Raw genomic sequence first — 142,412 nt, forward strand, 5'->3', positions numbered from 1 at the left:
ACGTCAGGTAACAATGATACTTGAGAAAGCCCAGCAGTGAGTTAGCAGGGGGGTGTCTTTAAAGAACCCATGAAGGGACTTCCCCGGTGGTCCAGCAGTTAAGACTCCGTGCTCCCAATGCAGGGAGTCTGGGTTCGATCATTGGTCAGGGAAGTAGATCCAGCATGCCACAACTAAAGATCCTGCATCGCCACAACAAAGATCCCGTGTACCACAACTAAGACCTCACGCAGCCAAATAAATAAATAAATAAATATTTAAAACAAAAAACCCACGAAGTTTCCCGTGAGAGGAAAAGGCAGCTTTGCTCACATGCCGAGACCTGGGAGACCTCCACTAGAGTATGAGACAGTACCAGGCAAGTCAAACCTTTCCTGGTCCAGGCCTCTCCCACCTCCAAACTTGGAGGGGCAGAAATGGCCTGGCGATTGGAGGAAGGGAGAGAGGGCTCTAATGGGGAAAGAGACAAGAAGCAAGTGAAACACATCCCTCCCCTTCCCACAGTGGGGGTTGGACACCTGCGGCGGGCAGCCAGGAAGAGCCTTCAAATTTGTATGTAGGTACCTCTCTGGAAAGACGTAAACTGGACTTTAAAAAAATACAAGCTTTATCAAGGAAAATTTTAAACATATCCCCAAGTAGAGAGAATGCTATAATGGACTCCCATGGACCATTTCTCGGCTTCAGCTGTTGTCAGCACACAGCCAGTCTTGTTTCATCTGCACTCCCACCCCTTTCTTTTCCCCTTAATGAACTGGACATTTTAATTACCAAATGAAAGATTTTTTGTTACATAAGCAAATGAGAACTTTTTATTGCCTAAGACTGGTTTCGGTACAGTGTGGCCTTGGGATAGTGGTTTCACCTCTCTGTGCTGTAATTATTGCAAGGTCATGATCCCTGCTCTTCTGACCTCATGTAAGATGCTGGACCATGGAAGTCCTCTGGGAATGATCACACACGGGGTGGATGGGAGGTGGTGACGATGACGACGAGGATTACCAGGGTCAGAAACTAAGCATGTGTGTGGTTGGAGTATGAGTGACGTGCAATTGCCATTTGGTGGCATGTGGTGGTATGTGGGTGGAGCGTGGTGACATGTGTGCTGGTGTGTAGTTGGCATGTGTGTGGTATGTAGGTGGGAAGTTGGGTGGCATGTGGTTGGCATGTAGCTGGTGGCTGGGGAGAGAGATGTGTGGGTGTTGGCTGGTTCACTCTGGGCTCAGAGCGTGAAATGATTTATCTGATTTGCCCTCCCTTGTGCCTCCCCTCCCGGCAGCTGACTGCATCTCATACATACCAAGGCTCTTATCACATCAGGAATTCATAATCATCCCAAAATATTCAAAGGGGGCATGAAATATTTACACACAAGGCACCAGATGATGAAATGAAGCAAGCCCGTCCCCAGACCCCGGCAGAAATCTCTCTCCTGCAAGGACAGCAATGGGGCTGAGAAGCGGGGACATCTCCATGGGTCCCATCTCACCTTCCAGAGTTCTGGGGCCCCCAGGGCACACACAACAAGTCCTTGTTTGGTGGGGGAGAAGCAGATCTCCAGACCCCTTCCTGCTGCCTGTGTAGGCATCCCCTCTCCCACTCTCCCCATGAAGCCAAGGATGCCTCTCCTTGGCAGGGGGTGGCTGAGGGAGTGGCGGGAAAACCGAGAGGGCCTTGTCCTATATCATAAGGACCCCAAATCTTGGATGTGGAAGCAATTGCAGAATTCACTCATCCTTCTCTCCACCAGGTGCTGCAGGAATCCTTATTTATCTGCTTGCTTAACTCCACCAACAGGGAGGTCATTACCCTTATTTAATAGCTGGTGACTTGTGGTTAGAAAGCTCTTCCTTGTACTGAAATACCTGCCAGCCTTCTTTAATCTGATGACCCTTCAGCTCCCTCTGAGGGTCACCTTGTTCATTGCCCTGAAGTCTGGCTTCTCAGTGTCTTGAAGCCCCCAGCCCTGCCAGCCACCCTGGGATGCCCCGGAGCACAGATGGGCCCCTGAGCAGCCATAATGACCTGGTCTGTTTAATTAGCATGTGATTAGCCTAACACATATTTTAACATCACACCAGAGCTGCTCATCAATCACCTGCAGCTGGGGACAGACAGACAGTCAACCTGCAGAGCCAGGAGGAAGAAGTTCTTCTCAGTGACTTTTCGGGGGCACAGCACCCCCAGAGGGTTACAGAGCCGTGCCATGTTAAAAGGCTCAAAGTCCTTCCCTCCAGCTTCCAGGGCAGGAGGATGATGCTCAGGCCTCAGTTTCCCCAGTTACAGCTCTACCCCGACCTGGGCCAGCAGAATCGGCTGGGCTTCCTGCTAGTGATGTTGATTCCTCAAGGACACTGTTTCCCCCATCAGCCTGGAAATCCTTTGAGGAGAGGAACCCTATCTTCTCTTCTCTCCTGTCTTCTCACTCCATCTGGAATTCCCAACCAAGAACTAGGATCCAGAACAGAAAGAACCGTGGACTGGGAGTCACTGAATGCATGTATTATGTTGCCCAAGCCATGCCTTCTGGCACAGTCTGTCTTCTGGCAGAGTCTGTTTCCATCATAGTGGAGTGCAGAGAACAGAGGCTTGCAAGCTAGATCAGTTTTCCATTTCAGCTCTGCCAGAGGCTAGCTGGGTGAACTTAGGAAAGTGTCTTTACCTCTCTGAGCCTCCATTTCCTCAAATGCAAATGGATCATAATAATACCTACCTTATAGGGTTGGTGGGAGAATTAAATGAGTTAATACAGTTCCAGCACTTAGAGATGTTTAACACACAATGCCTGCCTCCCTGCCCCCCTCCCTCCCTCCCTCTTTCTCTTCCATCTCAGACTATCTTGAATTCACAGGTCCTTCCATGGACTCTGGAGATTTTGCTGGTGGGGAGGTGAGACAGTGGATCCCTGGAGCACAAAAGAACCCTTACTGTCAGTGCTGGGTGGAGCCCTTAGTGGGGAGAGCTGGGGTGTGTGCTGAGCGGGGTGTAGCCTTGGGTGGATGAAGCAGGGTATTCTGATTGACACATCTTCCATGAGGATAAACCAGAATGTGACACTGTTACTGTCAGACCCTGTGCAGCAGAACATGGAGGAGCCTAAATATTTCATGGTCAAATTCATCAATAATGGAGACCGAGACTAAATTACATAACTGTCACCTTTCTGTTAAATAATATTTTCTGCAGGGTGCTGGGAGGGGGCCATGGAGGCCTTTATTGCAAGTCATGAATGATTTAGGCCAGCAAATAAAAGGGATCAGGAAGAAAGAAAGGGAGAGGAATTTTCTAGGATCACCTAACTCATCATTGAGGGTGGCTGGAGGGAATCTGAAAGGTGTGAGGGACTTGGGGGAGAGGGTGCTAGGCATACCTACAGGAAGGCTTTGGGGGCTGAGGCCCAACTTCCACAGCAGGACAGGGTGATTAGCATGCTAACCTGAGTCTCACTGTCAAATTGTTCCTTTTATACGGAGACGGACCAACAGAAGCTCAGAGACAACCAGAAATCAGGGGCTATGTCTCCTCATCGAATAGAGAGGTACTCGGAGTACAGGGGCTTGTCTCCCCCATCAGACCAAGGGCTTCCTGACAGCAGCAGCTATGTCTCCTCCATCAGAATCAGAACGCTAGTAGGCAGGAACTGTGTCTCCCCCCATGAAACTGGGGGCTCCCAAGGCCAGGGCCTAGGCCTCCCTCATCAGAGAGCTCCCCAAGGGCAAGAACACTTCCTCTCCACTGTGGTGGTGGGGGGGGGGGTAGGGGTGGGCTGTGCCTCTCCGGCAGGCTCCCTGATGGCGTGGGCATGATCCGACGTCTGCCCTGATGTCAGAGCAGGGGTTCCTGGAGGGCAGGCATTCCGTACTCCCGATCAGAATTGGGCCCTGTAGGCAGCAACTGTCTGTTCCATTAGACTGGGGTCTACCTGCGGTCTTGGTCTGTTTCTTTTCCATTGGACTTGGGAGCCCCTGAGGGCAGAGGCTATGTCTCTCCACTCAGACTGGATGCTCCCTGAGGGAGGTGACTGACTTCTTTTTCCTCTCCTTCCTTCTTTGCTCAGTGGAGGAGGGAAGGGCTAAGGCCTAGTGGCCCCGTGTCTCGGGACACAGCAGCAGCAGGTGGGCCCTCCCCTCCCCGGGAGGGAGCTCCAGTGGGTATGGATGCAAACTCACCCTACACTGTCAGCCCTCCGTGGGAAGGGTGAGGGTTGGGAGTGCGGTGCCCGCTAAGTGTATAATTACACACTACTTGGGGTAATTTTCCTCTTCCTCAAGAAGCGCACGTTGGCCCTGATTTTCTTATCTGCAGATTGTAAGCTCGTAATTAGCAGCAAATTACCCACACAAGTGACAAATTTTTGTGCTTTCAAGCAAACAGACAAAATACCCACGGTTCATAAATTGCCTCTTGGTGCGGCAGGCACCTGGCTCCCGGCAATGCCCGGCCTGCCCACACGTGGCAGGGAAGGGGGTGAAGAGCTGGCGTGAAGGCCGAGGTTGCAGTCACAGGGATCAAGGGTGGACGGGCTTGCCTTTAGAATCAATCCTCCCTGCTCACTGACCAGCACCACCAGGTCAGAATACTTGGTCTGGGTCAGCTTCGTGGTCCCTGACGAGGATGTGGAGCATGGGGTGGCAGCATCAGCCTTCAGGATAAGAACCAGGTCCCCAAACCCTCATCCTCACCCAGGAGCTCATTGTAACCAGTTTTGTGTCTTTTCTCAGCCAGTATCCCCTCTTTGGGTACCACATGCCAGCAGAGCACTGCCTTTTACTTGCTTTTAAACAGGGATTCTTAACATTTTCTGGGCCATGGATCGTTTGGAGACAGGGCATTTAAGGAGGTAATTAAGGTTAAAGGAGGTCATAAGGGTGGGGCCCTAATCTGATAGGACTGGTGTCCTAATAAAAAGGGGAAGAGACACCAGATCTCTCTCTCTCTCTCTCTCTCTTTCTCCCAACTGCACCTGGAGGAAAGGCCATGTGAGGATACATTGAGAAGGCAGCTGTCTGCAAGCCAGGAAGAGAGGCCTCCTAACTGCAAAACAGCCCAGCTGATACCTTGATCCTGGACTTCCAGCCTCCAGAACTGTGAGAAAATAAATTTCTGTTGTTTAAATCTCCCAGTCTATGGAATTCTGTTATAGCAGCCTGAGCAGAGTAACACACTCGGGTTACTCCTCTGAGCCTGTTTCCTCATAGGTAAAATGGGGGTAACCACTGAGCCTCCCATACAGGATTGTAGGGGTCACATGAGATCAGGTGCGAAATTCTTATCAGTGTCCCTGGCACAAAGCAAGTGCTCGATGGCTGTGTTATTACTAACATTTTAGGATTTTGGTGAGTTACTCTCTTTGCCCTTCCTCTTCATGTTCATTCAAGTTCTTTCCCACCAGGCTCCCAGACTTGATGAACACTCATTTAATAAGATTTGATTTCCTGTGCTCCCCAGTACTCTTGAACTCCTCAATACCATCCAAAAATTATGGGTTGGCCAAAAAGTTCATTTGGGTTTTTCCGTAACATCTTATATAATATATGTAATGCCCCTACCTTCCTGCAGAGGAGATGCCTCACTGCTAGAGGCAAATAGGATCTGAAGTTACAGACTCTGTCACCCTCTCTGATCTCAGGGTCCTCACCTTTAAAATGGGGTTAATAACACCTACCTCATCAGGCTGAAAAGAGGTAGTATGTGTAAGATGCCTGGCCCAAGCATCTCTTACCTGTGGGCATAATGTAATGACAGCTGTGATCAGTGTTATTGTCCCTAGTAATCTGTTACTTTGGTAGCTCCCAATGAAACACACCTCCAGGAATCATGGCCTGTGTACTCCCCTCCCACCCACATTGATGCTGGGCTGGCCTGAGACCTGCTTTAATCAATAGAATATGGTGGAAGTGCTTTGGGTCAATTCCTGGCCTAAACCTTAAGGAGGCCTGGCAGCCCTGGTACGCTGGAGCTTGCTCATACCTGTTTGCAAGAGCGGATTGTTAAATCTTCAGGAATTTTATGGACTGATTGACCTCAAGTTGGTGGCTTAAAGTTAGTCTTGATGGAAATATTTACCCTATGGAAATTGGCAAATATTACAAAGCAGGAGCCTTCCTTCTTTTCTTCCCCCCCTTCTTCCCTCCCTCCCTTCCTTCCTTTTTCTTTTTTCTCCTGTAGAGCCAGTTACCAGCACCCCACTTCTAGGCAGCTTCCACGTTAGAACTTTTGTGAACCCTGAACCACCACATTAGAAGTTCAGCCACCTTTCAGGAAAGACCATCACGTGGAAAAGCCGCCTGAGGAGAGAGAGGCCCTGGGACTACATAGAGGAGAACCAAGGAACCTGGATAAGTGACCCAGTTGGGTCACTCCAGCCAGCCTGCAGCCTCTGTGCCCTCCTCGCTGAGGTTTCCAACCTGTGAATGGAGAGGCCATGGACATTCCAGCCTCAGGAGACATCATCAAACGGGTCAGAGACGAGCTGTCCTGGCTGTAACCTGTCTGCGTTCCTTCTTTCTATCTTTTTTTTTGGTTTGGTTTTTGTTTGTTTTGGCTGAGTGGCTTTCGGGGTTTTAGTTCCCAGACCAGGGATCGAACCTGTGCCCCCTGCAGCAGAAGCGTGGAGTCCTAACCACTGGACAATCAGGGAACTACCTGTCTGAATTTCTGACCCACAGAGTTGTGATCAAATGAAGGACGTATTGTTTTAAACCATTAAGTCTTGGGGTTTCAGGATGCATCCATGGATAGAACTGCTGTCCACCCTGAGGCAAAGAGCCAGACACTCTCTTCATTGTGTGGCTTTTCATCCCCTTCCACATTTCCTGGGTTCCAGGAAGCCCAAAGGAGAGGTGCCCAGCATTCCACACCCCAACAGGGGTGGCCTTATTTGCCCCTGAGTCACCCTGATCTTCCAGGGATCTCAGGGGGCATCCCCCACTCACACCCCTCCCCCACCCCATATAAACAGATAAGGAGATGTGGAGTGAGGGATTCTGCTGGGAAGGCTGGTGTGGAGCTGAGAGAGGAACAGAGCCCCCTCCCTTCCCTGTTGACATTTGAAAAGGACAAAATTAGGAGGAAGGTAAATGTTACTCTTCTCTTCTCCTGGGGATCAAGGAAGAGAGAGGCTGACCCAGGGTTCAGATTGTTTCAAGTTTGGTGAGGGCGCTGGAGTGCTGGGCATGAGGTCACTGCAGGCTGAAGGGGGCTGGTGGGCTTAGCATCCTGCAGTGGAGCTTACCTGGGACTGGTATGGGGCAAGACTGCCCTCTCTGTGCCATTCCAGCACCGCTGAGCCTGGGTATATCCAGTGTTCCCGACCAGAGTTGATCCTACTAGTCTGCAGTGTTTCCGAATTCCTGACAGCTACTAATTTGGTGGATTTGGAAATAAGAAATTGGAATCCTGAGAATTCTTGGAAATTCCTGAAATCATTCTGTATTTTGTACTTTGCATAACAGTATATTTGTGTGTTTTAAAAAATGAGTGACCATAAATAAACGGTGAATAATTTTTCTGTAATAGTTTCTAAAAGTTTCAGAGGTTTTTTTGTTTAAAAAAATAATGTTAGGGCTTCCCTGGTGGCGCAGTGGTTGAGAGTCCGCCTGCCGATGCAGGGAACACGGGTTCGTGCTCCGGTCCGGGAAGATCCCACATGCTGCGGAGCGGCTGGACCCGTGAGCCATGGCCGCTGAGCCTGCGCGTCTGGAGCCTGTGCTCCGCAACGGGAGAGGCCACAACAGTGAGAGGCCCGCGTACTGCAAGAAGAAAAAAAAAAAATGTTAAACACATGGTTCATTATTACAGGCACACCTCACTTTATTGCTCTTCGCTTTGTTGTGCTTCACAGATATTGCGTTTTTTTCTCTCCTTAATTTACTTTATTATTTTTTTAAAGCATCTTTATTGGAGTACAATTGTTTTACAATATCGGGTTAGTTACTGCTGTATAACAAAGTGAATCAGCTATATGTACACATATATCCCCATATCCCCTCCCTCTTGCGTCTCCCTCCCACCCTCCCTATCCCACCCCCCTAGGTGGTCACAAAGCACCGAGCTGATCTCCCTGTGCTATGCAGCTGCTTCCCACTAGCTATCTATTTTACATTTGGTAGTGTATATATGTCCATGCCACTCTCTCACACTTTGTCCCAGCTTAACCTTCCCCCTCCCCGTGTTCTCAAATCCATTCTCTATGTCTGCGTCTTTATTCCTGTCCTGCCCCTAGGTTTGTCAGAACCATTTTTTTTTTTAGATTCCATATATATGTGTTAGCATACGGTATTTGTTTTTCTCTTTCTGACTTACTTCACTCTGTATGACAGACTCTAGGTCCATCCACCTCACCGCAAGTAACTCAGTTTCATTTCTTTTTATGGCTGAGTAATATTCCATTGCATATATGTGCCCTAGAACTACCATATGACCCAGCAATCCCACTACTGGGCATATAACCAGAGAAAACCATAATTCAGAAAGAGACATGCGGGCTTCCCTGGTGGTGCAATGGTTGAGAGTCTGCCTGCTGATGCAGGGGACACGGGTTCGTGCCCTGGTCCAGGAAGATCCCACATGCCGCGGAGTGGCTGGGCCTATGAGCCATGGCTGCTGAGCCTGCGCGTCCGGAGCCTGTGCTCCGCAACAGGAGAGGCCACAACAGTGAGAGGCCTGCGTACCGCAAAAAAAAAAAAAAAAGAAAAAAAAGAAAGAGACATACACCACAATGTTCATTGCAGCACTATTTACAATAGCCAGGACATGGAAGCAACCTAAGTGTCCATTGACAGATGAATGGATAAAGAAGATATTGCATTTTTTACAAATTGAAGGAAGGTTTGTGGCAACCCTGCGTGGAGCAAGTCTATCAGTGATGTTTCTCCAACAGGCTTTGTTTGCCTCATTTCTCTTTGTCACATTTTGGTAATTCTTGCAATATTTCAAGCTTTTTCGTCATTATACTTGTTATGGGGATCTGTGATCAGTGATCTTTGATGTTACTACTATGACTCAATGAAGGCTCAGAAGATGGTCAGCATTTTTTAGCAATAAAGTGCTTTTTAAATTAATTAATTAATTAATTAATTTTTGGCTGCTTTGGGTCTTCGTTGCTGCGCGTGGGCTTTCTCTAGTTGCAGTGAGCAGGGGCTACTCTTCATTTCAGTGTGCAGGCTTCTCATTGTGGTGGCTTCTCTTGTTGCAGAGCATGGGTTCTAGGCGTGTGGGCTTCAGTAGTTGTGGCACATGGGCTGAGTAGTTGTGGTTCGCGGGCTCTGGAGCGCAGGCTCAGTTGTTGTGGCACACAGGCTTAGTTGCTCCACGGCATGTGGGATCTTCCTGGACCAGGGGTCGAACCCATGTCCCCTGCATTGGCAGGCGGATTCTCAACCACTGCGCCACCAGGGAAGCCCCAAGACTATATATTTCAATAACGTAGATTTGCTGCCTTCCGGATATAGACATTTGAAAGAGAAAACATTAAAAGAAAGGAACATTAACCCAAAATTAATGACAAAACTCATTAAAAATTGAAAGACACAAATATTTAAAAATTTTTATTCTTAAAATAAAAGTTTTTTAAACCCACAAAACATTAATTGACCTGACAATTTTGATCTTTGTTTTGCAACAAATATTCCAGACATAGAAAAAAATCCTTTGTGTTGACACTGTTGGAATTGTCAAGCAAATGTCCAAAAGCACCTTCAATCTGAGTGTCAGGATGCACATTGCTTCATATAAGCTCATTTTTTGTTTAACAACGAAAGTGTTTTGTCTGCTTTTCCTGATTTTTTTTTTTGCCACTGAAATTGATATTGCCTTTGCTCATTCAGATTTTAGATCAGTATCTGATTTTGTGTCTGAGAATTGTACAACATTCCTATTTCCTTCTCTTTGCATTTCTTCCACAGAGAATATTCAAGCACTGGAAGATGCCAGTGATCATGACTGGGTAGTACTTGCAGAATGTAACATTCAGATCCCAGCAAAATTAACAGGACTACAAATACCAAATTGCCAATTTAAGGGCTTATTTTTCTTCCAAAGCTTATTTCTTGGAATATCGTTCAGAGGATTTGTATAAAATATACTATGCATATAAACTTATTAATATTTATTTTATTTGTGAGAATGACTCACCATTGGGAACAGACAGGACTCCCAACATACACTGATATAATAGCAACAGCTACAAGCAAGATTGACAGATTAGATGGTAAAATTCCCACCTATGAGCTCCTGACCAAATTCCCAGAGACATTGACCTTAACATTCGACTCCATGTATTGGGGTTTTCAGCTTTTGCTTTCAACTTGACATCATCAGTTGATCCCTTCAAACCAGTAACATCTCTATTGTTGATTATGAAGCTTTAATTTTCGCAGGAGAATTATAATACTTTTTCCCATCTTTCAGTTTTCTTGACTGACTTTTCTTGAGACTTGGGATTTGAGAAAGAGAATTTCTAGAAACGCAGATAAGACACTGCTGCATTGTAACACTAGGTCTACAGCATGGCTTGAGGGACATGAGCTTTATCCAAGGAGCGTGACATGCCTGCCCTTGGATGGGATTCTGTTGCGCAGAGTTTCATTAAAGAGAGAGCTGGACTTCAGTAGAAAGAACACCCAACCTCACTGGCTCCCAAGTTCTCTGCCTCCCCTGCTGAACTCTTACAAGGCAATGTTCTCCAGAGACTTGTTTTTAGCTCCTTTCTTGTCTTCAGCTTCATGCTTATTTGGGGCACTCCATCTCTGATCATGGTTTCAATGCACTGATGAAACCCAAATTCATGTCTCCAACCCAGATCTCTCACTCTTTTACCTAAATACCCATTTGTAAGGTTTTTGTTCTCCAGCCGCATGACTCCAGACTTTGCTACTTTAGAAGTCTGAATATCCACGATAGGAATCCTTCTAGCAGGGGACAAAATAGTTCCATTGAACTGAAAAGTGGGGTTGTCACCAAGACCTTTTGGCTTCTCATGCTAAAAGGGGGATTATAGTGTTGACTGGGGTGATTGACCTTAATAACCAATGGGAAACAATGGGGCAGGAAGGTATATGGGGCATCTCCTAGTAATTCTACATCAAGTGATAAAAGTTAATGGAAAGGGGACTTCCCTGGTGGTCCAGTGGTTAAGACTTCGCCTTCCAGTGCAGGGGGTGCGGGTTTGATCCCTGGTCGGGGAGCTAAGATCCCACATGCCTCGGGGCCAAAAAAAAAACAAAACATAAAGCAGAAGCAATATTGTAACAAATTCAATAAAGACTTTAAAAATGGTCCACATCAAAAAAAATTCTTTAAAAAGAAAAGTTAATGGAAGACCAGAGCGACCCCAAACAAGCAACACCATCAAAGGCTCAGCCTTCTTCAGATGGAAGATTACAACTGTCCCTTTACATAAAGAACCATGACCAACTGAGGTACTTGTGAGGACATGGGATGAGATGACAAATACCAGCTATGGTCTTATGAGTAGATGCAGAAACAAGAACTATCGTTTCTACCCATATTGTACTCACCCCCATTTGTGATGGATATATTGATCTGCTTTTTAAAAATTTCCCTTTTTTCTCCCATCCCCATTCCCTATTATTTGTATATAGGGATTTTCTGGATGGTTATATTTGCAATTTGTTGAATGGATTATAGGATATCGGCGTGGGATCATGATGGAATTGGAAAGAGAATGGACATGCCAGTTATCCTGGTGTAATTACCAATATGAATTTGGGTTGAATCCCTTTGGGCAAAAGGGTAAGTTTTCATTAGTGAGGAATAATTATGTTAGGTGGAAGTAGGTTTTGGTGGTAGTGGTGGTGGTGGATGAGCTTAAGAATGGAAGAAGGGTGTAGGTTGACCTTAGGCAGTCAGGAGGTGGATTGTAGTGGGCATTTGTTATTCTTCCTGGCTGCCTAGGGCCTTTAAACCTTCTTCCTTTGTTTGGGACTTCATATCTTGTGTGTTTGCCTTTCCCCTAAGTAGAAGCCAGAGCTCACTTTCCCAGGATGCCTTGCACCCAGTATGTAACTTAATAGCTAACGTTTATTGAGTACTTGGATTGCACCAGACACTATGCTAAGCACTTTTCCTTCTATATCTCAATTCTCACAACTACTTTATGTGGTAAGTACTATCATTGGCCTCATACTGGAGACAAGGAAACTGAGACTGAGTGAAGTTAAGTCACTTGTCCAAGATCACACAGCTAGTAAATGGTGGAGCTGAAATTAATCAGTAAGTGGTGGAACTGGGGCCGTCTGACTATGGTGACTGTTCTAATTTTAACCATCTGCCTCCAGGTGACATCTGTGTTTGGTGAGAGAACACACAGATAAAGTCATTATAATTTCATTGTATTAAAGGTTATACTCTCAGAGCATGGAGGAGGAGAACTTAATAGAGATCCAGGAAGACTTTTGGGAAGAGATGTTGCCTGAGCTGAGTCATGAGGGATGTGGGGAACTGGTTAGACAAAGGAGGATGGGCAGGACACTCCAGACTGTGGGAACCGCATGTGCAAAGGGCCAGAGGAATGAATTGGCATGACCGGACGGACCATATTGCAGTGTGTCAGGAGAGTAGAGGGTGGGAAGGCAGGGCCCGGATCCTGCAGAGCACCGTGTGCTAAGCTAAAGAGTCTGTACTTGATCCTGGAGTCTATGGTGAGTCACAGTGGGATTTTCAGTGGATTTGCAATTCGGAAGTCTCAGGCAGAGCAAGAGGGTGGTTTGCAGGGTGTGTAGGTTGCAAGCAAGGAGCTATCAGGAGGCCTTTGCATAATCCAGGTGAGAAATGAGCAGGGTCACACCACAAAAGTAGTGGTGATGGGAAGAGGAAGTGGATGGAGGAGATGGATGTGAGAGATGTGGGAGGAGGTAGAAGCTGCAGGACTTGAATGTGGATTTAAAGAAGGAGGAGTTCAGGGTTTCGTCCCAGGTGTCTGCCTGGGTGATGTGGAAATGGTGAGCCATTCACTGAGAGGAGAAATGCAGGAGGAAGAATGAGGTTGTAAGTGCTAAGCAGAGAGATGGGCAGCCTCAGAGCAGCCCGGAGCTGAAGATGCAGCTAATAACAGCTAACGATTACTAAGCGCATGTAACACGCTAGGCCTGGTGTTAAGAGCCAACCTCACAGGGACATTCGAAGGTTATGTGAATTTACACGTATGAGGAGTTCAGAATAGTGCCTCTCACAAAGTAAGCAATCTGGAAGAAACTACTGTTAATACTATTAGTAACTTTGTTTTACAGACAGGGAAACGGGGGCTTAAAGAGGTGAGGTAACCTGTCCAAGGTCACACAGGAAAGAAGCTGCAGTCTGACTCCAGGGAGCGCCCCTGACCTCATACATGCTGTGGGTGGTGATCAGAGGAGGGGCAGTAGATGAGCTCACACAGGGGGTGCGTGAAAGGGACAAAGGTGCGGGCCAAGCGCCCGGGGAACGCTGACAAACCGTCCCCAAAGACCCTTGGCCAATTGTGTGCCCTTGGGGCCCCTCTGCTGCCCGTGCTTTAATGCATGTACTGCTCACCCCTGGATATTTTTGAACAATACATTCGCCATATATTCCTGTGTCCCACCCAAGAACTTCTCCTTCAGTCATTCTAGGAGAGTTGAGGTCCTGGGCCAACCTTGAGAGACCCCGGGGCTCACAGTGAATTCCTTCAGCACAGGAACGATGCTTCGTGTCCTCCACTGCAATGCAGGTGCAAATGTGGTACGTCTTAAAGTGGTGAAGGTTGAGATGGTGTTGTACATGTACTCCATTAAGCTTAGTCATTATTATTATTACTCACCATTATCGTTATTGTTATTGAATCTCCAGGGTTTAGCACAGCCTCTAGGACTTAACAAACACTTGTGGAATGAATGTCTGAATCAGAGCACCTTGGTTCTCGTTCTACCTTCTCCTTGGACGAGTCACTCAGAGCCTCAGTTTCCTCACCTGCAGGCTGGGGTCACCAATCCCCACCTCACAGGTTTCCCAGAATTAAATGAGCGAATACGAATCTGTATTTTGAGGACTGTGGAGTGTTCTACAGATGCAGTGCACAGTCATGCTCTGCCTCCCCTCCTGAGATGCCGCTGGCAGCAGACCAGGGACAGTGATGGGGAAGCTGCCTTGAACTAGTAGGAAGCTCAGTTCCTTGTCAGACAAGTGGGGTGAGGCAGGTAGGGTAGCTGGGAGGACGTGGGTCAGGCATCGCCGCCAGCTCCAGGAGGGATTGTTAAGGCTAATGGACTGTAGCCTCCCCAACACCTGCCTAATGGTTTGGCATCAACAGTGCTGCATCCTGGATGTACACTTGCCATTGCACATATGCATGTGTGTATATGTCTGGGGGAGACTCAGCTATCTCCCAGAGTAAGGAGGTGGCAAGTATTAAATCTTTGAGAAGCTTCCTCTTATGTGGGATGGAGATAGTTGAAGTACTGGGAGCATTTGAGTTTGTTTGGGTGTCTATCCTGATATCTTTAAGCCAAGCATATGTGTCTGTCTGAGCTGCTTAGCAGGGCCAGTGAGCCACGTGGGAAGTAATGATGGGGTCAGTGGTGACAGTGGGGCCAGCCTGGGGGGTGATATACCATGACGAACACTGTGGTAGCAATGGCGGTGGTGTTGAGGGTGGGTTGATGGTGGCCTCTTGGCTGCCCCTTTCACACACTGTAAATATTTAAGAAGGAATGGAGGAGGAAGGAGGAGGGGCATCCACATCCCTCGGTATCCAACCAGCAGCTTCTCCCTAATAATCCAGCTCTTGCAATATCAATTTTTCCTTCCAGAAAGCAGTTCACTTTTGCTGTATGATTGGGAAGGTAATAGGTGGGAGCAGCACCCTGCCATGGCATTTTTATTTAAGTGGAGTGAACACACTGTACCTGACCCTTCCTCCGAAACTTTGCTGAGACTGCTCCCGCCATTCAAAACACCTTCCAGGGCTTCCCAGGTGGCGCAGTGGTTGAGAGTCCGCCTGCCGATGCAGGGGACACGGGTTCGTGCCCCGGTCCGGGAAGATCCCGCATGCCGTGGAGAGGCTGAGCCCGTGAGCCATGGCCGCTGAGCCTGCGCATCCGGAGCCTGTGCTCCACAACGGGAGAGGCCACAACAGTAAGAGGCCCGCGTACCGCAAAAAAACAAACAAACAAAAAAAAAAAAAACACCTTCCATTCAAGGCGACATCTCACCCATCCCTAAAGGCTCAGCTCAAATTCACCTCCTTTATCACGCCTTCTTAAGTCTTGCATGATAGAATTAAATTCTCTGTTCTTGGTACTCCTAGGTTGCAAAGACAACTGTTGTAGGAGTCCTGTGTGGCTCTGAGGCCAACGAATCTGGGTGGGCTAAAGGTTGCATTGGAAATTGGGTCAATGTCCTTCTCTGGTTTAGACTGTAAGTTCTTGGGGTTCAGCTTTGTGTGGCCCAGTATACCGAGGCCTGGTATAGTGGTGGGTTAGTAAATGTTTAACAACCATCTCTCTGGGGAAAAGGCCCTGATTTGTACCGCTTGCCAATTTCCGGGATATAAATTCTCCCACCATGGCTGACCTAAAGCTACCGACGTGATGCTACTGAAGGAGCAGTTGAGAAGAGATATGTACAGTCAGCTGTGAGCACATATGAGCTTGTTCCAGCACACAATTGCTGATTCATGCCTACGCTCCAGAAATGTCAACACCACCTAGTGCCTGGCACATAGTAGGCCTCGATACATGTTTGAATGAATGAATGAATAAATGAATACATAAATAAATGAATAGACCAAGAACTGGATGAGTGGGTGGGAGGAAATCAAGAGGCTTGGGCAGTGGTGACTCATGGCACCTTTGGCCGGGGCAGGTGGGAGGAGAGAAGAGGTTGTTCTGCTCTGGGCAGGGGCACTGGTGGCCAGCACCAGGCAAATGCAAGGTATCCCAGTCCCCCAACCAGAGGGCCTTCCTGCCTCCCCCAGACTTCCCCCAGTGCAGAGGCTGCCTTGCCTTCTCTTATAAATAACCCGTAATGCCTCTGAACGGGGTTTTCTTGCTGGGGCTTTTGTTTCTTCAATCATGACGAAAGCTGCACTGATGAGTTATTGGAAAAACCAAGCCCTGCTCCAGGTCAGAGAGACTGGGTGAGCACAGAGGGGGAGGTGCGGAGCCCGGCAGCCCAGACGGGGCAGGAGGCTGAGCTATTCCCTGAAGAGAGCTTGCCAGCTCGAGAGAGGGAATTGAAAAAGCCCTAATGTCTCATATGTGTCCAGGGCTTTCCAGTCCACACAGACTATCTCAAGGAATCCTTCTCTGCAAGCTACTGGGCAGGTGTCATTAACATCCCTCTGTTCCCAGGTGTTTCCACCTCAGGGCCTTTGTACCCGTTGTTCCCTCTGACTGGAACACCTTTGCTGCCAGGTATCCACTTGTCTCCCTCCTTCCATTCACTCAGGTCCTTGATTGAACTGAACGTTACCTCCTCAGAGGGGCCTTCCCTGACTACCTTGTCTAAAGTGGCACCTACCCTTGTTCTCCACTCTCTTGTCCTACTTGAATTTTGTTTTGATAGCACCAATCATAATCTGATGTCTTGGATTGGCAGAAGCAGACCCCAAGATAAGGATTTGAGGGCAATAGTATTCAGTGACTCCAGGAAACACCCAGGGGAGGATGGGGAAGTGATACAGGGGAGGGGAAGCAGCCAATAAAGGGTGCAGTTATTTATCCAGTTACTGCAGAGGGAGGGGGACTGGAGCCCAACCCTGCTGGGGAACTCTGGGAGCTAGTATGGGACACATACCTTGGGGACATCCTGCCTGAGAGGTGAGGGAGCTGGGGTGTTTATGCACCAGCTCTGTGAGTCATTGCTGAGGGCTGCTCCCGGGGAGCTGGGGGTTCCTGGCTCTTCTGGCCACTATGTGGGCAGGCAAAGAAGGCCTTGGGCAAAGGCAATTAGAAGTCAGCCCAAGGGCAGTGAAGTTAGTATAATAGGATATGGGCTGACATAACAATGTTATGTTTGTCTCATCCAGTAAAATGGAAGGGAGGGACTTTGTCATGTTCACTGGTACAACCTCTGTCCCTGGAACAGTGTCTGGTAATCATGACATAGTTATCGAATGAATGGATGCCCATTTTACAGATAAAGATGTTGAGGCTCAGAGACGTGAAGGACTGTGCCCAGATTAGATTCATCCACAACAGAAGTATTTACTGAGCACCTACTTTGGGTCTAGCACTTTAGTCTCGGACTCCAATCGCTGGGTTTCCCCCTAGTCATGCCCTCCCCCACCCAGGGTCATAGTGAGGGGGAGATGGGATATCCAGAACTCCATTCCACACCCCCTGGCGCATAAATGCTCCTCTGCCTGACCTGGCAGGGAGAGGTCTAAGAAGTCATCAGTTGAAGTTCAGGCGTGAGTTGTATAGCCAGGATCTACACTGAAATGTTATTTTGTGTTTTCCCATTTCGCTTGGAATAATGAGTGACATTTCCCCCTCCCTCCATCCCAAGAAAGGAACCAAGGTCAGTGTCTGGGTCTGGTCTTTCTTGCCTCAAGGAGTTTTGGGTTTTGTTATCAATGCAACAGGGACACCCCCATCCAGTTCGGTTTGGAAGTAGAGGTCTTTTGCGGGGGAGTGAAGAGTAGACTAGACAAGCGATGAGGAAAAAGTGACTGACTAGAAGGGCCTCTCCAGCCCAGGAAGGGACAGACATTTGGGGGGTTTTGTTTGGGGCCTTGTGTCCCTCTGGCCTGCAGTGCCAGATGGGGATACGTGTGGAGGCTGGATGACAAGTGCTGAGGCCCTGAGGGTCTCCAGGGCCCGATGTGGTCACTGAGAGGGCTGCTGTGGAGAGCTCTCACAGCCTGTCCAGGGCAGCCGGCCAACTGAGGTCTGGTCCAGGGTTCAGGAGCCAAGGCAACAGGAGTCAACTACCATGGCAGCCACAAGGCCCAAGGCCTCTTTCCTGGGTCCCAGATTCTCCTATGACCCTGGAGACTCCCCCCACACATAACTAAGGCTGATTTCTCAGCACTCTGGCAAGTGGGGAGACTTGGGGTCAGAATTTATTTGACTTGAAAAAATAAAACGGTATGACATTTATTGCATGTGGATGTTGCTGAGTAAATTCAAACCCACTCCAGTGCAGAGGGACTTGAGGGCCTGTGGATGAAGGGGACTGAGCTGAGAGGCACAACACCAGCCTCCTTTCTGCTAGGAAATCTGGCCAGGCAAAGCCAACCCCTGGGTCAGACCCCCTAACTGCTTGGAGGGCAGAGGAGACCACAGAGCAAACACTGGAAGAACTTTATTATTTTTTTAATGTATTTGAAAATCACATTTGTTTATTTCTGGTTATGAAAATAATACATACTGCTTAGGACTTCCCTGGTGGCACAATGGTTAAGAATCCTTCTGCCAATGCAGGGGACACGGGTTCGAGCCCTGGTCCGGGAAGATCCCACATGCTGCAGAACAACTAAGCCCGTGAGCCACAACTACTGAGCCTGCGCTCTAGAGCCTGTGAGCCACAACTACTGAAGCCCGTGTTCCTAGAGCCTGCGCTGCGCAACAAGGGAAGCCACCACAATGAGAAGCCCGCGCGCTGCGACCAAGAGTAGCCCCCACTCGCCACATCTAGAGAAAGCCCACGCGCAGCAACAAAGACCCAACGCAGCCAAAAAATAAATAAATAAATTTACATTAAAAAAAACAATACATACTGCTTGCAAAAACAAAATGGGGGAAATAGAAGCATATGAGGACAGAAATGCAAATCACCCATAATTCCATCACCCACAATAATCATTAAAACGGAACTATCTGTCCTTCTCACCTTTATTCTATATACAGCTTTTACATAATTGAGACCATATTAATATTACTTATATGATTTATATTCTATCTATAGGGGACAAAGGTCCCTGTGCTCTGCATGGTAAACAAATAAAAAACACAAACACACACACTCACATGTTAAGTTGCACAGACAGGCTGTGCAGGCTCTGGAGCGCAGCCTCAGTAATTGTGGCGCACGGGCTTAGTTGCTCTGCAGCATGTGGGATCTTCGCAGACCTGGGCTCGAACCCGTGTCCCCTGCATTGGCAGGCGGATTCTTAACCGCTGTGCCACCAGGGAAGCCCCTGTTGGCACTATCCTTATCACCATTTTTTTGGATGAGGAAACTGAGACACAAGGAGTTTAAGTAACTTGCCCACAGTTACTCAGCTAGTAAGCAGTAGAGCTGGGGTGAGATTAAAGACTCCTGAGCACTGCCGTCTACAGAACTCCTATGATGATAGAAGTGTTCTCTATCTGCATTGTCCAGAACGGTAGTCACTGGCTATGTGTGACTGTTGAGTTGAGCGCTTGAAACGCGGCTAGTGTGACTGAGAAATTGAATTTTAAATTTGACTTGATTTAAACTTATATAAATACTAGTAGCCAGAGGCTGTGTGTTTGGCCAGCATAGCTGTATTATGTCAGCTTTTGGCCCCTCTTCTATGTGAGAGGCAGCACCAAGTAGTGGAGAAGAGTATAGACTCTAGTTTCTGGAGCCAGATTCTCTGATTGGAAAACCAGCTTTGCCACTTACTAGCTGTGTGACTTTGGGGGAGTAACTGAACCTCTCTGTTCCTTAATTCCTCATCTCTAAAACGATGATAAAACTGCCTACCTACTGGGTGGTTGTGAGGGCAAGTGGCCTTTAGGCTGAGCATTTTATGCTTATGCGACTGTCTACTAACTCTTTCAGATAAGCCCTGGGTTAGGGGGTGGAAACGGTGAGAGGTGGGGCTAGACTGCTTTCAAAGGGCTGAGTGGGAAGGTCCCTCGGGGTCCCCCTTCCACGCTTACTCAGGGCCAGATGTGGCTCCCAAAGGCCCCCGGGAAGTGTCGGTTCCCCAAGGAGAGCCGGGAGGGCCAGATAATGAGGCGAGTTAATCAAAAAGGCAGCGAGTCCCCAGGGCTTGTAGTGTGTTTGGAACAAGGAGCTTGTGGGACACGGCCCGGGACCCCTCCCATCCCCTAGCGCATCGTGCTGGGGGCCAGAGGGGCTGGGGGCTGCGGTGGATTGGGAAGAGAAGGAGCGTGGTGCAGGGGGTCGGGGTGGGTATGAGGTACAGAGTAGGATGACATCAGCTTGTCCTGGGGTCGGGACAGAGCGGAGGGAGCTGCAGCTGGGCCTCCATGTCGCACCCACTGGGGGTGGGAGATGGGCGCCGTTCCTGTCATATTCTATGTGAATAGCGCCCCCTGGAGTTTATGCCACGCAGCGGTCCTGTCCGTGTGTGTGCCTGCGATCATTCTGCTCCAGATTTCTCGCTAGCCTCACCTCCAGCACCACTTTGAAGGGCTCAAAAAGAGGTGATGGTTAAAGGAAAAGGAATTTGCTGGAGAACTTAAACGGAAAGGGACCTGGGAGAATCACGGGCCCTGGCCCTGGGCCCAGCCCTGGCCCCCGCCCCTCCCGTAACTTCAGCTTCACTCCCCTCCTCCCTTTCCTCCCTTCCCCTCATATCCCAGCCTGTTTTTTCAAGCCTGAGGACATTTGATCCCGCTTACGAAGAGCTGCCCTGGAGAAGGTGAGAAAGACCAGCTCAGCGAAATCTGATGCCTTTCACTGGTGCCCTGGGGGCAGATGCCAGAGGACAGAGCCACCCTCAGCCTGGCAGAACGCACCCCCCACTTCAGGAAACTCACCTGACCCACACCTCCCCTCCTAGAAAGAGGCAGCAGTGGAGGGTCACATCCCCTGCCACTTGTGTACACAATGATTTTCCCAGAACGTTCTGTCCCTCACTTGCCTACTTCGCTTCCCTAAGAATTTGCTTCCCCTTGGCCTGCACATAACTCAAACATGTCTTCTTATATATTCACTATGTCTATTTGTCCCTAATCTACACATTGTCTGGACAATTTGGGCCTCCCTTATCCTGATAATTCAGGTCTTGCCCAGAGCCTACTTCTGTTTCAGTCAGGGTAACCCGACTCAGTTCATTTTAATGAGCAGACATTGAGTGGCTGCTATATGCTCAGTCCTGCACAGGGTGCTATCTACGAGTGATCCAAACAGGAGAAGGACACCCACCCTGCCCTTGAGCTCACAGCACATGTGGAAACCGAGCACACCGCACAGATGCCACTCTAAGCCTGGTGTGGGAGGTGACATCCATGAGACCAGAGTAACAGGCGGGGCCTTCAGAGAGGAGCTGGTCTCCAGATGCTCTGCCGCCCCCTTAGCCAGGTGTGTCTTCCTAGGGAGGTTAGTGGAGTGAGGCAGGGATGAGGCTTCTGGCTGGGGTGGCGCCTGGCCCCCAGAGAGAGTGGGTTCTCCTCCCAGTGGGTGTTGATGCTGCCTGCCAGCTTCACAGTTTCGCTTTCAAGCAGGCCGGGTTCCCAGGAGCCCAGAGAGACATTTGCATTGGGAGAAACACCCAAATAAAACACCAGGCTGCTTCCCTTGGGCTTGGTTGAGACTTGGAAAGCTGCAGGCAACCAGGCTTAGGGGTATGAAACAATCTTGCAGTAGAGCCAAGAGTCAGAGTAACCACACCGCGTGCTGTCCTTGTTCCTTATGCCGTTAGCATTTACCCGTGTAGTGGGTAGTTTATTGCTGTTATCAGTGTATCTGTTCCTGTGTCTATATCCTGGCTCCTTTTTTATGCCAGGATCTATGAACCTTTAGTAGCAGTCTCCCCACTCCAGGTGGGGGGCCTGAGGGTAGAGCTGTGTCTCCTCCTTCAGACCGGGGCTCCCTGAGGGCACGGATGTGTCTCCCCTCAGCCTGGGGCTACCTGAGGGCAGGGCTGTGTCTCCTCAGACTGGGGCTTCCTGAGGGACTTTACTTGTTGGATGTCTCCACCAGGATGCTCAGTATGATGCAGGCACAATGCCTGGATTAATAAATATTTATTGAATTAATGGATAAATAGTCAAGAGAACCTGACTTTTCCAGCCTATTCACCCCCTTCCTAGACCCACCCCGTGGGGAAGTGGAGCTGGGTAAATCAGTGCTCCTTACGCCTCCTCAGAGTGGGAAGACCATGTGTTTCCAAGCTGGTGCTAAAACCAAATTACTTCTGGTCCACTGAACTGTCAGCTCAAAAAAGTTAAAACTTCCCCTGTTCTAACATTAGTGTGGACAAAGGGAGCTTGAGACAGACCACGTGACCCTCACTTGAGAAATGGTAGCATCCAGGTCTCTGACACAGCTCATAACACTTTGGAGTTGAGGCACATCTGCTTATTGCGGAAATGAGAATCTGGAAGCCAGAGAGGGAAGATCTCACAGTGAGGCAGGGTGCAATCATGACAGTGGCCAGAAATGCGGGGGAGAGACTCCTGTCTCTTTTGCATCCCCCAACCCCACCGTTCTAGGACTGGTATTTTAGTAACACACTGTTAAGCCAGTCAGTGAATGTCTCTTTGCCTCAGTTTTCACATCTGTAAAATGGTGAGGGCCACATGTCTTCACTTAAGGACCAAGTAGGATGGTGGATGTGGAACTCCTTGAAAAATTCAAATGCGCAGGCACCCTTGTAGGGTTGTAAAATAATTTACAAGAGAATCCAAATAAATTGGACTTTCAAAAGTGATCATGGTTCCCATTCTCACAATCTAGCCCCATGAATTTTCGTTTGTCATTTTATGACAAGTATTTATTGAGCATCCACTAAGTGCCAGGCACCGTGTCAGGTGCTAGGGATGTTGTGGCACCCCCTTCAATCAATTCCTCACACAGAGCCAGAACAAGCCTGCTAAATTAAAGTCAGATCCTGTCCCTCTTTTCTTCATAACGCTGTCATAACTCCCATCTTACTCAGAGTAAAGTCCAGCATCCTGCAATGAACGCAAAACCCAAATGACCTGCCCCCTTAACTTCTCTGATCTCAGCTCCTACTACTCTTCCCTCATCTACTCAGCTACAGCCAAACACTCCTCACCACCGCAGTGCCTTTGCACTTGCTGCCCCCTCTCCCTGCAATGTTCTTCCCCCGGACATCGGCACGGTTTGATCTCTCTTCTCTTTAAGGTCATGACTCAAGTGTCAATGGGGTCTTCTCTGGACACCTTCTCTAACATTTCAGGCCTCACATTTCCTGCTCCTCTTCCTAGCTTTTGGTATTTTCCTTACCATCTAAATACTATTTATAGACTATATTGTCTGTCTCTTCACTAGAATGTCACCTCCATGAGAGGAGGGGTTCTTGTCTGTTTTGTTCACGTTGAATTTGCAGTGCCTAGGGTAGTGCCTGGCACATAGCAGGAGCCTATTAAGTATTTCTTAAATGAATGAGTGGTGAACATATGGTCAGGTCCATATGTCCCTGCTCTGAATCCTGCATTCCATGAGCAGAGAACCTGCTGAGGGTATGGATTGAGGGGGCAGTGGAGGGGGCTACAGACCCTTTGAACAACAGAAGTCTCTATGGCCCTTCCTTTCTGAGGATGTCATTGCAGGATTGCAATATTACTAGTCTCGAGCAGCACGATTTATAACAGGAGTTAACTGCTTACTAATTAGCAGCTGGAACTGTTAAATTGGCTATTTGTTAGAGCTGGAATTAATAAACTGGTCTTTCAGTGGGGTCATAACTCTCCCCGTTCCTCACTCCTCCCAGCCAGCCTTCCCCTACCTGACCAGAAAGTGGCTTGCCCCTAGATTGAATCAATACCTCTCACTGCACGATTTTCAGAGACAATTTCCCTTGCAAGGTGATGACGCTATTCCCGCAAAGACTCTCTCTCTCTCCCTTTTTCCTCTCCCAGGCTCTGCCTTGCTGGAGACGAGCGAGTGAGTGAGAGGCGGGAGGAGACGGGAGAGCTTTCTAGTAAGAAACTCTCACAACAAAAGCCCGAAGCTGCACTGCTTGGCTGAGATCTGGGGCTCCTGGTTCCCTGGCCTCTCACGTACCCCCCCCCCCCCCCACTCAGCAGCTAGTTACTTAGTCTTCCTGGAGGTGGCAGGCTGGGCTTTCTCTAGGGCAAAATAATGGGGTTCTTCTTAGAATATCATGTGTGGAACCCAAGAGTTGGCAGTTGGGTGCTGACCATCGAGCCTCCAGACAGCCTGTGCCCAGTGGTCCGCTTCATGGATGCCTCAGGTCCAGTGGTCTAGCTCTCATCCCCCACCCCCCAAGAGCCCAATTTGGGGCCCAGAGGACTGTTCTCTATTCGAGAAGAGAATAGGAACACTTCTTGTGAAAATATTTCCTAAATACCTAGGCCCTTACGTCTCTTCTGTACCGAACAGTGGGAAAGAGCAAGGCCGCAGAGCCCACTTCAGCCACTTAGCAGCTGCGTGAATCACTGAATCTTTCTATGTTATTCTATGAGAATAACAGTCCTATCTCACATAGTTGTTATGAGGATTAAATAGTTAATACACGTGAAGGGCTTAGAACAGTGCCTGGCATGTGGTGTCAGCTATTACTATTATCACTCGCTTCTCTCAACCACTCTCTGAAATAGGGACCCTACTCACTTTACAGCTGGGGAACCTGAGGCCTAGAGAGGTTAAGACTGGAGCTCAGGACAGATGGCTCCCAAGCCTAGTGCTCTTTTCCTTCTCCAGGCTGCCTCCCATTGTCAGACTCAGGGCTCTGTCAGAGGCAACAGGCAAGGCACACCTAGTGGAGGAGATGACTGAATTTACAGGCACGCGCAAGCAGGCTGTCAAGGTATTTACACTGCATACAATTAGCTGCAGAGTATTCACAAGTGGATTAGCTATAGCAAATGTTCAGTCCCAGCCTGGCTAGAATTTGGTTCTCTGCTCCCCCTCCCTTTTATCCCTCCCCCATCGCAACTCTTCTCTCTCTAGGCCAGTGTCGGTATTCAGAGATGGTAAATTCAAGTGACTGTCAGCTGAGTCAGTGGGGTTCCTTGTTCACCAGTAATGCACCCCAAAGCCAAAGAGGATCAATTAACTATTTGGGGTTGGACTAGCTAATTGAAAAATAGGAAGGCAGTTTCCAATGACATGGACAAGTGCCCATTCAACTCAAAATGGGCAAAGCCAAGGAGGGTGGGAATCACTGTGATCACTCCCTGAGAGCTTCCTGGAGGAGGTGACGATTTTTGAGTAATGGGAGAAAGATGACAATAAAAGAAGCTACTCACCATCACACCCTCAATTGGTGCCACTTCCTTTTCAGACTGGGTGGGGGAGGTTGGTGGGAAGATACAGAGCCTGATAGCTCTGTATCTCTGTGAGGCAGAAAATGGACTTTTCTCTTTGGTTTGGGGGGGCGGTAGTGGGGAGTGAAATTTTTTAAATTTTGTTTTAATTTGCGTAGAAAAGATGGTGGCATTGAGGGTATCCTAGGTCTGTGGTATCTGGCCTATGATGGGAATCACTCATTCATTTAACAAATCTTCTGTTGGCATCTGCTGGGTGCCCAAAACTAAGTTGGATCTGGTTCACCTTATTCAGCCTTGGACCCACAGGTAAGGAAGGAGAGGAAAAAAAGGAGGGGTTGAAAGAGGAGAGGTCAAGTGGAGGGTGGGCTGCAGAATAAGATTCTTCCGATAAAAGAATATGAATAAGAATGTATGTATTGGGTTGGTCAGAAAGTTCATTCAGGTTTTTCCGTAAGATGTTATATGTATAACTGAATCAGTTTGCTGTACAGCAGAAATTAACACAACATTGTAAATCACCTATACTCCAATAAAATAAATTAAAAAAATAAGATTCTTCCGATGGTCTCGGACTTTCCGAGATGGACAGAAGGAAGCTGAGATGTTACCTGATGGCACGACCCCCCCATGCTGCCTGGAATTTCTCTAGACACCTCCCATTCCTGCCACCCCACCTGCGAAGCTGGGGGCACGTGCTCCTGTGAGGGTTAGCCCCTGGAGGGTCAGGAGAGGAGGGAACCAGCAGGACATGCGCCTGGGAAAGGGGTGGCTTTTTTTTTTAATTTTGTTTTAATTTGAGTACTGAAAAATAAAGTCTTTTTTGGTATACAGTCTTTGACTTTTGACAAATGCTTAGAGTCGTGGACCACGATCACAACCAAGATATTACGCAGTTCCGGGGGGTGGGGGAGGAGGGCTTGTAATCTCCCCGCTTGTTAGTTGCTGCGGTTTTCCGCGCTCCCACGGGCAGCCCTAATACAATCCTTGCGCACACGCCGAGATCAATAACGGCGACAGGTGGAGCAGGTGAGATTAGCAAGACCTGGGTAGAGGAAAGCGATCGGAGGTGCGGGGGAGGCCGCCCGCCTTGCTTCCTAGCCTTTACCTCTCCCTGCCGGCGTTTGGGAGGAGCACTCTCCCCATCCCTGCTCTCGGAGGGCCGGTTTGAGGTAGCGGAGTCTGGGAGTGCGGGACCCCGCAGGTGGAGCTGGACCCTGGCTTGGCTGCTGAAAGAGAGGGCGCCCCTGGGGGCGCCTGAGGTCTTGAGGGGAGGCAGGACGGAGAGAGGGGCGAGCTGGGGATAATGGAAGGTGGCCTGGGGAAGCTCTGGCTGCGGGGTCCTGCGGACAAACCTGTTGGCAACCTGCGGGCCGAGGCAAGGGCAGGAGCTCTGATCGCACCCTTTTCGCCCCGGGCTCAGCCAGCTGCTCCGGCGGTGGCCCCCAAGCCGGACGCCGGGAGAGGCCGAGGCTGCGTAGAAAGGGGCGGGGCTCGGCCAGGGGCGGAGGGACTCCAGGGCCGCGCAGACAACCCTGCAGACCCACAGCAGGCGACCGGCTCGCGAGCCTGCAGGACCCCAAGAGCCGCGGGCGCCCCGGCCCCCGGCCTTTCCCTTCGACCCCCGCTTCAGTCCCGCCCCCCCAGAAGTACAAAACATTTACAAAGTGGGCAGTGCCCCGCAGGCTAGGCTAGAGTCCCCGGGGCGAACGGCCGTGCTTGCCCAGCGAGAGTACTGGGATCGGTGCACCCGGCTCGGGCAGCCGGTCTGGGTGTGCAAGGGCGGGCGAAGAGCGAGTGTGCGAGCGCGCTGCAGAGCCCGCGCCGAAACCCACGTCTCTTCGCCTCTGTCCTCGGGATAGATGGATCCATTTCTGCTTTCTGACATTTTCCTGCTGGGGGGATGGGGGGGCGGAGAGAGGGAGAGAAGGGGGGGTGCAGAGAGGGGGAGGGGAGGGGAGGGAGGGGGAGGGGGAGGGGGAGAGAGGGAGAGAGGGAGAGAGAGAGAGAGAAAGGCAGTCTGCTTCCCCCAGCCCTGTTTTGTTTTCTCTAATTGGTCCTGGGGGAGGCGAGGAAATTGGACAGAGGCTGGACCCGGCGAGCTGCGCTGCCTTTAATTGGCTCCTTTTTTTTAACTGGAGGGGAATCAAACAGGAGAGCGAGCGACAAAGGGTGGGAGAGCGAGAGACCGAACGAGAAGACGCGAGGAGGAGGGAGGAGAGGGGGAGGCGGGGGGAGCGCGGAATGAAAAGCTCGGAGCGGGGAAAAAGCAGCACAGCGAAGCCCAAGTTGCCGAGCGAGCGGAGCGCTCTCGCGGCCCGGAGCCCAGCTGCAGCCGCGCCCGGCAGCCCGGCCCGGCCCCGCCTGCTCTGGGCCCCCGCCGGCGGAGGCCGCCGGGCGGGGGCGGGGACGGGGACGACCAACTTGGGTCGCGGCGCATCCCGGCTCTACCGAGAGCGCCGAGCCCGGGAGCGCCACCGCCACGGCCAGACGGCGGGAGCGGAGCGAGGCGAGCAGAGGCGGCGAGCGATTCCCGCGCCGCAGTCCAGGCCTTGGCGAGAGCGCGAGTATTTTTCAAACGACTCAAACTTTCCTTCTTTCCCCGCGTTCTGGGGTCTCTCTTGGATGGAATTGCTCTCCTGATTCCCGCGGGGCGCTGGGGCGCGATTCCTCCCCGGGGTTCCTCGGTGGCTCGGCTAACTTCGCGGACCCGTGGACCCGTGACTCTCGCCCCTCCGCGGAGCCTAGCCCGCGCTTCTCCCCTGCTCAGGAGGGCCAGAGCCGAGGCTTTTCGCCTCCGAGAGGACGCCCAGCCCGGCCCCCTTGGGTCGGGCCATTGAGCCCCCAGCACCAGCCGCAGAACTGGAGACAGCGGATTAACCCCAGCGGAGCCCCGGCCTCCCCGCCCCAGCTCCGCGGAGGGGCGTCCGCTGGGCGGGGAAACGACAAGTTTGTCAGTCGTCGGTGGCCTGTTGGATCGAAGCGCCTTCGCCTCCGCAAAGGGGTCCCTGGCGCCCAGAACCCCGAGCGGACATCCCTGGGAACCCGGAGAGGCTCGGCGGCCGGACTTCTCGGGCCGGGGCGCTGGCTGCTGCGCCGGGCGCGCCGAGGCACCCGGGGCCGGGCCAGCGCCCCCTGCGTTCCCACGCGGGCAGCGGCCCCGCCGGAGGAGAAACCCAGGTCGCTGCCGCCGCCACCGCCGACTCCTCAGCCTCCTGATTTCCGTCGCCGCCGCCGCCGCCCCCTCCGTCGCCTCTCGGGGAAGGGGAAGACGCAAGGGGCATCGCAGGGCCCCGGCGGAGGCGCCCCCCACCGCCTCTCGGGCTGTGCCGCCTCGCGGGGATGAAGCACGGGCCGTGAAGATGGAGGTGACCTGCCTTCTACTTCTGGCGCTGATCCCCTTACACTGCCAGGGACAAGGAGTCTACGGTAAGAGCCCGCGTCCCGCTCCATGCCGGCTTAGCACCGCGCGGAAACTTTGCAAAAGGCGCAAAGTGCGCGCTGCCCGGGTTTGGTGGGTACCCCGGCTCGGACTCTGGAGTGGATGCCCGGGTCCCCGCCCTTTTCCAGAGAGCGAGGAGATCGAGCTAGCTGCTTCAGAGCACGGAGACAGGTTGTAGGGTCTGGCGTGAAGCCAGGGATGCCAGGGGGAGGTAGTACCCACTTTCCCAAACCCTGCCAGGGGCGGGAGTGAATCGGAACCCTTGAGAGCACCCAGTTGGCTCGGGAGACCCTGACAGACCGCACACCGGGGGCTGGGAAAACGACTTGCACCGAAACCTCATCCCACCCTGGCTCGGCCTCCGGAGTGGAAGCCGAGCGATGCACGATGCGGAGTTGCGCCCGGCTGGCGAGCGAGCCGGCTGTCAGTACCGCGGCCCGGCGGCTGGCTCGCCTTCCCGGCTCTCGCTGGGCTTCGCTGCTTCGCTTCTTGACAGCCCAAGCGGATGCAGGCATCCCCTAGATCCGGCTCCCAAGACCCCAGAATCCCTTTTCGGACCTCTCCTGAGCCAGTTAGTTCTTCCTGTCCCCGGTTCCCAGCTACAAAACCCCAGCCCCACCTTCCTTCTGCCTGCGCGCACACATTCAGCCACAGTCCCCAGAAAAGCAAACACTGCACGCACCCATCAGGCTACGTGTCGAAACTCTGCCTCCTGCCACGCAGCTTTGCTCCCGCGTCCGCACCCACACTCTCAGGCGCCCAGGGAACTCTGGTTACCCCTTCTTCCTTCTCCCTCGTGGGTTTTCCGGGAGAAAGATCCCGGGAGTGGGCATCATCCGTTCAGGAGGACGAGGGCTCATCCCTCTCGGGGACTTTCCCTCTGAGTTCTGGCAGCCAGCAATGCCCTGACCCACAGCACAAAAAGTCTTTGGGGCCCGGTGGCCCTTACTTTACCTTCTTCTAACTGCAGGGTGGTCTGTATAGGTCACTTTTTTAATGATGTGTAGCTGGAGTGAGGAAGATTCTCTTTCCTTCTTTCTCTAGGGTTGAGGACCTAATTATTCACCTTTAGACCGGGAGAGGGTTTGACCTATTCTGTTGAGGGGGCGGGGGCAGAGGCATTGTCCCTCAGCTGCCAGCCTCAAGTGCAGATGCTAAATGCTTCCTTCTGGGGATGCCTGGCCTGTCTCCCTGAGCCTGGCAAGAGGGAGGGGTGTCCTGGGGGTATCTGGGAGGTGACATCCTCCTGGCTCTACACAGCTAGCTGGCTTGGGCTTAATTCCCTGGGGAGGCTGGCCCAGGCATCTGGCCAAACTCTGCTTCTTAATTAGTTTGTGTGTCTCTTACTGCCTGGCTCTTTACATAGGCCAGAAAGGGAAAGAAGGAGGAAGAATGCAGCAGGGACTGAGAGAGGCTGCATTGTGGAGAGGAGGCCACTGAGCGTCTTCCAAGGGCCTTGGCCTCCCCAGGGTAGGGGAAGACATCAGGGTGTACTGGGGGGTCCTCTTTCTTTTTTCTCCTCAAGGTTTCCCTACAGCTTCACTGTCTCCTTAAGAGGTGGCCTAAGGAGGGACCTGCTGAGGTCTTTGCCTTCTCACCACACCCCAGGGGCTCTGGAGAGCGATGGGGAGCCCTCCGCCTCTGCTGCTATCCTCCACCCTGCTCCTCCCTCTGAGTGCCCTTGGGCAGATCTGGCAGGCCCATCTCCTGGCCATTCCTCTTCTCTATCCCCTCCAGTTTCTTCAACCTTATCCGGGGCTGCATGGGACCCATCTTGAAGAGGCTCCCCTGAGCCTAGCCTGGAAACCTCAGCAATGAAGGCAGGGGGTGGGGCAGTAGTTTCTGTGGACACTGATTCAGAGTACTTTGGGGCCAGGATTTAGCCGTTGGCTTGTAAGTCCCCCTTTCTCTGTATTTTCTCCACTCCCTCGTGTGCCTGGGTCCCAGCTGCTCTCACTCAGAGCTCATCAAGGTGTGTTGCTGTGCACTGGGGCCAACCCGGAACTCTTGGGTAACATTCTTTCCACTTGCCCTTTGAGAGCATTACTCCAAGGAAGGCCTCAGGGGAACTGCAGGGTGAGAAGTCTTAATCGAGGTGGATGGAGAGTGGTGGATCTAGTGAGGAGGAGGACCACAAGAGGCTGCCGAGTTCCTTGTGATGCTAGACGCTTTGGCCAGATATAGCAGAAGGGAGAACTATGGTATCACCGGGTCTGGGTTAAAGAAATAGTATGGGAGGGGCTTCCCTGGTGGCGCAGTGGTTAAGAATCCGCCTGCCAATGCAGGGTACACGGGTTTGAGCCCTGGTCCCGGAAGATCCCACATGCCGCGGAGCAACTACGCCCGTGCACCACAACTACTGAGCCCACGTACCTAGAGCCCATGTCCACAACAAGAGAAGCCACCGCAATGAGAAGCCCGTGCACCGCAATGAAGAGTAGCCCCACTCACCGCAACTAGAGAAAACCCGCGTGCAGCAACGAAAACCCAACGCAGCCAAAAATAAATTAATTAATTAAAAAAATATTAGTTCTTAAAAAAAAAAAAGAAATCATATGGTGAGCTAGTTCTTCTGCTCCACCCGCCCCCCAAAGCAGATGAAGCAGTTTGAGAAAGAGTAGAGTGTAGGGGTGAGGGATGGCCACTCATGCCCATCATTGTATGTCAGCACCTAGCACGGTGCCCGGCACACAGCAGGAGCTGGCAAGTACTTGTTGCACGAATGAAGGGCCATTGTTGGGGGGAAGTTGAGGAAATGCTTCTTGAAATTCTTTCTCTCCAAGAACCCTGTCTAGGATGGTTTCCAGCAGCGTAGTGGGGTCTCTCTGAGAGTCTCTGCTTAGGGAGAGTCATGGAGTCCTAGGCTGGCAGCCGGAGGGGACCTCAGCTTCCCTGGCAGTGAGAAGGGAGGCAGGTTTTACTCAAGGCACAAAAGAAAAAGTGTGCCGGAGGGAGGGAACCCCAGCCTGTGTGGCTGAGGGAGGGGCAGATTGACATGGAAGCTGAATTGAGGAGAGGGAGGAAGAGCAGGCTGTGTAGGATAAACCCATCAGGATCTGGCCTGGGCTGTGGGTCTCTGATGAGGCTGGTGGGAGGCAGGTGCCTGGAGCCCTATGCCTGGCTTCCCTCTGAGTGTGCTCTTGTCGTCTCTGAGGTCCGCTGTCTACAATAGGGCTAGGGAGGCGCTGTCAGTCTGGTCAGGTGGTTTTGCTCTTCTTGGGGGCACAGATGCTACAGGAGCTGAGTACTGGACCAGATGGTCCATTTGGAGCCTGTCCCCTCTTCCCTCCTACCTCCCAATCTCCTGGCCCAGTTTGTTGTGCTCCCAGTGGATCCTGTAATCTGCTTTCTGGCAAGCCAGGGGGGTGGGCTGGCCCCAGACGCCTAGTTCTGGGGCAAAGACAGTAGCTAGGTGATGGAGGAGGAATAATCTATGTGTGGATAGCATCAGAAAACACCCCCTCCTCCATCCTGGCTTCCTCTCTTCCTTCCATAGCTGCTGGACTTCCAGCCAGGGGCAGGTCAGTGGGACTCCTCTCCTTTACAAAAACACAACAACCCCCTGGATTATTTAATATGCAGGAGTGCAAATTGACATTATCCTTAAGACAGGTTGTTTGCAACTTACTGGTGGAAGTCAAAATATTTCACCAAAGGTGTCATCAGAAACTACTATCCTATGCTAATTTTTGTGGGAACATGAAGACAGATGTTGAATAATTTGACAGGAGCAACATAGCTTACAGAATTATCACCAAGTCAGGTTTTTTTCCCTCCTCTGAGGGGTGCAGAGAGAATTTCAGGAAGTGTGTCTCCCAGTGCCGTCTTCTGGGTGTTGATCTGAGTGTGGGCACCCTTGGGATTTTTCACTGGCATTTCTACCCCATGCCTTGAAACTGGCTGTCCCCTGGAGAAGGAAGGCATCGCATCAGAAAACTCTTGCCTCCCAGGGCAAGCAGAAGGCTTGGGGGTTTCTAAATGTCCTCAAGAAGATCCCTGCCTCTGTCCCTTCTTCCTTCTCAGTTATAGAAACTACATGAGGGAGAAAGAGGGCCTTGCGCCCACAAATCCAGGCTGTTTTGTTTGCTTTGTCAGCATCGTCTGCACCCCTGCCCCACCGAGTTTAAGTGGACCCCTGTGCTAGTCTGAGGGCTCCCAGGCCTGACGTCGGGCCAGAGAGTCCTCCTTCAGGTCAAGAGCCCCATGATGTCCCATCGTACACTGCAGGCTGCAAACCTGTGCTTCCTGCCTGGAAGGGGGCTCTGGGGAATGGGGCTGGGGGTGGTTAGAGAGGATGAGTTTGCTAGCCAGGAAGGCACCCTCGAGAGGCGGGCTGGGGACATGCCAAGAGCCTACTTGTAATTGGCCAGGCCTGGCTGTGAGCTGCTGGGGCCAGGGTGACAAAGCCTCGATTAGAGCCTGGTATTAGCTCTGCTTTGCTGGAACATGGAGGGACGGGTGAGGGCTCCATAGGGAGAATGGAGGGAGCTAATCACAGCTGCCAAGGCCAACAAATGAATGATGCAGGAAATCAATACCTGGGGGCGGGAGTGGAAATCCGGGCAGTGGTAGCAGCCATGGCTTCTCCCGCTGCCCAGGAGGCGCAGGTGGGCCTGGGAGGAGTGAGACAGAGGCAGCAGTGTGAGGACCCTCCTCTCCCCCACACCCTCCCCCCTCCCCTTCGTCTGCCTTCCTCTCCCCCACTCCTCCCTTTCATCTCCTTGTGGCTGGACTCAGGGAGGATGGGCCAGGAGATGCCCCACCTGGCAAAAACAGGGGGCCTGGGAGATGGGACCTTGGGCCACTCAGTGCTGGAAGAGCGCTCCCCAGCTCTGACATGCCTCTGGACACCTGAACCTGACTAGGCTCCAGGTGTGAGGGTGTGTGTCTGGGGACCCTGCCCTGTGCTGCTGGCACTGCCACTCCAGAAATGGCCAGCAGGGGGAGGGCTTGGCTGTCACATTGCTTCTTGCCTTTCCTGGGCTCCCTTGGCCTCAAGACTCCCAGTAGGATGCGCTTAGCCTGGGGCCCACGGGAGCTCCTTAGGGCCTTCTGAAGCCCCAGGCCGCCCTCCGCCTCCTGTGTCCCCACCCCAGTGTCCCAGGGCATTCGCCTGTGGCCAAAGCCACACTTCCTGAACCCTAGGCTGGAGGAGAGCTCTCTGGTGGGGCCTGGCTGGGTTGTGTGCAGAGCAGGGGCCTGTGCCTCGGCAGAGCTGCCTCTTTGTGAACCTGGGTATGGCCCCTCTTCTGCATCTTCCTGCCCATAGTCAGAGACCCTGCTTTGCAGGCACACATCTGCTGACGGCTGATACTAGGTGTTAAGGGGCCCCTATTGCATTTAAATGCTGATATGGAAGGCAAAAGCAATGCTTAACCCAAAGGAATGAATCTTTTTTCTTAAGCAACGCAATCTCCCTTTTCCCAAGTCTATGAGTAACACGTGTTCTCTGCAAAAACAATCAGAGTAAACATAAAAGTATAAGGAAGAAAGTAAAACTCACTTGACATCCTGCCTTGCATTCGATGATGATTCTTTCAGGCATCTTTTTGGGCAAATAGGAATGAACTTTTTAGGGGAGAATCGTTGGTTATGACGACCATATCTTATAGGTGTGTAAGTACCACGTGCATTGCCAAGTATTTTCATGTGTCTACCTCCTTTGATTCCGTAACATTCTGAGAGGTCAGAACAGGGGGTCCTATTGTCCCTATTTAACAGATGGGAAAACCAAGGTTCTAAGAGTTTAAGAACTTGCTTAAGGTTACACAGCTGGTAAGAAGTGGCTTGTAGACTCGATCCCAGTGGATCTTCTGATTTGGGGGCTGGAAAACAGTATGGTGTCCCTCTTGCCATTCATTAAATATTTACTGAGCACTTCCCTTGAGCAAGGCCCTGTTCTGAGCATTGACAGGGCTACTGAGATAAATAAGAAGCTCTCAAGGAGAAGGGGAGAGGAATCACATACACGATGGTGGTTCCTGGACGATCTTGATAAATGCCATGTGACAAGGGCAGATAAAGGGCTGTGGGAATTTGAAGAGGGAGGAAATTACTTCCAAGGCCTGGTAGAGGAGGGGGCATTTGAACCAGAAGTAGAGGAGAAGGGCATAGAAGCAAGGAGTGAGAAGGGCATCCCAGGTGGAGGACTCATTATGGCAAAGGCATGGAGCGTAAAGAACCTGGGTGTGTGGGGGGAGTTGTGAGTCGTTGATTTGGGCTGGAGCGTAGGTTGAAAGGGAGTCAGGGCGGTTAGAGTTGGAACAGTAAAGGAATAATAATAAAAACTGCTAACATTTGCTGCCCAGGCTGAGATAAGGAATATGTATTGTCTTCTTTAATCCTTACCATAATCCCTTAAGAGAGAGTCACTCATCAGCCCATTTTACCAATGAGTAAACTGAGGGCTCAGAAGGATGAAGTTACTTGTCCAAGGGGCAGAGCTGGGCTTGAACCCAGATTTGCTGATTATAAAGCCTGTGCTTGTGGGGAGTAGGCTGGAATCTTGGGTTTGTGAGGGTGTTGAGCAGGGGAATGGGTTGATATGAGCCCAGGTACCTCATATCAGGCTGGGTAGCCGTGCAGCTGTGTGTTTGAAGAGGCTGCGGTCAGGCGGAGGGAGACTGGTCATGAGATCCAGAAGTTGTCTGGGGAAGTCGTAATGAGAGCTTGATCCAGGGTGGTGACTGTGAGAATGGACAGGAGGGAGTGGGTACAAGAACTGCAGCCAACCAACAAACATGTAAGTGAAGCCTCTGTAAGTGGCACTTGAGATGTTTGATGAAATAAACATGCTCTTATTCTCCTAGAGTTTAAGTTCAAGTTGAGGGGAAACAGGCAGTAAACAAGTCAGTGAATAAGTAATGCATTCTATGGTGATGAATTTTATAAAATAAGGGTAAAGCAGCTAAGGGGACAAGGTGTGGTAGGCTGTGGTTCAAGTTCATACCCATTAGTTGGGGGTAGAAGTGCTCCTTGAGTATGTGCCACCAGAGCAGAGACCTGAAGATGCCCGAGGGAGGAGGGAGGAAGCCCCGTGGATGTCTGCAGGAAGTGTGATCCAGGCAGGAGAATAGCCAGTGCAAAGGCCCTGGGGTAGAAACATGCCTGGACTACTTAGTAACAACGAGGAGTCCAGTATGGCTGGAGCAGAGTGAGCCATGGGGAAAGGAGTAGGAGGTGGGGTTAGAGAGTTAATGCGGGCAGGTTGTTTGCAGCCTTGAAGGCTAAGTAAGGACTTTGGATTTTTTTTTTAATTAATTAATTTATTTAATTAATTTATTTTTGGCTGCGTTGGGTCTTCGTTGCTGCGCACGGGCTTTCTCTAGCTGCGGCGAGCGGGGGCTACTCTTTGTTGTGGTGCGCAGGCTTCTCATTGCAGTGGCTTCTCTTGTTGTGGAGCACGGGCTCTAGGCGCGCAGGCTTCAGTAGTTGTGGCACGTAGGCTCAGTAGTTGTGGCTCGTGAGCTCTAGAGCGCAGGCTCAGTAGTTGTGGCGCATGGGCTTAGTTGCTCCGCGGCATGTGGGACCTTCCCGGACCAGGGCTTGAACCCGTGTCCCCTGCATTGGCAGGCAAATTCTCAACCACTGTGCCACCAGGGAAGCCCAGGACTTTGGATTTTATCCTGAGAGAGGTGGGGGCCATGGGAGGGTTTTGAGCAGAGGACAGACATGAACTGACACCTTTTTAATAGAATCCCTCTGGCTGCCATGTAGAGCATAGACTGTAGGAGGTTGGGGATGGAGGAAGGATCCAGTCAGAGACTGTTACAAAAGGCGAGAAGTGAGACTGTACAATCATTGGGTCCTGACAGTATTTCAGAGCTTGGGCAAGGGATGGGAGCTGAAAACGGCTCTGAAGTTTGGTGTTGGGAGGCTTGGCACACAATGGCAATGAGATGGAGTGAAGGCCATGGGAAGTCAGACAGGTCTGGGGCAGTGGAGTGAAGCAATTAAATGCCTGGACTTCTGGGTAAGGAACCCGTGTTTGAACCAGCTGTGAGAGCCCGAGAAATTACATCTGCTTTCAAAGCCGTGGCTCTTCTGCTTGTCAGATGAGTTTGTGATAAGCATGCAATAAGCCATACCTGGAAAGCCCTGAGCACTGTTCTTGGCACTTAGCAAGGCCTCGGTGAATAGTTTTATTTGAATGACAATGCCAGTGCAGTTTTGAACTTCATGGGATTCTGGTGCTGGGATGTCTGGGAGAGATGTTGATGGACATGAGCGGCGGTGCTCAGGGGAGAGATCTGTTCTGAGTGGTGGACTTGCACATCTGGATTTATGTCTACACAATGATGTGAGGTGAGACCACGAGGTGGGATAAAATTGCCAAGGAAGAGAGAGTAGAGTGAGAGAGGAGACTGGGCTGAGACCAATGCCCTGGGGTTGGGAGGAGAAAGAGGAGACAGAGCAGGTGGCATCAGGGAGGTAGGAGGAGACCCAGGAGGGGACAGGGACCAGAAAGGCAGGGAAGGGATGGAGTCCATGGGAGGAAGGGCCATCTGAGGTGGGGGAGGAGACAGAGTAAGGGCCATCTGGGGACTGGGAGGTTGGTGGGGCTGCGGCTGCAGCACAGAGCGGGGCTCCTTCTCAAGGGGACTTCCCAAGGAGTCCCCTGGGGATTTTGTGAAAATGCAAATTCTGACTCAGTGGGTCTGGAGCTGAGCAGAGATTGCGCATTTCCAACAAACTCCTGGGTGATGCTGACGCTGCTAGCCCACAGATTGCTCTTTGAACAGCAAGGGCAGACGGGGAAGAGGATTGGACTCAAATGGAAAGACTTGGGTGGGAGGGTCAGTGGTCAGCTTGCTGCCTCTGAGAGAGCCTGGCCTAGGAGCCTCGCCTCTCTGAGCTCAGTGTCCTTGTCTGGAAGGCTGGTTCAGGCGCTCCCACCTCTTGGGATTACAGAGGAGCCGAGAGTGATAGCACTTCGTAAACTCTAAGGCAATCTATGTGGACTTTGTTTCATGAGAGCAGAGGAGATGGCGGGCAGATGGTAGGGAGCCCTGGGTGTGGGTGGCGTGTGGAAGCAGGAGGTGCAGGCTGTGCTTTTGAGAAATGTCGCAGGCCAGGGAGGGCTGGAACCGCCGTTCCCCTACCCAGGCCGGGCCTTGTGCCTGTGGGAAGCTGGGGCTGCAGGGGTGGGTGACCTCAGTGTGTGTGTGTGTGTGTGTGTGTGTGTGTATGTGTGTGTGAGAGAGAGAGAGAGAGAGAGAGAGAGAGAGATGAGGGCCGGTGTGAGGCCACTGCTTGGCCAGCTTTGGAGATTCCACCCCAGGCTCTTCTTGGTTCCTTTCCAGTCCCAGAAACTCAGCAGGGATTGACTTTGATTATCTGGAGGGTTGGGAGCTGCGTAGAGAAGTGTTTCTCAGCCCGGCGGGCATGTCAGAGCCACCTGGAGAGCTTTTTCAAGAACAGATGCCTGACTCCACCCCCAGACCTCCTGAATCAGAAACTCTGCAGGTGGCATCAAGGCAGCTGTGGTCAGAAGCTCTCCAGTTGATTCTCAGGCACAGCTGGTGTAGACAGTGCATCTGAATGAGTCAGGCCCAAACAGATGCCTTCTTCCCTTGGGCTTTCTGAGGGCATTTCTGGGTTTTCCAGGTCACTGCCCAAGCTTTGTTTCAACCATGCTCATCTAGACCCTCGGGTCTTAAAAAAAACGCACTTACCATTTTTTAAATTATGAGCCAGGGGACTTTCTAGTTTAGTAGTCTAACTGGAAAGGTCAGGAGCTTGGGAGAGTAGCCTCTCTCACTCTGCTTCTAGCCAGGGAATTTCCAGACCTGAACCTAAAGAGACCGAAAGAAACTGCTCCAGAAATGTTGTTTTCATTGATTTTCAATAGGTAAATTCTGTTACCTTTTTGAAATGTGGCCCTTTTGTTTATTCTCTTCTCTTTTTGGTTTAGAGAAAATGAAAATTTCAGAGCGGGCCCCATCGTAGCAATTCAATTCAAATGTAAACCGAGCAAATGTTTAATGAGCAGTTGCTAAGTGTCTGGAAGGGAGGTGGGCGCTGTGACTGCAGGGAGGGCTGAAGGATACCTGCCCCCAAGGAGCTCGCAGTGGTGCGGGAGAATGCAGGCTTTTCCAGCGTCCTCATTTTCCAGATGGCGAAGCTGAGGCTCAGCTGGAGGGACTTGCCCAAGCCCCTGAATTTAGCAGGTAGTGGAGTCAGGATTTGAACTCAAGCCTGCCCGATACCAAGTCTGGTACTTGCCTACTGCCCCCCGTGTGAAATTCCTGAGGGCAGGATCTGACCTATTTTTTTTTTTTTCCCTAGACTGTGCTGTGGAGAATGGGTTGCTGATGGGAGCAGCACGAGGACCCTCAGTCCTATAGCAGTTAGGAATCACATTCTGTTGCCAGAACCAAAGACCTGACTACAGAGTCTCCAACAAATTAAAGTGACTTTCTTAAGTCTAGAAGTAGGCTATCCACGGCTGCTCTGGTGGTTCCTTGGTCACTAGAGATCCAGGCTCCCTTCCTCTTGCTGTTCTGATCTCCTCACAGTGGTGCTTCTCAAACCTTGCTGCATATGAGAATTACCCGGGGGTGTTTAAAATTTGTGATGCTTTGGTCATACCTCACATCAACTAAGTCAGAATGTCTGGGAGTGAGAACCAGGGATCAGCATTTTTTTTTTTTTTTAAAAAAGAAAGATCCTGAGATGATTCAGATGTGCAGCAAAGTTTGGGAACCCCTGCCTTAGAGCACTTTGCCTTAACGTCACCGAGGGGCTGCTGGGGCTCAGCCATCGTGACACATTCCAGGCAGGAAGAAGGGAGGAACACTTAAAAGGCTGAGTCATTCACCAGTTGAGTCAGCTTTTCCAGAAGCCCCCTCCCAATGATGTCTGCTTACATCTTACTGGCCATTCTTTTTTTTTTTTTTGGCTTAGTCGGGTCTTAGTTGTGTCACATGGGATCTTTCGTTGTGGCATGCAGGCTTCTCTCTAGTTGTGGCGTGAGGGCTCTGTAGTTGCGACGTGCGGGCTCCAGTTGCCCTGCGGAACGTGGGATCTTAGTTCCCTGACCGGGGATCCAACCCGTGTCCCCTGCATTGGAAGGTGGATTCTCAACCACTGGATTACCTGGGAAGTCCCTTACTGGCCATTCTTAGATGAAGGGAGGCTGATAAATGTAGCCTTTTAGATGGACATATTCTCACCTAAGAGAATATCAGGGTTTATTTAGATAGAAGGGGAGAATGGAAGTTGGATAGGTCATGAGCAGTCTTTACCACAAATCCCCACCTCAGGATCAGTTGGCATTTCTTGAAATGAAAGGATTTAGATGGATGTGAACAGCTGTTCTTCTCCCCACCTCACTCTACCCTGCCAGTCTAGCTCGGGTTGGGTGGGGTGCTCTGGCGGCTCTGAGTATGGCCAGAAGGAACCTTAGAGAAGACAGAGAACCAGAGCAGGGGAAAGGCTTGCTTGGGGCAACCCAGACGTTCATGTGAGGGTCCAGCTTCCCATCTGCTAATGCTCGTTTGCTCCCCCTCACCCCAACACGCTGTTCATTCACATTTCCATGAGGTTGTTCATTTCCACTGGTTGGTACCTCCCTCCACTAGCAGGTGGCTCCTTTCAGTCCCAGCCGCAGGAGAGCTCTGTGGACCCTCCTGGTTTGGGGGAACCAGAAACTGAGGGACTGTGCTAGAAACCATGATCTACCTCATCTTTCTGCCTCTCAGCAAGCCCGTACCCGCATGAGCCCAGGCAACCCCACTGCTGTTTGCTCAATGTCTAATCCTTTGTTGGGAAGTTCTTCTCATTGTCTAACCTTATTTCAGTTTGTTGTAACATAATCTCTTATCAGGAAGATTCAGAAGCTGAGGCCTCTGACCTGAACTTGAATATCTCCTTAGCCCTGAGGCTTTTCCTATGTGAAACTCTAAATGAAGGCACTTATCCCATCACTGAGAGGGACATCCGGAGGGTAGACTTGGGGAGGGAGCTGGATTCTGGTGTTCCAGTAAAATGCAGGGGGCCTCTGGGGAGGTCAGTTTATCTCTAGCAAAATACATAAGCCCACAAGGCAAGCTGAAGGTCTGTGCCATCACAAGACCTGGCTTTACTCTCCTTTCTGGAATAAGGCCATGTATTCCAAACACAGAGAAGGCCAGGAGTTGGAGCTTGAGGGTGTGGTAAGAAGTGAGCTCAGCTGTGATACAGTGGTCTTAACTGACCCAGAGGCCCTTGAATCTCAAGGAGTTTGTGCAGGAAGAGACTGAGACCAGAGAAGGTAAGGTCAAGGTCACACAGCAATTAGGTGCCAAGGCTGAAGTTAAAAGCCACGTCAAAGGACTTTCCAGCTGGATCTTTCTCATTCTCCTGTACTATCCTGTGGGCTCAGGAGAAGCAAGGACACATCTGCATGGCATTTATAAGCTCCCATGAAGTTCAAAACTGCACTGGCATTGTCAGAGCCAGGAGAGAACTTAGATCAAATATAATAATTTGTTAGAAAAGAAACCTGAGGCCTAGAGAGGGCAAGAGAAGTCCCCAGACCACAGAGCAAACAGGCAGCCCAGCTTGGAATCATGGAAGGTCACAGGTAATGGGCTTAGAGGTTACCTGGCCCTCACTGGTCAGTTTTCAGAGGCAGAAACCAGTGGTCAGAGGTGAAGGGTCGCTCCAAGCTCTACCTGCCATTGAATACACCCTTCTCTCCCACTTCTAACTCCCAAGTCATATCTGGGCTCTAGGATACCGAGAGGAGTGTGTGCGTGTGTACATGTGCGTGTGCATGTGTGGCTTAATGTGCCAGGGGCAGCAGGCAGGAGACGTAAGAGACTTTCTCCAGATCAAGCCACCCACCTCCTTCTGGGGCATTCAGAGGACAGTGAGTTCTCGCGCCCCCTCCTGGCTTCCTCCAGTTCCCCATGGCCCCTGACGTTGCCCACTGACACAGTGGCCTCGGGGGTGCTGGGAGGGCTCAGCCCTGAGGGATGCCCTAATCTGCTTGAAGCACCGACACCCTGCCTGGCTCACTCCCTCACCTTCTCGGGAGCTGAGGGAGCAGGGACTGTGAGGCTGTCCAGGGCGAGGGTGGGCTGCATCTCCCCACAGTCTCCTGCCCTTCGTTCTGGCGAAGCTGGGGCTGGTGAAGCCAGTGGCTCCTTCAGGCTCCCTTGCAGAATTATAGAGCCAGGGATGCGGGGCTGAGGGGTGAAAGGAATGATTGGTGGGGAGCCCTGGCTGCTGGTGGAGATCAGTGTGTGTGTGTGTGTGTGTGTGTGTGTGTGTGTGTGTGTGTGTGTGTGTGTGTGTCTTTCTGTCTGTCTGTGTATGGAGAACCATTGGCAGGAAATATGCTGTTCTCACTGGGTACCTCAGCCGGAGCTGAAATACATTCCCCAAGTCCTCTCTATGCTGGGCATGTACACGTCATCAGTATTTTCTGTGCACACTTAAATATACGTGGGCATGCGTGTGCTGACAGTGTGCATATATGTGATCATGCCCACAAGAACATGGGTTTATGTGCAGGCAGTCATGTATGTATGTGGGGGGGGACTGCAGACCTCTTTGGGGGCTTCTTTGGGTCCCCCTTTATCCCACTGCTCCTCTGGGCAGCCCCTGGTCATCCTTGCCTTGGTCCCCAGGCAGGGGGCGGGAATGGGCATCCAGCTCTCTGGATCATCAGCCCAGCGCTATGTCCAGCCTGGGTTATAACTGCCCACCACCGCTTCTGGGAGACCTGAAGTCGGGGGGCAGGGACAGGCTGAGGCTGGCCTGAAGCTCCTGGCTAATTTTCCCGGCCTCCATCGATCCAGAAACTTCTCCTGAGTCTATTAGCAGTCGGCGAGTGAAAATATCCCCCATTTCAAGCCCTGACCTGCGACAGGGAGGAATCCATAGCAATTTGTTCAGAGGAAAGCATTTCCCTCTGATTTGTATTCCAGTTTATTCCAGGCAGGAAGGGGGCCAGGGTGGGGGGACGGGGAACCCTGGCATGGCCAGAGCTGGGCCCAAGCCATCCCCCTCAGCCCCCCATGCCAGCCGGGGTGGCAGCTGGTACTCCCTATGGCTCCTGGGGGTGAGGGCTGAGGAGGGGAGGGTGGGCCCCAGCAGGGGGATGGGAAGAGAGACCCTTCCCAGCAGGCCCTGCTTGGCTGGAAAGCTCAGTTGTGGATGTGGTTTTCACAAAATACAAAGCTGCCTGCTTGGAGCCTCTCTCCCCGCACCGGGGCCTGTGCCAGGCGTGCGCTCACCCGCTGTGCCCGTGCCAGGGTGGGGGCTGGGCTGAACGCATGGGCACAGTGGCCCCAGCTGGGCTGAGTGGCAGGGGGGCCTCTTCTTCTCCTGAAGCCCTCCCCAGCCATCCTCGCAGGAGCAGAACTGCCCAGGCTCAGAGGGGAGCGGCACCTTGGAGAGTCCCCTTGCAGGGCGGGGGGGGGCCCCTCACGGCGGGAGCCCTGAGCGCATCTGCCTGACACAGCGCTCACGCTTCATTCCTGGCCTGAGCAGACTGGAGCTCACGGGTGTCCTCACCAGGGAGTCTCTTTTGAGCACCTAGGATAACGATAGCTCTGGCTGACATTTATTAAGTACCAACTACTTGCTGGGCACTGGGCTAGTGCTGCCAAGCACCCAGTTTGGGCAGCGTCCAGGCGTCCTCCTGCACCTCACTTTCCTCAACCTTCTGCATACTTCTGTCACCTCCCTCAGCCGTCTCTGCTCAGTGTTTTCAGTTTCTCCTGGGAATCACTTCTCCCTTCCACCTGCGGCTGGCCCTAGCGACCTAGGGTCTCAGGACTGATGCCTCTGCACCCCCCCTTTTCCAAGGGCCTCCACAGACAGGCCAGCTTCCTTTCTTCTGGATCACTTTCTCTGGTGCCACCTGGTCTTCCGCTCCCCGCCAGGGCCCAAGCCTCTGCAGAGGTGGCTCCATGGCAACCAGAGAGGAGGATTCTGGGAAGGGTCAGCCAAGTGGTCCTGCAGCTTTGCCCCCAACCCCTGCTCTCCACTGTTTCCTTCCCTCATGCCTCAGTGCCCCAGGGAGGAGAGTAACCAGAGAAGTTCTTCACACCAAGGTGTCAGTGACTAGCAGCTCTCAGGTCAGCTGTGGCACATGACTTGCCAGGCTCCATGACACCCCCGAGGTCTAATTTCAGAAGCAAGTAACTAAGTATATCAAAGTCATCTCTCTCGCTCAGGTGGGAGTGTGGGAAGCAGTGTGGCCTGCAGGCTCGTAGCAGAGGCTTCTGCCACAGGTCTGGGTTCAAGTCCTGCCCCAGTCACTCACTGGCTGTGTGATCTCGGGCAGGGTACACTCTGTGTCTCAGTTTCCCTGTGCGCAAGCAAATGATAATAATAGTGCTCCCCTCAGGGGGCTGTGGTGAAGAGGAAACGGGAACTTGTGGAAAACCATTCTGAGCCCAGTGCCTGGGGCTTTTCCGAGGAGGCACTGCTAAGTGAGTGATTCCAGCGCCCAGGTCTGCTCAGGCCTGCTCTGATGAGTCACAGAGGCTGCCACCAGGGAAGTGGCATGTGAGGCTCTATGTACAGGCATGTGACACAATATTGGAGGAAAGGCTGAGACCCTGGTCCTGGAGAAAGTGTGGCAGAATTCCACCCCTCCTCCCATCTTCCTCTTGGGGAAATTTATAGTAAGAATGTTCCCTATGAGCTACTTTATGAGTTGGGAGACAGGTGTGTTTTGCACCCAGCCCTTTACTGCTACCCACATGGCTGCCCATTCCAGACCTCACTTTCCTCCTAAGAGGCAGTGCCCCCCACCTCCTGTCCTTAGCCCCCAGGAGCCTCCTAATGGCAGTGACTTTTCTGTCCCTGGTTGTGATTGAACTTAGGTCCAATTGGCCTCCCCCATCCACAGATCCTTCACTTTTCTCCCCCAGCCGACTGGGTTTCTAGTCATTTACAAGTTGTTCAGAGACTTGGCATGCTGAGATCCTACAGTGCACGCCACTTATGTGGATTCTTAAATTTCAGCCAAAAAAGGAGAGAAACCCTTCAGTGATGGAAGAAAAAAATAATGAGAATACTTAGCAGGGGGGCAAGTATTACATTTCCCAATTTATAAATATACCTGATGCTAAAAGAAAATATGTTCCCAAACTTTATGCTTCTGGAATTGACTCTTGAAAAAAAAAAGAAAAAAAAGATTGATCATCCCTTTCAGAAATTTAACGTGCTTTCCCTCCCAGGGGTGTTCTCCTTTTGAAAGGGACACAGAAAGAGAATGCACGAGTGACTATTTATTTATTTATTTTAAAATTTTATTTATTTATTTTTTGGCTGCACTGGGTCTTTGTTGCTGCACGCGGGCTTTCTCTAGTTGTGGCGAGCAGGGGCTACTCTTTGTTGTGGTGCGCGGGCTTCTCATTGTGGTGGCTTCTCTTGTTGTGGAGCGGGGGCTCTAGGCATGTGGGCCTCAGTAGTTGCGGCACACAGGCTCAGTAGTTGTGGCGCACGGGCTTAGTTGCTCTGCGGTATGTGGCGTCTTCCCGGGCCAGGGCTACAAACCCGTGTCCCCGGCATTGGCTGGCAGATTCTTAACCACTGCACCACCAGGGAAACCCGCAAGTGACTATTTAATATGCTGGTGTTGATGAGTGGTATGAAGAACACACAAAGCAGGTAAGGGGATTTAGAGTGATGGTGGTGGAGGCAGGAAGGCTGTCTTAAAAAGGGTGGTCAGGGAAGGCCTGTCTCAGAAGAGAGCTGAAGGAAGCAATGGGGTGAGCTCTGGAAATCCGGGGAAGAGCAATCCAGCAGGGGGAGCTGCAAGTGCAAAGGCCCTGAGGTGGAAGTGGGCTTGGTCTGCTTGAAGAAGAGCAAAGACAGCAGTGCGGCCGCAGCTGGGAGGAGGACACATGCAGGGTGTGGCAGGCTATTGAAAAAGCTATGGCTTTGACTCAAAGTGAGAGGAGACCCACGGTAGGGTTTTGAGAAGAGGAGGGACAGGGTCTGACCTAATGTTGTAAAGGGATCCCTCTGGCTGCTTGTGGAGAACAGACTGTGCCAGGCAAGGGAGGAAGCAGGGTAGAGCTCTCTGGAGGCTGCTGTAAAAATCCAGGCAGGGCATCGTGGTAGTGGTTTCTAAGACCAGGTTGGTGTTTCAGGGGTCAGATGCAGGATCAGTTCCGAAGGTTGAGCTGGTGGGTTGGGCATGGGATGTGGACGGAGAGAAGGCAGGGATGACTCCCAGGTTTCTGGCTGCCAGTGTGTTTTCAGTGACGGAGGGTGAGGAATGGCTCTCAGGCCTTGGGGGTGTGGCGGGGTCACTAAGTGCTGTCCTCCTGAGGTCAGTGGATGTGGACAGAGGCATAAAGTTAATCAGGCCCTTGCATCTCTGATCCCTGGTTTTTAAACCCTCAGAGGCAATCCTCCTCCTGCCTCCTGAACTGGGGTGAAGGTCCAGCCTGGAGGAACTACACAGGGGCAGCTTTAAGAGGTTTCAAGCCGTCAGGTTGTGACACCCATAATTCTAACCCCCAGATGGGTGGGGTGATGCTCAGGAACCCACAGTAGCCTGGGGTGGGGGTGGAGGGGGCAGAGTGCTGCCCAGCCAGAGTGGCGGTGGTAAGCTCTGCAGAAACACTGTCCTTCTGTCCCCTGTCCTTCTGTCCTGGTGTCTAAGGCCCCACCTGCTGTTAAGCTTCAAGATTGATTTTGCTTTCAAGGTTGTTATTATCCACTTAAACAACTTCATAGGAAAAAAAACGGAACCCAGTGACCATCAAACATTAACCATTCATTCTAAATTCCCTGCCCACACCTGTCAATATATTTTTACATAGCAGTAAACAGTGGTCCATTCGGCTCTCTTGGCTGACTTTATCTCCTACACACATCTCCTGGTATTGACTGAGCCCTCAGACCTGTCAGCTTAATGGCCGCAGGGCACCCCCTGCATTGATGCGCTGGAGTTTGGGCACCATTTCTCCAGTGCTGGGCATTTGGGCAGATGCCAATTTCTTCTTCTAAATAGCTCTGCCGTGAATATCCTTATGTGAATTACTTTTTCCTTTTAAATTATTTCCTTGGGGCCTATTCCCCAAAGTGAGATTGCCTAATAGGTCATAGGATAGGAACAGTTTTACGGTTCTCATTTCGCACTGCCGGCCCGTGCTACAAAAAGTTTGAGCCGGGCTTGTGCGCAGCCCAGCCACAATGGATTTTTTTCATTTTAATTTATTTTCACTGGTTTAATAGGTGCATTATGGCCTGCTTCTTAACTTCCAGTTTTTACTTCCAGAAGCTATATTTGGGTCTTTTGAACACCTAATAATAATAAGACCTGATCTGTGCAGAACTTTACAGTTTACGTGAGACACGATGAGCCTAATATTATTGGCCTCTGTTTTGTATGGTGAAATGGGGGTTTAGTCAAGTTAAGCGCTGGAGTGGAACTTCCAGCCAGTTCTTGCAGGTTTGGTTGGAAAGAACTCCCACCCACTTGCCACCATCCCGTTCTTTCAGGGGGCCCAAGCCCCGCCCCCCCACCATCCTGTTCTTTCTGAGGACCCAGGTCCCCAGATGCTCATTTCAGCCCCAGTCCAGTGCCTCAGCCCCCTGTCTCCCTCGGTTCCCACAGCCAGGCCTGTGTCAGGCTGCAAGCTGTGCCCTGTGCTTCAGGCTTGGGTCTCAGCTCGGGGGGTGGGAGGAAAACACTGGGCTTTTGGGTCATAGGGGCCTTTGAGGGTTCTTTGCTTTAGCGAGACCACTGCTCCCTCCATTCCCTGGCCCGGGGTTGGCCAAGGCTCTGAATTCTGGGTTGGGGGCCTGGACCTGGCAGTGTGTCTCTGGTCCCACCCAGGATGTACCCCATCCCTAGTGTTGGTCACAGGTACGCTGGTGCCCAGGTGACTGAGCCTCAGGCTCCAATAAACAGGGTTACTCAGGGGCCTGTCAGGCTCAACACTGGAGGCTTAACACTGGAGGCTTCAACTCTCAGACTAGGGGGACCTTCTCAGGGTGGACACACCCTTAGGTATGAGTTTGTTTGTTTTTTGCGGTACGAGAGCCTCTCACTGTTGTGGCCTCTCCCATTGTGGAGCACAGGCTCAGGACGCGCAGGCTCAGCGGCCATGGCTCACGGGCCTAGTCGCTCCGTGGCATGTGGGATCTTCCCGGACCGGGGCACAAACCCGTGTCCCCTGCATCGGCAGGCAGACTCTCAACCACTGCGCCACCAGGGAAGCCCCGTGAGTTTGGTTTTATTCTGCTCCCTTCTAACTATACTTCTAGAGCATCTACTGGGCAGCATGTGCTGTGATTGGTGGATTCTATTCTTATTGTATTTAACGCTCTCAATAGGGAGCATTCTTATGCCCATTTTACAGGCAGGAAACTGAGGCTGTAGACTAGAGAGTTAAATGATTTGCCCCAGGTCACACAGCAATTATTGCAAACAATCTGAATGAGAGTGCTGTGTCTACTCCAGCCCTGCCCCTCCCATGGGCTTGGTTCAATAGGTTTGCTTTGTCAGCTGGAAGCTTGGTCACATCCAGAATTTGGCCCACTGCCAGGGTCCAGGGCCAAGTGAACTGCAGTGATGGGATCTCCAGGACTGCAGATCTTGGTGGGGCTGCGTAGCGGGACCCCAGCAGAAAATTTTTACATGAGAAACCCTATGTCCATGGGCCCCACAGCCCTGGGCCAGGCAGACTCAGGTCCTGGGTTCCAGAAACCATTCTCTGCTCTGATAGGTGGTAGCCCCTCTCTCTCTCCATCATCCTGGATGTTCTTCTGGGGAGAGCTTTCCTTCCAGTGATTACCTCTTTCTGTCCATATTGATGTTCTGGTCTCTCGGGATTATGGCTCTTGGCATCCCCCCAAAGTAGACCTCTTCATTCAGTTTTACATTTTCCTCTTACAGGCCCTTGGAACAGGGTCCCAAAGGGTCCCAGGCTATATGATCAAATGGAAAGGGAACTGAAATTTATTGAGCACTTACTAGATGCTAGTGATTATGCTCTGTACCAAATGTGCATTATCTCGTTTAATCCTCACAACCTAGAAGTTATTTTCACTAGAGCTGAGATGTAGTATTATCCCCATTTTACAGATGAAGAGACTGAGGCTTCGAGAAGTTAAATAACTTGCCCAAGGTCACATAGTTATTAGAGGAGAGATAGAGCCCTACCTCCTGCCCCTCATACTACACCATCTGGGCAGCCCCTCAGACTTGCATTTACAGCTTTGGCTCAAGCAGTGCCCAACTTGAGGCATGTGCCTTTCTGATCTCTCTTCCCTGAGTGTCCTGCCTATAATGTTAGCACTGTCCTAGGGCACCTCATTTGTTGACAGTTTTGATCTCCCTGCCCACCAGGGAGAAAGTCCCTTTATAGTTTCCCCCAGGGGACCTCAGAGCCCCCACTTAGAGGGCTTTCTGGTGGCCTGTCCTAACATCCCTGAGTTCATTAGTTGTGTGCAGGTTAGACTTCCACTGGTATGCAGACAGTGAAGATTCTATGAGTAGAACCTGGCACTCTCAAAACCTGTGTGCCTTCTGATGGGGCCAGGGTGTAGGTGCAGTGGTGCCAAACCTTCCCAGGGACGGGGGCACAGATGGACTGGCCACCACTCTCAGCAGTGCCAGGCTCTGCCGGAAGCATCAGGCTGTGCAAACAGTATCAGCTCCTGAAAATGGAACCGGGCCTTACACACAGCAGCAGACCCCGCGAGCCCTACCAGGCCCTGCCTCTGACTATGAGAGCAGAGCTTGTTTTCATGCTCAATCATGGTGACAGGCTGGCAGCCTGTGCCCTGATCTTTCAGCTGTGGCTGCTTTCCACACTCAGTAACAGTGCTCTTGGACCTGGAGGTCAGAGATAGATACATACATACTCAGGCTGGGGAGAGATTTTTGAAGCCAAAGGGGAGGTCGGCTGAATGTGGATCTGGTTTTGGTAAGCAAAAAAGACGTATTGCTGAGAGCAGACTTTAATAGAGTCGGCAGCAAGGGGAGGGCAGAGGTGCTTCAGGGAGGGGGATGTGCCTGACTGCCTCTGCATCCTAGAGCCGAGGGCAGGACAACAGGTGCTCAGGAAATGTTACAGAAGGGATCCATGAATCAATGGTAAGTTAACAGGCGATCGTATGTGCCTTTGAAGGGCTGGGAGGCCAGGGAGCAAGAGGGAAGATGGAGAGAGAATCATCCTGGACCAAGGTCTAATGCCCTGAGACAGTGACCAGAGGTGGACGGGGCAGGGTGTGCTGATGCTTCCCCTCAAGATGACTGACATTAAGGAGAGGCCAGGGAGGTGGTACTGGTGGGTGGACTGGTTCAAACTTGTTTTCCCAGCATGGAATTGGCACCTCCCCTAGACTCCAGAACTCCTGAGAAGCCACCTGGCCTGCCCCCTGGCCAGCGGCCGAAACAGAGGGCAGACTTCAGCCAGCTCTGCAGACAGGGCTGTGGGGAGGGCAGGGCAAAGCCCCACTGTGGAGAGCACAGAGAGCAGGGTTAATTTTCCTGAGAGGTACACATTTGATGGTCTGTGGTCCGCAGGAGAGGTGTGTAGCATCATCTCTGGCAGAAGGAGGCCCAGGAGGAGCCAGCCGAGCGCCTGCCCTGAGAGCCTCCTTTCAGGCCCTGGCCGCCATTCTCTGAGCAGCTAATTAAAAGAGAAAAGCCTGTTAATATTTCAGCACTGTTAACTCTGCTAAATTATTAAGTGTCCATTTGCATTACATACACAAAAGGATCGATAAACATGTGTGTACCAGGAGCTGGGAGAATGAGGGAGGAGTAGTTTCTAAGGATGCCACGTGGGACAGGCCCAACCAGTGACTCAGAGACTATGTCCTGCACCTGGAGCCCTGTGTCCTCAGCACTGTGCCTGGCACTTGCAAACTGGAAATGCATGGGGCTTAGCACAAAAGTCAGAGAGTCAGATGGACTCCAAACCAGCAGGGTGTCCTTGGGCAAGTTACTTAAACTTGCTGAGCCTCAGCTTCCTTATCTGACTAGTGGGAACAATAATAGGCTTGTTGTGGGCAATAAATAAGATAATAGATACAAAACACTCAATAAAACGCCTGCGCAGAGTAATATTATTATTATGTATATATTATTATGTGATCGTTATATCATGGTGATGGGAGGGAGACCTGAGACATAACTCCAGCTCACAGTAATCCCTCCTTGTTTCCTTTCTGCCTCTCAGCAGGCCTTTATAGGCATCATTCTTATCCCACCTCTTCTAGACTATGCACTTCCCTAGTGCAGGGCCTGAGTGCCATAGCTCTCTGTACCCCCAGCACCAAGCTCAGCACGTCACACTTATAAGGATTTGTTGAATGACTATCTGATAGAAGGTAGGACCAGACCACAGATTCTGTTTCCATATCGCCTGGCCCGGAACACTCAGTGATGCTTCCAGGAGGTGGTTAGGGTGATGGTACTTGCCCTGCCATCCAGTAACTGGGAGATAGAACCAACTTCAGGTGGGGGGGTCGGCAGCACCCCCTTCTTCTTTTCTCTCCTTGCCTTCCCACCACTCTGCTCTGTTTGGAAGTTTCTGCAGCCTGCAGACACACTTCCCCTGAAAGAGTCAGGAGGGGGAAGCAGAACACCAGATCCCACTTGGTCATGATTAACCTTTTAAAATTTATGGTGGGGAGGAAAGCTGCAGGAAAGCTGATGTGATGGGGCTTTTCATCAAGGGTTTTCATTCCCTTTGCTGTCTGTCAGCCTTGTTTGGCTCCACATCCTACTGTTGCATCCTCGTGTACTTTGCCAGTGTCCCCCACCCCCTTGGCTCGCAGCTGGGGAGAAAATTCTCTGATGGGGGATGGGGGTCCTTGATGAAATTCTCCTTCTAGGTTCCAGTGAGAATTCTCTTCAGAAAGCCACGGAGCAAGCTGGAATTTGCCTTAACATGCGTCCTTGAGAGTTTGTGGCTCCCTCACTGGGCCTCCTGGGTGCTGGCAGTCCCCACCCCTACCTACGGTTTGGGGTGTACACTTTTGGAGGTAGAAAGGAGTGAGCTGATAGACCAGAAGCATGTGCCAGGGACTTGCCATTTCTGCTCAGTTGCCCTCCTTAGGATGCTGCCTCATTGGTGACATGTCTCATGCCGCTTGGTTACTCTCAACCAAGGGGCTGGGGAGGGGAATGTTACTTGGCTCCACAGCCATTATACTCTGTTAGGAAAGAGCTTTATGGTCAAGTGGAAAGCACTGGATTAAACCGAGTTACATGGATGTGTTTATTGCAGGACTTTTCAGGGCCTTTAATAGTATACTCGTGTGTGCCGAGACTCTGAGAGGGAGAAGATGCCGCATCCTTATTTGGCGATGGGCTATCTGTGAGCATTTTATGGCGCACAGGTTTGGCAGACAGTGTTTTCCTTTTCCGTGGTGTTTGTTGCTAAATATTGGGAGAGTGAAATAGCAGAAGTCTCATAGGCCAGAAGCAGGGAAATTGTTTCACAATCCTTCCTATTTTCTATCCACCAACGTGGCGTCAAGCAGAGATAAACAAATCCAGCAGCGCCTCTGAAATTCAAAGGGAGCGTGTTACAAATACAACCTCTGAGGCCCGCCCCTGAAGAGTCAGGGCTAGTGGTTCTGCATGGGCCTGGGAATATGCATTGCAAAGGGCTCCCCTAGTGACACAAGGCGGGGGTAGAGGAGTCCGTGGAGGGCAGTGAACTGAGTTCCAAGCTAGTGGGAAGAAGGCCTGGGTTCGAGTCCCAGCTCTGCTACTGTCCTGTGTCTGTGAGTGGACAGGGTGTTCCCTTCTCCAGGCCTCAGTCTCCTTCTCTGCCAAAGGAGGCTAACTAGGACGTGCCCTTTCTGGCTCTCAGAACTGAGGCAAGGAGCTTGCAAATATACAGTGGACCCCAGGAATGTAACAGGCCTCATCATCTGTGGCAGATAAGACATCGTCCTTTCATGCGAAGGCCTTGCAGTCCCCTGGGGAGGTGGGGTTTTAAGAGGAGTGCAGGATCACTTACGGAATAATAATGCTGGCTGACATGCTTGACGGCTTACTGTGTACCAGACAGTTTTAAGCACTTTACCTGAGTTTACTTATTTATTCCTCTCCACAACCCCATTTTACAAATGAGAAAACTACGGCTTAAATAACTTGCTAAAAGTCACAAGGTAACTTTCTGAGAGTTAAGTGTGTAAGAGGGACGCTCAGAAAGGGCTCCATTCCATCCCTCCCCTCTGGTTTTCCGACTCTCTGCACAGTCCTCAACATGAACTCTGAACACGTTCGTGAAACATCCCTAATGGTTTAGTGTCTGCTTTGAGCGGCTCCACCCCTGAGATATAGAGGGGGCCACAGAGGGTGGTCTTCTGTCCCCACCTCTTGCTCCTATTTAATCATCTCAGGAGCTGTCATTTGTTGACAGAACACATACTGTTTGGCCAGATGTTTTACATATATTGTATTCAACCCTCACACTAGCCCTGGGAGAAGGCATTATTGTTCCCATTTTACAAATGAAGAGGCTGAGGCTCAGAGAGGTTAAGTAACTTGCCCAATGTCACCCAGCTAGTGGGTAGCAGAGCCAGAAATTAGTCCCAGATTGTCTGCTCTTTCCACCTCTCTCCAGCAGATCCCTTCTCTGCCCACTGTTCCTTTTTTCACGACGCCCTGCTTTAGGGTCATCTTAGCACTTAACACACTCTGAAACCATCCGTTCATTTCTGTTTCCTTGTTTGCCATCCATCTCCCCAACAATGCTCTTTCAGAGCTGGTCTTTGTTTGCTTTTCATGACAGTCTCTCTAGCATCCAGGGCAGCGGTCTGCTTTTGTTGTTTGATAGACTGAATGAAGGGATTATGTCATGGTGCCTCTTGACTCAGGCCCTGGCCTGGTTGCCTTTAGAATCAGAAAATGTTGCCGCTGGTAGTGACTTCCTGGGGTGTGTAGAGTGAGAGGCTGAGGCTCAGTGGGACAGAACCCCTTTGGGGGTCTGTAACTTGGTGGGATCTCCGTTGGTTTAGGGTCGGAAAGCAGTTCCAGCCGTTCCAGGGGTGAGCAGAGTGGGGCAGGCTGACTCATGTTAACGAAACTCAGCGGGGGTGATGGGCAAGTTGGAATGTCTATGCCAAGGCGGTCTGAGTGCTTTGCAAGTAGGCAGCACTTGCACCAGAAGGCAAATCTGAACCGGGAAGAAGTCAGCCATGGGAAGTGGCTCCTCAAATAGGACTCAGAGTAAAGGGAGTGGGTAATTGTAATGGTTAGTGTCACCTGAGGAAGCTGGGTAACATCAACAGACAATGTCATCAAAGCGGGGTGGATGCTCTTTTTTTTTTAATCTAATTGAAGTGTAAAGTGATATAGTAAAATCTTAAAGCAAATACCTTGATGCATTTTTACGTGTACATCCACCCGTGTAACAGCCGCTCAGATGAAGACTATGAACATTCCCATCTCACGAGATGGGATCCCACCTCCTCCCCAGAAACTTCTCTTGTGCCCTTCCCAGTAAATAATTGCCCACCTCCACCCAAGGGCCACCACTGTTTAGAGCTCTGTTACTATAAGGTTGGTTTTTCCAGTCTCGAATTTCAAATGTATGAAATCATACACTATTTCCTCTTTTATGTCTGAGCTCTTTCACTCAAACTGTGCTGTGAGATTCAACAGGGTTGTTGTGTCTATCTGTAGCTCTTTTTCACTTCTGTGTAATATTCCATTGTATGAATATGCCAGAATTTGTTCATCCTTGCTGCTCTTGATGGACATGTGGGTTGTTTCTTGTTTTTAGCTATAATGAATAAAGCTGCTATGAATGTTCTCAGACCTATTGTTTGGTTGTCATAGCACTAATTTCTATTGGGTACATACCCAGGAGTGGAATTCCTGCATCATGGAGTGTACCCTTGTTTAGCCTGAGTAGGTGCTGCCAAAATCTCTTCCAAAGTGGTTCTACTATTTTAGAGTTGGATAGTCTTAGGAGTTAATGTCATTAAAGGGCGTTAGATAATCTTAATGATGTCATCACCATGATGCCAGCTCATAGCCCAATGTCCAATGAGGAAGAGTACCTGTCAGGTGGCCAGAGGCCTTGTGTCTGCTGGCCAGGCCCCATCTTTTCTGGCTTGGGCTAGCCGGGCCCTGAGAAAGTCCAGCTCTCCAGCTCTTTTTCAGTATTCCTTATCAGTCACCAAAGTGTCTTTCATTACAACACTGCCTGGCTACGGGCAAGCCACAGTGTCCAAGATTACAGCTTATCTTCCATTGGAGCCTGTTAAATCAATGTCTTCCTTGTTGAGAGGCACCCCAGGCCTCTTGCAGACATCCATGCAGCCTTCTGGGCTTATCAACAACTGGCACACACATCACACATTGGTGGGTTTTTTCCTGAGGACCTTGGCCACAGATGGCTATCTTTCCCAAAGCATTTTCATTGCAGGGGATGATAGTTTCAGACCCATTCCCTAGATTCCAGGGTGCATCTTATACAGGGCCCACGTGCTGTTTATAAAATTCTTAGAAAGTAGGAGTTGAAAAAAGACCTCAGAAGTCATCTAATACACTCCCCTCCTATAGGTGGGGAAACTGAGGCCCATGAGGTTTGACTTGCCCAAGGTCACACAGCTTGTCTCCTGACAACTAGCCTAGGTTCATTCCTCCATGGCAGCCAGACTGGACACTCAGACTCTGGGTTGGTAGCAGCTGCCACTGTTTGCAGAGACTCTCATGGTTAAACACAGCCTACATCACCCCCCAGATGGCTGCCCCACAAACTTCTTGATGTGTGCCCTGGCTGCCTCTGTGGACCCACCTCTGTAATGAGTTCATGACTGTCCCATCAGTGCTGGTTGGAAAGACTCTGTTAAGGTGCTATTTGTGGCAACAGTAGAACACATCAGAGTTCTACTAAGCACTTCTCATTTATCCTGTGTGATGATCACATCCACCCTTGTGAGTTCTCAGGGTTGGTAGCATTCTCTCCATCTTAGAGATGAGAAAATGAAGGTCCAAAAATCACTGGTGTTTTACCCCGGGTAATATGGAATATAAAATTGCCCTATCAACCTGCAGGAAGCCCCCCTGTTTTCTGAGGGCTGGTTCAAAAGCTGCCTCTTCCATAGAGCCTTCTGTGATTCTTTCTCCAGCAGACAGTGATGTCTCTCTCCTCTCACCTCCTCTTTACCTTTCTTAACAATGCTTAGCAACTTCACCATGGCATATTCCTATAAATTCATTCATTCAGTGTTCACTGAGTACCTGCTATATTCAAGGCTTTGCGCTGGGGATACCAAGGTGTGAAGCTCATGGTCTGGTAGGCAGAAAGATAAGAATGCTGAATTTGGTAGACACGCAGATTGATGCTTTGCTGTTGCACTGGAAAAGTGATGGATACAGAAGGAGGGAGGATGTAGGTCAATCATGGAATGCTTCCCGGAGGAAATTACACATTTTATGAACCGGTTTTATCTCACCTCCCTGCACCTCTTTAGGGCAAGGACTGAGTTTTCACCCCCTTGTGTCCCTCGTGCCCTGGATTAGCTCTCCAGCCTCCACTCCCTCCATCCTCATATGTGAGCAGACAGGTTTGAAATTGGGGGCCTTGCCCTCCTTCCCAGAGCCCAAGTACTGGTGGGCTGGGGGCTGGTTTGCCTTCAGGACAGTGGGGCTAAGACACTGAAGGAGGGCCATGAACTTTTCTGGTTCAATCATTTTCCCTTTGGGTCCCCCAGCCATATCGCAGCTCTGGTCCCCCAGCCCTGGTCAGATCCCAGCCCTGGCCACTGTGAGAGAGGTTAGGGAGGATCCAAAGTCTTGTGAGAGCTTCCAGGCCCCCGGTGAGAACTTCTCTCCCTTGGAGAGGAGGCTGGCATAGGTTCAGAGAGCAATGAGGGAAAAGTAACAGGCGTTTGGGTGAGGGGAACGTGCAGTCCCTGGGGCTGGGGGCCATCTTAGTTAGGTTCGCTGAAGGTTGAGCCTTGGATTGTTGGTGGCAGTGAGTTCAGGCAAGTGATGTGCTGAGAAAGTGCTCTAAGGACCAACTGAAAGGGGACAAGGGAAACAGCCAGGTGAAAATGTGGTTTAGTTGACTTAGTCTCAGCCTGTTCCCTGGGGTGGGGTAGGGGGCCTCTGGAGCATGAACAGAACCGCGGTCACCCCAGCTTGAGGCAAGGTGGCTGGGCTTTTGCATCATGTCCACCAGTCATTGGGGTGTGTATGTATTGGGGAAGGGATGACCTCCTATAGGCATGTCTGGTCCAGGCAGCTCCCACTGGATGAGGGCAATTCCCTGGGGCAGGTGAGCTCTGCGTGCCTAGCAGCTAACACAGCAGCTGGGAGTGGAGGCACCTGCCAGATACAGGGAGCTGGGCAGAGCACCAGCAGCCTGCACGACAGGGGGCTGCTAAGACATGATGCTCACTGGGTGATAACCACTCTGCACAGATTACAAAGCCCCCTCACAGTCCTCAGCTCATTGAAGAGCACAGATCTCTTGCAAGGGCCGTGGGATGGGGAGGAATTGCCCCTGTCCTGAGTCCCTGGCCCTTCTGGTCTGGCCCGGGGCCCTAGGAGGATTCTTTCCTGAGCTCGATGGGATCAGGCCTCTGAGGGATGTCATGGAGAAGTCTGGGCTGACCCCTCCCCCTGACACACTCAGGAGGGAGCCTCAGACCCCCTCTGGCCTTGGTGCCTCCTGTCTAAACCTCCCCATCTCCCGCCAGCTCCAGCCCAGGCTCAGATCGTGCACGCGGGCCAGGCGTGTGTGGTGAAAGAGGACAACATCAGTGAGCGCGTCTACACCATCCGGGAGGGGGACACCTTGGTGCTGCAGTGCCTTGTCACCGGGCACCCTCGGCCCCAGGTAAGCCCCTGGCCTGGCTTGAGCAGGCCCCTCCTGCCCCACCCCGCTCTGGGATCAGAAGAGGCAGTGGGAGCTGTGACTAGAGACAGGCAGCAGCACGTCAGCAGAAGACAGGAGCCTGGGGCTGGGGAAATAGCTGGAAAATAAACCCTGTGGGGAAGGGCTAGAGGCTGTGGGCTTACTCACCTGGAAATATTGATGACTGAGGGCAAAAACTGAATGTCAGTTGTTCAGTTCCGGTCCAATCCCTGTATCTGTTGAGCAGACGCTCTATCAGATATATACCTTCAACCACTGTTTGAAGGCAGACCACGCGCCAAGCACTATGCTCGTTACTTTCTCCAGTGTTTTCTCTTTGGAGCCTCGCAGCCGTGCTGTGAGGAAGGCATCAGGGCCTCCATTTTAAGCTGAGGAAATCGAGGTTCAGAGAGGTTGGGTAAACTCCCAAGGTCCCCAGCTCTTGTGAGGGTGGGAGCAGAATTCACATCCAGAACCAGCATTCTCTGTAACTTGGTACACTTCCTCCTACTTCAGGAGGCTTCCGGTAGGCAAGCCCCACACTTTTGACATTAAGAGACTCAGAGCTATTAGAAAGTAACAGAAGATGCGGATCTGGAAAATCTGGGTGGATTTTGTCCCAGACTAAGTGTTTGGTTCAGGCAGGAAGTATTGGCTGGCTATCACTGAGAGCTGACAGGTGGAGGCAGGAGGGTGGGCTGGAGGGATGGGTAAAATTTGCTGGCGAGCTGCGGTGACCTTTAAAAGCAACAGAAAAGGTTTTGATTGGATCCTAGGAAGCACAGTGATTGCAAAATCCTTTTTGGGGGGACAATTTTGGGAACAGGGACAGCTTTAGTAGGTTTGGTCTTGAGACAAGCAGATGGACAAGAAAACTCCTAAAGACTTTTTCAAACGGAAACTATCATCACTGCTTCCTCCTTCTTAAGGTTGTTTTTTGGAAGTGTAAACAACGCTGCCAGTCTTCAGGTTGGTGTTTGCATAGGTGTGACTTTAGGCATGATGCTCCCTAAAGCCAGGGAGGCAGCTGGCCCACCTCTCCCTCAGGCTGCACTGGCCACCTGTGTGTGTCCCCTTGCGCATCACATGTAGGAGTCGTTTGTGGCTGTGGCTGTGAGTCCATGCACCCATTTTCTATTTCCATTTGTAGTTTCATTATTCTTCCTGCTACCTAGGCTCAAACCCTTGGGCTCATATTTGACTCAGCCGCATATCATTCCCCACACCTAGCCAGGCTCCGAGGCCTTTCTTTTTATGTCTCTTGCATGGGTCTCCTTCTATTCCTCATTACCCCTTGAGGTCAGACCTTTAGCCTTGTCCCTTGGACCACTGCAGTAGACTCTAACTGGCCTCCCATTCTCCTACATCTCCCCCTCCAATCCATTCCTGCACCCTGCTCCCAGAATCATCATCCTTAGACCTGCTACATGATATCACTCCCCTGCTCAGAAACCTTCGATGACTCCACATTACCTACCAGACCCAGTTCAGGCTCATAGGGGTGGAACTAAAGACACACCCCACAATCCAGCCCCCACCTGCCTGTCCTGTCTGATGTCCCACGGCCATCCTCCTCACACCCCGTCTTCAGTGAACCTGTCCAAATACACCCTGTTCATTCTTGCTTTAGCCACTGCTCTTTACCTGTCCTGAAATGCCTTCTAGTGCCTTTTGCTCATTTCGTTACAATAAATATTTATTGAGCACCTGCTATGTGCCAAGTACTGTGATGGGTCCTGAGGATACAGCTGCAGTTCCTGTTGTCATGGAGCATCCAGTCTAGGGGTGGAACAAGTATCATCTCATAGCCCAGTTTGTTGTCAGATGGAAGAATGAGTGGGCATGGAATTCCCTACTCCAAACTAATAGCAAGAGAGAGGGGCTCTCTATGGTTAAAATGAAGAAGAAATCTATAGCGATGGTAGTGAGCAAAAGCTGAAGAAACTGGTACTTTGAGGGACTTAACTGCGTACTCACCTCAGGGGTAGTAGTATTAATACACACATGGGGGGTAAGCGCTGAGGCCACAGGCCCATCTATGACTGGAGCTAGAACTGGACTTCTTACCTAAAGCTGGAAGGTTGATAAGAGTGATACCACCTATGAATGGGGACCAGAAGATCTCTGCCCCATAGCCCAGAGTCACAGCAGGGAGCAGACTTTCTGCTTCAGGGTGTGGGTGCAAACAGAGTCACCTATGAGGGAATAACCCTAATCCGGTCTGTGTCTTGCACTATCCAAGTGGTGAGGATACCTTAAGCTGAGAAACTAATATAAAAACTGGGACTTCCCTGACAGTCCAGTGGTTAAGACTCTGTGCTTCCAATGCAGCGGGTATGGGTTCGATCCCTGGTCAGGGAACTAAGATCCCACATGCCGCGGGGCATGGCCGAAAAATACCCAAATTGGTTGAAACCTGTGAATGCATATATCTTGGGCATAGGCAACCATAAAGCTACACCACAGACAGGCCTGTCAGTGCCCAAGTGGGAGTTCTGAGGAAGATAATTCCTACTGAATACAAGCCCATGGGGTGAAATTTTAAAGCATATCTAAAAATACAGTGCCAGGAGAGCCAGTCCATAGACCCAAATAATTGAACAATTCACATCTGAGAAAACAGAGATGATAGAGCAATATGAAAGGATCTTTAAAATAAATGTGCTTAAAATGTTTAAAGAGATAATGGAAGGAATAGAATCTATAAGATGGGAGATTATAAAACCTGATCAGTTAAGATATGGGAAAAAGCAAATAGAAATCCTAGAAATAAAAAATAATAGTCTTTAGAAAAATTTGGCCTCAATACCATAGAAGTAGCTAAAGAAGAAACTGGTGAATTGGATAATAGATCCAAGGAAATCAGCTACAATACAGTCTGGAGAGGACAAAGGGATGGAAAATGTGAAAAGGAAGTTGGGAGACATGGAGGATAGAATAAGAAGCTGTAACAAATTTAGGCATTCTACAAGGACTAGAGAAAACTTAGAAGAGGCAACATTTAAAGAGATAAAGCCTGAGAATTTTGTAGAATTGAAGAATGGTATGAACTCTCAGATGGATAAACGAAGTCCTAAGCATTTGTAAACAAACCCCATCTAGATAAATCATGGTAAAACTGCAAAATGTCAAGTACAAAAAGCAAAAACATTTTCATGGTCTTGTTCTTTTTCCAAAGCACCCTCTGATCTACGTCTGAATGTCCTGAAACTGCATGTAGCCTTCCCCAAGTTTTGTAACCCCTGGGTCCATGAGGGTAGAGTTGAGGGTGGTGAGGAGATGAGAACAGCAGTGACACACCGTCACTCCTGCCAAATTCTATTGGTCACACAGACCAGCCCTGGTACAAAATGGGAGGAAAGTACAGAAAGGTGTGAATACCAGGAGGTGGGGACCACGGGGGGCCATGGTGGAGGCTGGCTATCACATAGACCTCTTTCACAGATGAGAAATCTGAAGCTAGGAGATGAGTAACCTACCCAAGGCCACTAAGCTAATAAGTGGAATAACAAAAATTTAATCAAATTCTTACTTTTCCAGGAATGAATTATATACTCATTTAGTCTTCTCAGTAAGCCTAGGAAGGGAGTAATATTTCCATTTTACACATGCGGAAAGGAAGGCAGGAGAGGTCGGGTAACTTGTCCGCAAATCCATGATGCTAACAACTGCACATACTGCCTTTTTAAAAGCCTCTTCCACCTGACCCCAGATTCCCCAGGCTCTTCACTGAGAGGTCCTACCTCCAGCGTGCATTCCCACGAGGCTGTTTGGGTTAGTTTTGCAGGCCTGTGTATGCCTTATGTGCACTCGTGGAAAAGTATGGGGGTGGGCGGGGACCCCCCTCCCCTTCCCCCTCCCCTTCCCCCTCCCCCTCCCCCTCTGTGCGGTCTGACTCTGCCCTGCCTGGCTGGCCCAGGTGCGTTGGACCAAGACCGCGGGCAGCGCGTCGGACAAGTTCCAGGAAACATCGGTGTTCAATGAGACACTGCGCATCGAGCGCATCGCGCGCACGCAGGGCGGCCGCTACTACTGCAAGGCTGAGAACGGCGTGGGCGTGCCTGCCATCAAGTCCATCCGGGTGGATGTGCAGTGTGAGTCGGGTCTGCCTCTGAGTACCCGGGCCAGGGGCCTGCTTCTGGGGGCTTAGGCTGGGAAGGAGGAGTGGGGAGAAGGGTAGAGAAGTGGCACCTCCGTGGAGAACAACGGTAGAGACTTTCTCTTTTCCGGGATAGAGAAGGGCATCCCTGATGTTCCTTTGATGTGCACTACCTTATACCATTCACCCATCTCTATCTTTAATCCCATATGAACCTTGCAGCATCCCTGCAAAGTGGTCAGGGAGGGCAGGACAGGTTGGATTATACCCATTCTACAGATGAAGAAGCTGAGACCAAAGGCTTGTGACTTGCTCACTGCATAGGTCTCTTCTCATTATGGTCCAGTGTCCTTCCCACAGTACCTCATGTCTCTGCTTTTGTCCCAGGGAAGCTCTGAAACTTCCCTATCCCAACACCTGCAGGACCAGGCACCCCTCAGTCCTTGCTACAGGTTGAATGGGAAGCCCTCAGTCCCTGCCTGCCATCCACGGATATTCCCTTGACCACTCAGAGGCTATCTTCCTTCTTGCCATCCGCCTCTGTGCCATCCAGGCTGACCTAGGTACCAGAAGCTGTGGGGCCAGGCCCAAAGGTCTGTCTGCCACCATCTTAATATCTACAATGAACCTATCCATTAAATACACCCCCCTGCCCCAAGTGGGACCTGATAGAGTGGTGGAACCCCAGGCCCTCTCTTCTGTTCCCTTTCAGCCACCCAGGGGCCTGACAAACCCTGGGGCTGAGGGTCGTTTCTCAAGTTATTGCAGCTGGAAGGGTCTGGCAGGCATGGCCTGATTTCCAGTGTGCAGCTGCTTCCTCCATCCCATGATAGGAGGGTGAAGATAGACACACACATACCCCTGCCCTCCCCACCCCCCAGCCAATGCAGATCCCTGGGGAGGGACTGCTGAGAAGCCAACACATCCAGTCCCCTGCCTCTGACAGGTTGCTCAAGCTTGCAGGGCTGGGAGAGCATCTTGCTCTCTGGAAGCATCCCATGAGGGTAGCTTAATTTTCCCTGAGAGCTGCCAGGGGCCCAAGCCCTCCACCTAGGGGGTCACGCATCTGACTCCACTGGGGCTGTGCCCTTGCAGACCTGGACGAGCCAGTGCTGACAGTACACCAGACAGTGAGCGATGTTCGAGGCAACTTCTACCAGGAGAAGACGGTGTTCCTGCGCTGTACGGTCAACTCCAACCCACCTGCCCGCTTCATCTGGAAGCGGGGCTTGGACACCTTGTCTCACAGCCAGGACAATGGGGTCGACATCTATGAGCCCCTCTACACCCAGGTCAGGATGGGCGGCAGCTGGCTTGGTCTCCTCATGGCTCACCCCACATTCTTCCTCCTGCACCCCACAAGGGAGGGGGCCAGGGGGGCTGAAGCCTCACCATCTGGAGTTCCAGGGACTGCCCTGACTCCAACAAGTTTCTTCTGACATCAGAAGCAAGCATTCTGATTGGGCTTCAGACCACCTGGGGCAGACAGAATTGAGACAGAAAGGTCAGGAAGCAGTGGTGAGGACAGGAGAGTCCTCAAGGCAACATGTCTTCTAAGAACTTTGCCAGTTAGGAGAGGCACCTCCTGGGGCAGACACGTCATCCCTGCCTGTTGCTGGCTGTCAGGGTCTTTGGAACGACGAGCAGGAACAGCAGGAGTTGGGGTAGAAAGATGAGTCACTTCCCATGGCTCTCCTGCAGTCCTAGGAGATGGTGATGAAGCCATCCTGCAAGAGAGTGTTCAGAGGCAGCTTTCCTAGGTGGCTGTCAGAACTCCACATGTAGCCATGGCCTGTAGGGCCAGCCCTATATTTGTATGGGTTGTAAGACAGAGCAGGATTCCCTCGTTACCCTTCCATTTCCTAGAATGGGGAAACTGAGGCCTGGTCCTGACCAGTGTATACCAGGACACCCTCAGACCCATGGAAGTCCAGGGTATGGGGAGTGTGCCATCCACCCCAGGCTCAGTCCTGAATAGGAATTTGCTTTAGCCTCTGGTGCTTGGTGAATGTGTGTGAGACCCAAGCAGGCCCCTCACCCCAGTGGTCACTGCCCAGGGGGAGACCAAGGTCCTGAAGCTGAAGAACCTGCGGCCCCAGGACTATGCCAGCTACACCTGCCAGGTGTCTGTACGCAACGTGTGTGGCATCCCGGACAAGGCCGTCACCTTCTGGCTCACCAACACCACGGGTACAGGCACTTCCCCACCCATCCCCTTTCCCACCTGGGCTGAGTCCTCAACCAGGAGGTGGTGCCCATCTCATGCTAGACTCCAAGCACATCACCACGAGTGTTTCCCCTCCTCCTTCCTGCCTGCTCCTTCCCTTCTCCCCCCGCAGACCTTCCCCGGCCCCCATTCGCTCCCTGATTCTCCTCCCCCACATCTGGCCCTGCCTCCTGGTCCCCTAAGACCCCATTCTTGTCCTCCTAGCACCACCAGCCCTGAAGCTGTCTGTGAACGAAACTCTGGTGGTGAACCCCGGGGAGAATGTGACGGTACAGTGTCTGCTGACAGGCGGTGATCCTCTGCCCCAGCTGCAGTGGTCCCATGGACCAGGTCCACTGCCCCTGGGTGCCCTGGCCCAGGGTGGCACCCTCAGCATCCCTTCAGTGCAGGCCCAAGACTCTGGCTACTACAACTGCACAGCCACCAACAATGTGGGCAACCCTGCCAAGAAGACTGTCAACCTCCTGGTGCGATGTACGTGGCTCCGGAGGGGTGGAAGGAAACTTGGGAAGCAGACAGGGTCCCTGTACCTTGGGAACTGAAATGGGAAAGGGGCCTGTCTGCTTCTCCTTGGTAGGGGAGGTAGGCTGAGAAGGCAGGTTCCAGGCACTTTGATTTCCCTGCAATTCAGGTGTCTGCCAGCAGATGGCAGGACAAAAATTTGCATAAAGTTTTATTTACAGTTTACAATCAATACATTTTCAAATATAACCTCAACAACCCAAGAAGTAGGAAGGGCTGGTGTTGATTACCTAGATTTTTTTTAGACTGGGAAACTGAGGCTGCAAAAAGCTAAATGTGGACATTCCAGACTCTAAGAGAAAGTTCCTGACTTTCTCCCTGTACAATGGTTTCTACATGATTAATAGAATTAAAGTGAAAATAACACACATTTCCACATACCTCATATGTAAATCTTTATTAGCAAAGCATTTCAGTGAGTATAAAGATAATTACTAAATGTAAAAATGATTAAAACTTGGAGTACAATATAAAGAAGTACAAATACTTTCCTAACTAAATTTCAGCCTCAGTAATTATCATTAGCTGCTCGATAAGATCTTGATTTTACTACTCTGCTTTAAGGAGGAAACTTTAAATTCTTGTGCAGCTTTAGGTGGTTGTTTTAAAATTTATTAAAAAAAATTTTTTTTAAAGATCCAGGCTTGTTTCCAGCTCTTTAGCACTTGAAAGTAAAGTACAGCTTCTGTCAAATTCAATTGAGCATCTTCTGATGAACACTCTTCTTTGTTCATCTGTCACTGACCAGTCTCTCCCTGACTCTCCTCACCAAGAGAAGCTAGCTCTCTATGACTTTTTACTTAATTATGATTAAGTAGTGAGAAAGATAATAGTCAAACTGTGGTTATCTAATGACTACTGTTTCCTTTGATGGTACTTTTCCCATCAGAAGATTGTTCTTCTCCACCTGATCCATATGCCCTTTAAAACCTGGGTTGATAAGATCGCCATTTTCATCAAATACTTGTGGTCACCTCTCGGGGTGACATACAGCCTGCTTCACTCAGCCCAGTCCTGATTTATGGCTGTTGTAGCAGAGTCCTTTCCAATGAGCACCTAATATTAAGAATTCTGTCTAACTCTTGGCATACATAAAACAATTTTTAGATTTTTAAAGGAGGCCAGACCATTTTCTTTCTAAATTCTGTATTTTTATGTAATTGCATGTAAAATGATTGTATTGGTCTTTTTTTTTTTTTATGACACAAACTTGTTGCAAAGAGCTAAACAGCACAAAAGGGCAAATTAAAAATTTCCCCTCAATTTCCCTCAGTCCCATTCTCTAGATAGAACCAGTGTTACATTCTGGTGCCTCTTTCCAAAATTTGTATTTTGTATATTCTGGGTTTAAAACAACAATAAAAATAAAGCAGCGTAGTAGTTAAGAGCACAGGCTCTGAGTGTGAATTCAAGATTGGCTATTTACCAATACTTCTTTGAGCAAGTGAATTAAACTGTCTGAGCCTCATTTCCCTCCTTTGTAAAATAGGGAAAATAAAATGCCTCCCTCAAAGATTGTGGGATGGGCTAAACGAGGAAACCCACATACAGTGCTTAGAACAGGGCCTCTCATAGCGTATGTTTGGTCAACAGTGGCTGTATTGATTACTAAACCCACTTTTCTACAGCGAGCTTTTTTTTTTAACTTTTGGAAACACATCTGAGAGAGGAGAACAATTTCCAAGCAGAAAAAGTGATGGTTTCTCCTGGGAGTGGGATCGTAGCCCCCAAACTCCAGGAAGGCCAGTTGGAGGGTAGAAGCTGCATCTGGATGGGGGTGGTGAGACAGGGAACCCTGGCTTTGGGCCAGCTCCAGCCACCTTTCCCTCCCCATCCACCCATAGCCATGAAGAATGCCACATTCCAGATCACCCCAGATGTGATCAAAGAGAGCGAGAACATACAGCTGGGCCAGGACCTGAAGCTGTCATGCCATGTGGATGCAGTGCCCCAGGAGAAGGTGACCTACCAGTGGTTCAAGAATGGCAAGCCAGCACGCATGTCCAAGAGGCTGCTGGTGACTCGCAATGACCCTGAGTTGCCCGCTGTCACCAGCAGCCTAGAGCTCATTGACCTACACTTCAGCGACTACGGCACCTATCTGTGTGTGGCTTCCTTCCCGGGAGCACCTGTGCCCGACCTGAGCGTCGAGGTCAACATCTCCTCTGAGACAGGTGGGCAGCTGGAGGGGGGCAACAGGGAGGTATGAGGGGGCTGGAGAGACCCACAGAGGGGAGGTGGGGGCAGCAGCTTGGGAAAGGGAGGCCACAGTGAGGAGGATATCATTTGTTCATGCCATATGCATTTATTAAACACCTGTTATATGCCAGGCATTATGCTACGCACTGGAGTAAAGTGGTGGGCAAAACAGGCCACATTGAACTTAGTAGCAAATGTTTTTCAGATCATCCCACAAATAAATGTATCAATGCAAACTGTGATGCATGAGAGTCAGGAAAGAGTTTCCTAAGATAGCAGGTTTGATCTGAGATCTGAGGGAGGGGCAGGATTTTAGTAGGCAAAGGAGAGCAAAGGGAGGGTGGAAGAGAAAAGCAGGCCAAGGAATCAGCATATGCAAAGGCACCGAGGCAGGAAAGTACATGGAGCGTTTGGTGCACTGAAAGAAGGAGAGTGTGGCTGGGAGAATAGAGTGAGATGAGAGTGGAGAGGTTGGCAGGGGCCAGATTTTGCAGAGGATTTGGGTCTTTATTCCAATAATAATAAATAACGATAATGAAATAATGGCCAACATTTACTGAGTGTTTACTATGTGTTCTGATGATTTTATATTTATCTCATTCACCTTCATGATTTACTTTATGGGGTAGATGGTTCATCTTCAGTTTTTAGAGGTGAGGAAACTTAGGCTAAGAGAGTTTAAGAATCTTACCTAAGGTTACACATCAATAAGTGGTGGAGCTGGGATTCAAACCCAGGCAACCAGACTTCAGAACCTGCTCTCAGCCACCCCTGAAGGGTTTACACTTTGAAAATTATAAGAGTTTGGAGGGAGTGACTTTGGAGAAGGTCTCTGGAATCTCATCTCCAGCCCCCAGTACCTTGCACTGAGTTGCTGGCTGACTTTGGCTAAGCCTCTTCAACTCTCTGGGCCTCAGTCTCTCCTCTATGAGACATTGAACCAGATGGCCTTGGAAGCTCTTCCCATCCTGACATCTGAACAGGGAGAGGCCAGGTGTAGCTGGAGGTGTCAGGAAAGGCTTCCAGAAGGAGACAGACCTGAGCTGGGCTTTGGGAGTGGACTAGGCCTCCACAGATTCCACAAATCCATTTTGCAAATCACAGAGCCATGTCTGGGGTGAGGAGCTGGGGACTCAGACACGAATGCCACAGCCCCATCATCAGAGCTCACTGCCTAGACAGAGAGATAGACCTGTTGCAGAAGGGTCAGGCAAGGTGGAGGAAAAGGAAGGACAAACCTTAGATAAGACTCAGGAGCTAAAGGTGGGGTCTGCAGAGCATCTGGGGGCACAAGAGGAGTACCAGGCTGCCCGGGGTCATCAGGGAAGGCTTCTTAGAGGAGCCATTTTCCATGTGAGCATTTGCCCGTGCTCAAGCCCATGAGAGGAGGGACAGGGAGCCCCCAAGGTGTATGAGACTTGCTGTGTTCAGGAAGTATGTTCCTCACAAGTGGATCCCACAGCTGGAGCACAGGATGGGAAAGGAAGATGAGGCTGGGGGTTGACAGAGGCCAGAGCACAAGGGCCTTGTTAGAAGAGCCAAGGAGGTTGAGCTTTAGCCTGAGGGCAGTATGGCCTCAAAATGGGACAGCCCTTTATCTTGTGGGGGCAAAGAAGGGTTGGGAGCTGGGGTGTTTTAGAAACAGGGAAATCAATGGGGTACAGGGCCATTTCCTTCATTTCATTCATCAGCTTGATGCCTAGGACATAGAAGCTTTTTAAGGACCTGTGGAGACGGTTTAGAATTGGAAAAATAAATTAAAATTAACTGGCTCCAAAATACAAAGGGAAAACTGCAGAATTAAAGCCAATAAATGTATAAATGTTTACAGAGTATAAATTATGCTAACTAGATAACTGGACTTCAGCTTGCCTTGTAGAGTTATTTACGATTTACATTTAATGTAGACATTTAATTTGTTTGATGTGATATGGGATGGGACCCATGGAAGTCTTTAAAAGACCCTTAATTTGGGCAATGTGTTGGGTTGGATTAGGTTTGGCTGTGAATAACAGAAAAAAACCTAAATAATGGTGCCTTTAAATGAGCTAGATGTGTATTTCTTCTTTATGTAAGAGTGAGAAGTCCAGGCTGGAATAGTGGCTCTGCTCCACCAAATCCTCAGAGCCCCAGGCTCCATCTTGTCTTGCTTTTCTGTTATCTTTAGCATGTGCCCCCTCGTCCACGATGGCAGTGCCAGCTGCAGCCATCAGTCTGCATTCCAGCCTGCAGGGAGGAAGAGAGGCACTGCCTCTCCATTTAAAGACTCACACCATCTTGGCCAGGATTTAGTCACGTGACCAGAGCTAGCCATAAGGCAGGCTGGGAAATACAGTTTTTATTCTGGCTGTGTGTCCTGCTAAAGCCCAGATATTCTTTCACTTTTGAAGAAAGGGTAAGGATGTTGGGGGACAGACTACCAACCTGTGATAACACTCCAGAAAGAGAAGATGGAGGCTTTCACTAGAGCAGGGCCAGTAGGCAGGAAGGAAGGGATTGAGGGAGAAGATATTTAGCAGAACTATTTAAAAAGTGGAACCCCCCCAAATAAATAAATAAAAGGTGGAATCCCCCAAACTTAGTAATGTTGGGGATAAGGGGATAGAAAGAATTGGCCTGGACGACTTCAACACTCTTTCTGAGTTGGGAGACCTTGAGGTAGAGACCCAGGAGGTGGAGAGGATTTGGGGAGGGGAGTTCTGCTTTGAAGATACTGCAGGATCTGTGGAACATCAGGGATGGGAAAGGAGGCTCGCACTTAGTGGGAGGGAAGCAGGAGCCCCAGAGCAGAGGCCGGGGGATGGGGGGGGCGGTGAGGGGAAGCTCTAACCCCGCTCCTACCTCTTCCCTGCCCCGCAGTGCCTCCCACAATCAGCGTGCCCAAGGGCAAGGCCGTGGTGACCGTGCGCGAGGGCTCGCCCGCCGAGCTGCACTGCGAGGTGCGGGGCAAGCCGCGGCCGCCTGTGCTTTGGTCCCGTGTGGACAAGGACGCTGCGTTGCTGCCCTCGGGGCTGCCCCTCGAGACCTCGGACGGGAAGCTGCGGCTGGAGCGTGTGAGCCGCGACATGAGTGGGACCTACCGCTGCCAGACGGCTCGCTATAATGGCTTCAACGTGCGCCCCCGCGAGGCCCAGGTGCAGCTGAACGTGCAGTGTGAGTCCCACCGCCCCACCCAGACTACCGTCCAGAGCTGTCCCTCCCGGTTTACAGTCAGGCCTGCCCCCTCTTCACCCCTTCACCCACCCTCTGCTGATACCCCTAAACCCTCCTTGACCCCCGTGCTCTAAGACATGGAGGTCCATGACTCTTGCCACACTTCTACTCCATCTTCATTCCCAGGGACCCAGTGAGCAAAGAAATAACTGATTTTGCCAAGTGAAACTGGGAGTTTGAAGGAGGAAGGAACCTTCAAGGGAACACACTGCTTCTGATAGTATAATGACGAGAGTTAACTTACCACGTGCCAAGCACTGGGTGTTTCAATGCCCTAACTCATCTAGCCCTCCACAGTCCTATGTAGAGATTCTGTTATTCACCCATTTTTACAAATAGGGAAACCGAGTCACACAGATGTTAAGTAACTTGCCTAAGATCTCACAGCTAGTTAGAGGCAGAGCTGGGGTTTGAACCTAAGCTATCTAGCTCCGGAGATCATGCTGTAGATCCCGACGTTATGCTGCTTTTCATTACACGGAGGGTGAGAGGACCATTTGAGGCATGAATAGAGGCCCAGTCTGGGAAGCTCGGCTGGGAAGGAGTAGGTATCTGCAGGTCGGGGAGGTATGAGTGTGTCTATTTTGTATGTTGTAAGTATGTATCCACCCTGAGACCCTTCCAGGATGCTGGGGGGTGGGGGGAGGGGTGGCGGGAGTAGGGGCGAGTACGTCGCCTCCCCGTGGGGCCGCTCCTCAGACCCCACTCGGTGGAGAGAGGCCCCGCTGACCGCCGCCCCCGCCCCCAGTCCCGCCGGAGGTGGAGCCCAGCTCCCAGGACGTGCGCCAGGCACTGGGCCGGCCAGTGCTGCTGCGCTGCTCGCTGCTTCGAGGCAGCCCCCAGCGCATCTCCTCGGCTGTGTGGCGCTTCAAAGGGCAACTGCTGACTCTGCCGCCTGCCGTCCCCGTCGCCGCCGAGGCCCCCGACCACTCTGAGCTGCGCCTCGACGCCGTCACCCGCGACAGCAGCGGCAGCTACGAGTGCAGCATCTCCAACGACGTGGGCTCCGCTGCCTGCCTCTTCCAGGTCTCGGGTGAGTGTCCCGACTGCCCCGCCCCACCCAACCCCGCCCACCTGGCGCCAGGCTCCGCCCCAACCCCAGCCCTGCCCAGGCTCCGCCTGGGGCCCCGCCCTTTCCGGCCTCACTGCGCCTGTTTTAGGGCCCTGCCTTTCCAGGACCCGCCCATGCCAGGTACAGACCCCCGCGCAGGCCTCGCGGAAATAACCGGGACGTTCTCTCACTGCCCTGAACCCTCCACTTGCCCACTCTAGGTCTAGGCCTTCCCCTTTCGAGGCCCGCCTCGACTTGGCCTAAGCCTCGCCTGTTTTAGCTTTGCCCGGCTCCTGGCATCTAACAGGCCCGCTCCCTTCACCAGGCCTAGACTTCGCCCCTCTAGCCCCAGGAGCACCAGGTATGGGCCCTTGCCTTTAAAGGCCCATTCACACCTGGCTTACGCCCTGCCTACGTGAGGCATAGGCTCCACCCCTTCCAGCTCTCTGCTTCCACCTGTTTGAGTAGCAGGCATCGCTTTCCCTCCAGCCCTGTCCACGTCAGGTTTAGACCGACCCGCTCAAGGCCTGGGCACTGCCGCATCTCAGCCGTCACTTCTCAAGCCCCTCCTCCTTCGTCCTTGGCCCTAGAGGCTGCAGATAGGAAATCTCTTCCTGACTAAGGGCCCAATGTGAGGGGCCTGAGCTGTAGCTTAGAGGAGGGAAGAAGCGCCTCAACAGCTTCTCTGGAACGTCGTGGGTGGCGCTGGGCCAGCCAGCACACATTTCCTGAGCTGTCACTCTAGAGGTTCAGGCCCCTCGGTGCCCAGAAATCCCTTTCAGCCCCATCTCTTCACGTCATTCAGGTGGGCATTTTGGGGCTGCAGATGGGCGTGGGTGAGTCAGAAAGGAGGGAAGGTCGTGGTGAGAGTGGAGGGGAAAGGCTGGACCCACTCCCTTCTCTTCCTCCCTTGGAGAGAGCCGGTACCCTGTCAGAAGCAGCACCCCAGAGGAGAGCCCCAGGTGTGCCTGTCCCCCATTTTACTGTGCCCCCGCTCTCCCAACAGCCTCTGACTGACTGGGTGCCCCTTAGCTCTTGTTTGGATCTCCTCATTGACAGTGGGGGGTTAGGGCCACAGGTCACTGGCCACCTACCCAGCCCCTCCCCACCCCACCCAGCCCTGCCAGCCAGAGGCCCCTGTGACATTTCCCACCTCCTTCCCCCTCCCCTGTTCTCCCACACTTTCCCTGTCTTCCCCACCTTTTGGCCGCTATCTCTCTTCCCTTCCTTCTACCTCAAAATCCATGACCCTTCTTGGTGTCTTCTATCCAATTCTCTTCCCCTGTGTTTTCTCTAATATCCCTTCTCTGTGTCTTAACCACATTATTCTTTTCCGTCCTTTCCTTGGCCTTTCCACTCCCTTCTCACCAACACCACCTCTTGGATTCCCAATCTCCCTTTCCTCCATCTCCCACCTCCCCGCCTACCCCTCGTTCTCCCCAATCTCCTCTTCTCCCACCATCTCCTCTCCTCACAATATTCCTTCTTTTTGTCTCCCCCGCCCCCCCGTACCACGCATCCTCTTCTGTCGCCCTCTCCCGCACCTCCTCTCTCTGTGTCTCCCCTCATCCCCCGCGCCTCACGGCCCCGTGCCCCCCTCCCGGCCCTCTCAGCCAAAGCCTACAGCCCGGAGTTTTACTTCGACACCCCCAACCCCACCCGCAGCCACAAGCTGTCCAAGAATTACTCCTACGTGCTGCAGTGGACCCAGAGGGAGCCTGACGCTGTCGACCCTTTGCTCAACTACAGACTCAGTGTCCGCCAGGTGGGCCAAGGGGGACAGGGGCTCAGGTGCAGGCTGGCCCTGGGAATACTCATCAAGCCAGGGGGAAGGGGTTGGAGACACATTGACCCTCTTAGAGATAACTCTTCAGAGCCAGGGAAAAAGTGTTCTGGACACAGGAGCTGGGACGCTCTAGGGATCTGTCCCCTTTGAACCCATGCTCTGGGCACAGCCCTGAGAATTAGGCAGGGGTCTGCTGGGTTCATGTGGGGGAAGGTGGGTAAAGCCAGTCCTGCTCACAAAACAGAGAATCTACTCTTACATCAGAAGCTTAAAGCATGAGCTTAAGTCTCATCTACAGGGTCTCTAGGACACAAGGCCAGAGCCACTATACGAGTCTCGAGTCCAGTCTAATTGCATGTGGTTCTGCCCAGACTAAGGGGTAGTTGGGTGGAGGGTAAGAGTGTGACTCTGAGGCAGACTGCCTAAGCTAGAATTCAGTTCTGTATTAACTTGGGCAAGCTACATCTGTTTGGTTTCAGTTTCTTCATCTGTAAAATGGGGGTAATTATACTATTCCAACTGATAGGATCATTATTTTGAGGATTAAGTGAGTTAATAATTGCAAAGCATGTAGAACAGTGCCTAGCACACATTAATTTTTCAATACGTGTTACTATCACTTATTATTAAGACAGCCCTGGGAGGTGGGCATGGAAGGGGTGATTGCTCTATCTTACAGATGAGGAAACTGAGGGCCTGGCTTCCTAGTCCTTTGCTCTTTCTGCCCCCCTGCACTGCCCCCGAAAGTCACACCAGGGCCTGGGCTGGTGTTAGGTGGAGGGTGTCGGGCATCTGGGAACTCCATGTATCTACAGTTGAATCAGCAAAACGCCATGGTGAAGGCCATCCCGGTGCGGCGTGTGGAAAAGGGGCAGCTGCTGGAGTACATCCTGACCGACCTTCGAGTGCCCCACAGCTACGAGGTCCGCCTCACGCCCTACACCACTTTCGGGGCTGGAGATACGGCCTCCCGCATCATCCACTACACAGAGCGTAGGTGGTGGTGGCTGTGGTGGTGGAATAGGTGGGCCCATCTCATGCCCAGGGGACCCCTCCATATTCCCCACATGGTTCCTGAGCTTGGGGTTCTCCAATGTGCAGTGTCCTATCCTGTCACTGCAGGCCAGGAGCCTCTGGCCCCCAGGCCTACTCTGGGGACCCTGTTCCTAAGCCCACGCACCCTCTGCACAGCCCCACACCTTGGTTCTGACTTGGTTTTCCTGCTTGCTTTCTCAGCCATCAACTCTCCCAATCTGTCAGGTGAGACACCCCTACCTGCTTCCCCTTCCCTTTAGGGACACAGAGGCTCCCCGGGTGGGAGGGACCCCAAGAGATAACCCAGAGAGAAAATAGTGTGGAGGCCAGAAGTTGGCAGAAAAAGCAGAAAGGAGCAAGGCTGGGCTTGGAGATATTTGCATCCAGGATTTATTCTGGGGCTTAAAGGCTTGAAGTGCGGGTGGAGTCAGGAGAACATCTCTCTAACTCAGGGCCTTTTGTCCTCACTTAGCACCATTCACTGTCCCGAAAAGAAAAATGGAAAGACCAGGCTAATCCACATTCTCTGTTCCCTGGGGCAGAGGTCCTTAGTCTGAGATCCATGGACCACCCCTACAAAGGATGAGAAGGGTCCATGAAACTGGACCCTGGAAGAGCATACAATTACTTCTTTATTTTCCCTGACTTCTAGAAATTTAACATCTTCAATGATGAATGTAGGAATGTGGTATAATCACTACCTGTGACTCTGTCATCAGTGGAAATCCAATGTTTTCACATCACCTAAAAGTTTTTGCAGCCATCTCTAAATATCATTTCATTAGTATTTCAAACTACAGTAGTTAGACCTAACACTGGATCCTGTGATTTAATTAGATAATAGAGAAGCCCACTTACTATTATATCACAAATTTATTTTTTAAATGTTTTGATAACTGTATTTCAATGTAATTGATTTCCTTTGTAACCCTGTGTTTTTCATTTTATGCACCTAAATAATTATTCTGAGATGAGATTCTTAACTTCACTAGACGCCAGAAGGGTTTGTGGCACAAAAAAGATGAAGAGGTCCTGTTCCGGGAATAGATCGGTCATGGGTTCCATTGCCTGGTTTCTGAAGCCCTGGGATCCTGGGCCCGCTGCTTGGATGCTTGGGAGCTGTCTCATGGGTGACCAGGAAGGCAAAGCTGGACCAGGGGACTTGAGGAGGCTGACTCTCTTTGTTTCATTCCCTCCCAACTCTGCCCTGAATACAGACAACACCTGCCACTTTGAGGATGAGAAGATCTGCGGCTACACCCAGGACCTGACAGACAACTTTGACTGGACCCGGCAGAATGCCCTCACCCAGAACCCCAAGCGCTCCCCCAACACTGGTCCCCCCACGGACATAAGTGGCACCCCTGAGGGTGAGGACATGGCCTGCTGCTAGGAATGGAGAACAGCTTCAGGGAGGGGTCTAGCCCTGGGGAGCCTGGTCTGAGAGGAGACACAGCCCCGGCCTCAGGGAGCTCCGGTCTGAGAGGAGAGAAAGAGCTCTGAGCTGCTAGAGGATTGGGAAGAAGAGAAACTGCAGCAGAGCTAAGCACTCACAATTGCTGGCCCAGACTCCTGTGTTGTGCCGTGAGGCAGGGAGGACTGGGTGGGGTGGGGTGAGGCACCTGGGATTCAGGCAGCTGATACTAAGGCCCAAAAGGAATCAGATGGAAAGAGGCCTGGGAGGGGTGAGGGGGAGGCTGTTGGCACATCTCCCCCTTCCCTGCAGGCTACTACATGTTCATTGAGACATCAAGGCCCCGGGAGTTGGGGGACCGTGCGAGGTTGGTGAGTCCCCTGTACAACGCCAGCGCCAAGTTCTACTGCGTCTCCTTCTTCTACCACATGTACGGGAAGCATATCGGTGAGTCGAGGGACCAGGTAAGCTGCACGAGTGTGTGCTGGGGCAGGGAGGGGTGTCCACAGGAAGCTGGGGACTGGCCCGGGTAAGGCCTGGGCATCCCAAGTTGGCTGAATCACAGATCCTTATAGGGAATATGAGCAGAATCTGGGCAAGGGGGAAGTCCAGAGCCAGCTTGTCTGAGGTTTTGAGATGATCAAGGCTTTCTGAGGGTGCAAAGAAAATGGATCCACCAGGATGAGTCTTGGAGGGGATGGAGAAATCAGCTAAAAGGTTGCATGTATCGAGTGCCTGCCAGGTGCCAGGTGACATCCTGGGTTAGGGATGCATCTGTGGTCTTATTAACCCTCACAACCACCACGTGTGGGGGGTGTTACCATATAGACCAGAGAGGTTAAGCATTTGCCCAAGATCACACAGCAACCCAAGTCTGTCTGACTCTCCCAAGCCCTAAACACAGGGTTGGAAGGGAACTGCTCTGGGAGCAGTGAGGGGAAGTACTACTTCGTAAGCATGACCATGAACCTAAGGAGTGCCCTTTGGGAAGAGATGGCGCTGGTAGGAGTGCCACATTAGTCAATGAGCTCATCAGTTCAGCCATCATTTCCAGAGCTCCTGCTCTGTGCCAGGCATCTAGTGCTGCAGTGAACAGGATGGACAAATCCCTCATCCTCTTGGCACCTACAGTCAAGTGGGAGAGACAGACATTAAATAATTAATTGCACCAGATAGGATTTGGTGACCACTGTGATGTGTGTCTGCAGCAGAAGGACGGAGGCCAAGACAGCTGATAAAAGGAATAGCCGACTGACTCTGGGGGCTGGTTATGGAAGACTCTGCTGAGGAAATGACAATTTTAATTTTATTTATTTGTTTGTTTACATATTTATGGGAAAGGTAATGTATTTTGCACAGGTCAGAAGGTACAAAAGGGTGCATAAGGAGAGTCCCTCTCCCATCCCAGTCCTCCTGCCACCTAGAGTCCCTTCCCGGAGGCAATCAATGTATTAGATTTTGGGGCAAACTTCCAGAAATGCTTTAAGCATGTAGAAGCCAGTACACATATATTCTGTTTCCCTCCATTCTACACACACTGTTCTGTGCCTTGCTTTTCCCTCTAAACTGTGCATCTTGGTGATCAGGCCTTAACAGACCCTAGAAAGCTTCATTGTTTTCCTCAGCTACATGGTAGAGGAAGTGACTTTAAGCAAGTGTGGACCTAAAGGCTCATTGTGAAGTGTCCACAGCTAGAGTGATGGGTCGGGCCGAACTGACGAACTGCAATGAGGTGGGATGGAACCTTCTGCATCCACTGCGGTCCCCCGGGCCATCCACACAATCCAATTCACCCGTGACCTGGGTCTGGACTTCGTGAGAAGCTTCCTGTGGGGTAGGTGGGGGTGAGGGTGACCAGGACCTCCCTGCCCAGCTAGAGTAACCACTTCAAACCAATCCTGGCTTGCCCCAGCCTTTCCCACTTTTAACACTAGAAGTCCCACATTCCAGGCAAACCAGGACCGTTGGTCATTTTATCCTCAGTTCAGGAGGGGCACGGGAGACCCAGCTGGCAAGAAGAGCATGTTGGACACAGTAGGGCCCTGGGAGATCAAGCCTTAAGAGCTGGGATGCCCAGGTGCTTGGGAGCAGAAAAAGCCCTGAGGGAGCTGTCTGTGCTCCAGAGCTTGCTTGGTGCCCCCAGCAGGTGGGACAAACACCAGTCACTGAGAGCTTCTGGGAGGCAGGTTTGAATTCCACCTGAGGCAGATCCTATAAGTAGCAGATCTTCCCAGCAAAGGAATGGGCTATCCTGTGCCTGGACAGGACTGTCCAGCAGGGGTGCTGTGGAGGTGACCCCTGTCCCAGGTCATGTTACTCCCCTGCTCGGCCCCCTTCCATCACCATCTTCTCTAGGCCTCCCGTACCGATCTGCCCCTGCCTGCTTCTCTGACCTCATTTTCTGCTGCTCTCCCCTGACTCTACTCAGTTCAAGCACGCCGGTCTCCTTGCTTTTCTTTAAGTACTTGAGGCCTTAGAAGCCTTTGCTTTTGATATTTCCCCCCGCCTAGAATGTTCTTCCCCTCTCCTCATTCAGGCTTCCTTGGAGAGGTCCCCGACAGCCCCATGTAAAACACCTCTGTATCCCTTTCCTGCATTATTTTCTTTATAGTGATTACTGCCAAAAGAGCATAAGCTTCAGGAAGCAGAGTTCTTTATCTTATTCATGGATGTGTCTCTGGTGTCTAGAATAGTGCCTGCTCAATTAGATGAATGAATGAATGATGGGGAGGTAGGGAGGGCTGGGCTTGATGAACCCTGAGATAACTTCTTACCCTGAGAAGCCTCTTTTCAGTCAGTCCTGATGACAGTGATGGCAAGTTCTTCACTGAGCATTCAAATATCGAGAACAGATAGGAATTTGATGGGGACTTTCCCTCAGGAGCCAAATAGGGAGAGAGGATGTGAATCCCAGTAACTACCACACTGTAGAGCAGGGAGTGGTCTGGGCATGGGGAACTGCAGTTTAAGGTCTCAGAGTTCACAGGAAGCACAGAGGGCTCCCAGCTCAAGCCTGGGAAAACTTCTTGGAGGAGGTGACATTTCAGAGAGGGCTTGAAGCACAAAAAGGATTTGGTCAGGGGAACGTAGTAGGGGAGGGCATCTCAAGCAGTGGGAACAACCCAGGCAAAAGCCCGGAGTCTGGAAAGCTGGGCTGTGTCCAGGCTGCAGCATGTAGCTCGGTGTGGCTTTGGAGGTGCCAGGAAGATAGGGAAGAAGGTAGTGAGCAGGCACCCTTAAGGCCCTGGCTGACCCTGTGAAACGCTGGCAGGAAGAGGGGAGATCTTGGAGCTGGTGGATGATCAGGGAAGGGGGCAGAAATTCAATTTGGGTTTGAGTAGTGAAAAGGTGGGGTTCCCCCATTAGGGTCCTTGGGGCAGGGTGGTGGAGGAGGAAGAAATGGTTTGGAGATGGAGGTTGGACCCTGGAGGTTGGGGGATTGGAACTGGGGAAGATCTTCAGGAAGGGGAAGAGAGGGAGGTCCCTTTGGGGCTGGTGAGAAGCCCAAAAGTCTCTGGGGCTTGGGCCCTGCCTAAGCCAGTGTGGCATCTCCCGGCCCACTGGGTGCTGGCTTCAGCCCTCTCAGGGCCCCATCTGCTGGTGAGGGTTCTCCACATGCCTTGAACCTTTGTTTGCTCCTCCCCCAGGCCTGGATCTGCTGCTGGGAAGGGGTGGGTGTTTCTTGCTGTCCTGGTCCCTCCTCTCCCCTCCCCTCCCACCCCACCTGGCAGCTCTGGGCACCAGCTGTCCCCAGTCCTTGTGCCTCACTGGCTCTCCTAGGTCCAAGCCAACTCCTTTAATCTCAGGCAGGTAACATTTGGTGGCCCTCCCCCACTGGGGGTCCATCTATCTGGTGTCACAGATGGTGTGGCTTTGTCTGGGGCAGTGCCATGGAAATGCCAGCTACCAGGTGCCATCTAAGATTGATTCCCCTTCTCTCTGAGCCAAGTCTTTATATCATAGGAGGCTTGAGATAGGCTAGAAGAGCCGGCGAGGGGGCATGACATTGCCTGGGTGCTCTTCATCGAGGCCTGATCCCTTCCTTCTCTTCCATTGCCCCTCAGCATCTCCACAATCCCAGGCCCCTGGGTCTGTGGGCGAAGGGGCTCAGCACCCCTAGGCTAATAACTCCAAATTTTCACATTTTACCACAGCTATGTAGCACATATACTAATATCTTTCTTTGAATCAACTCACTCCTTTTTTCTTAGCTTTGTCCTAAGCATCAATATTAGAGAAGCTGTGGGTTTGAAAGGCTAGCTTTATTCACCTCTTAAAACATATATATAAGTATGAAATTTTTCACTGAGGTATAATGGACATTATATTAGTTTCATATGTACAACATAATGAGTTGACATTTGTGCATATTGCAAAACAATCACCACAATAACTCTAGTTAACAGCCAACCATCACCAGAATTTTTTTTTCTTATGATGAGAACTTTTAAGGTCTACTCTCTTAGCAACTTTCAAATATGCAATACAGTATTCTTAACTATAGTCACCATGCTGTACATTACATCCCCAGAACTTATTTATTTTATAACTTGAAGTTCGTACCTTTTTAGTCCCTTCACCCATTTCACCCACCTGCCACCCTCCAAGTGTAAAATTTTTAAAGTCCGTTCCTGTACCTCCAGAAATCATTGCATGTATCATGTACCACCAAGCGTGTGCATTACGTGCTTCGGGAATCCTGCTCTGTGTTCAGATATGGGCCCCAGTGTCCTGGGACAACTCCCCTGTCTAGAGGGGGGAAGGGTGCTGTGGGTGGGTGTGTTTGTGTGTGTGAGTGAGTGACTGTGGGGGGGGAATTAGCTGATTAGGAAGGAAAGGAAGAAATGAAAGAGAATTTGCCAATCGTCCCGATAAGTGGAAGCCCTGCTGCCCTGCTGCTGTCCCCTCTCTTTCCCATGCTGAGGTCCCCTCTGGGATAACAGGACACCGAGCCAGTCTGCGATGGGGAGAATGTCCTGCCCAGCGGGGACTGTGCTGCGGGCAGTGGTAGGGAGTTGAGCCTGGTGAATGGGGAAAGGTGAGGGTGCCCCCTCACTGCCCCCTCTCCTCACACCCACCACAGGCTCCCTCAACCTCCTGGTGCGGTCCCGGAACAAAGGGGCACTGGACACGCACGCCTGGTCCCTCAGTGGCAATAAGGGCAACGTGTGGCAGCAGGCGCATGTGCCCATCAACCCCAGTGGGCCCTTCCAGGTGAGTCTGCTGGGCCCAGGGCTCCTCACAGCTCTCCAGGCCCTGGGCCATCGCTCCAGCCGGGGAGCCCTCAGGAGGGCCCAGGGCTTGCTCCTGGGAGCTGAGGAGAAAAGCTTGCAGGGATGGGGGGCCTTCCAGGGAGACGGAGGCTAAGGGCTGGGAGTCTGTGGTGCAGAACCTCCCTCATCCCTGCTCCCTGCTCTCTGACCCCACCCCAGATTATTTTTGAGGGGGTTCGAGGCTCGGGCTACCTGGGGGATATCGCCATAGATGACGTCACACTGAAGAAGGGAGAGTGTCCCAGGAAGCAGATGGATCCCAATAAAGGTGCAGGATGGAAAGAGGGCGGGGATGCTGAATCTCTGGGGGACTGTGTGGGTGGGTGCCTGTGTCAGGGGAGGCGTTGCTGTCTGAATTGGGGTTCAGAGTGGCTGGGTGATGGGATGCATGTGCTGGTGACTGTGGGAACAGCTGCTGATGTGTTTGGTACCCACCTTGGGCCCCACCCTGGCTCAGGCTGTGGGCCGTATGGAGGACAATGAGACCACCAGACCCTCCTGTGAGCTTACTAAGTTTACAGTAGCAGCGTCTGTGTCTAGGTACATCCGTGTGTGTGTGTGTGTGTGTGTGTGTGTGTGTCCAGGTGTGAATGTGTACCCCTCCCCCTCCGCCACTGAGGGCCAGATGTTTGCAATAATAACAGCTGGAGTTTACCAAGTGATTACGATGTACCAGGCAAGGTACCAACACCTGTATATGCGTGATCTCATTTATTTCTCACAGTCCTCTGGGTGGCTCTTCCTATTAGACTCATTTTACAAACGAGGAAACTGAGGCCACTGAGGTTGAGTGAATTGCTCTGTGTCTTATTTAGTGAGCCACAGAGCCAGGATTTGGACCCAGCAGGCAGAGCACACCACCTCATGTCTTACGAGTGTGTCTGTGAGCACAGAGAGGGGGCAGAGGAACAGCCCTCCCTGGCCCTGCTGAGCTGACCGGAGCCCTGGCCTGTCTCCCTTCTCTTTCCCGTCACAGTGGTGGTGATGCCGGGCAGTGGAGCCCCCTGGCAGTCCCGCCCACAGCTCTGGGGGCCCATGGCCATCTTCCTCTTGGCGTTGCAGAGATGATGAGCGCTTCGTGGCCCCCCCACCCCGCCCCCGGCACACCAAAGTGTCCGCATCGTACCAAAGACTGACCCCATGCCAGCCGGGGTGCCCAGGGGCAGAGCCGCCCGCCAGTGAGGGGGCCTGCATTGGCTGTGAGGATGAGCAGAGAACAAGGACAGCGGCCCAGCACTGAGGCCCCGGAGACGTTTGTTCGACACACGCACACACACACCCACGCTCACACACACAGAGATATATTAAAGCACAAGTTTCTATCTGACCTGCCAGCATCTTCTTTGCTGCAGAGACGGGACTCGCCTGAATGGCATCCACCACTCCAGGGACCTCGGCGCCACACAGGCCTTGTCCTGGCTGCACCTGCGGTGTGTTTCTGACCTTCCCCTGTCCCTGACTCAAGGCTGAGCTCAGCCCCGTGGCTTTACCAGAAGGAGCCAGAAGGGGAGCAGACACAGGAGCCCTGCCCTTGGCTGGACTCTGGGGCCCCCTGGAATGGAGGAGGCCGGGGTCATAGAGGGCCAAGCGGGACTGACTCTGCGAACGACAAAGGACATGAGGCACCAGCTGCACACAACTCTGTTCCCAGAGCGAAGGCCAGAAGCCGGAGAGCCCAGGCCACCCATATCCCCTGACCCATTCATTCCTGGGATGTCATATCCCGCCCCTCACTGTGCCCCCTTCGAAGGGACCTAGCGCAGGGTCTTGGGCCCGGACAGTCTGGAGACTGACCCCTTCCCCACCGTCCCCATCCCACTGCACCCCACCCCACAAGCAGCTGTATTCCTGAGAACACAGTCCCTGCCCTGCTCGGCTGGCCTAACCTCAGCCCCCAGCTGAGCCAGGGGGGAGGGGTGGTGGCCAAGCCATTTTCTGGGGTGAGGCTTGGCTCCGAGAGGGGCAGAGGAGAAGTCCTGCTTTTATGATTTCATGCCCCCATATTGGACATTGATCTTAGGAGTAGAGTGGAACCTCCATTTCTTATATACTTGCCATGAAGGGGTGCTCTGGACGGGGTGTGTGTAGGGGGCTGCCCTGTCCTCCTCCACCGCAAAGCACTGTCTAATAGGCTGTTCCCTTCCCCGCCCAGGGTCAGTGAAGGAGGAGGGGTTTGTAGGGCTGGGGGTGGTGTGTGGGGCAGTTGCTGGTCACCATGTTCCCTGGGAGCTGAGCCTTGTGCCCCAAAACTGGGAAAGGGCTCCGTGTCCTTGGTCCTGGGTTGGGAGACTGAGACGAACATGATGGGACCTAGACCTCCTCCTCACCATCATCCCTGAGCCCCCCTCCTAGCGGTCCATGGGAGAGAGGAGGCCCAACCCCTTCCAGGGTGAGTCATCACGTGTGTGTGCATGTGGCTGTGTGGGTGTGCACGTGTGAGCATGTGTGGGCCCATCTGTTGTCTGTGTACCACTGTGGGTATATCTCTAGCAGGAGTGTGTGCAAATATGTATCTGCGTGTGCAGTTATCCATATGTGAGGCTGGGTCTAACCCCCGTCTCTTGTGAGTGCCTGCGTAGGTCAGTATGTCCATCTTCATTTGTGACATGAATGTTTGTGGAGTGCTGGCCATATATGCCACTTCAGCCCTATTCTGTAGTCTCAAGCTGCCTGCTACCACCTGAATTTCTACCTTTTATCCCCTATGGGTGACAAAGAGCTTACAGATGACCCTATGGAAATGAAGGCATCTTTGGTGGAGGTGTCACAGGGCTCCTCCTGGAGCATTTGGTGGGGACAGCTGCAGAGAAGAGGCAGCACTGCAATGCCAGGAGGCAGGCAGGAAACCAAAGTAAGCGCTGCCCATCTCAGCTCTGCCAGGCTGGTGTTATCATCATCACCAACAGCTGGTGGGTGGCCAGGCCAGGGCTGGAGTGGGGACTCCTGATACCCGACCAGCGTGGCTGCCTTCCCGGCCCAGCCAAGGCCTCTGTCCGAAATGAGTGGCTCCAGGTTCCCAGAACGTGCTGCCATTTTTCTGCAGGTATTGCTTCTTAATTGTCCCATCTGTGCAGGGTCTGTTGTCCCAACTAGACTGTGAGCTCCTCCTCTGAGCCTTCCAACCCTCCCCTGACCCCATCCCACCCTCATGCCCATCACAAGTGGGTCTGTTATGGAAATCTCTCAATGGGCTTTGCCTAGCGGAATGGATTATAGAAATCAGTGGTTCCCAGCAGAATAGAACCACCAGAGATTCTTTTAGAAAGCACCGATGGTTGGGGCCCTCTCCAGAGATTCCAGTTTAATTGGACTGGAGTGCAACCTGGCATCAGAAATGTTTGAAAGCTCCTCAGGAGAACCCTAGAGTAGGAACCACTGGCCTGTCACCTGCCAGGTGCTTCCCCCGGGCCCCGGCTGGCGTGGGTGCTGGAGATCAGAGTGCTTCCTCCTTGGGGCTCCATGCTGCCCCATGCCTACTGCCCTCAGATGACCTTTGAATACATCTGTCCCCTGCTCTGGCTGCTCCATAATGGAGACCCTCTCTCCCTTGTTCACCTCCACATCTGTAGAGCTGGATACAGAAAAGGGAGTCAGCATATGTCAGCTGAGCTGAAGCACATACACATGGCCTCTGAGTTCTGGTCTGTTTGGAGAGAGGGGACATGGTCATGTGGACAGAGAGTGCAGAGTGGGGGAGCACCAGGGAGCACTTCCAGAGGGAGGTTGGGGTGGGACCGGGGCAGCCCTTACTCCAGGGTGGCTTGACCTGGGCTAACAAAGTGCCCGAGGGAGCCACTGAGATCCTTGTTCCTTGCGTGTGTCTGCATGTGCCAGCAGGTCTGCAGCGGATGTGGGTGTCAGTGTGTGCTGACATTAACAGTGTGTGATGCGAGCACCTAGGGGGGTGCTAGCCTGTGTGTGTGTGTGGTGGGGGGTCCTGCAAGGAATGAGTGTCTTTGTGTGTCCCTGGGTGACTTGTGAGTCAGTGTTTGTGTGCCTATGAGTCAGCACCTCTGTGTCAGCATCACCTGTGCCATGCGTGTCTGTGTGCCAGTGGGTATCAGTGTCCATGTGTTGGTTGGTGGCCCATGAGGACCCCCAGCCCGGGGGAGACCAGCCTGGCTGGATCCAGTGCATCTCCCCAGTGGCAGTCTCACCCTCTGGGTCAGGGTGGCTGAGGCATTTTGTGGCCTTAAAACAGGGAGTCCAGGGTCAGCCCTCAGGGTGTTAGGGTCCTCTACCCCTGTCCCCTCCAGCTTGGTGTCTGGGGGACAAAGGGACTCCTGGGGCCAGGTGCTGTACAGGTAAGAGACAGGGAGCCTCAGCTTGGCTGTCCTGCCCCTGGAACCATAGACGGCCACCCGGGGTGCCGAGCTAAGCCTGCAGACTAAGCCCCCTGCTCCTGGGACGCTCCTTCCGCCTCTGCCCTCTCTGGGATAGCTCTGACTCTTCTTTCTCATTCACTTTGCCCTCTCCCTATGCTCAGTGAAAGCCCCTGGCTCAGGCTGTCGGTGCTGGGATGGGGCATAGAGATCCTAACTTCTCATGGTAAGAATGAGAGTTAAGCCCAGAGAGGGGGAGGGACTTGCCCCAGGTCACACAGACAGTTAAGGTGGAGCCAGCCTTGGAAGCCAGGTACTACAGTCCTGGGGTTGTCACACCTCTGGCCACTGCTCATGCCAGGCAGCAAGGAGGAGCTTGGTCAAACATCCCTCTCTCTGGGTGCCGGTACAGATGTTACAGATGTTACTGGGCCCTGCACTGGGAGAGGTACTGTCTCCCTGCCCCCAATTCTGGCCCCGCATCCCAGGCCACGGCCCCTCCTGCCCCAGGTCAAGCCTGGGTGCCACACGGAGGCTGACGCCCTTTGCCCACACTGGCTGTGGCTGCTGCCCTCCCCCAGGCTCCCAGATGAAAGGGACTCTCTTTCCCCTCCCCTCTGTCTTCACATGAGCCTGGGCTGGGAATGAAGGTCAATGTGTCCTGGTGTCCGTATCCTGTTGACTTCCCCCTAAGGACCAGAGGAACCTGGGGGAGCAGGGCTAATCCTTGTGTTTTCCTCTCTCTGGACAGCTCAAGGGGGACGGGGGTATTTTCAGGGTCCTCAGGAATGGGGTGGGTGAACCTGCAATGGAGGGTCCCTGTAGGGCCACTGGTTGAGTTTCTGGGTTCAGGGGAGCCCTCCTCAATTCCAAAGGCAGAATAGCACCCCCTCTCTGTTGAGTCAGTGCTGCTGTGTGTGTGCGTGGATGAGAGGGGATGTGTGTGTGTGTGTGTGAGAGAGAGAGGGTGTATGCCTGAGTAAGAGTGTGTGTGTGTGTGTGAGGGTGTGTGTTAGGGCAGAAGGACCACTCTTTCCTGGGGATCCCTTGACCCTTAGAGCTGGAAGGGACCTTAGAGACCATTTAATCCAGTGTCCCCACTGTACAGGTGAGAAAGCTGAGGTCCAGAGAGATGGCCCTTGCCCACCACCAGCCCCTCCCCTCATGTCACCTGCATTCATTTCCCAGGGGCACCCCTAGGAATGCCCTCGCTCCTGGCATCCCCCCACAGATGCTCACATCATCACCATCTCAGCACAACTCTGCTGGCCCCTCTGCACCCATGGCCTCCAAGCATCCTTCCTGCCCCAGGGTAGCCAGCTCACCAAGGCCTTTACCTCCAACCCAGGAGAAAGGGCAGGGGAAGGAGGGGACTGCTCCAGCCCTGCGGCCTCCAGACTTGGGAGAAAGCCAACCCCTCCGTGCCCAGGCCCACCCTACCACCAAGGTAAAAAGCACAACCGGAGACCCTCATTAACGGGTGAAAGGGACTGGGGTTGTTTTAGTCACATGACCCCATCCTCACCCCTTTGCCTTGCTCTCTGTCTCCGCCCCAGCCTCTGCCCCCTCTTTGTTCCCCTTTCCCCCCCACACCCCCCAGATGTAACCTCTAGTTGCGGACGCGGTTGTTTCAATCAATAAAGCTGCGGTGTTCTAGTGCTCCGGGTCAGGCGGTGTGTGTTGGCGGCAGGTGGGCTGGGCCTGGAGGGGGTATGGGTGAGAGCCTGGGGTTTCCCCTCAGGCCCCTGGAGGGAGCCCTTCTTCCCTTCGGCCCCAACATCATGGCTCCTGCTCTGTGGCGTGGACAGTGGGGACCTGCAGCCTGGTGCCCAACCCAACTAACTCCTAAATGCTGCCTTCGTGGAAGCTCCTGTTTAGTGGACACTAAGCTCAGAATTGCACTGGGAAATGTATCCTTATGAGCACAATTAATGCTGTGAGGGAAATTGGTGCTCTGGAAAAAGGTAAGAGGAGGGTCTTATCTGGGTTGGGGCTCCAGGGAAGTCTTCTCTGAAGAAGAGACATTTAGAAGATACCTAAACAATGATTGGAGTTAGCCTTTGGGGGGCAGAGGGAATCTTCCAAGCAGAGGAAACAGAGTACGCACAGGCCACGAGGGGTGAAAAAAACTTAGAAGGCTCAAGGAAGAGGAAGGAAGACAAAGAAGGAGGAATAAAATTGATCCACTACCTGTAAGAACTCTGCCCTTTCCCTTCTCAACACCCAGCCCCACCATCCCTCCTATACCCTTGTACTGCCCACCCCCAACCCCCAATCTCTGTTTCTGTCCTGGCCCCGTAAGCCCCACTCTGCACTCTACTTGGCCTCCCTTATTCACCACCAGTTAGCTGCCCACTTGCCCCCAAGTCATTTTGTGCCAACCTTTCCCTTTTCCCAGACCTCTCAGAATGCTAAAATTTCACAGCTGGGATGTCCTTAAAGTTACTTATTTCAATCATCTACTCCTATGCTTTCCTTGGGAGAAACAGGCTTGCCAAGGTCATGGGGACAGGCAGTGATGGGGAACGTTCACTTCCCTGTGAAGGTTTGTGACATGATCCCAAATCAAGGGCAGATGTGTCATGATATGAACTACCGGGAGATCAGGCAAAGAACAGGAAGAGACTTTATCGTGTTACTCGGTAGGAACAGGTAGGTAGAGCAGAGAGTTTCATTTCCTTGTTTCAGATGGGCAAACAGGGTCAGAAAGGTGACAAGACTGCAGGCTCCATGCCCACCTTTGTCAGCTCACACCTTGGGTAACTTGTTGCTGCCACACCTGGGATTTCTCTTCTGGAGCTTGGAGCCCACCACTGCTTTGGGTTGGCTCATTGGGTACCAGGAAGAGAGACTCACTCGACCTCACTCAAGTACAGGAGCACTACTGTGAGGCTCTGTGTAGTGAGGGGGACAGACTTTCTCAGAAAGCCAAACACAAGAGCCATAACAGGGATGAATTTCTTAAACCAGATGGGTATTCTGCATTCAAGGTAGTTTTAGGAGTTTATGGCTCCTCACCTGGCAGAGTAAAGATGGCCACAAATCTTTTGTTATCCTACCTATAGGGAACAGGACTCTAATTCCCTTCCCCTTGAATCTGTACTGGTCTTGGTGACTTGTTTGGCCCATAGAATGTGACATTCTGAGTTGAAGATGCCTTGCAGCTTCAGCTCAGGCCTCTTGGAATGTTCTTTCTGGGAGCCCTGAACCAGCATGTAGGACATCCAACTCCCCCAAGACCGACATGCTGGAGAGGCTGCGTGAAGGGCTCTAGTAGACCATCCCAGCTGAGTCCAGACCTCCAGCCGTCTCCTGCAAAGCACCGGACATGGGCATGAAGTTGCCTTGCACCCTCCAGACCAGACCATCCACAAGCTGAACACCTCTGTTGATGCCACAGGGAACAGAAGTAATTGCCCAGCCCAGCTTGCCCAAATTCCTGACCCATGAAGTCATGGGGTAAAATAAAATAAGTGTTGTTTTAAGTCCCTGAGGTTAGCGATGGTTTGTTACAACAGCAGTCGCTAACCACCCTGGCGTGACTCAGCCACTTTCCAGCATCTGCTTCTTTTTACCCATGCAGTTCTCTCTTGACTCATAGTGTCTGCGCTTTCATGACTTCTGCTTTCCAGACATCTCCAGCTCTAAGTCTCCCTCACAACCTTCCAGTGACAGCTCCCAGCATTCACAGACTCAAGTTCTCGAGAGAAAGAGCCCACTCGACTGGCCCACCATTTTGTGCCCGGTCATACGTACATCCCTGGGAAACCTGTTGATAACTTGCCCTTGGGTTAAGTGCCACCCCTGATCCAATCCACTGGGTTGGAGGAGGGGGTCATGAATATAAAACATGGCTGCCTGTGGGCCACTGCTTCAGAGAGACTGTGCGTGGACCCACTTCAGAAGGGCAAGGGGCTGGCAGGCACCATAAACGTACTTCCTTGGTTCTTCCCTCTCTTTCCTCCTCTAATGATGATCTATTCCCAGGGGTACAGTTATGCAGGGTGTGCACCATGAAGTTGATCCCATCCAAGGGCGGGTCTCAATGCAAATTGTACAGGTGGGTCAGGTAATTTCCAGGAACGGAGTCTTGTGTTATGCACTTGTGGTGACTCAGATATTTTTACTTTCGTGTCTACAGATGAGGAAACTGAGGCTCAGAAAGATGCTGTGGTTACCCAAGCTCATACAATTAGGAAGGGGAAGAACCTGGAGACGCATCTAGATTTTTGACTTTTTTTTTTTTTTTTTTTTTTTTTGCGGTACGCGGGCCTCTCACTGTTGTGGCCTCTCCCGTTGCGGAGCACAGGCTCCGGACGCGCAGGCTCAGCGGCCATGGCTCACGGGCCCAGCCACTCAGCAGCATGTGGGATCTTCCCGGACCGGGGCACGAACCTGTGTTCCCTGCATCGGCAGGCGGACTCCCAACCACTGCGCCACCAGGGAAGCCCAAGATTTCTGACTTTCGGTGCAGTGTTTGTTTATGTCAGCCAGATCCTCTCCTCTTCCTCCCCTTTGGGATCATTCTGCTTTTCTCACCAGTTCATCCCCAGGAGCTGGGAAAAGCAGGGCCCTTTCCTGTGTGGCCCTTCACTTCAGATGGAAATTGTTCCCGGGCCTGATTTTCTATTTCTAGCTGCCTGACCTTTTTGCATATGTCCTTTGTGGAAAGCTACTATAATACCTTTTTAGAAAGAGGTTGGGTATAAATAAATCCAAGAAAAAAGCCGAAACTCTTCTTGAACTCACCCCAACCCCGCATGGAGGTATCCCTCCATACTGCTTCTTGAACTGCCTGCTCCCAAATTCACCTTTCCTGGGCATGGAGCCCTGTCAGCACCCAGCAGGTCTCTGTGCTCTGAGGTCAACTTGGCAGGCCCCCCCCCCGCAAATGCAAATCCTACCACTCCATCCATCACCCTGTCTCTCTAGTAGTTCTGGTCTTTAAAAATATTTTGAGTTTCCCATCTCTCTGAGGCCTCCTGAGGCCAGCCAAATCTCGGCCGAATGGACTCAGCACTCTGCAAGGCCCCATTCCACCTACACATGCTGTGCTAAGTAGAGCCCCACTCTCAGTGTCCCCACCTCCCAGGACACCCACCAATTCACTCTCGACTGTGAGGTGGTGAGAAGTAGAGTAGAGCGTGAGTCAGAGAGGCTGCGAGTGCCAACTGTCCACGCAGTGAACGTCGCTGCTGCCATTTAGAGATGTCTATAATGTATTGTTGAGAGAGAAAGGCAGACTAGAAAAGAGCATGCTTATTACTCTGGCATTTTTTTATATAAAAATATCTGTGTGTACTTGTGTGTGTGTGTGCATTTTTTTTTTAAGTCCAGAAGAATATTCACCAGGTTATCTGTCGTTCTCTCAGTGGTGAAATTTCAGATGCTTCTGACTCATATCTTTAGACTTTTCTGTATTGTCTGAATACTTTTACAAGCACATGTATTATTTTTAATAACCAGGAAAAAAATCTATTTTCTCGAGAAAAGAAAAGCCAGAAGTCATCAAGGACTATAGATTATACATAAAGGTCACTTTCTGTTCTTAGCATTATTTTTATAACTACACATCACAGAGATCGGGAAAGGGCTTTGAACTTAGGCCTCGAAATCTTTTTCCTGCTGATGTATTCAAATAAAAACAGATAGTTGGAAAGAAAGGGAGAAGAATTGGCCTGCATTGATCGGGAGTGAGGAGGTGGGTTGTTAAGCCAGGTTTTGACTAAGAGAAATCCCAAGGAGAAAGAATAACACTACTCGCAGCAACAAACACTAACATTTGAGGTATGCCCAAGCCCTGTGCATGTGTGAGTGTGTGAACGCGTGCATGGGTGTTGGCACGTGGGTGAGTGCGTGTGCATGCCCTCTTTTGGACGCCGTGGTGTTGGCAGCCCCCGTGCAGTGCTGGCATCTCCCTCCCTCTCATGAATGCAGGGCCATTTAATGAGGCTTCACTCCGGCCAAGGTGAGTGTGTGGACAAACACACCCACTGGGCGGGGGGAGTGGGAGGGCTGGCCTGTGTGGCCTGGACAGGGCCTGGAGGGGATGGGCAAGAACTGCCTCTGGGCCCTTCCCAGACTCCTTCCCGACCCAGGTGGCAGAAAGCCCCTTGGAAACTCTCAGACCCTTGACTAGAAGCATCCAGGCCTGTGCTGATCTCTGCCTCAAGACTGGGGTCAGAGAAGGTGTCCTGCTTCCACGGGAGAGAGGGAGAGAGAGGGGTTGAGGAGAGGTGGAGAGAGACAGAGACCGAGCCCAGGAAGTAGAAAGAGCGCTGAGAGGAGGGACAGGGATGCCTGGACCCAAATTCTGGCTTGTGACCTCCAGTAAGCCAGCCCCATCTGGGCCTCCGTTTCCCTGTAAACTGGGGGACAGGATGGGGAACTTTAAACTTAAAGGGTCTTCCAGCTCTGGGATTGAATGAAGTGAGGGGGTGGGGTGTTCCTGAGAAAGGGGGCTCCCCCAAAGGGGTCAATGGGAACCCCAACGACATAGCCCTGTTTCTGTTTGTGGGACTGAGCACCTTTCTGTCTATGTCCCCCTTCCCAGCACTGGGGACCCCTGTTACCCAGGCGCACCCCCAATCCCTGAACTGGGGCCCACCCCTGCCAAGGGGCAGGCCAGGGTCCTTGTGGGGCGCTGGTGGGCAGATGCCGGCTGTGCCAGTGGTGTGGTGGGAGATGAGTGGGACCCACTGGGGTCTGGCTGAGACCTAAAGCAGGGGGTCTTAGCAGGGTGGGGTGACATCAGTGTTGAGCCAAAGACAGAGGAGGAAAGAGGGACAGTCCTCAGGGAGGATGGCTTCCGAGTGAGAGGTGGCTACATGTGGACTTGGGGGTTTGGGGGATGGCAGCTACAAGGATGCGGGGAGGAGCTCCTCCCCTCCATGGCCCCCCAGAGGCATCAGAAAAGCCCTCTTCAGCCTGGTCTTTCTACCCTGGTGGTGGGGACAGCATAGTAAACCCAGAAGTCTTCCAGGAGGTCACTGGCCAACCCTGGACATCCTCTCCTGGAGTGAGGGTGGAAGTGGGTGGGAGGCAGGACCTAACTGGGTCTCAGAGATGTCCCTTCACCTCTTCACCCTAGGTCCAGAGATGGGGACAAGATGGGGGAGGAGGGTGGTGAAAATTCCCCATTTCCCCTCCCGCTGAAATGGGAATCTGAGGCCCTTTTCCTTTGTCTAAAACTTGAGAAGCAGAGCAGGTCAATCTCCCCCCCACACAGGCTGCTACCGCGGTGGGGACTCTGGCAGGAGGCAAGTGCAGCGTCTGGTGCCTCCTGGCCTGTGGAGAAGTGATGGTGGGGTGGTGAGGTGGGAGTCCTTGTCTCCGACACTCTGTCCAGACCCCCAGTCTCTGAGGGAAGTGAGCAGCCTGCCTCTGTGGGAGCCCCCTCCGCTGTGGCCTTAACCACACCCCTGCTGGCACAGAGTCACCCCTTTAGAAGCCTCCAGACATCTCTCCTCTTGCCTCTCTCTCACCTACCTGTCACCATGGGGACAGCTTCCAGGGCTGGCAGAGGTGTCTGCTGCCACCAGACCTGAGCAGGGCCCGGCCCCTCTTGGCTGGTGAGAACTGACTCAGTCTGGAGATTCAGCGCTGAAGAGAACCTCTGGTCACCCCCTCCACGGCTGGCCAGAGTCTTCCCTACAATACCCCTCCAGCCCTGCCCAAACTGTGCCAGTGGCCAGGAGCTCAGTACTTTGCAGGCAGGTCACCCCCTCTTGGCCAGCCATTGTCCCCTACCAACCCTCTGCATCTTGTGTGATGGTGGGGGGAAGGCTGTGGCAGAATGGGGGTGAGGGCTCTGTTCCCCACTCCAACATTTCAGAATGGGCTGGGGAACCCCAGGCTGTCTCCCTTGAGTCACTCCATTGAGGCCGTGGCTCTGCCTTGAGAAGCGATGTAATGCCCAATGGGAGGGGCAGACACTGGGGTCCTGGCACCTGGGTTCTGGCCCAGGCTTTGCCATGGACTTTCTTTAGTTCCTGTCTCTGAGCCTCAATCTTCCCACCTGTAAAATGGAAGGAGTTTGGATTGATTGATTTTCTTAGGGTCCTAAAGCTCTGACTTCCAGTGTTATTTGCTATTAGGGTAAAGAATTGGGCATGAAGGACCATCACTCATAGCCAGAATCATTGTTTGTTTGTCTCTCTGGGTTAGCAGAGGATAGATTCCTGCAACACACATTTAATCTGAGGGCCACTGACCACATCTGGGACGCAGCACCCTTGTCTGTCCCCCAGGCTCTGTCCAGGTTCTTAGGTTTGACTGAGCCCTGTTCCCTTTTCCAGGAATTACATCATCTTCAGGCCAGGGTGGATTTCTCTCTCTCCCCTGTTGTCATGTGGGTCACCCCGCCCAGCTTCCAGGTTCCCTGTCCACTCTGGATCCATCTAGTCATTTCTGAGCCTACCATCCTCTCCACCCACTCTGACTGCAGAAACTCTGACCTCCTTCTTTCCTCTAAACCCAAGGAGAAAAAGAGTGGATATATGTATTTGTATGGAAAATTCACTTTGCTATACACCTGAAACTGGCACAACATTGTAAATTGGTTATACCTCAATTAAAAAAAAACAAAACAGGAGCATCTCTATCCCTTTCCCTCCATTGTCTGCTTCTCCCTTCTTGGATTCTGACCCTGAGAGGACATAGTAGCATTTATTTTTACTACGTAGTATTTGTTCATTTATTCACTCATTCACCCACTTAGTCACTGTTGCAGACATTGCTGGTTACTGATGTCACAGTAACTCCCTTCTTTTTTGCCCACCTCCCACCATAGAGCTTGAAAAACTGAGGTACTCATTTCTCAGCCTCCCTTGCAGCTAGAGCTGGCTTATGTGACCCAGTTATGACCAACAGATACAAGAGGAAGTCTGCTGGGAGCTTTTGGGAAAGGTTTTCCTCCCTGTTGAAAGAAGGAAACTCTGAAGAATAATCCTATCTCACCACCCTGGCCCTCATCCTGCTTCCTGCCCGTGGGCATGATTGTGTGAGCTCATGATGCCTGGCACAGTGGTAGCCACCTTGTGACCATGAGGCACCAAGCACAATGATAAAAACCAACACTCTGAAGATGGTGGAGTGGAAAAGTAGAATGAACCTGGGGTCCTTAATGATTGTTTGAGCTGTTGAGTCATTCCTGAAACCACCCCATGACCCCTTCATACTACTTGTTAAGTAAACAAGTGTCATAATTGTTAAAGCTTTATAAATATTATTATTATTATTTTGCTGTCACCATAACAGCACAATTTAGACATTCATTCAGTTGGTCATTTACTTACTCACAAATTCACTCATGCATGTATTCACCTTCTTACTGAATTGATTAGGATAGCAGTTCGGATGTTCTAACAGAGACCTCATGTAACAGTGGCTAAGTTAAATAGGAATTTATTTCTCTCTCACAAAATAGTCTGAGTGTAAGTAGTCAAGGGCTGGGGTGGCAGCTCTGAGATGTCAGAGACCCAGGATCCATCTAGCTCATTGCTTCACCAGCCCTGGGGTGTTCTCTTGTCCACATGGTTCAAGGTGTCCCCACTGCATCACATCTCAGCTTGAGGTAAGGGAGAAAGGCAAGAGGGCCTTGTTCTCTCTTTCGAAGGTGTGATCTGGAAGTTAACATATCCCACACTTTTTTGTTCACATGTCATTGGCCAGAACTAGCTACAAAGTTCTGGCCCGTCCCAGCTACAAAGGAGACTGGGAAACGTATGCTCTATTCTACATTGCTATGTGTCTAGCAATAAATTATAATTTTTGTTTTACTGTAAAAGAAAGTGAGAAAAGATATGGGGGGCAATTAGCAGTCATTGATTTTTTCACTCATTCATTCACTTGTTCATTCATCAAACATGTATAAACACATACTTTGTAGAAAGCACTGTGCCATGTGCCAAGGCCCCAGATTTCAGGAGCTCATGATCTAGTGGGAGAATAAGGCAAGTCTAGACATTCACATCCAACACACTTTTGTGAGCACCTCCTCTGCCCAGACATGCATCCAAACCAAAAAGCAAAGAGCACCAATGACATTACGTTTGGGGGGCTGTGTGTTGGCCCACCTGTCCTCTCACGTGGACTACCCCTACTGAACCAGTGATGTAGAAGGAAGGAAGGGAGAACAGTGACGATGGCAAGTGAGAGCATGTCTCTCAGAACAAATCTGTGCTTAGAAAAACCCTTCCTGGGGACTTCCCTGGTGGTCCAGTGGGTAAGACTCTGTGCTCCCAATGCAGGGGACTTGGGTTCAATCCCTGGTCAGGGAACTAGATCCCGCATGCGTGCCGCAATTAAGTACACGTGCCACATACTAAGAAGTCCATGTGCCACAACAAAGATCCCATGTGCCGCAGCGAGACCCAGCACAACCTAAATTAATTAATTAATTAATTAATTTAAAAAAATCCTTCTTAGGTTCTAATGAGAATCCTGCCTGCTGAAATGTGAACTCTCTCTTTGTTCTTGGGTGTGACAGGCATCAGTACTGGCATCTCCCCCGGGCCCCCTTCTGATGCCTCTGAAGATAGGCTGTCAGTCTCTCACGCTTGGGGTTTCAAAGTGACTCACTTCCTTTGGGAAGCAGAGACTCTGTGTGAATGGTCCTCACTCTGTGTTTGGCAGTCCTGGGCACCACAGGAATTTGGTACATGGATGAAGAATCAGGAGTGTGTGCTAGATTGTATTTTGCAAAATTGGCCTCAGCAATATTTCTTCCAGGACCTGACCACTCCTCATCAAAAGTGAATCTATTTTGGGGACTTCCCTGGTGGCGCAGTGGCTAAGAATCTGCCTGCCAATGCAGGGGACACAGGTGCAAGCCCTGGTCTGGGAGATTCCACATGCCATGGAGCAACTAAGCCCGTACGCCACAACTACTGAGCCCACGCGCTGCAACTACGGAAGCCCACATGCCTAGAGCCCGTGCTCCGCAACAAGAGAAGCCACCGCAGTGAGAAGCCCGTGCACCGCAACGAAGAGTAGCCCCTGCTCGCCACAACTAGAGAAAGCCCGCACACAGCAGCAAAGACCCAACGCAGCCAAAAATAAATTTAAAAAAATATATATATATGTAAAAGTGAATCTATTTTCTCTCCTCTCGAAATTGGGTAGATTGTGACTGCCTCCACCAAGAGAATGTGATACAGCTCTGCCTGGGTCCATCTATCTGCCAATCTCTTTCTGTCCGACTCTCGATACTCTCCCTGGGAACCCATCTCCATGCTGGGAGAAAGCACAAGCCGCAGAGAGGGACCACATATAGGTGTCCAGGATGGCAGCCCCAGGTAGCTGTCAGCTGAGAGCCAACATCAGCTCCCAGTCACCTGAGTGAGTTTCAGATCATTTCACCCCCATCCTTCAAGCCACCCTTGCTTGAAGTGCTGGTGGAGTAGAGATGATCTGTCCCCACAAACCCTGTCCAATTTGAAGATTCATGAGCAAAAGAAATACCGTCATTGTTTTAAGCCACTTAGTTTTGGAGTGGTTTGTTATGCAGCAATAGACAACCAGATTTTATTTATTTATTTATTTTCTTTGATTACTTAGGCTGCATCGTGTCTTAGTTGCGGCATGCGGAGTCCTCACTGAGGTGTGAGGATCTTTTGTTGCAGTGCGGGCTTCTCTCTATTTGTGGTTTGCGGGTTGTCTCTCTCTAGTTGTGGCGCCCCGGGTCCAGAGTGCATGGGCTCTACAGTTTGTGGCATGCGCGCTCAGTAGTTGTGGTGCGCGGGTTTTAGTTGCCCCGCAGGATGTGGGATCTTAGTTCCCCAAACCAGGGATCGAACCCACGTCCCCTGAATTGGAAGGCAAATTCTTTACCACTGGACCACCAGGGAAGTCCCAGACAACCAGGTTTTAACTGGCCACAGATTCTTTGCCACACCTCCCATCAAGAGACAGAGACTGCTTCCCCAGCCTTTGAATCTGGGCTGGCTTTGCTCAGCAGAATACAGCAGAAGTCATGGGCAACGGCCAAGCCTAAGACTCAAGGGCCTTGCAACTTCTCTTCTCGCTTTCTTTTTTTTTTTTCGGTACGCCGGCCTCTCACCACCATGGCCTCTCCCGCTGCGGAGCGCAGGCTCTGGTACGCGCAGGCCCAGTGGCCACGGCCCACGGGCCCAGCCGCTCCGCGGCATGTGGGATCCTCCCAGACCGGGGCACGAACCCGCGTCCCCTGCATCGGCAGGCAGACTCCCAACCACTGCACCACCAGGGAAGCCCTCTTCGCGCTTTCTTGCTGAGCTATCCTGCTAGATGCTGGAGACAACAAGGCCCAGCTGACGGCCAGCACCAACCTCCAGACATGTGTAAGTGAGTTCACCTGAAAACATCCTGCCCCAGTCAAGCCACTGACCGCAGCCACGTGAGGAATCCCTGGTAAGAACCCAGCCCAGATTGCTGACTCCCAGGATTGAGAGGAAATAAGATGGTTCTTGTTTGAAGCCCTTGAGTTTGGCACACATCAGTAGAGAATTGATAATATCAGCTTCCTAGGTCTGAATCAACATATGAATTGAGAGGTATTTTGAGTGCCCGGTGCTGTACCAGGTGTGGGCCCAGGTAAAGTGGATGAGATCGTTGACCCCAGGAGCTGACCGCGTAGTTGAATGTCAGGGAAAATGAAGTCTCATACTGGAGTAGATTGCTAGCTGACAACCCAAACCATTCTCCCTCGGTGATGGGACAGTAGCCCAGCAGCACATGGCTGCCCAGCTGCACATTGTTCTCAACCTCCCTTGCACCCACGAACCATGGGACTAAGCTCTCTCTGTGAGATGTGGTGGGAAGTGATGGAGGCCATCAGACTGCGAGCGTATAGTCAGGGTCTCCACATCCCCTTTAGAGAAGAGCTTCTTACCACCCTGGCACTCAAACTGCATCGAGGAAATTATAATTCTCTTACTTGCATTTTGGATTCTCTGTTATAGGAGTTTAGTTTTATCCTATTTAATAAAACCAGCCTCTCCCGCAAGGCGGCCTGCAGCAGCCCAAGTCTAAATACTTGGAGCTGGGTCTGGCAATGGAGGTTGTGGGAAAGTGGGTAATGCTTCCTTCTTAATACCGTGTGAGCTCCACAAGGGCAGGGCCTTTATTCTTTTTCTTTAGACTTATTTCTTCAGTCCAGTGCTGGAAATGCAGCATGACACCCAGTAGATGCTCAATAAGTACTTGTCCAATGGGTAAGTGACCCAAGGAAAAAATAGTATTTCCTAATCCAAGGACAGTGCTTATATGGCCTCTTCAGACTGGGGCTCCCCGAGGGCGGGGCTGTGTCTCTGCTCAGACTGGGGCCCCCTGAGGACAGGGCTGTGTCTCCCCTCAGACTGGGGCTCCCTGAGGGCGGGGCTGTCTCCCCCACCCTGTCTGGAAATTATTGAGTGCAGAATTTTGTCTCCCCGTCATACTGGGGCTTTCTGAGGGCTGTGATGTACCTCCCCCCCTAGACCGGGGCTTCTCTAAGGCAAGGCTGTGTCTCTTCCTCCCGCCCAGCCTTCTTAAATCTGGAATCCCCTGAGGGCAAGTCTCCTGGTCCCTTTATTTTCTCAGGACCAGAGCAGTGCCTGGCTTCTGACACCAGTGCAGGCGAGAATATTTGGTCTTCCCCCCTGCTCCTAACCCCCTCTAATTTGGGCAGTGACTGTGACAGGGGCTGCAGATGGCATCCAGTGATGGCAGAGGGTGGTTAAGCACCCTTGGAATGAAGCTTAGCCTCATTACAGCTTGTTGGAGAGAAGAGCCAATTAGGGAAGTAATTTTCCTTGAGCAGTCTGGAGAATGGAGTGAAAAGATACGCAGACAATAAACCAGCAGCCTCTCCTGGGCTGGCTCCATGGAGGCCCCTGCCCACCCCCTTGCCTCCCAGGAGTGCCCCCAGCCACTCAGTTGTGGCCAGTGGGTAGAAAGGGGCAATGACACCCCACCTGAGGTCAAGGTTCTAGAGTACTTCATGACCAGCCCCCCCCCACCCCATGCTGCCCTCCACTAACTTATCATGGCAATAAATATACACTCTCAGCTTCTGAACTTCATGCTCATGGCATTGGGGAGTTTTTCTTGATCACTAATCAGCCTTCTTTGGGGCTACAGTTTCTTTTCACTGTATCCTTTGTGAGGAAGGAAAACAGGAAGTACTCTGAGGACATGCCCAGAGGCCCTCTCACCTCCCCTTCTCCATTCACAAAGTCCTGTCCCTTTTGTTCTCGGGCAGATTCCAGAACGATGGTTTCCTGGGAGTTCTCTGTTGGCCAGAACTACTGGATGGGGAGCAAATGACAGAAACCCAGCTTAAATGACTGAACTAAGGGGAAAAAAAATTAAAAAGGAGAGAGGGGGGGACTTATGAGAAGGATTCAGAATATCTCTCATAATCAAAGGAAGGGAGGGCCGAGCAGGCAGGAGAGCCTTGGTGACAACTGGATCCCAGGACTCAAACGCTGCCAAAACTTTCTGTCGTTTTTCCCTCTGGTTTCTACCTCTCTGCCTGTTGACTGAAGTCTCTCAGACCCTCTTCCTCCACATGGCAGGCACTGTGGCTTTCTCTCTCGTGTCTCCTAGCTTCAATTTGAAGAATCCCAGGGAAGAATTCTGATTGGCCCCGCTTTGGGCACAGGCTAACTCCTCAACTGGTCATCTATGGCCAACGGTGGGGGAGGTGCCTGATAGATGCTTTCTACCAGGATCTCAGAGCTGGATAGGTGGGGTCCATCCCCCAGAAGAAGGGGTATGCCAGTCCAGGAGAGTGGTGGGGGCTGGGAAGACCATATAAGAATTATCAGTTAGGAGGGCACAGCTGTCTCCTTCCCTCACAATGTGCCTGGCAACTTGTCAAATAGTTTATCTGCCTCATCTCCTTTATTTCTTGAAACAGGCATGAAATAAATTCCTATTATTATCATCCATGGTATTCAGATGAGGAAACTGAGGCTCAGTGAAGTTGAAGTTAAATCACTTGGCCCAGGTCACGCAGCTGTTAAGTGAGAGAGCCACAATTTGAACCCCAAACTTTGGGTGGCATAAGTGGGGGAGGAAGGAAGAATCAATCCACATGATGAACTGAAGTTGGACATGTGAAATAGAACTTCGAATACCAGGAGGTCTGTGCCAAGTGTCAAAGCAGAGTCTACACAGAGCTGAAGGAAGCCAGATTCCACGGGGCCGAGTCGAGCAGGCTCTAGCAATCAGGGTAGGCTTCCCAGAGGAGGTGTCATTTGTGAGCCTAGCAGGATGGTTTGGGCTGCTCCAGAGAGTGAGCAGGCAAAGAGCTGCAGGTGCTGGCAGTTGGGAGTTGGGCTGGTGCCCATCCTGCGGCAGCACAGGCCTTAGTCTTGGAGGCCAGCCCTTTAACGAGCTGAGCCACACTGGAGGAGCAGCGCCTAGCACAGTGCCAGGCACAGAGTAGGCACTCAATAAAGAGTGGTAACTATTACCCAGACTAGGTGGTGACAACGCTGCCAGGACTACTCTGTCAGCCTGGTGATGAATGGAGACCATGAGAGAGAACACTCTCGACTACTGAGCACCTACTGTGTGCTACACACTTTACCACATTCTGCAGAAGGTAAATCCTGAGAGCAGGGATTTTGTATGTTTGTTTTGTATGTGTCCTGCACATAGTAGGGGCTCACTACACATCTGGTGAATCTGCAAGGGGGGGCCTCACAACCCCTCATTTTACAGATAGAGAAACTGAGGCTCAGAGAATTAAAGGGACTTGTCCAAGGTCACAGGGCTAGAAAGTGAGGGAATCAGGTTCTGCTGATTTCCCAAAGCTATTTTTTCAATGAGCAACCCCAGCTGCTTCCCCAGGGACAGGTGGTTGCCAGGCAGAGGAGGAGGTTGGGGTCCTGCCTCTCCCATCAGACTCACTGATGAGAGGTGTGTTTTGCTGTCCCTCCAACCTTGTTGGGCCCTGCTCAGGGTTCAAGCTCTTCAGACCTGGATGAGGGCCAAAGGAGAGAGGGGACCAGCAGAGGCTTCATAGGTCTGGCCCCTGCGGGGTACCAGCCACTTCCTGGGGAGTCTGAGGGAAGTGGCCTTAGCCGCAGGGGCAGCCTGCTAATTAGGACACGGTCTTTATGACTCAGTACTTTGAGATGTCATTTTCTAGACTTGGGGTTGGGGGTGGGAGTGGAGCAGGCACACACAGAGTTGTTTTTAATTACATTTGGTTTGCTAATTTCTGATAGAAAATAAACATTTACCGGGAGCCATATTTCTTCATTTCACGCCGGCTGACTTCTGAGTTTATCAGGAGCCCAAACTGGCACCTCCAGCTCACCTCCCCGCCCCCCCGCTGCCCCCCCCACTGGAGTCACACACCAGAGCTCAGAAGTTGGCCAGGAAGGGGGAGAGATGGGAGGAGATGGAGGGGTGGGGGAGGGCAGGCCCTGCTTCTGTGGGTGGCAGGTCCACTTTTCGATGTGGACAGAGGGGAAGGGGGCCTGAGGACGGGGAGCTCCTCACTCCTGATGCCCAGGTAGCACAGTGGCTGGAGTGGGGGCAGGGAGTCTGGAGGGGGCATGCCCTCCCCTTGCACCCATGAAGATGATCTCTAAGGACACTTCTGGCTTCCACATCCTAGCGTGGTGATGGGTCTCTCCAAGGACTGGCCGTGGAGGGCTTTTTGGGTGATAGAGATGGCAGGGAGACTTGAAAGGTCATCCTGTCCACTGCTTGGTCTCCAGATGGGCCCATGCAAGGGAGTTGGACAGAGGGAGAAAAGAAGAAGAAGCGGCGAGGGGAAAAGGTATGGGAAGAGAGGAAGGAAGTCAGGGTGAATTCCCCAGGGGGGAGATAAGTGGTCCCCATAAAGTAAAGACATCTGCCCTTGTCTCTGCTGAGGGTGAAGGTCTTGAAATTTACAGGGGACACATAAAAAAGAGGGTGCCTCCTGATGCTGGAGAGGGGAGAGGAAACTAGAGGTCCTTTGGTTGAGGGCTGGGCCTAGGCAGGGTGGAGAGCTGGAGCAGGGCACTTTCTCAACCTCAGCACTGTTAATATCTGGGGCTGGATAATTCTTTGCTGTGGGGGACTGTCCTGTGCCTTGTGTCCCTGGTCTCTACCTACTAGGTGCCAGTAGCACTGACCCACCGTCCATCGTGACAACCAAAAATATCTCCAGACATTGGCAAATGTCTCTTGGATCGTGTATGTGTGCAAAATTGCCCCGATTGAGAAGCACTGTCTAGGAAGCCTGGGAGTGAGGATGAGGGTAGAGAGGAGCTGTGGGAAGATAGGAAGGAGCTTGTGGGGACCCTGGACTGAGAGGTGATGGGGTCCCCTGAGGGATGGGGAAGAAAGAAGGAGATTTGGAGACGAGAGAGTAGAAAGTCCCCTGCCCCCAACCTGGTTTCTAAATCCATGTTAAGCCATGATTGTTGTTTTTTTTTCCCAATTACATTTCAATTTAGCTCAATTACTTTTCCATTATTGTTCAAGCGACTCGGTTTTAATTGAAGCTTCTGGTTCTTATCTCTCTCATTCTCCCACATAGAAGAGGGGAGGGAGGAGGACAGCTGGGGTTAGAGGAAGCCCATGTTGGTGGAGTTCTGGGGGCAGTGGGCATCTTCAGCAGAAGGACCAAGGCCTTGAGGGGTGGAGCACACCCAGGCGCTCTCTGTGGCACCCCGACTGGCCAAACAAATCTGCAGGAGGGGAAAGGGAGAGCTATGATAATAACACTTGTCAAGTACTGGACATCATTGTAGCTAAAACCAATAAGGTATCTACTATTATCAAACTCACTTTCCAGATGGGAAAACTAGGCACAGAGACATTAGAAAACTTGCCCTGAGTCACATACCTCGTAAGTAGCAGAGCTGGGAGGTAATCTAGCCCTTTGCCTCTTGAGTTTAGGTGCTTAGCCTCAGGCTCTACTCCCCGTCCCTCGAAGTTATGCCCACTGGCCCCCTCCCAGCCCCAGCCCCATCTCCCTGGAACTCCCTCCCTCCCAAGCTCTGAAGCTCTAACTCAGTTCCTTCAAGGGTGTTTGGCTTTTCATCTGTCTCTAATTTCTCCCCAGAATTCGAGGCCTGGCTTTCCCTACCTCTTCCAGGAAGTCTTCCCTGATTGCCTCTGACCTTATATATGCCCCCAGCCCCAAGCTGCCCATCATGGTGAGGTGGGGTGGGGGCTGGGAAAAGGCAATGATTTGAAGTTGGACAGATCTGAGTTAAGTGTATTAACTCACTTAAGAGCTGTGTGATTTGGGCAAGTCATGTAAGCTCAGTGAACCTCTGTTTCCTTGTCTGTAAACTGGGTATTAACAATACCCACCCCTCAGGATGTGGGTGGATTACACTAAAGGAGATGAAGTAGGAAAAGCACCAGCAAGGGATAAGAGGCTTAATTAAGCAGGATAAGGGGTTTTCTCAGCCAACCCTAATGTCAACCCTGAGACACAGGTATAGCAGGGATCAATCTCTCCGCTTCACAGAGCAAACAAATGAGCCCCAGATATGTATTCAAATCCTGCAGGGAGATGAAACAGAGACTGGGACTGGGATCTCCCTCTTAACCTTGAATTCAGCAACCCTGTGGCAGAGGAGATGAGGGTCGAGTATAAACAGCTGTGGACTTTGTGAGCCTATGAGGGTGAGGGGTTTGGATATTTACTCTTCCCCCACCTTCCTTGTTCTTCCTGAGATCCCAGTGAATTCACAGAGGGGGTGCCCGTATATAAGTGATGGAAGTGAGGGCAGACAAGCCCCCTGCCACACAGTTGTGGTGTGTACTTGGTTTTCTCAAGTAAGAGAGATGTCTTCCACTAGAAGGAATAGAATACTAGACCCAAAGTGGCTTTAAATGGTTTTTCTCAAAGAGCTAAAAGTCTGGAAGTGGTTCCAGTGTTGGTCAATGACCTGGCTCTTCACAGATCCCTCAGCTCTGCCACCTTCAGCATGCTCACAGTATGCACCTCATGGTCACAAGATGGCTGCTAGAGCACCACATCACAACTTCCAAAGACAGCATCCAGAGCTGCAAGGAAGGAGAGAGAAGAAGGGGACTCCCCTCATGCCCTCTCTCCTTTCATCAGGGAGAAGATTCATTCCCAGAACTTGTCCCGCAGATTTCCCCTATGTCTTATTGGTTAGGATTGAGTCATACATACAGTCGTCCCGAACTGCAAGGGAGTATGGGAAAGTCAGCCTCTGGCACCCTTACCCCAAGGGTGCACCCTTTGGGGTGGGGCTCCAGCTTGATGTAGGGGGGGCCTCCTGGAAGATCCCCCCACCTGGTCCTTGGCAGACTTTGACTTCTGTGCCTCTCATCTGGAACATCCCCTAAACCAAAGCCCAATGAACAGTGTCTGCAAAGAACCTCAGGATAAGCAGCGTCGGTGCTTACCTCTCGGGTCATGAGATTTCATCCCCACATTAGCTTGGTATTCCCTGCTGTCTTTTCATCTTTTTTGAAACTTTTACGTTTACTTCTTAAAATGGATTTTTCCAGTGCTTTTTGTTGTTTTTAGAAGAAGGGTTGATCTGAAAGACCTAACAAGTCATTGCCTGGAACAGGAACTGCGGTGTCTGACAAAGAGGAGTGGTCTGTCACACCTGGTTTAGACCAGTGACTCACGCCAGAGGCTGGGCACACTGCTGAGCCCCAGCAAAGTTAGGGTTCACTGAGAGAAGGAGAAGGGGGAGTGGCTGTAGTGTGGGCCATCCGCAGCCCACACCAAAGCAGTGATAATTATGGCTGAAATCCCGAGAGCAGGGCCCGGGGGACAAGAGAGGAGGCTTGCCTGTGAAATGTGCCTTTTTGTCTGAACTTGGAGATTTACTGATATTTTCCTCCAACAAGTATTTTATTTTTTGAGACAACAACAAACTCACAGAAGAGCTGGAAGTATGTTACAAATAACTATGTATTTTCTGAACCATTTGAAAGTAAGTTGCAGACCTAACGTCCGATCACTCCCAAATACGTTACTATTTCCTACACACGAGAGCATTCTCCTGCATTGCCACAATACGACCATCAAAATCAGGAAATTAAAATGAATATATTACTACCATTTGAGCCTCAGACTCTGTTCACGCTTTGACCATGGTCCCTGTAATATCTTTTATAGCATAAAGATGCAGTCTAGAATCACGTGTTGTATTTAGTTGTCATGTTTCTGTCACGTGAAGCTTCTTTCACTCCAAAATGGTTCTTTGATTTTTCCTTGACTTTTGTAACTTCAACATGTTTAAAGATTACAGGCCAGTTATTTTGTACAATGTCCCTCAATTTCAGTTGCTTTCCTCATAATTAGATTCAAGTTATGCATCTTTGGCCAAAAACATCAACAAAGTGATTCTGTGTCCTTATTGCATCCTATCAGGTTTCAATATGTACAATTTCTGATAACGTTCACTTCCAACAAACATTTTTTGAATATGTGTATATAAATCATTGTCTTTGACTTCTCAGTGTCCTCTAGCTGCTGTCTGGACCCTCACACATAAAAACAAACTGTGCCAAATTGCATGTTTCGAGAAATTCCATGGTTTATTCATTCAGGGGAGAGAGCAATCAGGGAGAGCTTCAAGGAAGAGGTTTTGTATGGCCTCCAAGAATGGGGAGGATTTGGCAGGGACTGAAGGCAAGCACTCCAAGGTAGGAGGAAAAGTATATGCAAAGACTCAGAGCTAAGAAGAGTAAGGCATGTGTGACAGAGACAATGTTATGTATTCAACAAAGCACTGTCATTTCTCTCTAGGGTATTCAGAAAAACCACATTTCCCAGACACAGACACCTTTGCAGTTCAGTTGGCCCATGTGACCGAGATCTGGACAGCAGACTATGGATGAAACTAATGAGCACTGCTTCTAGGCTTCCCATAAATTCTTCTGCTTGATCCTCCATACTCTTTCCTCCTCTTGCATGATAACCTTGGAGTCTGCAACTTGAGGATAGCGATGTTACCAGATGAGAGAGCCTGGGTCCCTGAATAACTATGTGGGACAGAACTTTACCTCTCACCCATCAGATTGTGACATGAGGGGGAATTAACCTTGCTTATGATAAGTCACTGAGATTTGGGGGTTATTTATGACAGCAGCTGGCATACCCTGACCAAGATAGTATGTGATGGAGACCTCAAGGAAACCAGTCTGTTTAGCAGAGTAAGCATGTGTGAAGACTGTGAGACAAGATGAATCCAGTTACTAGTGGGACCTTGAATGTCAGGGTAATAAATATGGAATTACTTTCAGTAAGAAATAGGGAGCCACTTAAAGTTTATAAGTTGGGGAAAGACATGAGAAAAGTAGTGTTTAAAGGGGAGGTGGTTTGTAGGATAGCTTAGGTTGCAATGAAAGAAGAGGGAAGGCTATGTAAAGCCTCTTGTGGTCATCCAAGTAAGGGGTGTTATTAAATGGGATTAAGTTCAGATTGACAGAAAACCCCAAATAACAGTGGCTAAATCAAAGTGAACATTTATTTCTTTCACAGAAAAGAAATCTTAGTGTATCAGTCCAGGGCTGATCCTCAGACCCCTTTTGTCTTTTTGCTCTGCCATCTTTAGTAGATGGTTTCTGTGTCATGGAAAGAGATGGCTGCTTGGGTACCAGCAGCGAGTCACATCCACTTCCTAGTCAACAGGAAGAAGAAAGGGGCAAGGAAGGGAGTGCCCCCTCCCTTCGAGTACACTCCACAGAGTTGCACGTATCGATTCTACTTACATATTCACCACACGTAGCAGCAAAGGAGACTGGAAAATTTAGTTTTTATTCTACGTGACTCCAGATGCCCAGCTAAAATTGGGAATATGAGGAGAATGGATTTGGAGGGATAATAAACAGTCTCTGCCATGGGCGTGGTGGTGCCTAAGCCCCAGGGGTGGTGCTGAGATTGGAGAAGCAAAGGGAGGACCAAGAATGATGAACAACTGAAACAAACTGTCCTGGGTTCAAATCCTGGGTTCTCCATTTTACTTGTTATGTGATTTAGTCAAGTAAGTTTCTTAGCCTAAGCTTTTAATTAGTTAAAGAGAATGATACTACCTCCCCCATTGGGGGATTAAATGAGATATTAAATGCAAAATGTCTGGCACATAGAGGATGCCCAATAAATGGTAAATTAATTTAGCCCTTGAGAGGCAAGAAAGGACTGGGAGAAGAGGGGCCAAGGGGAAAGAATTAGATCATAACATCGTTCATGCATCCACTCATCATCTCTTTATTGGCATGCCAGGTACAGTGCTGGACTCTGGAGATAAACAGGGGACAAGGCTCTGGCCCCTTTGAAGAAGTTCCCCACCCATAGAGACAGACAAGTAAACAAGCAATTAAATCATGATAGAGTGGAAAGCCCTGCCTCACAGCGTCAGCCAGGTTTACAGCTCTGTCTTCCTCCTCCCCAGGAGAGTGGTGGGAGCTCTCCAAGGTACTGGCTTGGGTCCGCCGCTCCTGCCGTGCGGGCCCTGCCATCAATCAGGGAGCGTCATTAGCAAGGGAGAGTTCTCCTATTCTGTCTCAAAGTGAGGGGAACGTTCCCTGTGAGCACACAGGTGGGTTAGGAAGAGCCTGGGTGGGGAAGAGGAGAGACCTGGGTGTTTGCAGCAGATTGTGTCTTGGGTTATTGTTGGGTGAGTTACGGGCAACCTGGTCCTTAGAAGTAGACTGACAAAATGACTGCCATCGTGAAGGGGGTCTCTGATGGTGCAGTTTCAGACATCAACGAAAGGAGGTGGGTGTTTCCTCTTTGATAAGATTTTGAGTTCTGGTTCTGAGGAGATGGAGTAGGCATATCCCCACCTTGTCTCCCACTGCATAAAACTATAAATCTTGAATTCTTGGAGCAGGTATCAAAGGATTCTGAAAAATAAATGGTGGCAGGCGGATTAAGGAAGAATGACAAGTTTCACCCCTCTTGTATTGCCCATCCTGGACTTAAAGGCAGCCTGAAACTCGGAAGTGCTCACTGGGTGTGGACAGAAAGAGCTCCATGAGAAGCTTTCTATTTCTGGACCAAGGAGAGGGAAAGGGGACCCCTATGGGTTATTGAGAGTAGGGGACATCCCCTGTTGCTTTTATTTTTTTCCCCTTTTTTCTGGCCCAAGCCCCCAGGCAATACTCTGGTGGCAGTGGTGATGGTTACACAGTGATGGAGGTTTAGTCAGCAGAGCAGGTGTCTAAATCTCTGAGAGAGGGAAACTCTTATCTCTCACCAGAGTAGCTGTGATCCCAAGGGCATAGGGCGAATCCCCACTACTTTCTTCTTCCTCTTTGTTCTCCCATTACTTGTTCCTGTGTGTGAATCTCAGGCGTCACCTCTGAGCTGTGTATGCCTGGATCTGATGCTAAACAGCTGATCCAGGCTTTGAGAACTGAGCTACAGTGCAGATTACCACCTAGATTTCAGACTAGCCAGTGGGTGGAACACACATGAGACTGTTCCTCAAAGCACTGCAAACACTTTGAAAACTAAACTGGTATTGGAACCACACCCCACAGAAGGCAGGGCAGAACTTGCAGCCTAAACCTAATTTGGTTGATTACCTGCTAACAACAACAACAACAACAAAAAAAAACCCAACACACTTCTTAGGATTTAAATAAGATCCAAAATAGCTAGGATAAAATCCAAAATTGCTTGGCATGTTAAGAACAAGGAAAATCTTAACTCACAAGGGAAAAGAAAAGGAACAAATGCCAACCCCAAGATGACACAGATGTTGGATTATCAGAAAAAGACTTCAAAGCAGCTGTTATAACCATGCTCCAAGAAGTCAGAGTGAACACTATTGAAGTAGATAGAAAGTTAGAAAGACTCAGCAAAGAAACAGAGATATAAAGAAGAAGAACCAAACAGAAATTTTAGAACTGAAAAATACAATAACTGAATTAAAAATTCACTGGATGGGCCCAATAACAGAGTGAAGATGACAGAGGGAAGAATGAATGAACTTGGGTGACTGATAGCTATTCATTTTGAAAAACAGACAGAAAAAAGTTTTGAAAAAAAGATGATCAGAAATTCAGGGATCTGTGGGACAATACCAAAAGTTGAACATTTGCATTAACAAATTCTGAAAAATCGAATTCAAAGTATGTTTTCTGACCATAATAAATTAAACTAAAAATCAATAACAGAAAGATAATTGGAATATCTCCAAACACTTTGAAATTAAACAACATACTTTTAAGTAACTCATGGATCAAAGAGGAAATCTTAAAAAGAAAATATTTTGAACTGAATGAAAATAAAAATAAAACATATGAAAATGTGTAGCATGCAGTTAAAGAAATGCTTAGAGGAAAATTTATAATATTAAATACTTATATTAAAGAAGAAGAAGAGTCTCAAATTGACAATCTAAGCTTTTTCCTTAAGACACTGGGTGGGGGGACAGCAGGGAGTACAAATTAAACTCAAAGTAAGCAGAAGGAGTAAATAATAAAGATCAGAACAGAAATCAATGAAATTGAAACCAGGAAGAAAATAGAAAAGAATCAATAAGATTAAAATCTAGTTCCTTGAAAAGATCAATAAAATTGATAAACCTATTGCTAGATTGACAAAGAAAAAAAAGAGAAAAGATGCAAATTACCAATATCAGGAATGAAAGAGGGAATGTAACCACCCATCTCACAGACATCAAAAAGAGAATACTGCAAACATCTCTATGTCCATAAGTTTAACAACCTTGGTGAAAGGTCAGCAAATCATGGCCCATGGACCAAATCTGGCCCACCTGTGTTTTTTTGTTTTTTTTTTTTTTTTTTGCGCGGGCCTCTCACTGCTGTGGCCTCTTCCGTTACGGACCACCGGCTCCGCTCGCGCAGGCTCAGCGGCCATGGCTCCCGGGCCCAGCCGCTCCGCGGCATGTGGGATCCTCCCAGACCGGGGCACGAACCCGCGTCCCCTGCATCGGCAGGCGGACTCTCAACAACTGCGCCACCAGGGAAGCTCTCACCTGTGTTTTTTAACTAAAGTTTTCTTGGAACATGGCTCCACTGGTCTGAATAGTACCCCACGCTCAAATTCATGTCTACCTAGAACCTCAGAATGTGACTTTATTTGAGATTAGAGTTTTTGCAAGCGTAATTAGTTAAGATGAGGTCATACTGGATTAGGATGGGCCCTAAATCAAATATGACTGATGTCTTTATGAGAAGAGGAGTGGATACAGGAAGGAAGATTTGGATACAGAGATACAGAGAGCCATGGACGGAAGAAGGCCAGGTGAAGACTGAATTAAAGATGGGAGGTATGCAGCCATGATGCTTCTTCTGGGGCTGGAAGAAGCATGGAATGATCTTTCCCTAGAGGCTTCAGAGAGAGCATAGCCCTGTAACACCTGGATTTTGGACTTCTAACCTCACAAACTGGGAGAGAATAAACTTCTGTTGTTTTGAGCCACCCATTTTGTTATGGCAGCCCCAGGAAACAAATGCCACAGCCATGCTCATTCATCTATGTATTGTCTATGGTTGCTTTTATACTACAGTGACAGAGCTGAATAGTTGTAACAGAGTCTGTATGGCACAAAAGCCAACCATATTTTCTATCTATCCATTTACAGAAAAAGTTTGATGACCTTTGATGTAGACGAAATAAAACAAGTCCTTAAAAGCCACAATTTACCAAATGCACCCAATAAAAAAAAAATAACCAGAATAATCCCATACCTATTAAAGGAATTGATTCATAGTTTAAAAACTTCTAAAAAATCTCCTGGCCTGAATGGTATCTCTAGTAAATTCTAACAGACACTTAAAGAAGAAAAAACACCAATTCTACACAATCTCTTCCAGAGAACAGAAAAGGGAAAACTCCCCAACCCGTTTTATGAGGTTAGCCTTGTCAGATTGCCCAAAGCAGATAAAGAAGAAAACTACAGACCAATATCCCTCAAACAAAAATCTTAAACAAAATACTAGAAAATTGAATACAACAATACATATAAAAAAGTATACCCCATGACCAAGTGAAGTTTATTCCAGGAATAAAGCCAGACTGGTTCAATATTCAAAAATCGGGACTTCCCTGATGGCTCAGTGGTTAGGAATCAGCCTGCCAATGCAGGGGACATGGGTTCGAGCCCTGGGTCGGAAAAATTCCACATGCCGTGGAGCAACTAAGCCCGTGATCCACAACTACTGAGACTGCGCTCTAGAGCCCATGAGCCACAACTACTGAAACCTGCACACCTAGAGCCTGTGCCCCGCAACAAGAGAAGCCACCGCAATGAGAAGCCTGTGCACTGCAACGAAGAGTAGCCCTCACTCACCACAACTAGAGAAAACCCGCATGCAGCAACGAAGACCCAACACAGCCAAAAGTAAATAATAAAAAAATTAAATATTCAAAAAGCATTCGATGTAATCCATCATGTTAACAGACGAAAGAAGAAAATCCACATGATCATTTCAAACTGAGATAATAAATTTACGTGGTTTTAAGCTGCTGAGTTTTATGATAATTTGATACTCAGCGATAGATAATTAATATTAGCAACACAGTTAATATTAATATTAGCAACCTGTCTATTTCTTCTGTATTTCTTCTCCCACCCATCTCATACGCCCAGAGAAAATATTTTGGTAACCTCTAGGGAACCACTATCCTGAATGTGTTATCTTTCCCATGCTTTAAAAAATACTTTTACTTAACGTGTATATACGCCCAAACCATACATGGTTTATTTTACTGTTTTTATATATAAATGGTATCACACTGTATGCAATTCCTCTGTTACTTATTCTTCTCAATAATGTATTGTGATATTCATCCATGTTATGTGCATAGATCTTATTCTTTCATCCTTACCGTTTATAGTATTCCACAGCAGGATTACGCCACAGTTTATTTATCCATTCTTGTATTATAATGGACTTTTAATTTGTTTCCTTTTTTTTTTTTTTTCGCCTTTCCAGTGTTGCTGGGAACCTTCCTGTGTATGTGTGTGAAAATATGGGAATTTCTCTAGGGAGGGGAAAAGCTTGGTCTAATCCTTGGGTGTTAAGGCTTCACCCAGAGTCCATAATGAAGTGGTCACAATCCAAGTGTGTGATGAGTGTGTATTTATGAGCGTTGGGGAGAAAGAGTCATACTGTAACAATGAACGACCATGACCAGGAGTCACTGAGCCTTGTCTCTGTACCTGAACCAAGCGCTTGAAGTACTTAGCATAGAATGTCTCTGTTGGAAGGGGATTTAGATGCTATTTGTCAAACTTCCTTGGGAAGTTCTGTCTCTCTCTTAACTCCTGCCTTGCCTGTGTAGCTTCTTTCTCACTTTCCCTATCCCAGTCCTGCAGCTTTTTTTTTTTTTTTTTTTTTTTGCTGTACTTGGGCCTCTCACTGTTGTGGCCTCTCCCGTCGCGGAGCACAGGCTCCGGACGCGCAGGCTCAGCGGCCGTGGCTCACGGGCCCAGCCGCTCCGCGGCATGTGGGATCCTCCCAGACCGGGGCACGAACCTGCGTCCCCTGCATCGGCAGGCGGACTCTCAACCACTGCACCACCAGGGAAGCCCCCAGTCCTGCAACTTTTGTCAAGAGCTCAAGAGAAGGCATTGGGGAACAGGTGGGAAAGGAAAAGAGAGGCCCTCATCCCCAATCTTTGCCATGAGTGAGGGGTTGGGAGCTGCCAGGGCTGAAGAAACAGTGTCAAGCCACTGACAGAGAAACAGAAGAGGCAGAAACAGAAAGAAAGGAGCAATGCAGGCGAGGGGAAATGCCCTCTTCCTCCATGGAGTTCAGGAGAACTTCTGCCTGGACCAGCATTACCCAAAGTGTATGTGAGCATCACACGTTTCCTGAGATGCCACAACACATGCACACTCATAACACACACACACCCATATAAGGAAGCACACACACCATGCACACAGATACACATGTATAGAAACACACATACAGCACACACCCCTGTGTACACAGCAAAACACATGTGCACACAGTGATACACATATAACACATACACACACCCCATGTGTGGGTACACACACACTCTTTCTTGGGCAGATAAAAGTGGGAATTGCTTTGTCCCCTGACCCTTCCCCGTAGGTTCCCAGTGCACATCAGAATATCAAAGCCTTCTAGAAGTTGGGCATCAAAGAATCCCACTCCCTCCTGTTTGGGACCCTTCACTTGTTTCATATCATTTACTTCCTAATTGTGAGTTTTGTGTCATTATTTGTTTTTTAACATAGAAATAGTTTGTGTTTTTTTTAATTAGGAAAATTATGCATGCCCAATTGCAAAAAAAAAAAAAGTTTGATAATGCATTAGAGCAAACACAAAGTAGAAAGCACAGAGGGAAAATTACATTTTGGTATACATCCTTCCAGTATTTTTCTCATAAATATGCACATGCTTTTCTCTTTTTCACAACTTGTTTCTTTCATTTGATAATATGCATTAAAAATCTCTAAATGATTGAATGGTATCCCACATTATGGGTTGTGGCAGATTGTATTTTCCAAAGATGGTTAGAAGAGTATCTCCCATCTCACAAGCTCCCTTCAATAAGTGGAGTCTGAGCCCCGTCCCCTGGAACCTGGGCTGACCTTTGTGACTGCCTTGACCACTAAACACTACGGGATTAGTCAAAAAATTTCCACCTTGTCCTCTTGGAATGCTGGCTTTTGGAACCAGCCACCATGCTGTGAGGAAGTCCATGGAGAGGGTCATGAGAGGAGCAGAGGCCCTGGGAACCACAGCCCCAGCTGAGCTCCTAGTTGGCAGCCAGTACCAACGTGCCGGGTGAAGAAGTCGCTTCTAAGCGACTCATCCAGCCTTAATCAATCTGTCCCGACTGGTGCCAGTAGAGAACACAGCTGCCTTGCTGAGCCCTGCCCAAATTGCAGACATGTGGGAAAAATAACTGACTGCTGTTGTCGTAAGCCACTAAGTTTTACGGTGGTTAATTACACAGCAGCAGATAACAGGAACATGGGTGTATCATACTTTATGTAAGCATCATACTACATATGCATATTTGGGTTGTTTCCAATCCTTTTGCACTGATGTCCAGCTTTCTTCTTCAGTCCGTCCTGTCTCCTGGATGGCTACAGCCCCTTCTTGTATGTCCAAGGAGCCCAGTACTGGGTTGGGTGCATACAGGAGGAGCTCAGTATAGCCTTACTGCAGAGACTGGTGAGGGGAAACGGAGAATCTCATGGGGATCTGGCCTCCCCACCCCTCTGCTTCTGGGCTGCAACCTGTTGTCTGCTCCTGCAAGGGCACCTCTCTCACTGCACTTATCACTGGCTCCCATGGGTCCATGGGAAGGGCAGGTAAACATAACGGGGGGTACAGATGTGGCCTAAGGGGGTGATGGAGAACACGAATGAAAGGGGGTAATGGAGAGCAGTATTCTCCCCAGGGAACAGAAACACATCTCTGAGCCCACAAACTTCCTCTGGAGCCTGGTCTCCCAGAGTGAGTTGAGGGCAGAGTGGTGCAGAGCTGGCCTGGTGGTGTGGAGAGAGGCTGCAGGTGCTGGCCAAGCTGCCCGTAGACTTGCTGAGGGGGTGGGGAGCATGTCCTCTCTCCTCAAAGGCAGTGATTCCCCTCCACCGAAACACACCTTGCTGTTACAGGAAGGCTGGGGCACTCTGAGCTGGCCTGGGGTGTGGGCAACATCTCTGGCCGTTTGGGTCCCGTCAACCTGGGCCTCCTTGTGGCCAGGCAGAAGGGCCTGTCTTGGCCTGTCTGCACTTGCACTGAGCTGCTGAAGTGACAGCCGGTCCTGGATGGATTGGTGGAGAAGCTGCCCTCAGGGAAAGGCAGTGGGTGAGCATCCTGGAAACACAGCCACTCCTGGCAGACCACTTGCCTCTGGAATTTTAGAAGCTGGAGAAATCTCTCTGCCACTCCAGAACCAAGCCCCACCCCTGGGTTCAGTCTGCTGCTCCTTTCCTAGTTTAGGGCCTTTCCCACCCCCAAATAAGAGTTCTCTGAAGCCAGAAGGAGAAATCCGGGAGCTTTCTTCATTATAGTCTCTAAAGCCACCTTCCAGGAACTTCTATAAGCAGAGTTGGGAGGATACCTCAAGACTATGGAATCCAGGGCTTTGCCTATTTGAACGTGCACAGGAATCCCCTGGGGCCCTATTAAAATGCAGATTCTGACCCAGTGAGTCAGGGGTGAGGCCCGAGATTCTGCGTTTCTAACCATCCCCGCACGATGCTGATGCTGCCGGTCAGTGAGCCACTCTTTGAGGAGCAAGGCTCTTGTCCACTGCTTCAAGCTCAGGGGCCCAAGGAGGCAAATGGATGGGCTCAAGGCCGCACAGTGAATTAGAACGTGGGCCCCGCCTTGCCCCGCACTCTGGATAGTCCAGGACAGGTACAACACTCCTCAGCTGCCCACACCAAAGAAGAAGCGCCGGAAGCACCCCGCCTTCCCCCCTGCGATGGCCAAGCTGAGGATGTAGACAGGCGCCTGCTGTAGGGGTAGCGCAGGCCAATGGTGGGAGCTGTGCTGGTGCCGAGGGGCCCTTTCTACCTCCAGAAGCGGAGAGGCAAGTCTCTCTCGCACAGGACACCACGTCTGGGGCACCTGCTCCGCAGCAGAGAGGAGGCGAAATAGCCTAGAGGTGGCCTCTCAGCCCCAGTGTCAGCCCACTCACTGTGGCACATACACACTCACACCCCTATCGTTAAATCACTCAGCGATCCCCTTGTTGATGAGGGACAATCTCCCACTGTTCACTCTTGGCCTAGCTTCCCCAGCGCAGTCTAAATGCTTAGGTAGGAAGAAAGTCCAGGCCCCGGGGCGGAGGGATAACACGGAGAGTTTTCTGCTCCAAGTGCATTCAGGGTCTACCGAGCCCTGTGAACCGGCCCCTGTGAATAGGACTGAGGAGAGAATGCTGGGGAGCCCCCAGTCTGAGGGAGGGGAGCTCCCAGCTTGCCTGGTTGTCACTCTGCATAAGGGAGAAACTGAAGACGCTGGGATATGAAAGACCCCTGGTTCTAGACCTAAGGTCTATGGAGATTATTGTAACTTGTGAGAAACCATTGATTTCTGCTTCTGCTGGGAAAGTACTGAAATGGCAGGAGAACTGGAGGCAGGCAGCAGGAAAGAGTTCCTACCCAGGAGAAATGAAGGCACTGGGACAGTGGGGTTTGGTCCCGGGGAGATCTGCCCAAGCTGCAGGGCCTCTCCCCTGACTGGATGTTTACACTTGAGGCTCAGTTGCCATCCCACATGGCGGAAGGGGGAGGGCCAGGCCACTTTTCAAAACTTCTTTATTCTGAGGAAGTACCATCCTTGAAAATGAAGAGTGTCTATAGCAAGAACCCCTGCCCAGGTGTTCAGGAAAAATAGAACTCCCCCCACTCCCCTGAACACCACTGCCCTCGTCAGCAGCACCCTAACTAAGAAGGCCCCTCACCATTTCCTCCACCACCAGCAGTGCGATGGCCAGAGCTCTGGGCTACCACCAGGAGGCCTAGGTTCAAGTCCTAGCTCTGCTGGTTTGCTGTGTGACCCCTGGCAAGTCAGTGAACGTCTCTGAGTCTCATCCATCACAGAGGGAAGAGAGCCCAGCACCTGGCATTGTTGTAAGGGTTAGATGAGACTGTTGGTGAAAGCAGCTGGCAGGCCGAAAATCACTGAGAAAGCACAATGGCCTACTACTACAGTTTAACCGTTATCACGTACCTCACTGTGGTGGTAGCACCCTGGGTCTCCGGTCAAAGGTGACATGACAGTTGCCTGCCCTCTGGGGTTGCAGAGTCCAAGGCAGGAACACAGGCCTTAATGTATGGGTTCCTCTTAAGAGCCAAGGCTCATCTTCAGGAAGCCATTTAGAACCCACTGGGGCCCATCCCCAAAGGTTCATGCGGCCTGGCCAGATGGATGGGGGGGCCTGTGGAGGTCATGTCACTCTGCCTGTTCAGCCGGTCCCCCAGGCCCCAGGAGCTGACAGCCCAGAACACTGAGCATTAGCTAGTCACGGTTCCTCTTTTTAAAAAAACAAAACTCTATTAAAATCACAGTGTGATTTTTTTTTTAACTAAATTGATGGATTGATTGATTTTTGGCTGCGTTGGGTCTTCGTTGCTGTGCGTGGGCTTTCTCTAGTTGCGGCGAGTGGGGACTACTCTTCGTTGCGGTGCGCGGGCTTCTCACTGTGATGTCTTCTCTTGTTGCGGAGCATGGTCTCTAGGCATGTGGGCCTCAGTAGTTGTGGCACACAGCCTCAATAGTTGTGGCGTACAGGCTTAGCTGCTCAGCGGCATGTGGGATCTTCCTGGACCAGGGCTCGAACCCATGTCCCCTGCGTTGCCAGGCGGATTCTTAACCACTGAGCCATCAGGGAAGTCCCAAGAGCGTGATTTAGTTAATTATTCTCCATAGTAAGTGGGTAACTGTAGAAATACATTCATCCAGCTCCCTGATGCTTGACTGAGTTTCCTAAAGTCCCTCTTTGCTCTTGTCACTTCATCTTCTCCCCTAAGAGCTTTCAGTGGCTCCCAAGATTGCGTAGGCTAAACCCCAAAATCCTAGTTCTGAGATTTTGGGACCTCCACCATCTGGGCCCTCTCTACATCCCTGCCTCGCTACAGGACTCTACATTCTGGAAAACTAGGCTGTCTATTCCCTGTCCTTGTCTCTGTCTTCTTCACCTTAGCCCCTTAAAGACTCTAGTCAAATCCAGTTTCCTCCACAAAGCCTTCCTTGATTACTAGAGCCTAGAGTTTCTTGAAGCGGCTTACACCATCAGCATCAGAATCACATGAAATGTATAGAAGGCAGTGGTTTGTTTTTTTGTGTGGTACACGGGCCTCTCACTGTTGTGGCTTCTCCCGTTGCGGAGCACAGGCTCCGGACGCGCAGGCTCAGCGGCCATGGCTCACAGGCCCAGCCGCTCCGCGGCATTTGGGATCTTCCCAGACCGGGGCACGAACCCGCGTCGCCTGCATCTGCAGGTGGACTCTCAACCACTGTGCCACCAGGGAAGCCCAGGCAGTGGGTTTTAAATGCTGATTTATGGGCTCCACTCTGGATCTATTGGACAAGACTCTGTGGGGGAGAGGATGTCTGGGACTTTGCTCATTTAATAACCCACACCCTCACCCCATCACGTGCCACTGCCCCAGCTTTTGGTAGACCTGTCCTGCTCTGAACCCCTGTAGCACTTGTCCTGGACCTCTCATCTAGATACGCCACTTGAAGAAACGTGAAGGACTAGACATGCCAAAGGGCTCTCTGACTATAAAACACTCAAATCCTTAATAAACCATATGTAACGATGTGGGACTTCGGAGAAGTCAGGGGACTCTTCAAGACTGCCCTGAGGGAACACGCTGATATTAGCTCCACAGCTGGGAAGGCAAGGAAACTGACCCGGCACTCTTGCTTTAAGTACAGACTTGACCTGCAAGAAAAAAGAGAAAAAGAAGTAGAGACTCAGTGCTTCAAGCCCACATCCCCTGGCTTCCAGAAAAACCTACTGCAAATCCTCTCTGAAAGAAAATATATCAACTTAGTCCCCAAGGATTTCCACAGATTATAGTTAGGAAAAAAAAATCTCATGATCAAAGTTCACCAAACACTTACAAAAATGAACGATCGTAGTGAGAGCCAGCAGAAACAATAAGCCACAGATGTGAATTCCCAAGAAGTTCAGATACTAGGATAATTAGACACTGGTTTCAAAAGAATAGCATAAACATTTTTTTTAATTTAAAGTTGAATGGCAAAGACAATCATGCAACAAAAGTCTAAAAATGACAAGGCAATTTTTTTTTGTGGGGGGTGGTACTCAGGCCCCTCACTGCTGTGGCCTCTCCCGTTGCAGAGCACAGGCTCCGGACGCGCAGGCTCAGCGGCCATGGCTCACGGGCCTAGCCGCTCCGTGGCATGTGGGAAGAGCATGTGGGATTTTCCCGGACCGGGGCACGAACCCGTGTCCCCTGCATCGGCAGGCGGATTCCAACCACTGCGCCAGCAGGGAAGCCCAGACAAGGTAGTTTTTTTAAAGGACTGAATTCACCTCAGTAACTTTTTGGGTTAACTGACTTCCTGCAGATGGCCCTTGGCTATTAAGAGAAACTCACTGACAGAATATCAAACAGAAGGAGAAAATCCTAACAGCCGCCAAAGAGAAGACAGACCTCATGTCATGCCTCCTTACAATGTCAGTTCCCTGTAGATAAGCGTGTACAAACTCTTCTGCCAGACCCAAGTCCCATAAGGCCCAAGCCTCTATCATCACGAGCCCAATTTAACCACTGAGTCTCAGGTTTTCCACTGGTAATAGATTGAGAGGGTTGGTGGGTTTGGTGGGAAAGAGTCCTGGCTTTGGAGTCTGGTGGTCCAGGGATAAACTCTAGCCCTACTCACTGCCTGTAGTCGTTTTTGTTTTCCTGGGGCCGATGCTCACACCTAAGTCTTTGACTTGTGTGTTGCTACTGAAGTTAAAAAAATGAAAAGCAAGATAACAAAACACCCATGGAAGGATTCCTATTTTTTGAAAGATTTACTTAAGTACCTACTCTGTGCTCATTCTTCAGACATTCTCTCAGGAAGCCCTTGCAACATCCCTGGGGAGGGGACCATGGGGCCAAGGCAAGGGAAAATCGCCCCTCAGTTCTTGGTATACTTTCGTGGGTCTGTGCAAGGACCACCCCCATCTTCATTTTCTTTTCTCTCCTTCGTCCCTAGCCCCCACTCTCATTCACTGCCTGACACCAGCACACATTCCGATGCACTTGATGTGTCTTTGAATATGTATGTCTATCCTTGTTAAATATGTAGTATTGGTTTGCCTGAGAACGTGTTTCTAATTTCCATGTATGATATTGTGCTATGGACCTTAATTCTGTTTCTTTTTTCCCACTCAACAGTAGATGTTTAGTATCTATCCCTGCATCTGTCTGTACATCTAGCATGTTGTTTTTCATTCCAGCTTAGCATTCCATGGTGTCCCCACTTCACAGGTGAGGTAACTGAGTCTCAGAGAACCTAGACAACCTTGCCCAGGGTCACACAGCCAGTAAGGAACTGGCCTTGATTCACAGATTCAGAGAGAGATGCTCATTGCCTCTTCTCACTGGGTCCACTGACCTCGCTGCTCACTGCAAGGGGAAGGTCCCTGGCTGGGCCTCCGCTGGCCTCCAAAATACCCTACTCACCCTAGTGCCTGGGTTCTGGAAGGCCCCATCCCTTCTTCTAGAGCTCTTCAGTGGCTTTCTTTTACAGTATTTAATGGAACATGTTTAATTAGGTAATATAATTTAACTTATTTAAGTAGGTAACACAAGTGCATGTTTCAACATTCAGAAGACATTAAATGGTATACGGTGAAGTCTGACTCTCTGCTGACCCCAGCCACCAGGTTCCCCAAGCTGGAAACACCCACTGTTACCAGAGATATTTTATCCTTACACAAAAATAGGTTTACGTGAGGTTCCCATATCCCCATTTTTATGCAAATGATGGCATACTCTTTATACTGCTCTACACGTTGCTTTTGTCACTTCAGACTGTATCTTGGGGGTTGTTCCACATCAATATTCTAGTAGCTTCTGCTTTCTTTCTGGCTGCATAGAATTCCACTGTGTGGATATACCATCATTATTGCAACAGAGTTTTTATTGAAGGACATTGTCCAATCTTTTGCTAAACAAATTGCTGCAATAAACATCCCCATGCATGTGTCGCTTCTCATGAAGGCAAGTGGAGTGGATGTTAGGATGCACTGCTCAGACTCCTTCAGGAACAGGACTGGGCACTCATTCCCCCAGCTGCCTGGAGCATGGATCGCTAAAAGCTCACAGCTGCAAACCTCCTCAGGCACTGCCCTCAGCTGACCCTCACCCAAGGCTATGCCCCTGCCCGGGGCATAAACACCCACTAACTGGATCGTAAGGGCCCCCTGCCCCAATCTGGGACATCCCTGCAGGGCCAGCCCAGCCCAGAGCTCCCATGGGATCTGCATGGACGTTCAACTCCACCCTCTGCCCATCCTGCCTCTCTCACTCCCCTACAGGTGTCATTCCCTAGAATGTTCCCCCAGAAAACTTCCTGCGTGAAAAGTTCTGCCTCAGAGACTGTTTGTTTCCAGGGAACCCAATCAAAGACAGAAAGGCTGTTAGTAGGATGAATTTCTAGTTAGGGAATTAAAGGACCAATGTGCTAATAATTTGGGTAGATTTCAACGTAATTTCAAAGGACAGAACAAAAGAATATGGACGCAACTGGAGTCCATAAGCGTCCTGAATGGAGCCCTTCCACCTGACCCAGGTTAGAAGGCGTTCTTGTGCAGATGGTCACATAGGGTTTTCCAGCATTCCTATGCAGCAAGCAGGACAGAAAATCCAACGCTTTGCAGCTGGGAGGCTGGGGGTGGGGGCAGGGGGCTGCTTGCCCAAGATGAGGCAGCCGGCACAGCGAAGACAGGGTCATCCTTGTTTACACCCAACATGGGGATGCTGACATGTTCGCTTCCTCTGGGGACTGCAGGAAAGGGTGTTGGGGGAGGAAACTGCAGGAAAAATACATACACGAGAGGGTGAGGGGAAGGCAGAGTTAGCAGGACCTCCTAGTTAGGCCCCCGCCCGTCTCTGATGTCCCCCAAAGTGCCCCAGTCTGGCCCAGCCCTCCCTCTTCTCGCCTGACCTTCCCCTACTTCTCAAACTCTGAAGGCCACTGAAGCTCTCAGATGCCGAGAGAAAGTAGTTCAGAGTAACATGAAGGCCGTGTGCATCCTCTCCCAAATGTCTCAAATCTCTGCCTGATTTTCAGACTGTATGAAAATAACCTCATGCACTAAAAGCACCTTTCTAACCATTTATAAGAGCCCAGCTTTCCTCTGGAGCCTGACAGCTATATCTTAATATGAGCCTTCCACCTGGACAGGCTTCCCATCTCCCTTCCTCTTCCACCCTGCAGATGTGTCCTCTTCATCCTCCAGCCCTCCCCCAGGCACCGCCTCCTTTAAGAAGCCCTCCCCCATCTTCCCAGGGGACTCTGCTCCCCCCTGCCACAGACCCCAGTAACCACTACTCACACTCAGTGTTATAGGTTGAATTGTGTCCCCCTAAATTTGTATATTGAAGTCCTAACCACCAGTACCTCAGAATGTGACCTTATTTGGAAATAGGGTCATTGCAGATATAGTTAAGATGAGGTCATACTGGAATAAGATGGGTCCCTAATCCAATGTGACTGATGTCCTTATAAAAAACTGTCACATACAGAGAAAGAGCCACATGCAGAGAGATGATGTGAAAGTACCATCTTTCAGGAAAGCCAAGGGTTGCCAGTAAACCACCCGAAGCTAGGAGAGAGGCCTGGATCAGACTCTCCCTCACAGTCGTCAGAAGGCATCAACCCTGCTGACACCTTGATCTCAGACTTCCAGCCTCCAGAACTGTGAGAGGATAAATTTCTGTTGTTTAAGCCACCCAGTCTGTGGTACTTTGTAACTGCAGCCCTAGGACACTAATGCCCCCACTAAGCGCTCAGTGAGCACAGACCGATACTAAGCTCCTCGCCAGGATGAGTGCGTGCATTGCTGGGATGCTGCAAGCTGGGTGCTAGTGCCTTCATTTACACGTTGGGAAATTGAGGCTTAGAGCTGTGTAAGTGGTTGAGCCAAGATACGGACTCAGGCCACCTGACCCCAGAGCCTGCATTTTTAACCACGGGCCTAGATATCCTCGTAGTATTAATCATCAGTAGTAATACTGAACGAAGACCCACAGTGTTACTCCAGGCTCTGGACTAAGCGCTGGTGCCTGCCACAGCACTGAGTGGGGAAGAAACCTTCCAGCGGCCTCAGGGGCCTGCCAGGCTCCTTGTTGGTGAGAGGCCAGCCCAGGATCTGATGGAGGGCCTCTGTCTCCTAGAGACAGACGCATGCCCACGTGCACATCGGTCTACCAGCCAGGCTGTGGGTGCCCCGCAGGGTGCCGCGCACACGGCAGGTGCTCCGTAAACGTGGTGGGAAGAGTGACCTACATGTGCGTCCAACGTGGCGGCCTCCTTGGGTCTCATAACAGCATTTCATACACTGCTCTAGGTTTTGACAGAATTCTCATCTCAGCCTGCTAAAGGCCTGCCTAATTTTCCACTCTATTGACAGACTCCATTTTACTTAACTGGCCCCTATTGTGTAGCAATTGGATGGTTTCTCATCCTCTCCTAAACTAGGGGGAGGCGTCAGGGATGCCTGTGCTGTGCTGGTGGTGGCTTCTGAAGGAACTGGCCTAGGAAGAACATCTCTGTGCCACTGGCAGCAGCAGTGAGCTCGGGAGAGGCCTGGGGACAGGCCTGGTCTCAGGAGGTGTCGCCCTCTCCGTGGTCACCCTCGAGTTCTGTCCTTAGTCCCTGCTCACTTTTGCTGACCCCCTCAAGGGAACAAAGGACGGAGCTCCCACATGGCCTACTCCCTGTCCCCTCTCATCCTGCTCTTATCCGCCACTCTCTCGTCTTGCCCGTCCTTCTCTGAAACAGAATTCTGGAATTCTTTCCATAACGTTCACTGAGTGCCTACCTGGTGCCCAGCGCTGATCCAGGTGCTGGGGATGCAGCCGTGAACAAAAGAGATGACATCCCTGCTCAGAAAGCTGACAGTCCAGAGTGGAGAGATGGACTCCAAACAGAGAGAGAAGTGACAGTCACATGGTGATAAGCGCTACGGTAGCAAGGGGAGAGGGCTGATCATTTAAACAGGGTGGCCAAGGAAGGCTTCTCTGAGGAGATGAACAGAGACCTGAACAAAGAGGAGTGACCATATGGAGGAAGAAGTTTTCAGGCCAAGAGAACAGCAAGTGCAAAGGTCCTGAGGCGGGAGAGGCTGGCATGTTCCAAAAAGAGTAAGGAGGCTGGTGCGGCTGTGGTGGACAACAGCAACCACAAGGTGTAGGGCTTCTGAACCTCCATCACAGCTTTGGCTTTTACCCTGGGTGAGATGAAAGGGTTTACAAAGACACAGGCTTGAACTGGCTTGTTTGAAAAGATCCCTCTGGCTGCTGTGTGGAGAGTAGACTAGAGAGGGGATGGGGTAGAAGCAGTTGCAATAATCCAGGCAAGAGACAATGGCAGCCTGGACCAGGGTGGTAGCAAAGGAGCATGTGTGGACACACACACACACACACACACACACACCCCATTGGGAACATAGACCTGGAATCCAGTCTCAGCACCTCTGCTCCTGTGCTCTTGCTCCAACATCTCTCTCCAGCACTTGAGTGTTTGATTGTGTGTCTCCTCCCTGCTTTGTCTCTCTCTGTTCCCAGCCTCGGTCTCCCTATCTCTGCAGATGCCTCCACATTTATTTCTCCTCCTGTCAGGCCCAATTTGGAACATTAATTAGTGATGAATTAGCAACATAAATCCCAGCAGTTGCTGTCGCCTGGTGCCCACGGGCTCTTGGAAGGGACCTTGCAAATCTGATCTTAATACCTCTCGCCTCCTCTCCTAGGGCAATTACTTCTCACAGCATCTGCCTGTGGAGGCTGTGGCCATCCCCCACCCTCCCCCCGGGCCGGCTGAGGACAAAAAGTTCATCTTTGTCAATTATTTACTGAACGGTTTATTTTGCACTGGGAGATGATAAGAGAAGGGAAAGTCACATGTGAAATCATCACCGTAATTACACAGACGCTGCTGCAGCGCCCAGCATCACAATGCCACAGGTGCCAGTGAGGGCAGGGAGAAAATAAAGGGTAGAGGCCCACTGGTGGGCAGGAGGCCTGGCCGTGTGGCCTTGGGACAGCCCCCAGGCCTCTCTGGATTGTGACCAACAGACATACCCACACTGAGCTTTCAGAGTCCCATTCCAAATGGGAAGGGGGATACAGGGAATTAAGCAGAGGTCCATGCTTCTTCACTTGGGATGATCGGAATGTGGGAAGGCTGATATCATCGTTCTAGTCCTTCCCATCTGAGCTTAGGAGCCCCATAGCATGCACAAAATATGGTTGCATGGTAGAGGGCTGTTGATAATCTAGCAAAGTACACTTCCAGTGGATTGCAGAGCCTGGAGCATCTGTCTCACCCATCCCGCACCACTACCTACACCTCATCTCTGACTCCTCTCCCCTTTGCTCCACTCCAGCCACACTGGTCCCCTTGCTACTCCTTGCAAACACCAGGCACACCCCCACCCCAGGGCCATTGCATGTGCTGTTCCTTCTGGTTGGAGTGTTCCTTCCTCAGAAATTTGAATGGCTCACTCTCACCTTCTGGAGGTCATGAGCAAGCATCACCCTTCAGGAAGACCCTCCCTGAGCACCTCATTGAAAAATGAAGCCACCCACCCTGACACAAACTTTCTCTATCTCTCTTCCTGCTTTTTTTTTCCAGAGCATTTCATCACAGTTGACTTATGATGTGTTTTACTTATTTATTTGTTTGTTCTCTGTCTCTGTCTCTCTGCAAAGTATAGGCTCCACAGGGCTGGGGTTTTTGTCTGCTTCCTCCCTGTCCCTGCCCCAACCGTCAATATCCCGTCTGTGTCTGAGGCACTAGAACACAGCCTGGCACAAAATTAGCACAGAGTTGATCATTGTTGAATGAACGAATGAATGACTATTTGTGTGGGATGGGGTCTGGATGTGGAAAGGACAGGGGTGATTTCCTTTTCTGGGAACAGGCTGGCAAGGTTCGCTGTGCACCAGGAATTCAGGAAGATTCTTGGCAGAGATGGGGGACCCCGGCCAGGGAAGAACACTGCTGGAAAAGTCATTTTAAAAGCGAGTGTTCCAGTTGATTTCATGTCTGTGCATGCCTCGGGGCTGGCGTGTTTGATGCTGCCCCTCCATCGGTCACACACAGACTGGTGGCCACCCCTCCTCCCCGTTCTCCCAAGGGAGGGAACAGGAACACGAGAAGCTGTGGACACTTTGATTAACTCCCAGCAAGAGTCCCCACGCCTGTCTCCTCTGTCCCCAAGGCTGGAATGGGGGGTAGTGCACTGAGGCTGGGAGCTGGCGGGGGGAGGGCATCTTCACAGTGTGTGAGAAGGGGAAGCTGTGGTCCTTGAGGGAGGGGGGCACTGAAGAGCATTTCTGGGACAAGGGACAGTGCTCTGCCCCACCAGGAAGAGATGGAGAGGGGCTGGGTGGAGAGATAACAGGGAGGTGGTGTGAGGAATCAGCACCGTGGGTAGGGAAGGAGGCAGGTCTCTCTTTGGGGCAGCAGGAAATGCAGAGAGAGAACCAGGGGCTTCCTGGTTCTCCCCTCTTGGGGAGGGGGTTCAGGAACTGATGGGGGCAGCAGTGGGCCTGAGGGGGGCACCAGCTCTTCTTCCAGGACCCTGTCACCCTCAAGCTCCTCTCCTCTCCACGGAGCTCTGCTGCCCTCCCCGCCTGAAAGAAAGACAGTGATTTTTTTTTTTTTTGAAACATAGTAAAATATTTTATAATCATCTTCCCATTTAGCGATTTATATCACATATATATTTCCTTTGTTATAAATATTAAGTGTATTATTATAATCTATTATTTGTTACTTGCCATTTTTTTTTTTTTTTTTTTGCGGTATGCGGGCCGGACCGGGGCACGAACCCGTGTCCCCTACATCGGCAGGCGGACTCTCAACCACTGCGCCACCAGGCAAGCCCTTTTTAACATCTTTACTGGAGTATGATTGCTTTACAATGGTGTGTTAGTTTCTGCTTTATAACAAAGTGAATCAGTTATACAATATACATATGTTCCCATATCTCCTCCCTCTTACGTCTCCCTCCCTCCCACCCTCCCTATCCCACCCCTCTAGGTGGTCACAAACCACCGAGCTGATCTTCCTGTGCAGTGATTTTTTAAAGCCAGTTTTCCCCCAAATCTCCGGAGACTCCGGAGCTGCTGTTTCCATGGAAACCTTCCCCCCACCAACCTCGGGAAGGAGGAGCCGGGCAGCCGCCACTGCCCCCTACACCGCCCCTGCTCCAGCCTGCAGGGGGCCCCCAAGCTGAAAATAATCCCCCTCCCTCACATTTTCCCAGCAGGGACTCCACTTCTTCACTCAGGAGACGGCAGGTGATATTGTCTCTTGGCTAAGGACTAGAAGGGGGACACTAAGACCTAGGCAAGAGAGAAATGGGGCTTTGGAGGGGGGGTTGGGGGCGGGATGCTAGGGCAAGTTCTGCTTTCCTGAAATGACTGCCCAGGAAACCAGTCCCTAGGGAGGGCCCGGGAGTAGGCTCTCATCTTCCCAGGAAATCTCAGAAGATCCCGTTTCTCTCTGGCCCTGTATATCTTTGGGGAGTTTCCCTCCCCAGACCCCAGACCCCAATCCCACCTGGACTCATCAAGGATCACATTGCAAACTGTAAAAAAGCAAGAAAACTGTCCACCTCAAGTAAGGAGGGAATTTATTGGGAGGATACATCACAGCTTCTTAAATTGATGAGAAGCCTGAGGAGGCAGGCTCGGAAAACTGGCCAGAAGAAAGAAAGGCTGGTGAAGGGGAGGCAGGCAGAGTTACACCCAGGGGCAGCCCAGCTAAGGCAGGGGACACTGCTGCCTCTGGCCACTGGCCACCTACGGACGGCAGCATGTCGGGACCCCGGCACATTGTGAACAATGTGTAATGGTCCCCACTTCTCCTGATGGTGATGGTGGTCACATGAATCTATACTTGTGTTAAAATTCATAGAACTGTACACAAAAAAAGTTAAATCAATTTCATGCATGTTAATGTAAAAACTAAAATCCTGGACAAAAACACCCTCTGGCCAAGATGGCCTGTGTGCCCACAGCCCAGCTGCCGGGGACAGGGGAGGGGGCCTGTTTGCACCCCTTTGGCTTCCACAATGGGTCAGGGCTCTGCCTCCCAGCCAGACTCACACTGGAAGAGTCCATGAAGAGGTAGGGAGTTTGGGTGCCCGGCGGCCAGCAGGTGGGTGATATCCACTTCCCCGGTGGGTGGGTGCTGGGAGCTTCCTCAACGGCCCCCACTTCAGTCAGACCAGAAGCTCCTGAAGGAGGGGAGAAAGCAAGTTTCTGATGCAGTGGACACAGGAGAACACAATCACCCATTCGAACAAGCACACACACACCCCGCACACAAATGCCGGAGGAAGACACACACTCGGGCTTCAGCACATGCTTCTAAAGCCCCTATCACTAGTTTGATTAGAGGGAGACTTTGACCTAACTTACTGCATGATCTTGCATGAGTCCCTCTTCCCTCTGGGCTAAGCCACATCGTCTGTAGAATGGGGGCTTCTCCAAGGTGCTGTCCAGCTCTGGCATGAGCAAGGAGGCTGGAGAATTAATGGAACTGCTCTTAGGAAGCCTGGGTTTCTGGTTTGAGTCTGTCCTGCTACTGTCCTGGACTATAGTGGGGTGGAGAGAGAATGACCCCATGTCACAGAGAAACCCCCTGAGGACTCCCCTGCGAAGGAGCACTGTCATGTCAAAGGAGGAGGCTCTGGTGACAGGGAGGACCCTCTTGCTCCAGCTATAGGAATGCAACGCCAGGCAGTGCCTGTCCTAGGAGCCGGTGCTCTGGAGCTTCTCTGGTAGCCTGGGCGGGGAGGGGCAAGTGCAGTGCCTTCCCCAGGCTGGGCCCAAGAGAGGCTGTATCCCCTGAGACCCAGCTCTCCAGGGTAGTGGAGTGTCTTTATTAAGGCACGTAGGACAGCCCAGCACTGAGCCTCACACACTCCAACTCTCAGTATCTCAGGGACTCAGGGAGGGAAGCCCCCGCAGTCCTCCCCCAGTGGTGCTCCCCTTGCCCTCACTAAGTTCCACCAATTCTACCCGTGTCTGGCGTGCGAGCCTATTCTGCTTTCCAACCAGGAGGTTTCCGAAGGCTTGTGGACAATGTCCTCCCTGGAAAAATGTAATTCCTGACCCTAAGTTCCCACATGGTGCAGCAGGGAGAGAGGGGTTCCCAACCTGCTCAGCCCTCAGCTGTCCCTGCTGGCATCCCCCCCACCCCCAGGGCTCTAGGTGGGAGTATCTGGGGAGGCTGAAGGCCAGGGAAACAACTACAAAGCGGCTTCCTGCTCAGGTCTGAGGAGCTGGACCGGGTGGCCCAGAATCGGGATAGAGCAGGCTAGGGAGGGACGGGGGTGGGGGGGAGGGCAGTGGAGGGTGTGGGGGGCACATAATCCGTGTAATGCCCCCTCTCCTCCCTTCATGTGACCCTGGGCCCTGCTCTCTCCCTGCTGCCCTGCCCCCACCTGGAGCTCTGCTACCTGGGCCAGGACCCCAGAGAGGAGGTAGGGAGGGAAGACAGCAGGGCTCTCCAAGGGCCCCTGTCCTTTATGGCAGGAGGTGAGGGGGACGTGCCATGGGGCAGCACAGGGCTTCCAGGAGTATATGCACCAAAAAATCTTTTCCACAATTTTAAAGGTCACATGTTGAGGGACTTCCCTGGTGGCACAGTGGTTAAAAATCCGCCTACAAATGCAGGGGACACAGGTTCAAGCCTTGGTCCGGGAAGATCCCACATGCCGCGGAGCAACTAAGCCTGTGTGCCACAAATACTGAGCCTGCGCTCTAGAGCCCGCAAGTCACAACTACTGAGCCCGTGTGCCACAACTACTGAAGCCCACACGCCTAGAGCCCGTGCTCCACAACAAGAGAAGCCACCAAAAAAAAAAAAAAAAAAAAAGAATCCAGTAAGTACAGTTGGGAGGGTGTGAGAGCATCCAGGAGGGACACCCAGGAGGGCAGGAGGCAGACTGGGGAAGAGTCAGGGGAGGCAGGCGGGAGGGAGAGCAGGGAGCACCTGGGAGGCTGGGAAGGGGAGCCCTTCAGAATTAGACCCGCTCAGTATGAAGCTGCTTGTGCGCCTTAGGCAGTGTTTCCACCTGCTTCATATTAGCTGATTTTTGTCACAAAGGATGCTGGAAATGTTCTAGATCTGCCCCGCTCAGTCGGGTAGCCACTAGCCACACGTGGCTTCTGAGCACTGGAGATGTGACTGGTGTGACTGAGGAGCTGGGCTTTAGGTTCCATTTCATTTTAATGCAATTGAAATGTAAATGTAAATAGGCACCTGGGCCTCCTGGCCACTGGAGACACTGGGATACATCCGTGATATTATACTCCAGTTGGAGAGACAGACATTAAACAAATAGCTATGCAGTCTAGGTTATGACCAGTGCTATGGAGAAAAATCAAGTTACAGAGTGATGTAGTGGGCTGCTGTTCTAGAAAGGTGGTCAGAGAAGGTCCCTCTAAGGAGGTGACCTGTGCAGAGACCTGAGTGAAAGGAGGAAGAGAGCCACGTGTCATGGGGAAGGGCATGACGGCAGAGGGAATGCAGCTGCAAAGGCTTGAGATGGGAACGCACTTGGGCTTTCTCGGAGGCCAGAGTGGCTGGAGCACTGTGGGTGGGTGAAGAGGTGGGGACAGGAAATGAGACCCAGGCAGAGCCAGGGTCCAGAGCAAGTCAGCCCTTGCAGGCCGCGGAAGGAGCGTGGGTTTTTTGCTGTGATGTGGAGCGCTTGTTGTTGCCACAGCCAACTGGACCAGGAATTAGTAAGCCAGCTGTGCACTTAACTCTCTGCCTGCACACACCGCCATTTCTGTTGTGGATAAAGGAAACAAACATGCTTGTTTTGTGTCTAGGCTCCTTAGTTCCTCCTGCTGCTGCTGCCTCCCCCCAGCTCTGACTCTCTGAGTCTCTGCCCTCACCTATTCCCATCTCTCTTGCTCCTTACCTCTGCCCACCTCTTGGGCTAGTATCTGAAATGTCTCCCTGTGACTCTGTCCTCCTGGCTGGTACACCCACTGCTTCCCCTGGTGGCTCAGCAGAGACAATGAGCTGCCTTCGGGTGCCGTCATTCAGCTACCACAGGGCCCCACAGAGAGTATCCTGCTGCAGGCACCAGACTGTGAGGTCCCTGAGACGGGAAGCCTGTCTTTTCTTGCTGCTGATCCTGCACAAACTCCCTCCAGAGTTTGTGCAGGATCACAGGATCGCATGGGCTCTGGAGCTACCTGGATTCATTCCTGCCTCTTCCTAGAAGTGATCTTGGGCAAGTCAACTTAACCTCTCTGTGCCTCAGTGTCTTCATCTGTAAAATGGGAATAATAGCAGTACCAGCCTCAAAGCGTTTTTTTTTTGTGTGAGCATTCAATGTCTTAATTTATATAAGGTGCAGAGAACCTCTCCTGTGTGTTAATAAATGCTGTGATCAGAGTGTACAGTGCATAGCACAGAGTGAGCACGTCAGCTGACATCGTTATGACTAATTCCTATTATCGAGCTTCTGATGGGCTCAGCCCTGTGACAGGCAGGCGGGAGCTAATGAAGAAGGTAGGAACACAGCTTGTTCTCAAAGAATTTACAATCTAATTGAGAACACAAAGGCTTACAGAAACATAGAACTTTTTTATCCGGAAGGACAGCTTCTAAAAATTATTTCACGAATGTTTATGCTGTTGAAGTTTCTTCATGATGCATCTGTGATAGTCCTTAGTGCAGCTGTGGCCAAATTTTTCCAGTTATCTGCCTTCTGGATACATGGTTGAATTGCACGTGGAGGCCTCAGTGTGGGAGGGTGGGTGAGTGGGATTCTGGGACTGGTTCTGGTCAGTGAGTTGGGAGCAGAAGTGAAAGTGTCACTTCCAGGCCTGAGCATTTAATTACTGGTGCAAGACCCTCCAGAGTTGGCTCTTTGCCTCTGGCACAGTTTCTCATTCAGCCTGACTCTCCCAGCGACTGCAGTGAGCAGAGCCTCCTGATGAACGTGAAGAGCGAGTGAAAATTAAATTTGGCTGTTTTAAGCCCTTGCAATTTAGGAGTTACCTGTCACCTCAGCATAACCTCTGACTGATTCAGCAACTGAACTGGTGTAGAGGAAAAACCCAGTCAGCACCATCACACTGTCACTGATGAGTCCCCACTCATGATCTCTGCACTAACATACAGCTTACATAGTTGTGACCCATGAAGAGCAACCACTCTTTTGTCCTACTTTTCCACTTAATATTTTCTCCCTACGTGTATGCATCAGTGGGAATTCACTTTGGCTACTAATAACGGAAAACCCAAACTAAGAATGACTTAAAGACCCAAGGTTACTTCAATCTCTCAAATAAAAACTCTAGAGGGAGGCAGTTGGGGGCTGTTATGGTGACCCTGTGATAATGAGAAATCCAGGCTCCTTTCGTGTTACTCTGCCATTCTCATCAGATGGCTTCCCCCACATGGCTTAAGATGGCTGCTGAGACTCAAATGATCATATCTGCATCCCAGCCAGAGGGAAGGAGGAAGTCGTGGGGTCAAGGGAGGGGAGATGCTCCTTCTCTGTAATGACATCACATCTGATTGTTCTGATTATATCCCATTGGCTAGCACTTGGTCACAAGGCCACGTCTAGTTGCAAAGGAGGTTGGGAAATGAAATACTTATTCTGGGCAGCCATGTACCCTGCTAATTTTTTTTTTTCTAAAGTAGAAAGAGAAGTGGTTCCAGGGAGGCAACTAGCGGTCACTGCCACAGTACAGGATGGTATTCCGTCACATAAATTCCATGGTTTAATGACCACTTTGGACCTTTTCTAATTTTTTTCAACATTCCAGATAACCACATTAGTGCAAATTGCTTTTCTCCCTTTGTGTTATTTCCTTGAGACTTATTTCCAAATGTGCGATAACCTGCCAGCCTGAAGGGTGTGACTCGTTCTCTCCGGCAATAGCGGCTGTTACCTCTTGCTGGACTGGACTCCCAAACATCAACCCAAACAATAGAGCCATGGCGGAATTTCTAAGCCAGTGTTCCTCTTCCTCCCAACCAACATCAGCTGGTGCAATTTTAATGTATTTTTACTGATTTAATAGGTGTGTTGTTTAAGGATATTTTTGTTTTCATGTCATTCATTAGCAGCCAGCTGAGGTTTGGGCCTGGGCTGGTTTACCATCTATATTTTCTCAAATAGCAACTATTTTTTGACAACTGCAAGGGAAACTTCAAAGCCCATTTTAGAGCTGAGAAAACTGAGGCCCTTAGGCTGAAGCCATGCGCCGATTATGATAGAGCCAGGACAGGCCCTGAGTTCTGACTCCTAGCCCAGTGCTCCTATAAACAGGACCTGTTTAAATAATAAAGCAGGAATGCAACGGATGCTGAGGTTTGGCGGGGAACCACTGCGTGGGGAATTGTGGGCCTCCCTAGGTGAGGTTTGGCCTGACTAACCCCCGTGGCTTTGTGCAAGCTGCTTCCTGTCTCTGGGCCTCAGTTTCCCCACAAGCAGAGTAGACGGGGTGGAGCAGACTTCCTCTAAGGCTCCTCCCAACTCTGATGGAAGATGCAGTAATAAATACTGGGGCCGTTTAGGAGGCTGGGGTGGGGTGTGGGAAAGGAGGGGCACGGGGAACATGGCGGGGTCCTTGGAGAGGAGTGGGCTGCAGGGAATCTGGTCTGCCCATCGGTGTGTGCGCTGCACTGTCACTGTGTTCTCCTCAGTCTCAAATCTGGGCTGAGGGTACACACGCACAGGTTCATTCTGGACTCGCAGGTGAGGATTGAGTATACGGACTCTAACCCTAGAGTTAGCGTCGGCACTGCCACTCTTCCCCTCACCCCCAGAGACGTGGGACAGGGATGGAAGTGGAGTCTGGGACCCGGGAAAGGAGGCACAGACAGGCCTGTAACTGGAGGGTCTGGGGTGCCTTGCTCCAGTCACTGAGGCCGGTGGCCTTGGAAAGGTGGCACTGGGAAGTCAGTGGGTGTCCATGAGACCCCAGCCTCCCTGGCCAACTTCTCCCCACCCTCACTCAGTTTACAGGACCCTCCCACTTAACTAATTTCATAAGAATCCACCGCCCTGTAAGGTGAGTGGCTAGTCTCACACTCAAGTTTACAGCTGAGGAAGCTGAGGTGAGGGGTTGTGACCCCACTTGGCATGAAGGAGCTAAGCCTGGGCTCTCAAACCTGGCTACTCTGCTGTCGGGCGCCCGAGGGCTCCCCACTAATTCTAAGACTGAGACTGTGTGAACAACAAGCCCCATGCAAACACTTCAGAGGGATGGGACGGGCGAGTGGTTCCAGGAGAGCTGGGGGCAGGAACAGAGAGTTAAGAACAGAAAGGTCAGGACAGGCTGACTAGAGCATGACAAAGCCCTGCAGACTATTATACATAGAATGGGTAAACTACAAGGTCCTGTTGTATAGCACAGGGAACTATACTCAATATCCTGCAATAAACCATAATGGAAAAGAAAAAAATTAGAAATAAATAAATAAAAATAAAGCGGGGGGGCTTCCCTGGTGGCGCAGTGGTTGCGAGTCCACCTGCCGATGCAGGGGACGCGGGTTCGTGCCCCGGTCCGGGAAGATTCCACATGCCGCGGAGCGGCTAGGCCCGTGAGCCATGGCCGCTGAGCCTGTGCGTCCGGAGCCTGTGCTCCACAACAGGAGAGGCCGCAACGGTGAGAGCCCCGCGTACCGCAAAAAAAAAAAAAAAAAAGAAAAGAAACAGGTAAAACCAAGGGTTGGTGAGGATGTGGAGAAATTGAAACCCTCATACTCTGGTAGAGCCAATGTAAAATTGTGTACCTGCTTTGTAAAATAGTCTGGCAGCTCCTCAAAAAGTTAGTTACCATTTGACCCAACAGTTCTACTCCTAGGTATATTCCCAAGAGAAATGAAAACACGTACATGCAAAAACCTGTACATGAATGTTCATTGTATCATTATTTATAGTATCCAAAAAGTGAAACAACCCAAATGTCCATCACTGATGAATGGACAAAGAATGTAGTATATCCTTAGGACGGAATATTATTCAGCCATAAAAAGGAATGAAATATTGATCCATGCTACATCATGGATGAACCTTGAAAATGTTATGCTGAGTCAAAGAAGACAGACACAAAAGTCAACAGACTGTATGATTCCATTTATATGCAACACCCAGAGTACGCAAATCCATAAAGGTAGAAAGTAGATTAGAGCAATAGTGGCCTAGGGGATGGGGTGGGACAAGGGGAATGAGGAGTGACTGCTAATGGGGACAGGGTTTCTTTTTGGGGTGATGAAAGTGTTCCTGAATTGATCATGGAGATGGCTGCACAACTCTTTGAATATACTAAAAACCACTGAATTGTACACTCTAAAAGGGTGAATTTGATGATGTGTGAATTATATCTCGGTAAAGCTGTCATTAAAAAAAAAAGTGACTGTGGAACCATCACTTACCTAAGAAAGCAGAAAAAAATCATAGGCCTGCCGGTGTTTTCATTTGTGTCAGGGGAAGATAACCCCCACTGAATAAATTTGAAAGAGACTCTGGGACACGTTAATAAAAAGTTTCAGTATTCGTTCATCACACCACTTAGATACACGCTACCTTGTTTAAGCAGCTCGTCCAACCTGCTCAGAACTGAGAGCTGCCAGAATCCAGTTTTGAAAAGACTTTGACAGGCTGAAATGTAAAAGATGAAAAAGATTGGGGAAAAAGTGATCTGCTGTTTAATATCTACATAAATTCAGAAGAGGGTGAGGGTGTTAAGTTCAATAAAAGTTTGTGTGAAAAAGACCCAGCTTTAGCTTACCATAAGTTTAACAGCTGCTAAACATTTGATGTGATAGCCATAAAAGCTTGCTCTTTCTTAGATTACATTAAAAGAACTAAAACCACTGGGTCAAAGGAGGTGATAGTCCCAATGTGGTGAGAACCCAGCTCACCTGTTGTGTTCTGTTCTGGGCCTAATATAAGTACACTGACAAACATTAACCAGGTCAGAAGAAAGTGGTCAGAAATATAAGCTCCTAGAAACTGTGTCAGATTGAAAACAACAGAAATATCTGAGAGTATTAACCAGAGCACAGAAGATATTGCTGTGAGCCATGTAACTGTCACATGGAAGGTTGAGTGGACTTGTATTCTGCCATTCTTTAGGGATGAGCAAGAATCATGCATGTAACTTGTAGAAAGGTAGGTTTGGGTTTAACATAAGGAACCCAACTAGTTATCAAACTAGACTTCCTCAAAAAGAAATTATGCTAGCTATAGTTTATTGAAAAATAAGTGAAGGCACTTATTTTTATTTGTTTATTTTGAACAGGTAATACATACACATGGCTCAAAACGCAACACACAACACAGAAAGGTTTATGGTGAAAAGGCTTGTTCTATCCCAAGTTATCCTATCCTCATGCATACAGCTTTTCATCCTTCCAAACCTTTCATATGTAAATAAAAGCATATGTTCTTATCCTAATACCATCGATGGATGAATGGATAAAGAAAATGTGCTATATATATATATATATATATAAATGGAATATTATTCAGCCATGAAAAGAATGAAATCTTGCCATTTGTGACAAGACAGATAGAACTTGGGGGCATTGTGCTAAGTGAAATAAGTCAGACAGAGAAAGGCAAATACCGTACGATCCCACTTATATGCGGGATCCTAAAAAAAAAAAACAAAACAAGCTCATAGACACAGAGAACTAGTTGGTGGTTGTCAGAGGCTGGGTGAGGAGTAGGCAAAATGGGTGAAGGTGGTTAAAACTTCCAGTTATAAAATAAATAAGTCATGGGGATGAATGTGGAGCATGGTGACTATAATTGATAATACTGTATAGCATAATTGAAAGTTGCTTTAAAATTCTCATCACAAGAAAAATTTTTTGTGTATGGTGACAGATGTTAACAACAACAACAAATAGATATGTATATGTTCTTATCCCTCCCCGGCTTTACCTAAAATGTAACATAGGATACACATGACTATGTATTTGCTTCAGTCTGGATATTTTCTATTGGCCTGTTATATTTCTCTTTCTATGGTTAATCCTCTGATTAAACCCATATATGGAGTTCTTAATTTCAGTTATTTTATTTTTTAGTTCTACAATTTCCATTTGATTTTTAATAGATTCTGTTATCTGATGAAATATTCCATTTTAAATGATTTTTCGTCTTTTCTTCTTCTTGAACATATTAATCATCGCTGTTTTTAAGTCCTCAATATCTGAATCACTTGTGGGTCTGTTTCTATTGTCTATTTTTTTTCCTTGACTAAGGTGATCTGGTCCTGTCTCTTGGTATGCCTACCAATTTTTACTGAATGCCAGATATTGTGATTTTAAAACTTCATAGTATATCCTAAAGATCTGTCCATTGAGAGAGAGAGAGATTGATATATTTAAAGATTCTTCTTTTTCTAGATAGTCTTTTTATAAACAGTATCTCCAAACCATACAGCAATTCTGCAAGGTATGCATTTTGTGAATATGGGGTCCAAAGAGAATATATGACTTGCCAAGAGAGAGTCCTGCAACTAAAACCCAAAAAGGATGGGATTCATGTCCAAGTCTGTCTAGGTCCAAAGTAGATGCTCCACCCACAACACCTGTGAACAGCCATCACGGGAGGGACTTATGGGGATCCTGGAGGGTCAGCTATTGTAGAGACAGTTCCAGCCAGGCTCTGCTGGTTATGAGAGCCATTAACGTTAACTCAAGAATAAAGGGTCATATCGGTTAAGAATGCTTGTGGCTATTAAAACTGTTAGTCAAGATCTCAACAGAAGTAGGTAACTCACTCAAGCTAGGATAATTCAAGGAGGGCTTATTTACAAAGGGATTTGTTACAAAGGTATGGGTGGGATTTAGGGAGACCACAGGGGAAAATGAAGAAACCCAGGGCTGGCAGCAATGGAGCTGTCACCACCCCAAAGCTCAAAGGGATGAGGGTTACTGGAACTCAGAGAAGAGAGAGTCATGGAGAACAGGCCACCTTGAGAGGAGCGGTGACCGTCAAGCAGCCCAAGTTTACATACAGGTAGAGAGCCAGGGAAATAAACAACCCCATTGTCACTATTCTCTCTCTTTCTGGTCTTTTGCCAGGGCTCACTATTGGCCAAACACAATCAGAAGTCTCCTGAGGCAAAGAGGAGGAGGGGGAAGTGATACACAGTGGATCTAGACAGGGAGGAAGATATCTGGCACAGACAACACACACACACATACGCACACACAAAACAGAGGCCTAAGCAATAATGACACTTAATTATGTCACATATGAGGAGTCTGTAGGCAGTCACAGTGTCTTGAGTGGGCTCAGTGATGTCATTGAGGACCAGGCTTTCTACACCTTTTCACCTCACCATCCTCACAATGGTAGGCTTTTTAATCCTTAGGTTTGTTCCCTCATGGTCACAAAATGGCTTCCATAGCTCCAGACATTACACCCTTACTCAGCCACATTCAAGACAGGAAGAAGGTGCATGCTTCCTTACCCATCTCCTTTAATCAAGGAGTAGGATCATTCACAAAAGGCTCCCTGCCCCCAGCAGTCTTCCCCCTCCATCTCATTGGCCAGAACTTGGTCACATGCTTACCCTTGAACAAAAAACTAGTAAAAGTATATAGGATTGGCTTGGTTGGCTTAGACCAACCATGTTCCATCTCCTGGGGCCAGAGACTGGGTCCACTTCCTTGAGCATGTTTTCCCCCCGACAAAATCAGGGTTCTACAGTCTAAGGAAGAAGGCGAGATGGTGCCAGGTAGGTAATCAGCCATATGGGCCCAGGCTTTTTTTACTTTCCCCGGGGATCTCACAGGAACCCAAGTGCTCAGGGAACTAGAATCAGCTGGGGTTCTGGATGGACCACTGCTCCTCCCAGCCAACCTCTCTGCACTGCATGGTCTCCTCTTGACCAGGAACTGCTTCTCTTCCCTGCACTCCTGTCTCTGACAGATTCCTCCGCCTACTCATGACTTCCCTCCCCCAAACCTTAGCTTCTCCAGCCCCTTCTGTTTCAGTGCAAAGCCCTACGGTAGCTAAAGCTGAGGGGTGGGATCATGGGTCCAGACAGCACAAAGGCAGCAGGGGCTGAGGGTGGGGACAGTGTCCCTTACAAGGGTCCAGGCAGAGGTCAGGTGAGGGCAAATGAAGCTGGGGCAAAGTAATGGGATAGAATTTACCCAGATGTGGGCAAATGCATAATGAAATAGGGTGTATTCATGCATTTGGAAGAGAGTAATTCAGTGCAAAATTGACATAAAAACTCTCCAGACTGGTGCCCCCATAGGCTGACAGTCTGGGACCAGTGTCCCTCTGTCCTCCCTTCTACACACCTCTGGGACAGACTCAAACCACGGCTACCTAGTATGAAGGGCATTCTGGGGATGCAGTGGGTGCTGTTGGTGCACCCAGATTGTTTTTATCAGGCCGGTACATCCAGCCCCAGCTGCTAAGGGCTCACAGCTGCCCCTTTTTCAGGAGAATTACTCTCAGCCAATAGATCCACCTGGCCCAGATATCTGACGTTTACGCCCCTCCCCACCCTGGGCTGCCAATGACCGCCTGCTTGGGGGCAGGGAGGAGGTGATAAAAAGCAGATCCTGGGACTGCCCTGGCGGTTCAGTGGTTAAGACTCCGTGCTTCAAATGCAGGGGGCGCAGGCTTGATCCCTTGTGGGGAACTAGGATCCCACATGCCACGTGGCACAGCCAAATAATAATAATAATTTTAAAAAAGCTGATCTCTTGCCCAGGGGTCAGCTCCGCGGTGCTGGTTGTTCTCCGGAGTCTCCTGTGGGTTAGACCTCATCCTGACCTGGCTTTTTCTCCTGACCTTGGCTTCGCCTGCTCTCCTACTCTCACAGTAAGTCACCCACAAAGAATTCCTATCTTAGTCTCCACTTGCGGGGAGACCTTAGACAAGACATCTAAGGCCCATCCACTCTGAGATTCGGGGGCCAGGAGTTCTCCAACGCACAGAGCTTCCCGGGGTGAGAAAAGTGAGCAGGAACCCTGTCCCGTCCATCTTTCTCCCTCTCCAGTCACTGCGCAGGGATTCTCGGAGCAGCCTGCCTGTGCTATACACGCTGCTGGGCTCTGCAAGAAGAGGCACAAGACAGGGCCGCTGATTTCAAAGGGTTTAAATTCTAATTAGCGAGGCAGGAAATGCCTGTAAAAAGGGAAACGGTCATAGTGAACAGCATACGCCAAAGCCCAACGGTTGGCCTAAGCAGACAAGAGTCCAGCAGGCGTGCAGAGAAGGGAGATCAAGTTGCAGTCAGGGAGGGCTCCCTGGAGAAGACGCCAGCCTGATTAAAACTTCCAGAAGCAGGAAGGAGGCCGGAGGAATGAGCTAGGGCTCAGGTGATCCAAGGCATAGGCCATCTGGCAAAGTGGAAGTCTCTGCAGTGAAACAAGAGAGAGAAGATGGGAGAGGCAGTTTGCTGCCCCGGGGACGGAAGGAGGGATAGGATGGAGGATGTGGCCAAGGTTCAGAGCTGGAGGGATTGGGAGAAGGAGGCTTAAAATAGGGAAGTCCCCTTGTCTTGGCCACTGTCATCCCCACTTCCTCCCCCGTAACGCCTAGCACAGTGCTGGGCACAGAGCCGGTGGGCTGTACGTGTTCGCTGAGCTGGGTCCTACACATGGAGACCCCTCCTCCTCACCCTCTTCCCGGGATCCATGCTTCTCGGAGCAGGAGCGAGGGCTGTGAGATGGGAGTGGGGAATGCCGGTAGCGGGTGGAGACTTCTAGGTCAGCATAACCTGGTCCCCAGAGAATCAGGGAAAGGGAAAGCACTCCCCTTCCATCCCAGCAGGAAGTTAATTAGGAGAGCTAATTAGTGGACTGGGAGTGAGAGATGGAGGCACTGGCCTCTGTGTGCGCGCTGAGGATAACTTCAGGCTGGTCTTCCGAGAGGAATGAAGCCTGCCGGGGATGAGGCTGCTGTGGTCAAACAAGAGCCAGGGCTCATGCGCTGGACTGGCTCCATCCCCCTGCACCAGCCACAGGCCCCAGGGCTGTGCGCGTGCACACACACACTAATGCACACACATTCACACCAGCGTCACACACTTACACACCCATGCACATACACTCACATACATATTCACACACTTGCCCCCCACGCACATTTCCTGTGCCCTCGTGTACACACACGCATGCATGTACAGGTGCAGGAGGTGCAGTTTTGACCTCCATGGCTCCACACCCAACTCTTAACTGTGCTAGAATGTCCTCAGCTGTGCTCCAGGGCCGTTGGCAGAGCTGGCACCCTGCACCAAACACACACCAGCCCTCTGCCCTCATACCCAGGCCCTCCACAAGCTCCTCTCCCTCTGCTTGGCTTTTTTGAAAGGAAAAGAAACTTCTCAAAGCAGATGCCACAGTCTCCCTTGCTTCCACAGCCTGCATGTCCCAGTGTGAGGAATTTCTTCCTCCTAGCTAGCAACAATCCTCTGCAAAATCAGGCAGGCCAGTTCCCATGGACAAAGAATGTTCCCATCTGATGGTACAGCTCAGGTCCCAGGAGGGCCCTAGCCACACTCCAGAGCCATATGACACAAATGGCTCTGAGGGTCTGGGCTGTGAGGGTTCTAACCCAGTTGTCAGTGATCTTGGGTAAGTTACTAAACCTCTCTGAGCCTCAGTCTCGCTGTCTGTAAGCGATGGCAACTATGGTTCTAGGTTGTGTGCGGAATGAGTGAAATTATATGTGTAACATGCTTAGCAGAGAGTATGGCACTTAGTATGTGCTCAATAAATTTAACACTTATCATTGGGGCCCAACCCAGCACTCCTGGCTTCCCACTCCCCAACCAGGATTTGCTTGAGCCCTCTGAGCCTGGCTTCTTGTTTTCTTTCTCTGTCTCAGAATAAGCAGACAGGTTATTAGTACAAATTTGATCAAAATGACACATGGATTAGCATGTACGCTGCAAAGTCTAATTCTGTTTACTGTTCTAGGAGAGCATGCAATTATTACAGGAGCTGGGACAGAGTGTTTTTAATAACATTTCTTGTTAAGATTTAATTACAGGAAATTGTATTTTCTTAATCACTGAAAACTCAACTGGCTAGGAAAAGAATCGTGATAATTTTGTTTACAGTTTATTAAATCCTTAGGATATTCTCTCTCTTACATTTGCTTTTATTATGTGCTGCTGCTAAGTGCTTTTTAACCCTTGGAGCTGTGAGGAGGGAGGCCCACAGGAGGCCATCCCCTGCATCTCTCCTCCCCAGGCCCTCCACTCCTGGCAAATTTGGATGCCAATAACCCGATAAACTAAAGCAGCTTAGGGAGCTGAGGTGTTCAGGTTCCCGCCGGGTAAAAGGAACAGGTACATTCTCCTCCCTGTCTGAAGTTGGTGGGCTGCGAAATCATCCTCATAATATCTGGCCCTCACACCAGCCTCCCCTGGAAACCCAGCCCTGGGGTATCTCCCTACCAAGAACCCCCGAGGAAGATTACAGAAGTGATAGTATCCCCCATTTTTCACTCACAAGGTATTCCTGACCACCTCAGGAGGTCCAGGGCCTGGAGAAGTGCCCTGAGGGTCAGATGGCTGCTAGAAAACTCGGGGGGAAATTTCAGTCCTATAACTGGCCTTGAGTGAGTTTCTAGCCAAAGTTGAGCTAAGAACAGAAGATACAGAAATGGATGTGACAGAGCTCAACTGAAGGTGTCCACAGGGCCCTCCTGCTTCCCTTTCTGCAACTTCTGTGTGCGTGAGGGGGCCCAGGGAGGCAAGGGGCGGGGGAGGAAACAGGATGTGTGAAAACCAGAGGAGCAAAGGAGCCGCAGTCTACCAGTTCCTCCAGGAAACCATGCTCAAGGGAAAAGATGCAGTATCACCAACAACATGAGGAGTGATGCTCATAAAACCAACGGGAGACACTGGCGCCGCAGGGATTTGCGCTGCTGTGATTAAGTCATAATTCCTCAGCCAAAGGAAAGCACCTCCTCCTGCAAAATCCTGTGATCCCAGAAGTGTGGGGTGGGGGTGAGGTCCTCTTGGCCTCGGTCACAGCTCCATCTCCACCTGACCCCATGACTCACCAAGCCTGGACCGTCTCCATTCAGCCTTCCCTCCAGAGAGCTCCATCCACCCTTTCAGTAGCAAGTACACCTATGTCTAGCCTAGGTCTCTCCTACTGCAAATCAAACCCATGTCCTCTTGATCTTTTGGGAGGTAGGAGAGAGGGACAGAGAGACAATGAACAGAATTCCCAGCAGAACAGCCTCATCTGATGCATATCCACTTCTTTCCACTC

General features: G+C 50.7%; 1 protein-coding gene across 2 annotated transcripts; it reads left to right on the plus strand.

The window, feature by feature from the left end:
* The first annotated feature begins 28,438 nt into the window (after window positions 1-28,438).
* MDGA1 (MAM domain containing glycosylphosphatidylinositol anchor 1) lies at window positions 28,439-86,115 on the plus strand. Of its 2 annotated transcripts, XM_033864320.2 has the most exons (17): window positions 28,439-28,544; window positions 57,202-57,341; window positions 61,279-61,453; window positions 62,554-62,750; window positions 63,516-63,648; window positions 63,890-64,159; window positions 66,052-66,381; window positions 69,266-69,559; window positions 70,368-70,652; window positions 72,284-72,435; window positions 73,272-73,449; window positions 73,693-73,716; window positions 74,709-74,861; window positions 75,218-75,352; window positions 79,989-80,119; window positions 80,338-80,446; window positions 81,155-86,115. In XM_033864320.2, exons 1-17 carry the CDS (start codon window positions 28,478-28,480, stop codon window positions 81,244-81,246), a joined length of 2,865 nt encoding a protein of 954 aa, XP_033720211.1. In that variant the 5' UTR covers window positions 28,439-28,477; the 3' UTR covers window positions 81,247-86,115. The 2 variants fall into 2 exon arrangements, with proteins under 2 accessions (XP_033720211.1, XP_033720212.1); XM_033864321.2 differs by lacking the exon at window positions 73,693-73,716.
* The last annotated feature ends 56,297 nt before the right edge of the window (window positions 86,116-142,412 follow it).

This window comes from Tursiops truncatus, chromosome 10 (assembly GCF_011762595.2).
Source record: "Tursiops truncatus isolate mTurTru1 chromosome 10, mTurTru1.mat.Y, whole genome shotgun sequence".
NCBI classification, from domain to species: Eukaryota; Metazoa; Chordata; class Mammalia; order Artiodactyla; family Delphinidae; genus Tursiops; species Tursiops truncatus.

What these genes read in the sequence shown, in the direction of transcription:
- MDGA1 (XM_033864320.2), top strand. Translation starts at nt 28,478, where the DNA reads ATGGAGGTGACCTGCCTTCTACTTCTGGCGCTGATCCCCTTACACTGC. An exon ending in CCGGGCACCCTCGGCCCCAG is followed by an intron (nt 57,342 to 61,278) that starts GTAAGCCCCTGG and finishes TGGCTGGCCCAG; the next exon opens with GTGCGTTGGACCAAGACCGC. An exon ending in CAACTCTCCCAATCTGTCAG is followed by an intron (nt 73,717 to 74,708) that starts GTGAGACACCCC and finishes CCCTGAATACAG; the next exon opens with ACAACACCTGCCACTTTGAG.